Below are 144,179 nucleotides of genomic sequence, written 5' to 3'. Positions count from 1 at the left end.
GAGAGAATTAGCAGGTAGCGTGTTTTGTTAGGTCACAGTTATGTGGATAGGCATTTTTACTGGGAGATGCAGAAGGATAAAGGTCTGATCCCACACAAGAACTGAATCCTTGCATTTGCCTCACTGCCATCTTTGTCAGCCCTGCCCTGAGCCAGGCTGGGATGGGAAGTCCAGACTATCTGAGCCCTAGACATTGATATAAACATAAAACTCACTCTCCTTCATCTTGGTGACTTGTCTGCCTCTCTTCCACTAGGACTTTTCCTCACCTTGGGATGATGAATTCATTAGGTCTTCTTTGAGTGTCAATGACTCAAACTAAACTTACACGAACTCAGTATTAAGGAGGCAAATCACAGGCCTTAGAGCACCAGATGCTCAAATGCCACCAGAGTTTTCCCGTGATCCCTGCCCTTTAACTGGACTCTCTTAGAGAAGCTCAGGCTACAGTCAGTCACATGGTCACCAGCAGCACCCAGGCTTACAATGTCTAGATTTGCTATTGGAAGAAAGTGAGAGCCTCGCTAGTCCCATGAGAGCACCCAGGACAGGGGGAGGGTGACTCATCTGCCTGAAGCCAGGATGCTGGATACAGTGACCTTTAACCCTTTGTACACCATAAGCATCTATAGATGCTTTAAAATCATTTTTTCGTAAGAATTTTCAACTGAAAAGATTCAAGGACACCTGAATTGTGAGTAATATATTTATTTTTATAATATTCATTGCAAATTGATTTTTTAAATTAAATTCAAAATATCGTGGCGCATGGAGATGGTTTCTATTTTGGATGCATGGCAGTTAACTGAGTAAAGGTTCCTTACTACCTCAAGATCTTTGACAGTGTATATTGGAAAGTCAGAGTTCAGAGCAGATCTACTTCTGCTTCTGTGAATGCAAATGAAATCTTCTCCTATAAAAGGAGAACCAGAATGGCAGTCAGGGCAGGGCAAACCCTACCTTTGTCCTACCTGAGAGGCCTCGGTCCAAAACGCCAGCCTGAAAGCCTTTCTTCCGAGGATGTGCTCAGGGCTCCCGTTCCCAACCTGGCACCGACGTAGTTAAAGCTGCACCATTTGCTACGCGAGGCTTCTATTCTGCTGACTTTATTTCAAGCAATCAGAAATACCTAATTTGCATTCACATTCACATCAGTGGCCATATGTTAGCCCTGCTTAAGAGCTATAGGCTTGCATTCATTATGAAAGACTTGGCTCCCCTCCTTATCTTCACACTTGAAAATCACTGAGATACCGTCTCTACAAAGGGTTATATTTAGTGAAGACACATTTCCGGGTGCGTCTGTGTCTCTGCCCATGTCTGTGTGTCTGAAGGGGAGCTGATATTGGCACCTTCCTCCAAAATATCGGGTAACTTTCAAAATCGGAAGAGGAAGAGCCATCTCTTTCTACAGCCATTGCCTACGTAACAGCACTGCCTCCTACCTAAGGCGTCCCTGTCCCTGAAATACCACGCTGCCGTGTGTCGGTGCACATGAGCCCAGATCACACCAGCCCTGAGAAGCAGGCCCCTCCGGGAGCTGCAGTGAGAAACTCAGTTTCTTGAGAAGGAGCCCGGCCAGGGTGCGCTCCTGGAGTCAATCACGTCTCAGTGAGATTCCACCCTCCACTAGGAAGGGCTCGCCTGTGTCTTCGTTTATGTCTCAAAAATTTCTGGAGCCCCGGGTATGTGATTATCAAATGTCAGTTCACAGAAATGTACAACGAAGGGTTTCTGCTATCTAGGAACTTACAGGGAGCACAGACAAGGGGGGGTTCCAACAATCATGGCTTCTGGGAAAATGCTAGGGTCCAGTGTGTGCCAAGTGCTCGGGTAGCATTCGAAGGGGATGCGGGGTTCTGCCTTGGCAGTGGGAGCAGCCGGCAGGATGAGGTGGAAGGGAGGTCGTCACAGAGCCAGACTCGTTTGACCTGGACATTTAGGAGGAAATGCACGACTGGGAACAAAGAAGCAGAGAAAGGACTTGAGGGCAGGCGCCAGAGTACAATGAGTTCAGAGAGCACCTTTGTCCTGCTCCTGAAGCTTCTGATGCCATGAGTGCCCCGCCCTGATTTGTGGCCGAGATAAAAGGTGCAGTGGCCAGGGTGTGTGTGCAACAAACTAGAATAGTTTCTTTGTTCTCTAGAGGAATATACAAGAAACTGGCAAAGTGGTTGCCTAGCACCGAGAGAACCAGGGACTGAGGTCAGAAGTCACGAGAAGTCTATATCCTTTTGACCTGTGTGGATGTTTTTCCTGTTCTGCGTAGGTATTGCTATTTACAGAAGAATAAGAATGCTATTTTGAATTGATGAATTCTAAAGAACATCATATTTCAAAAGATTTGCCATTAGAGAGGCTAATCAGAGAAGCTGTGTTATGACATGACAATGTTAAAAGATGAAGAGAGTGGAGGGAGTCAATAGCACGTGTGTATAGTCACCACTTTCATTACTGGTAGCAACCACTCCCTCCCAACAACTCTGGACTGATGGAGACTCCCCAGAGAGTGGGACGCTTGGCTGCGAAACCCAGGGATGGAGGACGTGGCTCACGGGAGGGCGTGGTGCAGAGCAAGGACAGATGAGAATGGAGAGCAGGCGAGGGGACAGCCGCTTGGTTCCATTGTGACCATGGGAGTCAGCCAATGAAAACCTATTATTTCTTCAAAGTCCTTAAAAATAAAAATTTCTATTCCCTTGTATTTTCTCATCTGGTAACCATACAAGGGCTGGGCAGCTTGTACATTAGGTGGCTTATTATAAGGTTGCTCTTAGGAAGCCAATTCAACCCACAGGCCACTAAGTGATGGCCACAGCTGGTGTGTCTTCTCTATTTTTCCCACTTACAGCCTCTCAAGCGCAGGGCTCCATCAGGGTTTCTGAACTCACCTTGCTGGTCTCCCCCTTCGTGTCCAGTCCTCTCAGCTGTGAGAAGTGCTATTCATCACTCGCACCCTGCTGAAGGGACTGCCTTTCCTGTCCCTGCACTTTGCCTCTGCATGATAACACCCAGCGCAGCCCACTCCAGTGAAGTGAAGAGCAAGAAATGCCACTCCGTTTGCCAGCTATTCTCAGATGCCTGAGAATCCTGGCTTTACCACATACAGTATGACATTGAATAAGTTACTTAGCTTCCCACTACCTCAACTCCCTCATCTGTAAAATGGGAAGAATAGTATTATTGCATAGGGGTGCTGTATGAAGCAAATGAGGCGATGTCTGTAAAGTGCTTGCTGTAGTCTTTGAAGCACCGTGAGCATTAAATAAGTGTTAACTACTAGTAGTTCCCTGCTCAGGGAAAACAGCCTGGGCTGCTATTTGCATTGGGGTGGCCACTAAGATCAAACAAGAGATTAGGCATGGGAGGTGGCCTATACATGGACTTGGCATGAATGCAAAACTGGTGTGGTCTGTTCAAAATGCTGATGGGCATGAATTACATACTCCCTTTTTCAATGTGAACAGAAGAGCAATGGCAGTGGTAGACGGGCATGTTCATGAGACCTCTTACAGGTGAATCAGAGGAGTTAGGAAGCAGAGAGCACAGAGCAGAGCAGATAAGCAGATGTCCAGAAAAAATCGAGAGAGAGAGAGAGAGAGAGAGAGAGAGAGAGAGAGAGAGCGCAATCTTGCAGCCTCTATGGGAGGCAGCCCGGGTTCTTGGCTACTGTCCAGTTCCCAGTTCCAGTCCCCAGGAGTCCTGGCTGTACTTTGGTTTCTGTCCTTTGATTTCAGTAAGTGAGTAAGTGTCCTTTGTGTGACTTTATAATAAATGTCCCCAGTTTGAAGCTGGCTTGAGGGACTCTGTTCTAGTCATCAGAAAAGTTCCAAATACAAATTAGTTGCAGGCTTGTCACACTGCACCTCTAAACTTGTAAAATGTGAATATCTTTAAGAAAAAGGCTAAATCACTTTATTTGCTTGCAAAATGTTTCAGATACATATAAAAATAAGAAATAATTAATGTGCATTTGTGAACCCAATAATTAGTTTTAAGGATTATGAAATTAAATAGTTTTGTCATGTTTGCCTCATAATTTTAAAAGAAATATACCATTAAGTATAGATAAAACCTCTCAATCCTATTCCCCAACCTTCTCAAAAGTAGCCACTATCTTGAATTTGGTACTTACCATTCATGTGTGAGATAGATAGATGTTATATAGATATTAGATATACATTGTAAAAATTTTACAAAATGATATTCTGCAAATTCAATATATTGTTTTTCAAAGTTATCCTTGTAGATGTATAAGACTCAATCTATTGTATGACTAAATCATAATTTGTCTGTCCTTTTGATTAATTAATTGCTAGATTTTTGCACTATAGCCAATGTTTCAATGAATGTCCTTGCATATGTTTTCTCACAGGCATATTGAAACTTCCTCTAAGACAATTGCTTAAGGTAGATATTGAGTCCTTCCATTCATGAACATAGTATACATCTCCATTTCTATTTTTTAAATTTTTCATCTTTCAGAAGTATTTTATTATTTTGGCAAGTATTTTTCACATTGTGACAATACACAGATAGGCTACTGAAAACCATTCAAATCCCTCTCCTTCCTTCATTTCCTGGTTCTTGGAAGATGGAAACCAAAAATACTGAATTACTCAGTTTCCCTTATGTAAGAAAACCAAAGATATAGCTCTGGTCCTTCAGATGAGAAGCCTTTTGGAAGTTTTGAAAACAGGAATGACAGAACTGATTTAGATTCTTAAAGGGTTATTCTGGGTGCTGTGCTGAGAGTAGACTGTAAGTAGGGGACAAGGCATAAAAGAGGGAGGCTATTTCAGAGTCATTAGCAATAATCCAGAGTAGGGCCAATGGTGGCATGGACCAGGGTGATAATAACATAGGTAATGAGAAGTACTCAGTTCTCAATATATCTTGAAGCTAATCATGACAGGATTGGCTTATTGGCTCACTGTGTATGGCTTACTAGGATGGGGGAAACTGTAAGGGAAGCCAATTTGGGGGGAATTCATAAATTCTGTTTTGAACACTGAAAGCTGAGTTTCATACATTCTTCTTTTGATTTATCTACAACCGTTTAAACAATTCTTAGCTCATAGGATGTACAAAAATAGTCAGTGGACTGGATTTGGTGCACAGTCATAATTTTCCAAACCCTGTCCCAAAGGCTGAGATCTTGTCTTTTCAGCTTAGCAAGTCTATTGCCCAGTCTGGTACCTGATATAGTATAGGCTCATTCAACTTTATTTGAATAAATGAATGAAGAGATAAGAGAGAAAGGGCAATAGGAATAAATATGTATGTCTCTTCTCTCCATGTACAAGGTTCGGGGCTCAGGATTTTGAACTTGTGGGGTTATCAGAATATAAAGAGTCTCCACAAGCCAAGAACCAGTATCTTCTAGGATTCTATTCTCAGGGCCAATAAACAGTTCAGAATCAGGTTATCATTCCCAAAGGAGTCAAAACAAGCATGCAATGCCAAGTTGTGGTGCTGGGCTGGATGGAGAAAGAGGGGAGCCCATGGGAGCTGGACAGGAGTGACCTCAATGTGGTCCAATGGAAGATTAAGCCTGGGAGGCTTCCATCAGCAGTTCCTACAGCTTTTACTTCTTTCCTACAACTGCAAGGAATGGTGTCCTGAGTCCTTGGGAGAACACTTGGGAGATGAGACTTAGTTAGATGACAGGGAGAGTCCTTGTAACTCAGGGATAGGTCAGACTAGGGGAAAAAATGTGAGATGCCTGCCATAGTGCCAGACTGGAAGGAGTTTTATGAACCAGGCAGAGGGTGTTAGACATGAAATATGATCAGAGAACTAGAGCCATGAAAAGCATCTCCTTTAATTGGGGTGAAGATTGGATTTAAGAAAGTTTTGTTGCCATGTATAGGATTGGGAAAGACAGAAGTAAAAAATGTTGTTGAGAGTCTCTTTAATAAATTCAGGTGTGATATGATGATAGTTAGTAAGAGAAAGGAGGAAAAAATTATAGTTTTTAGATAAATTTCAAAGGAACAACCATTAAGACTCTATATAGTCTCAATGGGCAGAAAGAAAACAATAAGATACTACATATTGAAAAGAGGAAGGGAAGAAATTGAGACTCAAGTTCAATTTTTGCCAATAGAGTTTGAGATGGTCATGATAAATTCAAATAGCTGTGTCTGTGAGGCTGAAAAAGGTACAGTGGTGTACTGATAAATGTTTAATAATTGGCTTTCAGGAATAAAAGGACTTTGATTTGGTATATTTGCCAATTTCTGTGGTGTAAACACTCCTGGAATGGTTGATTTTAATCTACTAACCTGCTGTCACTGAATGCTGAGTTGGGAAGAGCTGCCAGAGGGGACCAATGGAAGCTGACTCCAGCATGTTGGAGGATGGTAGTGATGGAGACTTGAAAATCAAAGAAAAAATAGAGCCGGGTGAGCCCTTAGAAATCTTGGGCTGAGGTCTTCATTTTATGAAACTGAAACTAGAAATTGGATACAGAGAAAAACTGAAAGTAGTAGAATGGTTTGGAACAAAGTATCCTGGGGTTAGCCTTTATCTACATGAAAAAATACACTCCATTTGAAAATTTTAAAAATTATGACATCTACAGTATGAAAAATATAATTTCCAATGATTATCAGTGGACAGGAAAAGGATAATGCTCATAGGATTGGCTGTTGTTTTCTATTCTAATTTGCCTATTACCTGTTTTACTTAGTTACTAGCACAAACTAGCCAGGTGCTAAGGCTGTATTTGCATGCACATTCAATTTGACTTATCCCTACAATAAATCAAAAGACAGAAATGGGCCTTGTGAGTGTTTACCTGGGCATCCTAAGAGAAGGCTGCAAACCCCCTACTTCTCAGAGCCCATTGAGAGCATTGTAACATCTGGGAGGATGGCAAGAGCTCATCTATTGTCTTTGGGTTGTGGGGGTCATCTTCTTACCTTGTCACCATTGCTCCTAAAACCTTACTGTTAAGGAAATTGTCCTAGGAACAATGTCACATACACACCACTTCACCTGGCATAGCTCTGTCTGCTCAGAGATTAATCTAAGGCCACAATCCACATTTCCCAATTCTTGGCCCAGGCCATCCTCTACTATATATCAAAGTACTTGTGCTAAGCCACCAAACCCTTAGAGACAGAATGCCTCTCATTAGAATCCAGCAGCGTGTCTGGCATATAATGCCATTCAATTAGCATTTGTTTCTGAATAAAGGAATGGATAAACGACACTAGAAACATCTAATCATTCAAAGTGGCATGCTTTTTGCTATAGGAAAAAAAGTTATGATCTATAAGCACCAAATTCAATTTCAGAAAAAAAAGCAAAGTTCTCCCTTCTTCCACAACAATGGAATGTAACCAAAATGTAGGTCAAGGGGCAGAGTGGCTCATCTTTCATGAAGACATTGTTGTTGAATATACTTAAATAGAAGGATGAAGAAGAAAAAGTAAGCCCTTTTCACCAAACCCATCTTAACCTAATTAGCAAGGCAAAAAGAGAGGAACTTTATTTGTGAAGGAGTGCATTTTTTCTTTAATGTGTGCATGGAAACTCTGAAGATGACAGGATGTACAACCTCAGGTCTAGATAAATTCAAGCCAGTACCCAAGATACTTTCTGAGTCTTTCAGGATGCTCATCAGTGATGGAAATGTATCATTTTCACCTAAGGCAATGTCATTGCTCAGGGGAAAGCAAAGCACAAATGTTAGGTCAAGGGAGTTGTATGCATAGGACACCCACAGGCATAAGAGGTTTCTTCAAAGAAAAGTGTAAGAACTATGAGTGAAAGTATGCAAATTGCCTTGAAAATGAGATGAGAAAATCTTTAAGGACTATGGGAAGCCCTTGATAAACCCACAGCTCTAATACCTCATTTATATGCCAATTAATTAATCTATCTAAGGAAGATAGAATCCTTGGATTAAAGACAAAATTGCAGTGACATTTTGACCCTAACTGTAAATAATCAATAAGATGTCTGATGGACCAACATTATGCAGAAAACATTTGACTTCGGATTTAGAGAAAATCTCTTTTATGGAAAAAGGAAAAACATTTCAAGTCAACAGTTGAGGAAAACAAAATACCCAACTCAAAAAGAGACCTTTGATCAATGCCTAGCTTCCTACCAGTAGTAGTCAGCTGGCCATTCACTTGGCCAAATTTGAAAATTGTCTTGTCCTTGAGTCCTGGAGTGGGAGTGGGTACGAACTGTTACCCTTCTATTATATTTCCTTTCCCAAATGGCTGAATCATCACTAAGGTGATGGTAAGAGATTGATGGTGGGGGAGAATGGGGAGGGAAGGGAACAATAGTTATTGGTCTACAATAATGAACTGGCCTAAGGAAGACTTCACAATTCAGTAGCAATATTTACTCAACACTCACAGAATTTATCCGTCAAGTGCCAAACTGCTTTCCCATTGGCTTCTGATGAAGGAGAATCCTGGGGCAGAGTTTGAGTAGAAAACCTGCAGCAATTCATCCACTTCCATTGGTAGGAACCAATGGAAAAAGTAGTCAGAAAATCCAACCCTAGTCCTGACTCTGTCTCTAAGACAGAAGACCCTGGAATACCAGTTCACATCTCTGAGTCTCAGTTCCTTCATGTGTAAAGTGAAGATACTTGAATAGGTTATTCATCATGCTATGTAGGTCACTCCTGCTCTTAAGAAATGTAATTTCAGGCAGTTAAATTATAAATAAAAAGCTAAATAGCAAATTAGAAATTGATAAGTTCCAAAGGGAGGAATCAATAAGTCTGCAAATGTGCAATGGAAGAAAAAATACTTCAGGGAGGAGGTTCAAGTGAAAGCTCATGATCTGAGTGTCATTTAGAATGAGTAGAATTTGAACTTTTCAGGAAAACAGGGAAAGCATATTAGATATCTAGTAAAAGCAAGAGCAATTCCAGAAAAGGGGTTGATTCCTGGGGAAAATAGGGAGGAAAAGAGGGAAAGAGAGTAAAAACGAAGGAGAAAACTAAGACTTATTAATCTCCTTCTGTGTAATAGATTCTATGTTAGAAACTTTATACATGTTAATCACTTAATCCACAGACCATAATAAGTGTCTATTATTTGGCTTGTTTTATACATGAAGAAATTAAGGCTTAGAAAAATAAATAATACGTCTTTAGTCATGTAGCAAGTAAATATGAAAGTAATGATATGAACTTTTGTCTGCAGGTTCAATCCTTCAAGGATGAGCTGGAAGCTGATTGGAGTCCTAAAGAATACCTAGGTGTTCAATGTTGAGACAGGATAGGAATTAGCTGCACAAGTGGTATCTTGATGTTGGTGAGGTACTAATTCAGAGACTGTGAGTTGGGCCTCATTGGAGAAGGGTCGTGTCTGCCTTTCCATGACACCCACTCGTGAGAGCATCAGAAGTCCTCAGTAGGTCCTACAGCACCATAGGCTTGGAAGGTGGGTGGGGGAGAAGGTACCAAAGTGGAAAGAATACACTTCTACACACACACTATGGTTTTTTTTGCATGTCAATGGTACTTGTATTTTTCACCTGACTTCTTCCCAACTACCCTGGGAGACAGTACAAGAAGCTGTTCTAACCCCTTTGATGAAGGTGAGTCCTGTGACTGGCTGGGCCACTGGTATAGTTAGTGACAGAATTGGGCATGCTCAGGTCGCCTGTCTTCTCCCTCCCTTTCTATTCCCTCTGCTAATCCTCTTGCATGCATTTACTCTTTCAAATTTGTACGGTGTTTAGATTAGAAAGCACTTACATGCAGTATCCCACTAACTGCAGTCCTCCCAACAATACATTCCCACTTGGCATATGAGAAAACTGACGTATAGAGAGGATAAACACAGAGCAAGTGATAGATGCTGTAGGAGACGCTATTGGGAGCTATGAAAGAGGCACAGGTGCTTTATTTCCTCAGGGCTGGAAAGGCAGAGGGACATCGACTCTCAGGTAAAGCTAAAACTTTTGGCTGGCAGCTCTCTTCACATATTTGAAGGCTGTTATAGATAAAAGAGGTTAGATTTGCTCACTTTTTCATCTGTATAAAGGGACAACAAGAAACAAAAACAGACTCCTAGATACAGAGTACATTTTGATGGTTCCTGGATGGGAGGACATTGGGGAGAGGGTGGAAAGGTAAAGGGATTAAGAAGTACAAATTGCCAGTTATAAGAACAATAATGGGGATGTAAAGTACTGCACAGGGAATATAGTCAATAATCCTATATAATAAAAGGCTAATATGCGAATTGACTGAACAGTGGAACAACCAGTCGCTATGATATGCACTGACTACCACGGGGCAGATGCCCAACACAGGAGCTGCACACTGGTGGTTAGTGTGTTACCACAGAGGGAGCTCTGCTCAACCAGAAGCTGGGCTCACAGCTGTCGTATATCCCCCGAGGGCTCCCGGACTGTGAGAGGGTGCAGGCCGGGCTGAGGGCCCCCCTCCCCGAGTGCACGAATTTCATGCACTGGGCCTCTAGTATTGTAATAACTATGTATGTTGTCAGATGCTTATACTTATCTGGGTGACCAACTTCATAAGTTATATAAATGTCTAACAACTATATTGTACACTGAAACTAATATAATATTGTCTGTCAACTGTAATTGAAAAATAAGAAAGTTAACTTAATAGAGTGAGACAGATATCAACTCAGTTTAAGAAAGAATTCTTTTCAACGTTTTCTGTTTGTAAAGGATATATATGAAAATTTGGGGAAAAACTCAAAAGCAAAGAAAAATAATAACTATTCATAAATCATATAACCTAAAGGTTATATTAATATTTCAGGATATTTCTTTCCAGCACTTTAATGAGTGTGTATGATTAAATAATTGAGATCATACTGTACATAAAATTTTGCATGTTACTTTTGCAGTCAATATTATATCATCTTACAAGCATTTTTGTTTCCGGCTCATTAAAAGCAATTCATAAACTATGTTCAAATTTTGCACTTATACTTAAAAGAGATGACTCATTCATCTGAAATTCAAATTTTATTGGGTATCTGCACTGTACCTGGCAAACGTACATGGGAGTCACTGAGGGGATAGGATGGGAGGGCAGAGAAAGGAGGACTCTTTATCCCCCACCACTCCACCCCTGCAGGGCCCAGGCCACAGTTCTCAGGCAGAGCTCCTCCCAGGGCTCCAGCTCACTGTGTCTGAATCAGCTCCCTGCTCTGCCCCTTCTGGCCCATGTTGGGTTAAAGCCTCCTGCTCTTGCTAGTCCTGGGTGCCTCCCATCCCTGTGGTTCATGAACGCTGCCCTCACCACTGTAAATGGTCTCCCTTAAGGAATCTTGCTTCAGTTGCCCACTTTGAGCACCCGACTGCTGTCTACTGGCGCACTTATCCACAGTAACTTTGTTCTTCCTCACTTGGATGTTGCCTCCTGAGGGCTGGGATGGTGTCTGATTTGTATACAGCACTGGGCTCTGGTACACACTCTCAGTGTTTGTCGCCTGGCAATTCCTTCATTCACATATATTTATTGAGTCAGTGATTCTCAGAGTGTGATCCCTGGATCTTGGCTAATTCAAGAAGCATCAACTAGGAACCTATTAGAACTACAAATTCTCAGGGCCACACTGGGCCTGTAGAATCAGGGACTGAGGGTGGGCCAGAAATCTTTGTTTTAATAAACGCTCCCAGTCATTCTGATGTCTTCTCAATCAGAGAGCCACTGGGCTACGAGGCGGTGATATAATAGTGAACTAAAATGACAAGGTCCCTAGAGTCATGCTAATTATCACTCTAGCAGGCACATCTACACAGGTGACACAGCTAACTTTACGGACAGCCTCTGAGTACATTCAATCTATTCATACTGTGAAAGGTCGCCCCTCCCCCATCCCCCCACCCCCACCCCCTGTGACTTATAGGCTGAGCTTGTCCTCTGCATGAAATCCCTGGAAACTTCCAATAAGCTCTTTCTGGACCTGACCGGAACATAAACTGAGCTTTGCCAGTTTTAGAGAAGCTTAATTCTCTACCTCAGACGAAATTTAATGCGAGCCAACATGGGAGGCACAGATTTGACAGAAAATGAGGGAAAGTCTGCAGAACTGGTCCACGATCCTGCAGTACTTTCAAATAGCCTATTTTCGCATCATTGATTATGCTCTGTATTTTCCCGGAACTCAACCATTATGCAAATTGGGGGCACATTGTCTTTTGCCTCAAGTGTTGTTCATCATTTCCAAAAGTCATCACACCCATGATATCTGAGTTGCCAACACATCTCTATGTCACATTTGTGGCTGTCACATTCACCGAGACTCCACAAGTAGAGGGAGACTTCTGATTACATTATGTCTTCGGGCACAGTGCATCTCAAATTCAGGAGTCACTGGAGATGATGTTACCAGGCAGATTCTCACTCAGTGAGGCTGGGCTGGGCTTTCCTGACAAGCTGGTGTTGATGCTGCTGGCTCATGGACCACACTTGTGAGGTTCTATGTAATTGGGCCCTACCACTTGCATACTGAAATATATATTAGTTTATTATTAACCCATTTTTCTTTTATATTATAGGTAGACATTATATCAATTAAGTATGTCAGTAACTTTCCTTTTCTATGGATTTTATTTTGTGATAATAAATAGAGAAATGCAAAAATTCAATATAAAACATCTGATGGAGCTGAGAATATTGGCCTAAGCTCTTTTTTAAAAAATATATTTTATTGATTTTTTACAGAGAGGAAGGGAGAGGGATAGAGAGTTAGAAACATCGATGAGAGAGAAACATCGATCAGCTGCCTCCTGCACACCCCACACTGGGGATGTGCCCGCAACCAAGGCACATGCCCTTGACTGGAATCAAACCTGGGACCCCTCAGTCTGCAGGCTGATGTTCTATCCACCGAGCCAAACTGGTCAGGGCTGGTCTGAGCTCTTGAAGGTCATCCCATATGCTCGTCATGTGAGTAATATAGGAAAAAGAGAGGCTAAACCCATCTCTGTATGAAAACTGTCCTGAAAGAAGAAGTCAGGATGGGCATGTCCCAATATTAAACCAAGGAAACTAAAAGAAAGCTTTTCTGGGGATTTGTGGGAAAGAAGCTTCCTCATTGTTATGAGAGTAGATTCAAGAAGCACCCTCTCTCTGCCTCTGGACACTGTGGAGTGAGGACCTGAAGACTGAAACTACAGGATCTACCTCACTGCCAGCGAGAAGACAAGCCAGCATGTGGTGTGGGGATGGGAGCCACTAGAAAAACACAGACAAATGGAGCCACAGCCTCTGGGTTAAGCCAACCCTAGGGCCAACCTACTTTTGATTAAATCATTGGAGGTGAGTTTTCATGTCAAGGGGACATTGAAGTGAGGCATCAATGATATGGAAACCAGGAGAGTTAACTGGCTAGTGATGTGAATTTGGAAGATGGCAACATAAAGAAGGTTTTAAATCCATAGGATAGAATGGTCTCACCTAAGGAGAGAAAATTGCTAGGCAACAGAAAGGTCTCAGAACTCAAACCCAGGGAACCACAAACTTGAGACTCGGATAGAGGAGGCCAGGGAAGTCATGGCCAGCAGTGGGCCAGGAGGACTTGTTGCCACACTAGTATGAGGGCACTTGTCTTGCCAACACAGTGCATTGTTTGGTTTTATTTCCCCCCACTACTGTTTATATCTTCCCTGGACTCAAAACTTGCCAAAACACTCATGCAAATGGGAACTGTTTTCATGTAGAAATTAATTAATATGCATGAAATGGATTATTTTAGTGTTTGAATTGTATCCCCCCCAAAACACATTTTAAAATTCTACAAAGCAGTGTGAATACAAATTCCTATTTCTTTCTCTCGCATGGGGGAAAGTCCCTGTTGAAAAAAAAACACACAAACACATGTAGTACATTTCCAGAATTCAGGAAATGTGTGTGCAGCATGCTTCATCCTTTCTAGTCTGCAAGTAAGAAAAGGTGAGTGGCCAAAATGAGCTGGTGGCCAGAACCCAGAATGGTGTGCCCCAGTGAGCTTCAGGAATCTTCTTTACCTAGTATGCTTTGCTGGGAGCATGGGAAAGTGGGGAGCATGATGGACAGCGAGAGTGAGAGCAGCAATCAGTGATTGCTAGGGAGAGGTGCAAGGCAAAAGTCTTGAGAGATGTTGATTGTGTTTTAATCAATTTTTATGTGGCCTATCTTGAATAGAAATGCCCTGTTTAACATTTGTTGCTATTGAAAATCACCTCCAAAGTAGTCCATCTGTTGCACTGAGACGTGGTGCCCTTCGCTGGGGCTATCAGTCCCTCTTATGCCCTGGCATTTTCTCTGGGAATCCCACTCAGTCCTCCGTGGCAGAACCATAGTGCCCTTTCCCTTTCGATGTGGTGGCTTCCACGCTGCTTCCTTCCCAATTACTCCAAACACAAGCCTTCAATCCTCAACATCCCATCACCCAAAAAGGGATGACTTCATATCATATCCCATTCAACCCAATAGATTTCCAATAGACTGCTGTCTACATGCGTGAACACCAACACACACACACACCCACACACACACACACACACACACACACCATCTCACATTCCCCTTGAACAGTTAACAATTTATTCCAGAAAAAAACTAGTCTTCATATCAGACATTTCATTGGAATAGCTTCCCCTTGACTTTTTGTGTATTTTTTCCAAAGCAGCAATTGCAAACCTGTGGTCCTCTAGCTAAATTTGGTTGGCAGCCATGTTTTATTTGTCCCATAAATTGTGTTTTAAAAATATATATTTTAAAACTTAGGACATTTAAACATAAAAATCGAGGCTGCTCATTTCTCTCACAAACTCCAAAGACCTGGCATACCTGTGCTTCATTCCCATGTGGTGACAATTGGCTACACTACACTGTTCCCTACTGTCTTTATGACCTAAGGTGACATATGCCATTTACCATTACACTTGTACTATTTCTTTTATTTTAGTAGAGAAATATTTATGTGTACCTAGGCCTCTATTAAAAAAATAGTAAACAATGGACCATCTATATTTTTTAAATGACTTGGGCCTTTATCTTTCTGGAAGCGAAAACTATTGCAATGTATATTAAAGCAAATGGAATGTCACTTCACTTGTGTTTTTAATTACTTCAGTGTCCATTTGAATTTGCAACCCCTGTTTATAAGACAGTGACTTTTAGCCCTGTCTCTGATTATTACAAAGGGAGCCATGAAATCCCTTAAAACAAAACATTTCACTAACTGAAATAGTAAATACAGTGTTCAACACATTTTCAAGGAGTGGCTAAAACAAGGTCAGGGAATCATGGAATCAAACAATAATATTCAGGATGATTCCCATTACTAGTAGATCTCAGAACCAAGGCTTTCTGACAACAGGTCACCTCCCATAGTTTCAGAACTGCATACCTGGATTTACTTGTAATCTGAATTCTGAGTATAAGAAACGTGAATCTCCTCATTCTTGTGCAGAAAGGAAATTCTACTACTATAAAATATTCCAATGGAATGAGAATGGGATTCCTTCAAAAACAATAAATCTAAACCTTTACCTGATTTAAAGTGATATTTTCTAAATTGGAAAAATCCCTGACATTAAAAAAAAGAGAGATGGTAAACATATTGGTTTTTAACTTCATTGTAATTCACAGACTCCAGTTTAAAGAGAAAAAATTAAGAAAAGAAAAAATAAGAAGTAATTGCCATGTTTCATTAGGAATTTTAGTAGCAATTCTTCAGTTCAAAACTTATTCATTTGAATTAAGATGATGGGGAAGACATTACTTCTTAATGGCGGAGTGTGACAGTTATCTCTCTGCAAGAGTGATTTCATTCAGGCACATGCTTCCAAGTAAATATTTGTGTGTATATTGCCTTTAGATTGTTCCTTTCCGTCCCCTCAAATCTCTTTTAGGAGAAGGAGGGGTATCAATTATAGGAAAGGATATATTGCAACTTCTTCGTAAATGGAAATGGAAGGAAAGAAAGAAGGAAGGAAACTAAGATTTGAGTTTCCATGAAATGAAAAAAATTCTGTTACATATTCTCATTGAATGAATTTAACTCTGTCAACTCATTAAACAACCATGTGAAGTGAACATTACTCTGTTTTATTTTGTGGTGGTTTTTTTTTTTTTCATATGAAGAAAATCCTTGCCCTTTAACTCAGTTACCATTTAGAAGAGACATGACTTAATTCCAAGGTCATGTGGATTTTGAACTCCCTACATTCCACTTCATAAAAATAAGACATTTAAAGAGGAAATTTTTTAATTGCCTTCTAATACGATGAGAAATAATGACAGGAAGAAATAGAGATGCCGGTTGAGGCACACAGGGAGGAAGAGGCAATGGGCTCCCCTCACCTGGGAGCTGGTTAGAGAAGCAGAGCCTCAGGCCCCGCCCAGAACTACTGAGTGAGAACCTTCAGGTCAGCAAGACCCCAGGTGCTTTGGATGCAAATTAAAGTTTAGAAAGCTCTGTGGTAACAGAAATATGTATTGTGGGCTAGTTATTTAAGGTTAGCTATAAAACTTACATGCATTCACACAATACATTAAGAGGAAGAGATTAACCAAAGAATTTATATGAATATATGCATAACCCATGGACACAGACAATAGTGTGGTGAAGGCCTGGGGCCTGGAGCGGGGCAGGCTAGAAGGGGCCAATGGGGAAACAAAGGGGATGTATGTAATACTTTCAACAATAAAGATTTTTTTTAAAGAAAAAATAATTTAAAATCAAGACAGGAAAAATGAAAATAAGAGGATATTAGGAAAAAGGAAAATAAATAGACATAATTAATTAAATCACAAGGTACTTTCAAGTTAAATTGTTAGCACAAATTTCCATCTAAGTTTCCTAGATGCCAAAGAGAAAAATATATAGTTCATATTGCTCAGGGGGAAGCAACTCTTCTTCATGGGGCTTCATGAGGGGCCCTAAGTGATCTAGTAAACAATATCGTCATGTGATATTTATCTTCTCGGACTGGCTTATTTCGCTTGGCATAATGCTCTCCAGTTCCACCCATGCTGTTGCAAATGGTAAGAATTCCTTCTTTTTTACAGCAGCAAGTACTCCATTGTGTAGATGTTCCATGGTTTTCTAATCCACTCATCTGCTACATGATCTCGCTCATTTGTGGAATATAATGAACAACATAAACTGATGAACAAAAATAAGAACCATCGAACAGATTGTCCAACCTATGAGGGGAGGTGGGGGGGGGGGGGGGGTGAGGGGGTAAGAAATCAACCAAAGGACTTGTATGCATGCGAATGAGCAAAACCAATGGACACAGACAGTAGGGGGGGTGAGGGCATGTGCTGGCGGGTGGGAGTGGCTGGGGAGAGGTCAATGGGGGAGGGGAAGGAGACTCATGTAATACTTTAAACAATAAAGAATTCAAATTTAAAAAATATTTTAAAGAAAACATCTTCAATAAACACCACACTTGAAGTCAAAGACATATTCTGCACAGGTGTCTTAATACCGGCAGGTTACCTAACATCACCAGCTCTAATGTCATCATCTCTAAGGCAGGAATAACACTTTCAATCCTAAAAGATTATATTGAGGGATAATTACAGATAGTATATGATATGTTCCGTTTCCGTGGAGTCAGAGTAAATTTGCACCTTTTTTTTTTTTTTGCTTTAAGAAAAAACAGGGACTCAAAGTTTAATCTCAACTAATCTAAATCACAGCTTTCTAATTTTGAAGAATGAAGCTATGCCTGCATCTACCCTATTAGATATAAAATCTTATTTAACTCTATAATAATTAAAATAATGTTATATTGGTTCAGAGATATGATTAATGGACTACTAGAGTAATCAAAAGCAGATCTATTGGGATATCAATACCTGAAACCAGAGGCAGGGGGGCAGGACAAAGCATAGAGGGAAGATGCTCTGCTCCGTGAGGGACACTGGGCCACGTGGAAATCCTACCTCACACATGATACAAGGATAAATGCTAATTTAACTTAAAAATCAAATGTGGCAATATGTGACGTTAGAAACAAACCAAACTCCCTTTAATAGAAAAATAAATTAATTAAATTATATAACATAAAACACTATATGTATTACATATACATATAAAGACAGAGAAATTAAAACAAATAACCTAGATTTAGTTCTGCATGAAATAGATAACTTAAAACATTGATTTGGGGGTAAGTTGAAGAACCCATAGACTATGATGCCATTTATGTAAATGTTAAACACATCAGTACTTTATCTCATTTATAGACACACAGATGTGTAGGGAATATGTAAAAACATGGGTGATAGGATCATGCCACCTCTAGACAAGTAAAAAGAAGGAAGTAGAGAGTTAGGGGACAATAATGGGATCAAATTAGCCTTTAGCTGTAGGAGTAACTTTTTTTGTTTCTAATCTGAAGTAAATATAACAACCTTGATGTTTATTAAATCTGGACATTAGGGCTATAGAAATTATTTAATATTTTCCCTCTGCCATTCTGTATATTTTAAATGATTCTTAACATTTTTAAGTGCTCTTCTAAAGACCTCAGATTCTTGGGATAAATCCCAAAACTTTGCGGACTTACCTCTTTCCAGAGCAGTTCGATTAAATCACCCCACGGAAGGGAAGCGGGAAGTGGGATGCAGGCTTCTTCCCAGGAGTTCCAGGGGAGAGTTGCCCTGGCTGCAGCCACATGGTGTCCCAGACAGGCCATCAGCCAGTTCAGAGTATAGTTGATGCTTGAACGAAGTGGCTGTTGTGGTGGTCGGGGTGTGGGGGGTGGGGATGAGGGGAGAGGTGGGGGGACGACGACCCTGTTTGGATGAAAATCCAGAAAATCTGGATATAACTTTTGACACTACAGTCGGGCCTTCACATCAGCAATTGCAGATTTGATGAGCCTCTGTTACACAACAGTATTTTCCATTCGCAGTTAGAAATACAAAAATATTCTTTTGGGTCACCCAGTCGGTTGAATCCTCCCATGTGAAACCTTGGCTAGGAAAGGCCAACTATATTTATTGAAAACAACAACAACATGTAAATAGACCTGTGTTGTTAAGGGTCGACTGCAGTTCTCTGCAGAGCCCAAGGTAGCGCCCGTCTGAAACTCAGGCTCTGCTTCCGCCTGGAGGCCACCGTCTGGCTGCAGCCTCTGCCACCCCCATCGCGTGCCACCAGCCTGCAGAGGGCAATGCACTCTGGGAAGAACAGTGCCAGCCCACACAACCCGAGAACATCTCAGCCAGTCCACACACACGTGCGCAGCCTGTCCCCAGCATAGGCCCACGGATGCCCAAGATGTGTCCCGGGAGGAGGGGATGTTCTAGTCTGGCTGCCCATCTCTTTGTCTTAGTGTGGGCCTATCTCTCTGTCCATCCCTTCCCGCACACCCACATGCCTCAAGCACACTGGCTGCCTCTGCTCCGAAGAGTCTCGAGCCCTATCTCAAGGCCTTCTTCCATTTCTTGTCCTGCAAGAGGGGACATCTCCTCCAGGGATGAGAAACCTCAATATTCTACCAAATAAGAAAGGGAACCAAAACCGGTTTGGCTCAGTGGATAGAGCGTCGGCTTGCGGACTGAAGGGTCCCAGGTTCGATTCCGGTCAAGGGCATGTACCTGGGTTGCGGGCACATCCCCAGTGGGAGATGTGCAGGAGGCAGCTGATCGATGTTTCTAACTCTCTATCTCTCTCCCTTCCTCTCTGTAAAAAATCAATAAAATATATTAAAAAAAAAAAAGAAAGGGGTACATTAGCTTAATAATTGTGAAAGCGGTCATTACATATAAAGACAAAACCCTTTTAAAAATAAGAATCCACAGGCCGAAACTAAGATGGCGGCATAGATAAACACCGGGAAATTGTCGCCTCACACAACAATTGAAAAATACGGCGAAGGTCAGAGCAAACATCATCCAGAACAACCAGAAGGCTGGCTGAGTGTAATTTCTACAACTAGAAGAAAAGAAAATCACGCTGAGAGCCGGAGGAGCTGCGGAGGTGAAGTGCAGAGGTACGGCGGCGGCTCGCGCGTGCGGAAAGGGGGTGGCACCTGAGGACGCAGCTGTCTTTTTGAATCACAAGCTCCCGACTGCTCTGAACCCCGGTTCCAGCAAGTCTCTGGGGACCCAGGACTCATATGGGGAGAAGCTGGTCTGTCAGGCGGCAACGGGCGAACTTGAGGGCGGCTTTCCCTCAGAGGTGCTTGCAGCTTTTACCAGGACACTGAGACGCCCGACTCCGGGCGCGGAGAATCACCATAGCTGCTTTCTCCGCCCTTTTGACTCCCTGAGACCCCGCCCCACCCAGGCTGCAGCAGAGGCTTTTGCATGTGAATGTACCTAACTACAGCCCAGCCAGGCAGACCCGGAGCTTCCAAGGGAAGGCCCAGGGCCCCGCAGCGGCTTGCATTGCTTCACAGCTAAGCCTCTTCGTGGCTCCGGCTGTGTGGCCTCAGGCAGGGGCTGAATTAGCACCTCCTTAGATCCAGGAGGCACTGTACCCAGTGGTCAGAGGGGGACCATTCTCCCACTTCAGACACAGCTGCTTCCCACAGCCAATTGGCCTGGAGGTCAATTCCTCCCAGTGATCCTACAACAACCAAGGCACCAAGAGTGCACCAAGAGTGTCCACCCCAGGTAACTGGGGAGGCTGAGCCACTGGGCCCTACAGGACACCTGGCGCGCAGGGCCACTCTATCAACACAGGGAAGCAGCCAAAATGCGGAGACAAAGAAACAGGTCACAATTGGCAGAAACGGAGGAAAGCAAACGACTGGACATAGAGTTCAAGGCCACGTTTATAAGGTTTGTCAAGAATTTTATGGAAACCGCCGATAAATTTAATGAATCCCTCAAGGAGTATAGTGAGACCATGGAGGACATGAAAAAGGACCAACTAGAAATTAAGCATACACTGACTGAAATAAAGAATAATTTACAGAGATCCAACTGCAGACAAGAGGATCCCAAGAATCAAGTCAAAGATTTGAAATACAAAGAAACAAAAAATACCCAACTGAAAAAGAAAAAAGAAAAGAGATTCAAAAAATATGAAGATAGTGTAAGGAACCTCTGGGACAACTTCAAGCGTACCAACATCAGAATTATAGGGGTACCAGAAGGAGAGAGAGGGCAAGATATTGAAAACCTTTTTGAAGAAATAATGACAGAAAACTTCCCCCACCTGGTGAAAGAAATGGACTTACAAGTCCAGGAAGCGCAGAGAACCCCAAACAAAAGGAATCCAAAGAGGACCACACCAAGACACATCATAATTAAAATGCCAAGAGCAAAAGATAAAGAGAGAATCTTAAAAGCAGCAAGAGAAAGACAGCCAGTTACCTACAAGGGAGTACCCATCCAACTGTCAGCTGATTTCTCAACAGAAACCATGCAGGCCAGAAGAGAGTGGCAAGAAATATTCAAAGAGATGAATAGCAAGAACCTGCAACCAAGATTACTTTATCCAGCAAAGCTATCATTCAGAATGGAAGGTCAGATAAAGAGCTTCACGGATAAGAAAAAGCTAAAGGAGTTCATCACCACCAAACCAGCATTATATGAAATGCTGAAAGGTATTCTTTAAGAAGAGGAAGAAGAAAAAGGAACTCTTACCATTTGCCACAGCATGGATGGAACTGGAGAGTGGATAAATACCACACGATCTCACTTATTTGTGGAATATAATGAACAACATAAACTGGTGAACAAGGACTGATCCAGAGACGGAGAGGCTTTGATTGGACTGTTGGGCCTTGGAGGGAAGGTAGGGGAGGGTGGGGGCAAGGGGGAAAGATCAACCAAAGGACTTATATGCAAGCATATAGACCTAACCAATGGACACGGACAATGGGGGGGGGGGTGAGGGGATGAGCCGGGGGGGAGGGGGGTAGAGGGTACACATATGTAATATCTTAATCAATAAAAAATATTTTAAAAAAATAAGAATACACAGAAACAGAAGCAGATCTATAACAGAGTTTGTTTAACCAGCCATAGATGGGCCCCGTGGGCCAGGGGGGTGGCTCAGCCTCTAGTCCCATTCATCTCAGCCTTTTTCACGTGGAAGCCAAAAGCACCTCTGGAATCTTAACTGAAGGCAGCTTTGGACTGGTACACAGATAGCAGATAGCGTTGGGGACACACTCAGGAGGTACCTCCTGGTGGCAGCCAGGTAGAAGGACCTTGGCTTTTCTGGCCGTAGCTCCCTGTCACTCAACACTTGTCCAGGCAGTTCTGCCCTCAGTCTCAGCCCCTGGAGTCACGGAACCTTGTTCCTTCCTGGACCCTGGTGCTGTCCCCAGAGACTGATGCAGCTTTTCAGTGAATTAGAGTTTTCTGCTCAGGGGTGCATTTGTCATTTCTCTCTATTCTATTCCTTTCTTTCCTGCCACCCCCATCATTCCCAAAGCATGTCCCTTGTAGGCTAGTTTTATGATTGTTTTCGCTGCCATGTGACCTGTACAGCACCATGACCTGAGCTTCTAGCTTCAGTCCAGACCTGAGTGTGAACAGAGGACTTCTAATCTCTCCTGTGCCTCAGAATTCGTGATCCCGGCTGAGCCACCAATGAATTCCCTTCTTTCATTTGATGACACTGCTGAGCCACCAATGAATTCCCTTCTTTTACTTGATGACACTGCTGAGCCACCAATGAATTCCCTTCTTTCATTTGATGACACTGCTGAGCCACCAATGAATTCCCTTCTTTTACTTGATGACACTGCTGAGCCACCAATGAAATCCCTTCTTTCATTTTATGACAGCCTCCTCTTCACATTTAATTTGCAAAGAGAGCCAGCCCCAGTTCTGACTTCAGCCCTTTGCCCCCCTCTCAGATGACCTTGGATGGTCTCCCACAGCTAACCTCTGGGGCGCACCATTTCACCAGAATAAGACTGCACACATATACATAGACATGTATGCTTCTTATCAAAGCAATGTTCTTACACACCTTTGCATTGTTGAATATATATCAAGTGCCAAGCACATAAGAGCCTGCACTGCTTGTTAGCTGGCTAAATGTTGGAACTATCAGTATCCATAACATGTATGAATGTCAATAACATGGTTGAATGTTAATGAGTCACATACAAATCTAAGTAGTAATGGGGTTGTTTGTGCTTTGATAGGAAAATATCAGTACGTGTGAGAATATGGCAAATGATCATAATTGCAATGCAATCATTTAACAGCATTTGTACACTAAGTAATGGAAGTGTATTTTAAAATGTATATTAAAATGTAGAAAATAACACTGAACCTAAATTTTACATTAACCACAACCACTTCCAGGTTATATAAGTTGGAAGTCAAAGTAGTTTTTCATAAATTAATTTACCTGGAAGCTATTGTGTTTGTCAGAAGCATTTTTAATTGGTTCCTCCAACCATTTGCAATGCCGTTTTTGACATCAAGCATGGTATTACAATTCAGCTTATGACTTTGGGTATTCGTCTGGCTTTGCAACTTTCTAGCTGTGTGACCTTGGGAAAGTCACTTAACTGTTCTCTACCTCATGTTCTCATCTTGAAAATGGTGAAAACACCCGACCTGCTTCCTAGGGTGTTGTGTGGGCAGTTTGTACAGAGTAAAAGCATTTACAATCATGCTGTCAGAATACTACAACCATTACCACTCCTGAGATTTCCATTTAAAAGGAAGTTGCGAAAACATCTCAATCAATACCCAGCCTCCCCGTGCAGCCCTTGGTAAAGATCAGGAATGAATTCCTTGGGTAAGAGCCGGGAGGAGTCTCTCGGGCCCCAGACAGTGGGCTGGCCTTCAGGGAAGAGCTCCAGCCTCGTGGGGACCTGGCAGGTGGGGTCAGGAAAGGAGGCAGAACTCCCAGAGGAGAAGCAGAGTAAGCATTACCGCATGTGGAAGGCTGCCGCCGGGAAGGGACATAGGGTCATCCCTGACACCGTAGGTACCTCCTCTACAGGTAGCAAGATCAATTTCAAGCCTCACTGGATGGTAGCCCTAACATTTTTCTCTGTTTTCTGCCTTGCCTATGGAGCTAGGCTAAGCTTTGTTCCAGAGAGGAGGTGGAGGGAGGGCAGTTGTAAACAAAAGTCTAAGATGAATAGAACATCATGGTTAAAATCACATACCCTGGTGCTAGATGGGCAGGAGTGTGACTCCAAGCTCTGTCACTTTTTAATGGGTGGCTTTTCAAATTGTTGTTGCCAGGATTAAGTAAGATAATCTGTGGAAAGGCCTTTGGCCTATGGAAGGGATGGTAGCTAGTGGGCTAGCTTTTGTTACTACTATTAGTAAGATAGCCTGATGATGATGGTGATGAGAATGGCAATAAGATGAGATGATGAACATGATGCTGGTAGAGAAGATCCAGGGAAGGGAAACAAAGATGAAACTGTCCCTAGTGATGGTATAAGAGGTAAAAACTGAATCAATTTTTAATTAGGTAGAATGAACCCCCAAAAGAGGCAATTACAATGAAATTTTAATGGCCCCCAGCTAGTTCGTCTTGCACAAGCCATCTCCTCCAGACGTAGGTGTCTCATGTTTCTAAATTGGTTTATGGGGCACATTTCTTTCCACAACCATTTAAAAACCTGTTTAGCCACAACCACAATCGGATAAAAGCCCACATCAGCTTGTGCACTCGGGTAGCAGACGTTAGAATACGGGGAGCAAGGGTTTAGTGCCAGAGCCGGGAGCAGAGAGCTGCATCCCCACCTTCGGCAATGCGCACAGATCTGTGACATTTCACCAAAGCTAAATGTTCCGCCTCTAGAATCTGACTTGTTCGTTACTATTTTTATTGTGTTGCGGCTTTAAAAAAAAATTGCCAATTAACTTAAACTAAACTGTCGCACAATCAGCTTCTATAATTACCAGCAATGGTTTATGATAGGTTCAAGCAAACGGGGCGTTAGATTTTTTTTTTTTTTGCCAGAGTTGTTGTTTCTTTTTGTAGAAACAATTATCATGGCAGTGCTTCCCAGCAAAGGGAAAACATAGCCAGAGGCCATTGCATATATCATGCTCCGTCCAGCAGTTTTAGCGCTGGCTTTTCCTGGGGACTATTCAATGGGAGGAAAAGACAACCAGAGGCTCTGGCTAAAGCTTGGTTTCTCACAAAACAGGCAGCAAGGCCACCAGAAGCTGGACGAAGAGAGCGCTGTCCAGCCCTGGTGCACCCAGCTTCTGACCAAGTACATTCATCCACAGCCTTGGAATCCCTTATCACAACCAAATTCACTGTCTCTCCAACAACAGATGTCATGATGCATAGGACACAAATCTAACCTTAAAATTGTTAACATTATCAATAAATGGCAAAGGCATGTAATGAACAGTTGGTAGCAGGCAAAGGAAGGTCTTTGGGTTTGAACCCCTGTTTCTACCAGCTGAACAACTTACTCTTGCAAAGTCTATTTTCACCAGCAGCAATAGGTAGCATTTAGCCCAGAGAGTTGCTCTGAAGAGTAGATAAGCTATGGGTTCACTCATTCATTCAACAAATATTTTATTGAGCAGTTCCTATGTGTCAGATACTGTCTTTGGTGCTGGAGTTACAATAACAAGCAAAATGGTCCAAGGAACTTGGAGGAAAATTGTCTAGCACCGTGCTCAGCACATAATAAGCACGGGAAGAATGTTAGCTATGATTTTTATGCTCCTGTTACTTTATTGTTATATTAGAGGCCCAGTGCATGAATTCATGCACCTGTGGGGTCGCTCAACCTGGCCTGTGGGATCGGGCCAAAACTGGCTCTCCAACATCCCCCAAGGGGTCCTGGATTGCGAGAGGGTGCAGGCCAGATCGAGGGACCCCACCGGTGCACAATCAGGGCCGGGGAGGGACACGGGAGGTTGGCCAGCAGGGAAGGGACCAAGGGAGGGAGGGCCCCAGGGCATGTCCGGCCTGTCTCGCTCAGTCCCAATCAGCCGGACTCCAGCAGCAAGCTAACCTGCCGATTGGAGCATCTGTCCCCTAGTGGTGAGTGCATGTCATAGTGAGCTGTTGAGTGGCCTTAGCATAACATTAGCATATTATGCTTTGATTGGTTGAATGGACGACCGGATGACTGGACACATAGCACATTAGGCTTTTATTATATAGGACTAGAGGCCTCATGCACGACATTCATACACTGGGGGTGGGGGATCCCTCAGACTGGCCTGTGTCCTCTCACAGTTCGGGACTCCTTGGGGGATGTCTGCCTGATGGCTTAGGCCCGCTCCCCATGGGATATCCCTTCACCTCTAGAGCACAGCTTGAACCTAAATCTTCATTACACTCGGTGATGAGTATCTGGATGTTGTGGTCATGGTCCTTTTTCTGGAGAGGAAAAAAGGGCAGTGGGTAGAAGTGAAGAAAAGAGAAGATTCAGTTAAACGTAAGGAAGAACATGTCAATAATTAAAGTGATTAGACTTTGGTGTGGGCTGCCACAATGGAATGTTCAAGTAGAAGCTGAGAAAACATTGAATTAGAATGTGGCCCAGGGGTTTTAAATATCCATAGGGAACTAGGCTAGAGTTCCCCCTTCCCAAATCTGGCTGATCTTAAAGTGCTTGATGAAAATACAAATTCCTTGAGCTCCCTCCACGGATGTTGGCTTATCTCGGGTATTTAGTATTGTGTTCAGATAGCTGTCTTGAAAATTAGATAGACTAATAATATATTCACTTATTTATCTAACAAATATTTCTTAAGCAGTTACTATGTGCCAGCTGTTGTCTTGGGAACTGGGGAGATAATAGTGGACAAAACAAACAAAATTGTCACTAAAGAAGCCTAGAGGAAAATTGTCTAGCCCAGTGCTCAGCACATAATAAGCATGCTGCACGTGTTAGCTATGATTATTATAATCATATTATTTTATTGTACCAACTCCCGAGTCATTCCTTCTAATGTAGCTTGTCCTTAGAGCAGCTGAACTAAAGGATTAGCTCTGAGCATTTCTTGGCCGGCTGATTATTGAGTCACAGTAGTGTTGATTCATCTGCAGTGCTGAGTTTTAGAAAAACAGAACACAAGGGGAGAAACTGGAACCTTTCTGGAAGTGCCCAGGCTTCTAGGCTGTGAAGTCTTGGAGGGCAGGGTCCATGCTTGTTTCTGCTCTGTCCCCGTGGTCTCTGGGACACCACCTGTACAAAATGGCTTACCAATACGAGTGTATCTAGGGAGTGGATAACTACCTCAGGGCAGTGTGTTCTAACTTGCCTGATTGTAAAGTTCACTTAGAACCACTTCGTAAAACATGGGTTCTCATTGCCCACCCCAGGCTAAGCTGGAATTTCTAGGTGAGAGGTCCTGGGAGTCAATGTGTTGCACAAAGCCATGCTCCCTGGGTGGCTGTGGTGTCAGGAAAGTTAGAGACATGCTGGTGTAGGCTAACCTGCCCTGGCTTAGCTAGACCTAGACGTTCCTGGAATTCAGGCTCCAGGGCCTCTCACATGGGTTGACCATCCAGGACACTGGCCTGGAGACAAATTCCCATACTTGGTTTTCCCTAGTTCGTTTCTGAAACTGCCCGCCCTCCACGTGGAGACCCTGGGTGACAGTGTCTCACGATGGAGTAGGCACTCGAGGTTAATTCGCTTTGCTCTCCTGCCTCCTTCTCCCCTGAGCTAAGCACCTATTTCAGAGGAATTTCCAAAGAGGCCTCCTCAATGCTCATTTTAAGCAGGAGAGAGAAGCTACCAAAAAAAGTACCTTTTTTCTTTCCTTTTTTTTTTTTGCCTGTTGAAATCAAAACCTGCATTTTCTTCTTCTCCCACTGATTAGGAATCTCAGCATTCCACTAAGACAATCTCCAAAAAAGGAAAAGCAAATGAGCAGGGCTGTTGCCGAGGATATGAAATACTTTACAATTAAATAAGGTACAGCCGGGCTTGGGGCTGATCACTGGTGATGGGTAGGTTTCCGCGAGGCTGCAAATGAATTCAGAGCAGGACAGCGTTCCAAATGGCTCCTACAAGCTTTCTCTTTATTATTTTTATTTGGTTATGTGCTGACTCTCATCCAGAATCGCACTTAATGCCCTCGTCTGGAGTTGTTGAAACGGCCCCCCATGGCATAGTGTGACAGTGAAGGGATATTGCCTTTGGAAGCTGCTAATGGCCCATGAAAGGGAAACGGCAGCAAACAGGAAAGCAATGCTCCGAAATAATGTCAGATAAAAATATGCACGTCTTCGCGCTCACGTCCACGTATTGGCGGAGAGGCGTGATCATGGGGAAGGCAAGGATTTCCAAAACAGGCAAAGGTAGAAAGAATGCAGGCCCCCGGGGTTAAAAATAGACCCACATTCACACCTATATTTTTCTACGGTTCATAATTAAAAGGCAGAATTTACACTTGGAAGCCTAATTGAGCTCCAGACTCCAAAGGCAGACGGGAAAGAGCTCTGGAGCTATAATGGTACAAATGGTGGTCAGATGTGGGTAGGTTGTTAATTCATTTATCTAACCAGTCGGCATGGGCGCTTCCTATGTGCCAAGCCATGTGTCAGGAGCTGGGGCTATGGGAGTGAGCAACACAGGTCGCTGCCCAGAAGGAGCCCACTGTTGGCAGGGAAGACACACACAGCACATACCCTACAGTAACAAGCCAGAACGAAACGCTGGAGGCACCCAGGCATGCAGCATTCAGAGAGGAGCTGGCATCGGAGTGTGTACATTGCCAAGAAAAGGTGAAGAGAGGTGTCGGGCAGGAGGAGCAGGGAGTGGGATGCATGTTCCAGGCAGTGGGAAAGTAATATGCAACGACACAGCATCAATAAAGTGTTGATGAATTGGGGGAGCTTTGAGAAGTTCATATGGAGGAAACAAGGGGTTCTCAATGGAAGAAGGCCCAGGTAAGGTTATGGGGATGCGGGGGGCGGGGGGGCGGTGGATAGTTGGGCAGCACGGAGACTCAGAGACCCCTTGTCAGATACCATGCAAGTCTAACTGGCTCTTAGTGATCACTAAACCCCTTACTATGGAGAAGGGCCCCCACATACTAGTACTCTCCTGTGTATTTAGGGAATGTTTGACTCTCAGTGCATTGAGTGAGAGCATGAGAGAAAGCATCTGCTGCCTTTTGGCCTCTTGATCTTGACCTCCATTGTATTTGCCTCCCACCCACACTTCCAAAAGGAAAATAAGAAGTCATTCCATCTGGAAGAAATCTCTTCCTTGAAGAGACTAAGAAGTAATAACTGTCATCATTTGAAACTCAGTCATGTGACAATTTGCTCCATCCATAACGACTGATATAGATTAAGTGCTTAATATGTACCAGCTTCTACTGTGTTTTTTAATGTCTTATTTTAGTAAATCCCATCAGTCACACTAGGAGGTAAGTACCTCTTCCTTCTCATTGTATAGATTAAAGAAACTGAGTCACAGAGAAGTTACAAGCCTAGAATCTCACAGCTAGTCTGTCTGGCCTCTGAGACTCAGACAATGGCCTTCACTTAGCCAGAATAGGGGAGAGGGAAGAATGTCAAGGAAGCATAAAAATACTCTGAGCAGCTGAGATTAGTTCATAGTTATGTTAACTAATAAAATTCATTAATTCAGGTCTTTTCCCTCCTCCCCCCTCTACTCATGCATGATTTATATATGTTGTGTAGTGTAGTTATTTTGGTAAGGGTTACAGTTTGGAACCCTGACCAAACTCAGGCATCAGTTTGAAAATGCCATAGTTTAGTCAACATCAGTGGATAGAGAGCAGGGAGAACTGGGTCTTAGTTCTACTACTAACTGTGTAATTTGGTCAGCCTGATTGCTTGCCTTTCCTTGATGCACTGTTTCATCTTCTCACGGCCTTACCTCTGTACTTGCACAAGGAAAGAGTAATACCTTGCCTCCTTTTTCTACAAGGACACCAGCTCTATTGAACTAAGGCCCAACCTATGACCTCATTTAACCTTAGTTACCTCTGACGACCTCATTTCCAAATATGATCATATTGTGGGTTAGGGCTTCAACATATGATTTTGAAGACAACACAGTTCAGACCATAATACTCAGTTTGGTTATCCTTTGTTGAGAAGTGTGGGAAAAAATAACTGTAACTTTTGACATCAAGTGTTGCCTAGAAAAAATATTGATTTTCCAGTGTAACTATAACTTGGTTGTTTTCATCTTCTCTTCTTCCCTATTCAATGACAATAATAAAAAAATAATAGTAACATTTAGGAGGAAAAAATATTACCTTTAACATTAGACAGCCATGTTGACTGTGTGGTAATTTCCCAACAGAAATTAATTTCAAGCAAGTTTAGATTCTACATTTAAAGGAGGTATAAATAATTCATATTTTCATATCATCAGCACTGTGCATTTCTTACACTGGGGTACCCGTAATTTTTTCAGTGTATCTGTTCTAAATTTTGGTTCCATAGCTCATTATCACATTGTTTGTGCTTCTGTTCCAAGGTGGTAATTTAATAGTCTTCCACAGAATCATGTTCAACTAAAATATATTCAGTGTTACCATTCAGATTTTAATTTAATTGCTCTAGGCTTCATTTTTATGTGCCATAGACGTACTTTATTTGCTCACTGCACTCACACAAATACCAAACCTTCTAAATAAATGAAATCCTTGACAGCTTTGGGTGTGCTTGACTTTCTTCTGTTTCCATGAATCTGACTCATTCAGGCCAACCTCCTAGAACAAACTGAGTCAGCAAAATTTTCTTCCTAGCATCTTCAACATTTTGATTCCACAGTCCCGTTAATGGGTGGCACAGTATAGAAAACTGAGCAGAATTATTTTTTTACCAACTCCTGTTGCTTTTTTGAAAAGCCCATGCAGCCTATTTCTATTTCAGTGCTACATTCAGCCTGGGTCTGCATATTCCGTATTCATAGCATGTATCTAGACTTGCAAGCAAAAACCCAGGGAATTCCGAGCAGTAAATTGTGGAAACTTCAGTGGTTTCTTCACAAACATTTGCAAATTATAGATGGTGTTATTGTCAGGGCCGCGTCTAAAAGTTGCAGGACCATTCTACCTACCATCTCCAACACACTGGAAAGAGGCTGCAACATGTCTCAAGTTATAAAAAGGTCAAAGAGGGCATATAAAAGCGTGAGATGTAAAATTTTAAAGCAAATCTCATCTATTTCACCTCAGAAATGATGAAAATTTTAGTATTAGCCACAGTGAGCTATTTCAAATATTTCTGGCAAAAGTAATACGTTAGTAATTGGGAAAGCAAACCACCCACATACCTGGTGGGTTGGAGACTGGCACAACCACGACACCTACCCAAGGTCTCCAAGAGAACAATGCAAGAGACACCTGCAGGGAAGATCGATTGCTGACCCAGGGCTTCACTCAGTATAGATGGAAAAGCCCTTTTAGATGGGTAAAGATGACTGAGGAAGAGGGAGGTCAGATGTGTGGTAGGACAGTCCTAAAGAAACATCGGAAAGTCAAGGGGGAATGTGATGGTGGCCCCAGGACTTGGAAGCAGGGGGTGCACCTCACCTGTTCACTGAAGGCAGCAAACCCACACGCTGACCTTGACACCACAACCAGCCTCATCATCAATGCAATGATTTCCTTGCAATTGTCTGAGAAAGGATGGGCCGCCCCCCACCATCACCCCATCCATGAATGCCTGGGTCAGGTTGCTCACAGATCCTGGGGAAGTCCTTTGGTTCTTGCGTTTTATTTGAAAGGCTCAAGAGCCCACAATTTATGTGGAAATAAGCACAGACCTTTGAAAATATGGGGGGGGGGAGCTTAAAGCACTATATTAATTCCATTTTCTTAATCCAAAAAGGAAAATGACAGTAATTAGGCTGAGATGTCTGCCAAGTTTCTGCCTGGAGGGACTATTTTGGCCAAGATATAAACCCTCGAGAACAGAGGCTCATAATGGACACATCAAATCACACTTAACTATGGCAGAACAAGTAGCGGCTTTGTAAGGCAATTACTCAATGATCATGCCTTATGTTAGCATTTTAATTAAAATAAAATATACGTCCTCCTTCTTACTGTCTATCACCCTCTTCTCAGATATTACAACCAGCTAAAACATTTAGATTAGCAAAAAAATAAATCTAAAATACAAACGTGGAAATGAAACAAAAACTTTATCATGCCCCCACTCACAAAATATCTCCATCAAGACGGGCCGGGAGACAAAGCACATAGATGAGCTGAGCCTCCAGAAAGACACAGAATTTGGTGTCTCCATGCCTTTGCCTGTCTATTCAGAGTGAACCCCAAATTCACTAGGGATATTTGGAATTTCATTTTTAGGGAAGTTGAGTATAGTTTAATCAATTATAGCTGCAGAGCACTAACTGGAACCTTAATAACTTGAGAGAATGAATTCATCTCCCAATGAACCTAACCTCCTCTTAGGGAAAATTTACACAGAGGGAAAATCAAAATGATTATTAAATGAAATTACTCAATGCAGTCAGAGAGTGCAGCTATAGCACAGATTTTATAGCCCATTCAGTGGAGATTTCCAAGGCAAAGTGGCACCGGGTTTATAGCTCCACGTCCAGCTTAGATGGAAGTTTCTAACAGAAAAGCTTAGCCGGAAAGGCAATCACATCTTGGTTTCTAAGGGTTGATTGACATGTTTGGTGAGCAGGGTGTTATTCAAAATACTTATCATCTAGTCATGAGCATAAATCAACCCAGACAGATGCTGGCCATGACCAACTCCAATGGTCATACTGGAGGATACTGGTTGAACCTCAGCAGCAGTTATCCAGAAGGTAGAATGAGGTTGATGGGAACCTACCCAGGCTTCAGTACATGAAACTTTATGAAATCAAACGAGAGCACGAGCAAAAGGAAGAAAAAAGATGCTTGTGTCTCTCCTCCCAACCTGTTCACTGACCGAAAGACGTGGGGCCTACATCTGTGAAAGGATGAGAGAGCCACTCACCTTCTGTACCTTGTGAAGTCCTCTGGAAGGTGACCGGAGGATGATCCCCTAATCTCTTCCCACATCCATCCAGGGGTTGAAAATACCAGAAATAAATAAGAGAGATAAGAGAGAAAAGGAGCTGAGGGAAGGCTGATTGTGCTACAGTGTATTCTGGGAAATGGTCCTTCAAAGAAAATATTTCAGAGATACAACAAGCAGAAATCTAGGAATAGTGATTTTGAAAAAGAGGAGCAAAGTAGGGGGACTCACACTTACTAATTTCAAAATCTATTATCAAACTCTAGAAATCAAGACAACATGGTAATGGTATAGTAACAGACATCTAGACATATTCTGTAACAGTGGAATAGAAGTGAGAATTCAGAAATGCATCCTCACAGTTATGCTCAATTGATTTTTAACAAAAATCCAAGATAATTCAATGAAAAAAGAGTAGTCTTTTCAACAAATGTTACTGGGACAACTGAATATCCACATGCAAAAAGAATAAATTTGGACCCCGACCTCATACTATACACAAAAATGAACTCAAAATGGACCATAGACTTCAATATTAGAGCTAAAACTCTTAAGAAAGAAACATATAAGTAAATCTTTGTCACAATGGTTTCTTAGTTATACCACCAAATTGTAAGAGACAAAAAAAAGACCAAGTGCACTTTACCAAAATTATAAACATTTGTGCATCAAATGACACCATCAAGAAACTGGAAAAATCCATAAGTAAATAGGATAAAGGAAAATGCTTTCTACACATGGCAAAAGAGTATGAAGGGCAAATAGTTTCCATCACCTGCTCATGGCTGCCGCTTGGCGGTAGCTAAGGGGTAAAGGTGTGGCATCTCAACAGCATCAGCTTCTGAGATTGAGGACCAGTTTCTACCATTAGTGCAGGGCTGAGGAGAGGCCACACCTATTCCATGACTGCCATGAAACAGAGAATAAAACTTGAGTGTTCATGTTCATGTTCATGCTATTGTTTACCATTTTCTGAACGTTCTAACAAATGCAATGCAACACATGCTGGAAAGGAGGGGGGAAATCTTACCAGGATTTCCAAAGATGTTGCTGAGCTGAAGTGGAATGGGGACCATGTAAGTGAAGATCACCATTATGGCAGTTCCTATAGCAGGGGAATGTGGTTAAAAGGACAGCATAAAGGAAGGGGTGCATAGGCCACAGAGCAGCAGGGAGCAGGCCACTGCTAATGAGCAGAGGGAGAGAGCTCACCCTGTCTTTCTCCCTCATCCTGCCTCCACTCGGAATGGAGCACGTCCAACACCAGTCTGTCCCCAAAGTACCTCTATGGGAGGCATGAGGGATATCCAAAAGTAAGGAGGCAATTTATTGTTAAAGGAAGAACAGGGCCAGCAAGGCAGGAGACTTGAATTCCGGCGCTGTCTTTGCTGTGTAGCCTTGAGGGTATCAGTTAACTTTTGTACTCATCCCCTGCTACATAAGGAGTCATTAAAAAAAAAATCTCTAACCTACCAAGCACATCATTCACTGGCAAAAATAAATGCCATTTCTTGTGAACGGAGCCCAGAAATTGTGCATACCAAAGGCTGTCAAGTGATTATTATTATCATAATCACATTATCTTCAAGAAAATAAAAGTCAGTCCTCTTGATCTCTGTTTTTGCTAAATAAAGACTTTTCATATAATCTGTGCTCAAATGTGTTGAGCACTGAGTCATTATCCGAATGGAGCTTTATTTGGCAACTGGTTTAATCAACTGTTTCACAATTTGTCACCCACTTATGCCAGTTGATTTGGTTGTCTGACAATGGGAAACTAGCTTTAAAGAGTGATTATTGTATGAGTGGCATCACCCTTCCGACTCCTAAACTGAATATCATGAATTTGAAAAACAATGCCCAGTGTGCCTATAAATGAACAAATAGATAAACACATAAGTACCCTTAGCTTTCAGGAAGAAAGAAAAAAAATCCATGTCTTTCCCTCATCAACATCTCTCAATTTCCACATCCCCTGGGTACAATATAAAGCATCCAGTACTGCCAGGATGGAGACATTCTTCTCTCGGCCTTTATTCCAGAATCACTATTGCCAGGGGCCTCTCGCTGCCTCTCTGAATCTCCCACATCTCAATACCTGTTTCCTGCCTGTCTTCTCTCCCTCACCCCGGTTCAACTCTCAGGAAGATGGCTTCCAGATCACTAGAAATAATCAGATTTTGTGAATGTGTATTCCCCTGCCCCATACTCATTTCATTACATAATTGCACTATAGATCAGAGACTGAACTGATCCAAAAGCATTGAAACCTCTTGGATTCATTCATTCATTCATGAACGTTCTCATGAATTTTTAGAACATAAGAAAATAAATGAGGTTATGGGCTCAAACTCTATACAGACCAGATTGATTGTGTATTGTTCTCTATTCTACTGTTTCCATTCTGTCTCACAGCCAACAATCACACCTCCACCCTACAGCGAACGCTCTTGTCCAAACCATCTCCTTTGACCACAATACCAGGAGGCAGAATAAGACATCACAAAATTTCCCTCCTCTAGAAAAATAACTCCATACAAACCTTTTTGGCAAGAGCATCTCTTGTATCATTGGAAAAGGCATTCCTTTCTTATAGGAGTGCCCAACGTAAGTGTTGTGTAGGAGTTGTATGTGAAAACACTGAACTGGAGGTCAAGTGTGCCATTTTCTAAAAGCAAACACAGCGCCCTGCACATGGTAACAACTCAAAGGATGGCCACTGAACGCAGAAGACCCGGCCCAAAATCTAGTCCTGAGCTGCGTGACCTCCACAGGTTTCCATTGTTGCGCCCTGACAAAGACTGTGAACCTGAGGTGGTCCCAGGTGTTCAAAGGAAAGTGTTTCTTTATACGTGACAGCCCCTCCCTCCCTTTCTTCTTTCCTCATATTGCCTTCTTTCTCTCATTCTTTATTCATGTGTTATTTTATTAATTTTTAATAAATAAAAAGTCCTAGCTTAGAAATATAACGTGTGCCTAACCTCATTCTGGATTTGAAAACAACAATTCCCAGTGTTCTAAAAACATTGCTTTTGGTTGTTATTCTACATATACACAAAATTTTACCTTTTAAAGCCACGACATTCCTTTAAAGCGAATATCCCAGGAAGGGGACATAATAAAATAATTTTTTTCTGCTTCAGAGCTTAGGGGATCCCTTAACTTTTGATTCCTATAGACCAGGTCCACCACCTTAGAGGGGAAAGGTAAGAGTCTTCTGGCTCACACAACCTTCATGTGAAGAGAAGCGGCTCCACTTAAGCCTGAAACATTCCCAAAGATCGGCGCTGGCATCAAGCATGCAATACCTGCAATGTGTATGTTCATACAGTCACAGGGTACAACCATGTCAGAAATGTTCTCCTAAAATACCTCAGTTTTACAAGACCGTTAGCTACAAAGAACACATCATAGGAAATGAGGTGTCAGTGTTTGATGCTGCCCTATGGAGTGAAACGTTGTAAAACGTAATCCCATGACCCAAATGATTCCAAGTCAACAGTCATTCTACCTGGTGTTCCGAAGCAACCAGACAAGTGGAGGAGCGTATCAGAGTCTGCGAGACACTGGAATTGAGAACAAAGCATATGCAAGCGCTTCTGGTCTGTGTACTGTGGAGGGAAAACAGCTGGCTCTGCAGATTTTGGGTATAAACTGTCAGGGCTGGACGTGGGGAAATGACAAAATGAATCTATTGTGTCCCCTTCCCTGAGCTCCCTTTACGTCTCAGCCCCCAGCCCCATAATATCCTCACTCACGAAGTTCTACTCTCAGCTGTCCAAAGCCCCAAGAATAAAATCCTTTAAGGAACATATCTCAGCTTGTACAATTCTAGGCCTTGCTGCAGGCACATCTCCTTCCTTACTAGACTGGGCTGCTTTGGTTTTCAAAGTGGTTGTACCAGTTGAGAATTCCCCCCAGCAGTGCAGTATGTGAGAGTCACTGTGGTCCCACATCCCTGTCAAGAATTCATATCCTCGGGCTTTTTGCGTTTGGGGCAATCTGACAGGTGTAGGGTGTGAGGTCTTCTTCGCATTTTTTCTTGATTGCTGAACACATTGAGCATCTTTTCATGTGCTTCTTTCCCTTCATTTCTTTACCTATGTTTCTACTTTTTCATTTTCTTCTTATTGATTTGTAAATGCCATATATTCTGGGTGCTAATGCTGTATTTATTGCTTATACAAGTTAGAAATATCTTCTCCAGTCTGAAGGGTATCGTCTCAGTATTTTTTTTTTTTTTTTGCCTTTTGATGAAAAGGAAATTTTAATTTTAATATTAAAATTATATCTCTCTTCCTTTAGGTCTTGTGGTTTTGTTTTTGGGGGGGTGTTTTTTTTTTGTTTTTTTTGAGAACTGATAGATAATTTTTTTTACTATTACTTCATAAAACATGATCACACATTTTGTTTTAAATGTCTAACTTTTGCCCTACCTGGTTTGGCTCAGTGGATAAGAGATTCCACCTGCGTATTGAAGGGTCCCAGGTTCGATTCCGGCCAAGGGCACTTGCCTGGGTTGCGGGCTCGATCCCCAGTGGGGGGGAGTGCAGCAGGCAGCCAATCAATGATTCTCTCTCATCGCTGATGTTTCTATCTCTCTCTCCCTCTCCCTTCCTCTCTGCAATCAATAAAAGTATATTTTTAAAAAATAAATAAATGTCTAACTTTTTGTTTCTTACATTTAATTTTTAAATACATTTTTATGTTTGGCATGAGAAAGGAATCCAATTTTATATTTTACTTTATGGGTAATCATCAGATTCTTCTTCTTAGTAAGAACTGGGCTCAATATTTGTGAATGGCTCATTGAGGAAAAACAGGCTAACTACCCTAATTTGTTATAAACAGCAAGATTGGGAGTGAGAGCCCTCTAAAGATTATTTAAAACTACTCAAGTCTCCTCCTATTGAGCCTTTGTCTGAAATCCTTTTCCTGAGACAGAGGGCTAAGTGGTCATTCTCTGCAACCACTCCCTGAATTTTCCTACATTAGCAATTATTTCTTTTTACTGAGAACATCTATGTCCCCATCTCCTCCCCCTCCTAATAGTGGCACCTTGAGGTTGGGGCAGTGCCTTCTGTTCTTTGCATCCCTGGGGCCTGACATGTAATCGACACTAAACGTTTGGCAGGTGAATGAATTAATGAGAATATCTGAACACACAGAGGGGTGTTGGAAGAGCCTCGGCCAACAGCTCGCTTAATCCCGGGTGGCATCCTGGATAAATACTTTACGCTTCTCATATCTATGTCTAAAAATGGAGGACGAGAAAGATAGTCTAAGCTACGCAATAATTAGTTCTAGGAGTGTCTTGTCCTAGGCTTTTGTGAATTAATTTAGGAAGCAGCACAATGCCCCATTTACTTTCATTTTTCTTTTAAAGAGAGGCAGCGCAACCACATGCATACAAAAGGCTGCATTAGGCTGAACCCAGCGCCAAGTGGTTAAGGAGTTACAGTCCAATCCTGTGCACACAATTCGAATCTTTTCTCATTTGTTTTATCTTGACGATTAGTTATTTCAGACCTCACATTTTTTTTTACCTGCCTCAACACATTTGAACTCTGTAAAATTCTTCTTTGCACATGAATTAGTGTGAAATTTATTACCGTATTCTTTCCACTTATTAAAAGGGATGTACTTTGTGAAAATGACTGCAGCACAGATTTATTATTTACACCCTGAGCCCTAGCCTCCATAACTGCTTAATATGGATAAGGTGTTTGGTTTTCCAATGGAGTCCAGCTGCATCACTGGAATCAAACTTGTAATTGCCTCTTTGGGATTTAAAACCATTAGAGTTGTGCTTTTATGTTCTCTTTTGTTTTGCTTGAATCACTTTTTCAGGTCTATGAAGTACAGCTGGCACAATAAAAGTTTGATCAATGCATAACCAATGCAGTGTATATTTCTTCCAGAAATATAAAACCCAGGTGAAAAATGTTAATCTATGAAAATTATTGTTGTCAGCTACTTATTCTTGGAATTTAAATGGGCTTCAATCTTGAGGTACAGGCTGAGCTTGGATTTCTGTGTTCAAGTTTTCAGACTCTGCCTGTATTGTTTTGCTGTGTACGGTAGGGGCTGCAAATAGTGCATTTCAATTACCAACACAGGAACTTGTGATGGTCTCTATAATACTCTAGGTTTAGACTGGCTAAATAGTGGACACTGATTATGTTAAATAGTCTCTTGATTAGAACATGGAGACAATGAAATGAATTTTTTTTTCATTTTTTTAGAGGGGCATATGTCACAAACATGTCTTTTTAAAATGTAAACATGAATCCCTTCACCTTTTCACTCAGCCATGCTCCTCTGACAGCTGTCAGTTTGCTCTCTGCATCCAAGAATCTCTTTCTATTTTGTTTGAATGGAATAAGCACCAAAAAAAACCCCCAAAATTCATAGACAACAGCATGGTAATCACCAGAGGGAAGGGGATGGGGGAGGTCGAAGAGGGTCAAGGGAGGACAAATGGTGGTGGAAGGAGACTAGATTATGGGTGGTGGACGCACAGTACAATATTCAGATGATGTGCTATAGAATCATACCCCTGAAACCTGTGTAATTTTATTAACCAATGCCACCCCAATAAATTCAATTAGAAGATGTAAACATTATATTTATCAAGAATCATCTTTCAAAGACTTGGCAATTTAAAAACTCAGTACTAGCAATTTTTTTTGGAGACAAAGAGCTGAGAGGGACCAGTTTTACTGGAAAGTAATATAATTTCTAAACGGTGTGATATTCACTGATTTCTGAGTACAACCTTGGTTAGTCATGGGCAGATGTTCACATTAACCCTAAACTTCTTCTTGTCCAGGAAAATTGGCTATATTTTGAAGGAAATACAAATCTGTGTCCATGGCTCCTGCTCCAAGGAAAAAACCTTCTGCACTGACAGGGAAACTACGGCGGTGCTAGCCGTCACTGTGAATCTCTGGGCCTGCCACACCTGTCACCTGGGATCAACCTGGATGGTGGCACAGGTGTGTCTGTCTTGTTTGTCCCGAGTCTTTCCTGCCTGTGCATTTTCTCCCCCGCAGGGTGATGTGTTTACTCTGATCCTTTGTTCCTCCTCTTTATCCCATACCTGATCCATGGGAAGAACTGATGTTAGTCTTTTACTCAATAGTATAAACTAAGATCACTCTTCTATCTCTTCCCTGACTCAGTAAGTCTAGAATCTGTTATTATGGGATGAATTGCTTCATCCCTAGAAAAAATACATTTCACCAGGAGCCCCAGGGAGCAGGGGTGGAGAAACCATCCCAGAGTTTTTACACCTTTAGGTGGCCATGAGGTCTGCCTGGTGGCAGGAGCAGGACTAGGACCAAGAAAGTGAAGCACTTGCCTTGGGTGTAAAATTTAAGGGGACACACTCACACGCACACACACACACACACACACAAACTCAGTAATCAAGCTATTTTAGTGCAGGACTTAAGAAATAAATTTTGGTGTGCTTTTTTTTTTTAATCCCAGATGATGTACCTCTTAAAAGTGAGCCTGAGGTGACCGCCTCCCCTTTGTCCTGACCCTGCTTGGTAGTCCTATTCCAAATATTATTTTAGAAACTTCTCCGCTTAATGCCTCTGGCATCAGGGACCGTCTAAACTAAACTCTCCCATGGATGGGGACATTATCAGCTCATTATATGAACTCTGAGAAAAGTATCTATTACCACAGCATGCCTAGCAAAATTAATGCTCAATAAATATTTTGAAATAGGATTGAATGAATGAATGAATGAATAATTTGGCATTATTAGTGCCCTGATGCAGAGGAGACTGTTGTAATGCTTTCCCTACATGCATGCTTCTTTCAGGCGGGCTGCTGCACCTCTGGGAAGCAACTTAAGTAACAATAAACTTTAATACAAAATCTTCTGCTTAGAGGCACCATAAGTTCACCCTGAAGCTGGTAGCTTAAATACAGTTTAAAAAAGGTCTTCAATTTGTTATATGAAGCAAATATAATAAGTGATTATTTTGAGTAACCATGTTGCTCTTTAACCTTGGGAGGAACTAGGATAATTTTATTTCTTGGAGGGAAAAGGCTCTTCTTTGCTAGCAAGTTAAAGTGTAGACCTACTGAGTTGTATACCTACGGAGTTACGAGAGCATAGCTTCTGGACACCGTGTTCAACCAAAATCAGTTCCAATTCCTACCTGCCTTGAAAAATATATCAGATGGTGTTGGGTTGAATATTAAGGAGGCAAAGTCTGTCTGTGTCCATTGGTTCATCAGTAAGAGCACAGACATTCCTGTGCCTCCACCTTCTGTCCCAGTGCCTTCTCCACTCTGTGCAAAAGTGCATCACCCTCAGCACTTTAAATGCCCCAGCCTCCTGTCTTTCTGGACACTTCCGGGGGGCACTCTGTTCCTTCCAAGGAGGTCCGCTGGAATGGAGCCCCTGCAGTCCTCAACAGCCCCTCCATAGCATACCCTTATGTTGACTGTCCTGGTTCCGGTCAGACTCCCCTGACCCTCACTCCTGCTCGCTATGATCCATACTTCCCAGTGAGCCGCTACCCAAGTCCTGGCATCAGGCTTTGTTCGGAGGAATTCCAACTAAAAGAACTCTGTCTGGCGCACAGTGGGTCCTCACCCATGTAGCACTCTTGACCCTTTCCTCTCCCCATTGTAAAAACAGCCCTCTGAGGTGCAGGGGCCCTAAGCAACCTGCCCAAGACCACAGGGCCCAAAAGGGCAGAGATTTCAAATAGAAGCTTCACTCTGGTGGTTTCCATCTCAATCGCCTTCGGCTCTGTCCTGAGCAAACCAAGGAGGACCCCTAGTGGCTTGAACAGGATGGACATACAGGAGCCGGAGGCAGGGCCTTGAAACAGTCCAACACCATCAGGAAGGAGGCGTGAGGTCCGAGTCTGTACCCTGATTCCTGGGAGAAGTTTGCCCACACAAGTGACAAGCAGGCTTCAAACGAGGCTCCAGCGAGGGTGGTTCCACATGTGGGAGTGGCCTCCGCGGTGCTCTATTTCTTGTAGGGGCAGGTGAGCCTCTACTCCTGGGTTTCCAAGGGAGGTTTCTCTCCAGATCTTCAACCCTCACTGGTCAGGAAAATTCCTAACCTTTCCTGTCTCCACGAATTGCTTTCTTTGTCTATTCCTGAAGCTAAGGAGATCTCTGCTCCCCAGATGGAGCACAAGTGAGGGGTAAGGGACAGCAAATGGGTTCAACACCAAAAAGGGGTCAAGCGGCAGGGCTGTCGCTGAGCATCCTGTGCTGGAGCTCACAGGCTGCGCACAGACACCTCAAGCCTCCTACATGGCAGCAAATTCGAGAAACCGCAGGAGTCCCAACACTGTTCCTTCCAGAAGCCCTTGTAGCCCACAAGCGTTCGTACAGAGCTGTGTGGTGGGCGTCTCTGTCTCTGACATACTCACACCTTTCAGCCCCCCAAAGCCAACCACACTATTCCTAGTGTGTGACCCACATCCTATTTCAACAGGTTCCTGTGTCAGGCGTGCCCACTGGCGAGAGGCCACTGTCTAGTTCTGGGGAGCTTGGGGGTATGGAGTCACTGTTCTGGGCAGACTCCATCAGGAGCTGTGGGAGGTTGCTCCATGGTGAGGAAGTGGGAGGAACAGATGGAGGCGCGGTGGCTGAGCCAAACCCACGAGTAGAGATAATGGGTGCCGGACCAGCCTGGCACGGGTGAGGGAGGAAGGAGGAGGTGGCATTTGGCTTTCCTGGTCTTTTATCCCAGCTGGTGAAGTCCGCTTCTTTACCTGCTCCCTACCCAGGTGCCAGGAGCCCACAGTCCCCCTAAGTGCAGGGTGATCTCCCCAACTCCCCCTCCCTAGGACTGACCACCTGCCTAGAAGCAAGGCTGCTTACAGACAGCTAACTTGGGAAAAGCATAAAACAAAATAAGCTAAGTGCAAAGGGCAGATACGAAACAGATTTTTTTCAGAGCTCCAAATGTGGTAGATAGAATAAGCAGAACAGATTTCATATGGAATACATTGACGAGGAATAAACATAGCTCCCAAAGCTAGCATTTTCAAAGATTTGCTTCTTTGAATGTAAGCAAAAAAGAAAAAAGAAAAAAAAGGAAAAAGAACCACATTCTTATCAAACAATAGGCAGCAAAATCTCTCCCCCCAAATGGCAAAGGCAGATCAAGGCCAGGTATGGGTTACCTGTGTTTGCAAGACCAGCTTCCAAACTCCCATTTCGATTTGCTCAGTGGGGCCCTGGCTTTCTAATCTGTGTTGAAAGCTCAAAGGTTAAAGAGACTTGGCTGAATTTGTCTTAAGATATATCCTTTGTTCTGATTCACTCATTTATTTGAATTTAATATTTTAAAGGACACTTCAAACAGACTTCACAAAGCCCTGTTACCATCAGGTCCATATTTATTATTTAATATTTAACTGAGGAGATTTGTCAAAACCCTTAAGAATTAATGGCTGCAAACTTGTGGGGTTTAAAGGTTTGAGGGGGAAACCATTTGCTAACAACAGGGGTCCACGCATCCCTTGGGCTGGGCCACCACCAAAATGTGAATAAACATTTGTGGGTCTAGTGACATGGTGAGCCTATCTCCCCAGAAAGAGCAGGAAGTGCTATTGTTTTTAAATAAATATTTTAAGGCGCTTACCTTCTGAACTATAAAGCTCAGTGTATACCTTAAGCAGGGAGGCAGAGAGTGAGAGCAAAGCAACTTGAGAGAAATTTGTAAACAAACTGTTATCTGTAAACAGGCATCGGGGCCAGTGCAAGCCCATTGAAATGTACTCTGCCTGAAAGGCCTTGGGACTTGGGGGGAATGTTTTCTGATCGTCAGGATCTGTGGATGGGGTCTTTATTTTTATGATGCCAAATGTCAAGAAGAAAATTCGAAGTCTGAATGTCTGCGTAGAGGAAAATGGGTCACATCAGAGAGATGATGGAGATGGTGGTTACTGAACTGTTCATTCAGACATTTCTGTGTTATACACCGAGAGTGTTGGGTGGAATTTTTCATAGCTTTTATATCCTTGACAGTGGTCCAATAATTTGATTAATTTCCCCAACTGTACAAATTCCCTAAAAATAAAAGAAGGTGAAGATCTATCAGCTATAGGCAAGGAATTCCTTAGAATATATGGCCAACATCATGCTGACCCACTCCAGATTGAATAATGGGATACCAGGGCTGAAATTTCTGTCTGTAAAAGGACGTACTTTCCTACAGAGAATGCAAATCACCAGCAGAACCTCACAAGCACCTCCAGGCTGAAAAGAGTGGGGCCTGGGGTCAAGGGTTGGCCATGGGAACAAACCTCACTTTTATGAATGATTCTGCAAGAGCAGCTATGGGCCACATGCCTCTCTCTTACACTTTGCCGGTTGGAGGGCAAAACTGATAGAGGAGACAGGTAAACTGGTGTGAGCAGAGCAGGAACAACAGGCCAGGTGTGAACGTCACCAGGGTATGAAGTCCTGGGTGCCTAGCCATAGGCAAAAACTAGGAAATCAAGTATTGTAGGCTGGGACCTTATCCTGAGGGTGACTTTCCTCCCCTAGCATGTTGCTAGTCATGCTGTTAGACAACCTTAGAGGAGGAACCAGGGGCCACAGAATAGCGTCATATGATCCCATACAAGCCTTTGCACAACCACTCCCTTAAGCATTAAGCCCATAGGACATTGAGGCCTGAACCTCAAACAATCACAGGAACAAAACCTCATGTGTTGACCACAGAGACAGAGTTTCAGTTAAACTAGAGATAACATTTAGGCCTCAGTTGTGTTTCAGCTCTGTTATGCCCAGAATTCAAGATCCCCAAGAAACCACGCCAGGGAGCCAGTCTGATGCAAAAGCAGAGGGTCTCTTATACGAGCTCGCTTGGTCCCCCCCTTGCCTCCATTACTGGGTGCATGAGAGAGCCCCGAATCCTAAGAGAACAAAGAATTTATAGGGCTTAGGGTCGGGGGTTGGGGCAGGGTGCAGCTAGGGTCTGGTTACACAAAGACAGGGGGGGTGGCCAGCATACTTTTGGCCTTGGGCTAGTTTCCATCGGCCGAGATAAGGGCAGGCTGAGTAACTTATACACCCTGCGGCTTTTTCTTGGAAGAGGGGTTAAGGACACAGCCATCAGTCCTGCTCTATCCTTTCAAGCTCCAGGCCCAGAAAAGCAACAAAGCCAGACAAAGCCACTCCATGGCTAACATGAGGCCCAGATGCAATGACCAGTGAACCCAGCACTGAACAATCGGTAGAGACCATGATCCTGGAAGGATGAATGTTGGCTCCTTTTCCCACCCTTTCTTTCCTCAGACCCATTATCTTTGCCTTCTTTTCCCTAAGTGCCAAGGGCCCTTCTTTTGCCTCTGTAACTTGTTTCCTGAGTTTATGCAGCCCAGCTGGCTCACTTCTTCTACTCCTGTGACTTTCTAAATAAACTTACACCAAAGTGCTTGGCTCAGAATTCTTTCTTAGCCAAACTCCAGAATCGAGGTGTTAACAAAACCAATCTGAAGTAGCTATAAATGACACCAATGCAGACCATGGTGGCCTAGGGCTGTCTCCCAACTCTAATCTAGGTCCTCCAGGCAAGAGTGAGTGACAACAGCATGAAAAGACAAACCCTGCCAGTGAGGTTGGGACTGACAATGGGTGTTATCCTGTTACCTGAGCCACACATGGCCGGCCAGGTACTAAGTGACACAGAGAAGAAAGTCTTGGGTTCCAGAATGCAAAGTGCTTCTGGCTCTATTTCCCACTCTCTCTTCTCAGGCATCTGGAACCTTTCTCTGCCCAAATAAAACCACAGGAAATGTCAGCTGTTTGCATTTCTTTTGTCTGGAACTAAAATACATGTGCACAGCGATCTATAAAATTGCCAACAAAACCATCATAATACTTTAAAGTAAATAAATATTTATCTCTGCTCCTACCCCAAAGGTGAAAATCCACCACACACAGGGAAAGGGGCACCTGAACCAAAAGGAGCATCAGAATCAAATTTCCCAAACAATATAGATTTAGGACAAGAAACTTTTAAAAACTGTCTATTCCAGTTACATATTTAAAATATATGACCATGCACGCTGTTATAAATTCAGCGTGCTTCAGACTTGCATCTCTGCAGAGAGAAAAAATCTGCTTCCAGGAGAGGAGGCTTTCAGATGAAAAACAGAATTTTCTAATGTAAAGGTGCAAGTGCAGTGGGGACTCGCAGAATAGAGAGCACAGAAACCCACCCGGGAACCAGAAGACCAGCTTCAGTGCTTCCCCATGAGCTCTGTGTAAGAGAATAAATATAGAACAAGGGATAAGCAGGAAGATACATGACATGATGATAGATCCACAAGATCCACATGATAATAATAGGAAGAATCGAAGAGAATAGAAAATACAGGAGACATGATTATCTGAGATAGTGATAATAACAGAAAGATTCCTGGGATGAAAAAAAAATTGCTAGACGAGTCTTGATTTCATGGGTCCACTACCTAAGGTAATGAAATGAGGCGTGTGCATGTGCGCACATACACACACACTCACACACATACACGCACTCATACAAATTCTAGTTATGGTTTTCTACTTGAAAGACAAAAAGAATCTCTATATATTCAGGCATGAATAATCTTTTTAAAAACAAAGGTAATTTAGTAAGAAAAATTAGATTAAAACTCAAAGCAAGAAAAACAATTGGAATATGTAAGGAATTTTGCAGAACAACTTAAGGGGAATTAAAGTCAGAAACTAGCTCTCAGGGAAGAAAAAGAACAACTTAAAAAGCAAATCATGCACCATTTATGTTTGAAGAGAAAGATTTTTTTCTGATACATAAGAACTAAAAATGTTTAGCACCCACATACCCTCTCTGAAAAAGTGTCCTCAAAAAGTATTTAAGTTCATTGAAAATGGTATGAAAATAAAGAATTTAAATATATGTAAAATGTTATTTAAAAGAAATGGTAGTGAGCAATAAATGCAGTCAAGTGCAGAGTTAATAGCTAAACAATCTATATATATAAAAGGCTAATATGCAAAGTGTCCCTTCAGGAGTTCAACCAGGAGACCGGGAGTTTGATTGCTTGCTATGACATGCACTGATCACCAGGGGGCAGTGTAGAACATGGAAGGCAACCAGCAGTGGTGGTGGGGCGCTGAAGGAGTGAGGGAAGGAGGAGGCAGGTAGGCCGGGAGGTGGGGAGGGGGGAAGGACTGCACAGTTGTGGTGTGTGGGTGGCCAGGGAAGGAGGAGGTAGGGAGGTGGGGAGGTGGGGTGGCTGGGAACCTGATTGGCCCTGATTGCCGGCCAGGCCTAGGGACTCTACCCATGCACAAATTTCATGCACTAGACCTCTAGTTGCTAATATAATTATAAACAATGCAAATGTCAAACACAATCCTTGAGAGAAGAGACACAAATTGTATTTCAAAAAATGAATCTAGCCCAGCTGGCATGGCTCAGTGGTTGAGCATCGACCTATGAAACAGGAGGTCATGTTTCAATTCCCAGTCAGGGCACATGCCCAGGTTTCGATCCTCAGTGGAAGGTGTGCAGGAGGCAGCCAATCAAAGATTCTCTCTCATCATTGATGTTTCTATATCTCTCTTCTTCTCTTTTCCTCTCTAAAATCAATAAAATATATATTTTTAAAAATGAATCTAAAAACCCAAATTATTTTAAAAATAACTGAGAATAGGACATGGGAAGAGATAGTAAAAGCAGAAATATCTACCCTCATAGGAAAGTAGAGATGGAGAAATTAGCAGAAACTGATTAAATCCTAATGCTGATAAAGATTGATTCAAATATTTTCAACACAAAGATTATGACTATTAGTGAACAATAAGTGTAGAACTCTCAAACCACTAGTAGAAAGAATTGTAAGCAACAAAGATAACAAAGGAAAAGGGAAGATCAAAAATATAAAATAGCCCTAGCTAGTGTGACTCAGTGGATAGAGAATCAGCCCAAGCACTGAAGAGTAACCAGTTCAATTCACAGTCAGTCAAGGGTACAATTTGGGTTGCAGGGTCGATCCCCAGCCCTGGTTGGGAGACAACCAATCAATGTGTCTCTCTCAAATCAATGTCTATCTCTCGTGTTCTTTCTCTCTTTCCCCCCCTCTCTCCTCATTCCCTTCTGCTCTCTCTAAAAGTCAATGGACAAAATATCCTCAGGAGAGGATAACAACAACAATAACAAAAACAAAATAGGCTGACATAAATATAAAAGAGATTGAGTTGAAAACAATTCAAAATGTCCCATAACATAGGACTAGTTGAATAAATGTGGACTCTCCATTCCCACAACTGAGTACTCAGCACCCATAGAAATGATGTGCATTTTTGGGGGGGGAAATGGCACTAGTAAACAACAAACATGTACACGCGCACACACACACACACACACACACACATCCCAAAACAAGTATGGAGAGAGGTTGACTCTACTTTTGTTAAACAGGTACCAAGTGATACTCAAAGTATTTATCAACCTGAATGGCACTGACTCTGACCAATTAGAAGAAGCCTTAAGCAACTGGTCCAGTGAGAGCAACTGTGCAAACCCTAGAAATGTCCGTGATGTATCTGTAGAGAAGTATGAATGAATGTAGGCAGTAACAGCTCTAGATGATGTGGCTATAGATAAAAGTCTGGAAGGGTATAGCCCGAAATGTTTGCAGTAGTCATCTTTAGATTGTAAGATTAAGGGTGATTTTTCTTTTTCCTAAAACATAAATATAAAAATTGCTTTTAAAGGACATGTGTTTTAAATTGTTTTTCCTGAAATGCATTTCTTCTCACATGCAGTGGCACATGTGTTCAGGAGAAGTGCCTACAGTGTGGGTGTACAGAGCACAAAGTTTCTTACAATAAGTCAATCGGTCATTCGGGCCCATAAAACATTCAACCTCAACTCATTACATCATCCTTAACTACAGCTGATTGCCAAGAAATGTGAGACCAAAAACAAAACCCCATAATGTCTTATCTAAAACACTGGTTAGGAAAAATGTGGCTCAAATATGCAATACACATCTAGTATATGGCATAGGTTTCTTAATTTAATTATCAGAAGGAACATGTTTATGTTGTTGTTTTTTACATTTTGCCTTCATGAAGCATTTATTAATAACATTTGTTTTTTCTTTCAGATGGAATTTTGAAGGTTCAGTCCTCCAGATTTTGAGCCATACCCTTTTGTATTCTTAAAACCTGCCTCACTACTCCCTTTTATCAGTCTACTAGAGGCCCAGTGCACAAAATCTGTGCAGGAATAGGGATCCCTAGGCCTGGCCAGTGACCAGGGCCAATCAGGGCCTTCCAGCTGCCGGCCGGGCCTTCCTTTATTCCGTGCCACCCCCTGGTGTCAGCACACATCAGAGCAAACCATCGAACTCCAGAGGGGACACTTTGCATATTAGCCTTTTATACATATAGATGATCTAAGATAGTTGGCGGTCTCAGCCCAGTCTCCCCTTTGGGCCCCATGCGCACAGCCACATGCTCTACAGAATGGAAAGGTAGTCCTCTGCTCCATGCAAACCCACAGCATAACTCACAGGCCTTGCTCAAGGTTGCTCTGAGACCAGCAGTTTGGAGGATTCTGCCAAAGAATTATTTATCATTCAGCACAAGCCACGGTATGTTCAAAAGATGGATATTGTGTTTCATCTTTGAGAAAATAATCTGCAAATTGTGTTCAGGTCACAATAGAAAATAAGAGTATGGCACTGGGGAAGATGGGGGCTGTCCCAACCATGGGCAACACTCTTGGGTCCACCAGTCAATCAACAAGCATTTATTGTGTACATACTATTGGGCAACATTGTTCTTGCTAACAGGTATATAAGAAATAAGAAATACAGGAATTAGTAATTGCCCCTGTGTGTGTGGAGGGGGGAGGTGTGGAGGCAGGAAGACTTTGGGTCAAGAAAGGAAAATTGCTTTTTACCTAATCACTTGTGTACTTTTTGCATTTTGTAGCAGGTACATGCATCCTACATTCCAATTTTTCAAAAAATTCAACGATAAATAATTTTTATAAAGAATAAAAAGTAAAGACTTATAGTCACAGAGAGAGCAGTTGGAGTGGAGGGGCAAAGAGTGGGTGTTGAGCTCCTGACTGCAAAGCCCTGGCTTCCACCGCAGTGCCCTTGATGAACCCATCACTCTTGTTTTCACAATGAAGAAACCAACTCCATGAGGTCCAATGGTTTGCCCGACATTACAAACCAGTCAATGGGTGAGCCAGGGCTTGAATGCAGGTTGTCCAGCTGTAATGAGAGCAGTTTCCTCTTTATTGCTCAAACATCAAACCCCAGATGGAGAAGGCATAATAGAGAGGGAAGAGTATGAGAATTAAAGTAGACATTTCTTGGTGAGAAGAAGGAAATGAAGGGACATTTAACACGTGAGGATCTAAATCTTAAACACCATGGCTCCCTCCTCTCATCTCCTAATCATTGACTATCACATGGCACCTACTCCATAATAAAGGCAAGACTGTATATGAGTAACGGTTACTGTCACCTTAACTAGGCTTAAGGGCCTTAAAGGCTTCAGCCATTCATTCATTCATTCAATCAGTCTTCATTCAGCAAGTATTTATTGAATGTTCCATCCCGGTAAAGATCTGGGAACACAGTGTTAAATCAGACATAGCCTCTTAATCTCAAAGAATTCACAGCCTAAGCCTTGGCTGAGCAGCTCAGTTGGTTAGAACATCGTCCAGATATGGGTTCAATCTCTGGTCAGGGCACATCCAAGGATCAACCAATTAATGCATAAATAAGTGGGACAACTAATTGATGTCTCTGTTGCTCTCTTTCTCCCTCTTTCTAAGACTAATGAACAAATACAATTTAAAAAGAATTCACAGTCTGATTGGAAGAGAACATTTTAGTATGTCACTTATATGTCACTCTCTCCCCCACAGTGGGGACGCTGAAAGCATAGATTGCCAGTAAGATTTCTGAAGTAAATAAATCTGAGTGTGCATCACTCTTATACATTGTGGAAGACAGCTTCCTCTCTTCCGCAGGCCCCACCCCCACGACAGAGTCCTTCATATTATTATTATAAGAGTCCTTATTATTCAAAACCTGAATAAAACTTTTCATTCTAGAGCAGGCAAAGCAAGATGCTAACTTTGCCTTAAAATCGCATCACAACAAAAACCCTGAAAACCCTGGACCCCATGCTCTAGTGTTTCAGCAAAGAGATGCGATTCCCTCTCTCAATGCTCATGCCACTGGTAAGCGTTCCTCCGCAATGTATGTGAACTGCGGAGCTGCATGTCACAGCCCGCAGCACAGCAAACCGGCTTTTTCTGAAGCTCATCATGTGATAATTAAATTGCTAACAGGCACCTTAGTGATGGCATTTGCTGAGGAAGGGAGAGCCCTCTGCGATGGCACCTTTCTGGAGGGGACGCGGGAGCACCGTGATCAAGTTGGGGTGTCGTCTTTGAAAATACATTTTCTTCCATGTGTACATTAAATTTTTATGTGGAGTGAAATGGGACAGGACTTGTTTCCCTTCCACTGCACAATGATTTATTACCCAAAAAAAGACCGCAGAACTAATTAGCAGAGTAATTAATTAATATAAATTTGCATATTTGCATTTGCAATTAGTGCAGCCGACTGATTAGTCTGAAAATGAGAAGTTTGACTCATTAGATGTTAGTGTCTGCTGGACCAGAAAGCGGCTGCCAGATGAGGCGGAAAGGGTGGAATAAGCATGTGTGTTTCTTTTGTTCAAAGAATGGAGAATATGCTCCAATATCTGGGGCCCGACATCAGGGTTCACGATTTAAAAAAAATAATAATAAATTATTCGCTTCCATTTCCGCGACTCAATGTTCCTTGCCCTTTTGCCTACAGCAAGTGATTCCAACCAGCTCCGGAGCCCCTGCCCCCTCAGGCCGGCGCCGCCTACTCCCCAGAGGCAGAGGGGCCGCTGTTATTTGTGGGCCAGCAGAACATCTGTCCCGGCTTGATGTCCCAGGAATTTGACTTCTGCACCCAATTCAGTGGTTCTGTCAAAACAGTTCTCTCGTGCTGATGGGGACCCTCAGGGGACTGCCTGGGTAGACTACCTTCCCTTCGGGGGCTCCCCTGACTGCACCCGCTTTGTTCCTCCAGCTGAGAGCTGGGCTCAAAGCTCTCAGATCTAGTTGACTGCGTGAATCCATTTCTGCAGAACGGCACAGGGCAAACGAGCAGCAAACGCACACACAGGCGCGCAGACGCACAGACGTCAAGTAACACGCCTTGAGCACCCGCAGTAAAAAGGGGGTTTGCCCACTGTCTTCCAGGGAGGTGGGGGAAGCAGGGTGAATGAGAAATAGTGTCTTGAGTTGACCTCACTAAATGTGCTTTCAGGGTGAGGACTCACATGGCTGTGGAAGACAGGCTGACCTGGTGCGAATGCTTTCATAGCAATAAGGGATCCTTTTAGTCTCAAGTCAAACCCAAAAGGGAAGTAAAATTATTTCATTTGTTTTCTTAACAACCTTTGCAAAACCAACATAAATTGTATATGCTTTTCCGGGTATTTGCATAGCTTTTATAGATGCCAAAAGGAATTTTTGAAAAATGTGTATTGGCTCAATCCTATAGATTCTTTGTAGATGAAAATTACCAGTGATGTTTGCTAATTTATGAAATAGCTTTATAAGCCACACAATTAGTTACATAGTGGGCCAACTCCTGTCCTTGGGTACTGGAAGGGCTCTAGAAAGGAAACATTCCTGCATCTTACATCAGAGTTGTACTTTGATTTGTCCCATTCCTTGCTTTTGCATTATATTTTCCAGGTTCAAAAAAAATATCAGATGCTTCCCATCACCACCAAACCTTAAACCAGGGCCACTGCATTGCATATTCCAGGGATAGCAACCCCATAGTGGTCCTACCTGTTCTTCAAACCTCACTCAGACCTCACCTCCCCAACCCTGCCCACAGAGCAAGTCCCTGATTCACTTTTTGTCTTCTGAAGCACCTTGTTCTTGACCCTGACACAGTGCTTGACAGACAGTGCTACAACCATTTCTCTCTCCCCTCACCCCACTTCTTGGACTGACAGCTTTGTCTTACATATGTCTCTTTGTATCCCACAGCCTGGCACGCTACCTGATACCCAGTAGATAATAAACAAATGCTTGTTAAATCACTGCACGGATAAATTTAGGAAGGCATTTATGGTTTGACTACAGGATAAATTCACTTAGAGATTTGCATAAAAGAAAAAAAAAGCAGCTACGAAACATATGCAAGGAAATGGGTAACTCGAAATGCAGTCAAAGACGAGAAAAAAGACCAGTGAGTCAGTACAGTCCCCTGTTAAAGTTTTACTTGGCGTCTGCACTTTGTTCGCTTGGTTTTTCCCTCTCTTGATGCTTTAAGAAGAATCTCTGGCACTTAATTTTTTAGCATTTTACAAAAAGAACACATGCACTTTCTTATTCTTCACACATAGGTTAAAAATAAAACTTCAACAAGTAGCTGGAATATTATTTTTAACCTTAACCTAAAGCTAACATTTAACTAGTAGTTCTGAAAAAATTGGGCCTGATGAGGAAGGTAAAAAACAAGGGTAAAAATGTAGTGGCAAGGCAAAAGGCTTCATGTGCTATTTGAATCCCAATGACAGGAAATAAGTCTGTTTTGATGAGTTACCGAGTACTGTTTTGGTTATTTGTTTGTTTGTTTGTTTTGCTGTCACTTACACAGTCTTTGCTAATAGAGCCCAATCAGGTGTTTCCAGCAGTGTATTCTCCTATCCCCAGGGCTGGCTTCTAGCAAAATGGGGATAATAAGGCTGGCTCTTGATCCAAGAGAAATGGAATTGAATAAAACCCCTGGAACTTCATGTTACTTCATAACCTCTATACAGATGTCACCATGTATCCCAAGAAACACTGGGAGCAAGTTCCAGATCATAAGCTGCTTTTTTTTCCCTACAAATTTTTATGTACAAATACTACACTGGTAGTCACTCTCACTTATTTATTTGTTGATCTGTCTGCTTTAAATTTATTCTCCACTTACCTCCAAGAAGATTTGAGGTAGCAATTGAGTTGAACACTTTTATATCCTTTGCAAAGCAATTCACATCTAAAGAGACGCCTTGTTTCCTAACAGTGCCATAATACATATGATGAAATATATCTTTATATTTGCTTTCTATAAACGGCACAGTTTATTCTCTGGAAATGAATCGCAGATATATTGAGAGGATACCAGCAACGGTAATGGATAGCAATACCTTCTGTCTTTATCACTGGAAGAGAGGGGAAATCAAGCCGTATCTCAGAAAACGTACGGTAAGAATGGCTATAATTGTCCATTCCATATTTGCTGGTGGGGAAAACAAGGAGTGATTTTTATACTAGTCTGAAAACGTAAATTAGGACTTGCTTATCCATTTAGTCATCTCCAAATGAGACGCGAACAATATGGAACTCACGTCCTCTAACAGTCCCAACACGGCTTCTTTCGCTCTAAGACTGTCTTCATGCCGAATCCCCTGTTCATTCAAACAGTGACCGGAAATAAGAGAGGTTTAATGGCTGGGCTGCTTCTTATAGTTAGCAAGTTAAAACCCAAAGGGACACCCAGCTTCCTTAGCAGCAGAAACTTTTGTGTGCCCTGGTAACTTAAGCACTCATTTTTTTTTTTTTTTAAAGAATCATTCCAGATCACTAGTCCATTAGGTGAATTAAACCATTTGGCTATTTTTGTAAAATGCATTGCAGACTTTTAACATTTTTTTTGAAAAGGGAGGCACTTAGGCCTCTGCTGGCCCAGGTCTGCAGCAATTCCCCTCCCCTCTGGGCTGGACTAAATTTATTCCCTGGTCAGGGAATAAATACTCCCTGACCGCGGGATGCTTCTGACCACGGACCTTTAACATTTAAAATCCTATTTTGTGAATTCATCCTCTCCGTTTCTTTCACAAACTATAAGGTTTAATAGCGATTAACAGCACAGCACTTTCAAATTAGCGATAGCCCTGCCAGTTCTAATTGGTATTCTAATTAGCCCAACTGATTCAACTAATTAAGAACATTAAACTTTTTAACAAAGGCTATCATGCTTTGTGTGTTGTAAAATGGAATTTAAGAGGGTGGATGTGGTGGTGGTGGTGGTGGTGGTGGTGTTGGGTGGGGAGGGGAGGGTGAGGGTGAGAACAAGCCTGGATTTCCCTTACAGACCTGGAAGCAGCCAGGAGTTTGGAGAGCAGGGGGAACGTGCTACCGCGTGGTGGGTGAAGGTAAGAGCAGCCTTGACCTTCAAGGGGGGCACAAACAGGTTCCTGTAGAGATGCAGCCCTATGATCCGGGTGCCTGCTGAGACTGCTGGTAAGTGGTATTAAGGACCAGCCACCGCCTAGCTTTATACACAATATGACCTTTGTTACAATGGAGATTGGGGCTTTGCAACCGAATCCCTGCAATTTCAAAGCATGTGTCATTGAAATCTACTTTTAAGACAAGTCTGTGCTCTGGTAAACTCGACAGTGGAGCAAGAGGAGCCGTGCAGGCTGTCCTGGGGGCTGGCGGGTTTACAATGGAAATAAAACACGTGGTGTCAGACTCGACTTCCCTCTTCCTCTCACGCTGCAGACCCAGTCCATCAGTAGATTCCCTGGGTTCTTCCTTCAAAACATTCCAATGCTGGTGACTCCTCTCACTTCCTGCACAGAACCCCTCTTATCCCAGCCTCCATTGCCAACATTTAAGGAGGTGCTGACTCCCAGGATTGTACAATCTGAGAGGCGCCTTCGCTGAGAAATACAGGTGCCTCCCCGACCTCAGGGCCCACCCCCACCATCATCTTTCACCCCCACCTGCAATAGCCTCACGGCTGCCTCAGTTTACCTGTGCTCTCCTTTAAGCCTGCTCTCCATCAGCAGCTCAAAGCCCTCCAGGCCAGGACTGCCCATCACACTGAGACAGTTTGAATCCACACCTGTGCTTGCCAGGCCCTACGCGATCTACAACCAGATCCTTCCTGGTCAGTCCCTGGGATTTTTCTCTTCCTTGGTCCTACCATTCCAGCCACAAAGGCTTCCAGGGGGGAACCAAAGCAGGGGAGGGGGCCACCCCAGGTGCAGGACATAGGAGGTACATTGTCTGCAGATAATTTAAAAACATTTAAAACACTAATATAGTCTGTCTGCTTCTTAAATCACTGTTTACAAGCAATTCCAAGCCATGTGTGTGAAAACACTCCCCTCAGCAAAAAAAAGTAAGTAAAATTAAAAAGAATTTTTTTAAATCTTTAGTTGTTCCGAGTCTGTGCTGTCCAATACAGTAGCTATTGATCACTTAAAATGTGGTGGTAGTAACGAAAATTTTAATGGACTTAAATTTTAAAACTGTTAATGTGATTCAACTACAGGAAAACATTTAGGAATTTTTTTTAAAACAACTTGTGTATGTGAATCTATTCTTCTACCATGAAGTTTATGAAATCTAAATACAAGTCAAGTATTTCTGATGAAAATATAGAGCACAAGTGGTGGTATACTGTAATATAAAATACGCACCAGATTTCAAAATCTTTGTACATAAATAATGTAAAATCCATCAGTAATGAATTTTTATATAAAACTAGAGGCCCGGTGCACCACATTCATGCACTGGGGGAGAGGATGATCCCTCAGCCCGGCCTGTGCCCTCTTGCGGGGAGCGGGCCTAAGCCAGCAGGCAGACATACCCTGAGGTATCCTTAGTGCTGCTGGGGAGATAAGAGGCTCCCGCCACCGCCGATGCACTCACCAGCTGTGAGCCCAGCTTCTGGCTGAGCAGCACTCCCCCTGTGGGAGTGCACTGACCACCAGGGGGCAGCTCCTGCATTGAGCATCTGCCCCCTGATGGTCAGTGCACCTCGTAGCAACCGGTCTTTCCGCTGTTTGATCGATTTGCAAATTAGGGTTTTATTATATAGGATACATGTTAAACTGGTAATATTTTGGTTATATTGGAGGAAGTCAAATATATTACTAAAATTAATTTTACTTGTTTCAGTTTGCCTTTTCTTACTATGGATATCAGAAAAGTTTTAATTACATATGTGGCTCACATTATATTTCTATTGGAAAGTGTGGGTGTATGTTCTAAACCAGGGTATGCAAATTACTGCTTATGGGCAAAATTCAGCCCACCATCTGTCTTTGTACAGGCCAAGAAGCAAGGATAGTTTTTAAAAAAATACCAAAAAAGAAACAATATTGTGTGACATGTGAAAACTGTATGAAATTCAAACTTCAGTGTCCACAAATAAAGCTTTATTAGAACACAGCTAACTCATTTGTTTATATATTTGTCTATGCTGCTTTCAGATTACAATAGCAAAAGAGATCTTACGACCTGCAACACCTTTAAATATTTGCTATGTAGTCTTCTAGAGAAAAAGTTTATCTACCATTTTCAAAAATTGATTGAGTTGCTACTGAGTTTTCATATATGTTTCTAAAGATAAGTAAATTTAAAGAATTAGTTACAGAGTTGGTCCCTGACACACACAGACAGAGCTACAAGTCAGGCACGTGGGTACAAGTTAAAAAGGCACAGGTTTTTTATAGGATTACTAGAGACCCAAAGCCCCAGCCTCTGCCTTTTCCTCGGCTGCCTCTGCCTTGGCCCCTGCCCCCTGCGGCGGCCGGGGTCATCCGGAAGGACATCCTGTCTAATTAGCATATTACGCTTTTATTATTATAGATTGTGACAATTAGATACTGAAAAAAAGCACCCACTAGACTCTAACACTCAGTAAGCACCAAATAAAAGCCTTCCCCGCCCCAAATAAATAGCCCCCTAAAGGGGTTATTGCAGTCCAGAAGAGAAGGCGGACGGGTGTCAGACAGTCTACAATTCCTCCTGGCAGTTGGAGCCGTTTGGGTACCCATCAGGAGGCATCTGGCACAGCATGGGGAAAGGTACCAATGAAGGGGCCTTGAGCCTGACTGGTAGTACCGAGAGGCCACCTCTGCAAAGCCGCCGCCACCACTCATCTCCAGTTCTGACATTTCTGTATGTCATGTTTGTCAGGACGCTTAGTGATAAGTGACAGAAACTCAAACCAGAATTTTTTTAAAAAGTGAATGTATTGTTCCCATAACTAAAAGTCTGGGGTAGGTACTGCTTCCGACATGGCTTGATCCAGGTGCTCAAAATGACATAAGGAACATGCCCCGGGCTATATCTTGCCCGCTCTCCTTCTGTCAGTCAGCATCTCCTCAGCAGTGGCCAAGATGACACCAGCAGCTCCAGGCCAGCACTGGTCCAGCTCAGCACTGGTCCTCTCCTTGGTGGAGAGGAAGTGCCTTTCTCTAGTAACTCATCAAAAGCCTGGGGCTGACTCTCGCTGGGCTCTCATGAGTCCCACGCTGATGCCCAGTAATCACTGCATCCAGGGGAGAGAATATCCTGAGCAGCCAGGGCTGGGCCCTGGATCTAGCCTATCTTGTGGGGGTGGATGTGGACTGAAAGTGGCAGAGGGCTCATCTGCTAAGGAAAAGAAGAGCATTTTTGCCAAAATATGAAGAAATGACTCTTGGCACTCAGAAACAGATGGCCACTACTAGAATGCAAAAATTTAAAACAATATCAACTCTAATCTATAAACTTAAGAACATAACTGAAGCTGTAATTTGTTAAATAAGGACACATCAATGTTAAACAATGCTTTAATACACTTTTTTTTAATATATTTTATTGATTTTTTACAGAGAGGAAGGGAGAGAGATAGAGAGTTAGAAACATCGATGAGAGAGAAACATCGATCAGCTGCCTCCTGCACACCCCCTACTGGGGATGTGCCCGCAACCCAGGTACATGCCCTTGACCGGAATCGAACCTGGGACCTTTCGGTCCGTAGGCCAACGCTCTATCCACTGAGCCAAACCGGTTTCGGCGCTTTAATACACTTTTAAAATCTCAAAATCAGCCTGGCTGACATGGCTCAGTGGTTGAGCGTCGACCTATGAACCAGGAGGTCACAGTTGGATTCCCAGTCAGGGCACTTGCCTGGGTTGCAGGCTTGATCCCCAGAGAGAAACTCCAGGAAGAAAGGAAACCAGTCAATGGTCTGGAAAGTTTGGGACATGCTCCTACCACCATGCCCTGCTCTTGGACACTCATGATGCGCATTAGCATATAGAAGAATCCAGGAGAACATGCCTTACGGGAAATGTCTCTGACCATGCAGCTCTTAAGTGATTCCTGTTAATAGTCTGCAGAGCCTTCTTTTACAAACACTGAATTAGTGGGTGGCATATTAATCAGAAAGCACTTTAGGAGGGAAAAGCAACTCAGGTTCTAAGAATAAAGGAAGCTCACAGAGCTGCCAGGTAAAATACAGGATGCCCAGTTAAATTTGAATTTCAGATAGACAATGAATACTTTTTAGCATAAGTTGTCCCGCATATAAATATGTCTGAAATTCAAATTCCACTGGCCATCCTGCATTTTCATTTGCTAACTCTGGCAATCCTAGTAGTATACCCATTCTGCCATGTCCCCAAACCAGGTGTACTTCAGATGGAGAGTGGGTGGCTTATGAACACTGGAAGTTGGAGGAAGCAGAAGAGGCAGACACCTCCAGAAATTATTCCTAAGATTCTTGTAGGTTAGTGGGTAACTCTCAAAGCACAGTGATTCTCAACCAAGTGGAGGTCTTAAGAATGCTGTTGGCCAGGCCTTATCCTAATGGACAGAGGTAAACTTATTCATTGGGCACACCTTAGATTATATTCTCTTTATGCCAACACAATCATTAAATACATTTTTTATTATTTTTTATGGAGGACAAGGCCTACAAAATCAAAGTGTCTAGAGCTCACTAAAGTTATAATTTCATGCAACCCAGAGCTTCTGAATTAAAGCCACACACCCTCATCTATACAGTTTGCACTTTTCACTTAGCTATGACTAGAATCCCCATAGAAAACAAAAATAATCTCTCCAGTTGAGAACCAAGCACTCAGAGGCCTTAAGAGTTACATTTTAGAATTGTCTGGTCAGTCCATCCTTTCTTATTATGGAAACATAGAGGCCCAGGGCACGAAATTTATGCACAGATAGGGTCCCTAGGCCTGGCCGGTGATAAGGGCCAATCAAGGCCCATTGGGGCCTTCCGGCTGCTGGCCAGGGCCTTCTTTCATTCCATACCACCTCCTGGTGGTCAGCACATGTCATAGCAAGTGATCAAACTCCCAGTCGAACCCCTGAGGGGACACTTTGCATATTAGCCTTTTATATATATCGATTAGAGGCCCGGTGCACAAAAATTTGTGCACTCGGTGGGGAAGGGGGGTTCCTCAGTCCGGCCTATGCCCTCTCACATTCTGGGACCCCTCGGGAGATAACGACCTGCTGGCTTAGGCCTCCTCCCGGGTGGCAGAAGGCAGGCCCAATCCCTAGGTGCAGCCCCTGGTCAGGCTCAGAGCAGGGACAATTGGGGAGTTGGAGTGCCACCCCCTGCCATGCACAGAGCAGGGCGCATCAGGAGGTTGTGATGCATCCCCAGTCATGCTCAGGGTAGGGCCGACTGGGGGGGTTGGGGCACCACCCCCTGTCACACTCAAGGCAGGGTCAATGGGGAGGTTGCGGCACCACCCCCTGTCACGCACAGAGCAGGGTCAATCAGGGGGTTGGGGAGCTCCCCCCTGTCATGCACAGAGCAGGGCCCATCAGGGGGTTGAGGAGCTCCCCCTGTCACTCACAGAGTAGGGTCGATAGGGGAGTTGGGCACCGCCCCCTGTCACACACAGGGCAGGGTGGATCAGGGGGTTGGGGCGCCACACCCTGTCACACTCAGGGCAGGGCTGATGGGGAGGTTATGGCTCTACCCTGTCACACACAAAGCAGGGCCCATGGGGGGGGAGGGGTTGAGGCGCCACCCTCTATCACCCACAGAGCAGGGCCAATCAGGGGGTTGGGGCGCCGCCACTGTCACACTCAGGGCAGGGCCGATGGGGAGGTTATGGCTCTACCCTGTCACACACAAAGCAGGGCCCGTGGGGGGGGGAGGGGTTGAGGCGCCACCCTCTATCACCCACAGAGCAGGGCCAATCAGGGGGTTGGGGCGCCGCCACTGTCACACTCAGGGCAGGGCCAATGGGGAGGTTATGGCTCTACCCTGTCATACACAGAGCAGGGCCTGTGTGTGTGGGGGGGGGGGGAGGGGAGGGTTGGGGCGCCACACCCTATCACACACAGAGCAGGGCCGATCAGGGGGTTGGGGCACAACACCCTGTCACACACAGAGCCGCAGGGCGATCAGGGGGTTGGGGAGCTCCCCCCTGTCACAAACAGAGCAGGGCCGATAGGGAGGTTGTGGCCCCGCCCCCTGTCACACACAGAGCCACAGGGCAATCAGGGGGTTTGGGCGCTTCCCCCTGTCATACTGATCCTGGTGCTGGGAGGCATATTACCCTTTTACTATATAGGATAGAGGCCTGGTGCACGGGTGGGGGCTGGCTGGTTTGCCCTGAAGGGTGTCCTGGATCAGGGTGGAGGTCCCCACTGGGGTGCCTGGCCATCCTGGATGAGGAAAAGATGGCTGTTTGCAGCTGGTCACACACCCTTCAGGGTGGGGGTCCCCACTGGGGTGCCTGGCCATTCTGGGTGAGGGGCTGAGGGCTGTTTTCAGGCTGGTGGGTGACTGAAGCTCCCAACCACTCCTTTTTTTCTGTTTGGTTTTTTTTTATTCTGGGCCAGCTTTAGCTCTGAGGCTTGGCTCCAGCTCTTAGGCCTCGGCTGCTGAAAGCAGGTATCTGGTTTGTTTGGGTTCTATAATCGAAACACTGTTTCAACTCCAGCTCTGAGATCCCGGCTGGCTGAAAGCAGGTTTCTGGGGTTTTGTTTAGCTTCTATATTTGTAACAATGTTTCAAACTGCAAGCTCAGAGGCCAGCAGCAGCAGGCAGGGAACGTTGGAGTCCTCCGTCACTGAAGCAAGCAAGCCTCATGTTCGCTTCCAGCTGCCTGGCTGCTGGCCGCCATCTTGGCTGGCAGTTAATTTGCATATCACCCTGATTAGCCAATGGGAAGGGTAGCGGAGGTACAGCTAATTACCATGTTTCTCTTTTATTAGATAGGATTGTCATTCTTCCAGGTAAGAATGTTAATTTCATTAAAATTTCCAACAGGCTATTGTTGTTACTGTTGTCATCACCAGTAAAAACGTCTAGGGTTACTTCAGACTTAAAAGAGACAAACTTCATCTATGGAGCTTTATGAACTGACACTTACCCCACTATTTTAGGGATGTGACTACAGGAGTCTAGATTCCTCTAAAGACCAGGATCCTTCACAGGCAGCACCATGCTCTATTCCAGTGATGGCGAACCTTTTGAGCTTGGCATGTCAGCATTTTGAAAAACCCTAACTTAACTCTGGTGCTGTGTCACATATAGAAATTTTTTGATATTTGCAACCATAGTAAAACAAAGACTTATATCTTTGATATTTATTTTATATATTTAAATGCCATTTAACAAAGAAAAATCAACCAAAAAAATGAGTTCGCATGTCACCTCTGACACGCATGTCATAGGTCCGCCAACACTTCTCTATTCATTTACCACACTAGACAGTCAACAACTGCAGCTAAGTATCTGCCATCTTTAGGTGTCCCTTCGGATCTTTAATTCCAAGTACAGGCCATATTCACTTATTTCTATTTCATTTTCTCCACTGATTTTTCTCTCAGCCCCTCCCAACATGGGCAGTTAGTAAGAGAGATGCTAATCTGGAGGATTTCTGCTTTGCAGAACAGAGGATTCCTATTAATATCGTGAATTCTCCATTCCTTATCAGTCCACCAAACGTATGTGCTGTCTCCATGGCCAAATACCCAGCAGGGCCAGATGGAGGATGTTCCCTGCCTTTTTTCTTCTTGTTTTTGTTTTGTTTTGTTTTTGTTTTTTTATGTCAACCATCTCCAAAAAGCAACGGCAGTGGAAAAAGGAGAGGTAGTAGAATATAAACTATCGTTGCCTCTAGCAAGCCAAGCCTACATCCTGAGACAAATAGGAAATCCAGCTGGGGAACGCTCAGCCTTTAAATCAAAAGGATGATGGTATATTTCCTCCAGAAAACGACACTGGCCAATAATGGAATCCAAAGCCCCATGCCACAATCTTAGACTGGCTCTTGTACCAATACTGCTGGCCAAATGAACAGCAATCTACTTAGTGAAAAAGTGACTCAAGGTCTTGAAAGAAATAATTAGCACTGGAGCAGCCCTTTTGGATAAAAAGGCAGGAGAGGGAGAGCTGGGTTCCGTTTTCACATGCAGACTGTATGTAACTATGGATCATTATTGTCATTACATAGTTGCTCACTTTCCAAAGGCTTCTGCTGCTTCAGGAACTATAGAATCGCCCATCTAACTCATGGTATGGGGGGCATGAAGCTCTTGGTCATTGACTTACTACCTCATTGCTTAGCCATGATGTTAATGAAGCAAAGATCACAGCTTTGATTGACAGACAGGCCTCATTGCTCTAAGGTGTTTTGCAGCCACATGAGTTATAACTGCAACTGATCAATTGATCGATCCAACTCTACTATGAATATTTATTGAGTCCCTCCTATCCACAAATCAGTGTGCTGTGCGACTTAGGTACTGCAAAACAAAATGAAACAAGCAGAAACACAAGATTGTTTTGGGGTTGTTTTTTTTTTGTTTTGTTTTGTTTATTTTGTCCTCACTATCAAGTTGGGGAGACAGATGCATTCACAAATAGCTATGCTACAAAGCAAATTATGCTCAGCACAATAATAGACACACAAAGTGCAGTGGGAAATCAGAGGAGAAAGATTAATTCCAACCCATGAGGATGTGAATGGATCGCCACAAATTTATCACCACCCCAGGAACAACAACTTCGACATATGTTATAATAACAGTGGGTTAGGATTGCTATTTAAAAACACAAATGAAAAAATATTGTAATTAGATGGGGTTTGCCAGCCAAACAGAGCAAACCAACCAGAAGTATAAACTACAACGAGACAAATAATGATTTGGGCTTTTCCATTTTGCATAGGATTAGTTATCTGCTTATTTTACTGCCACTAAGGGTGAACCATGATTTTTTTAAAATGTGATGTAGGGGTTATAAGATCTAGCTGTGCATGGCAGAACCCAGGACAAGTATGCGAATTCCCTGGGGAGTGAGTGGATCCCACTTCTGTGCATTTGCATGCGTGGCATTAGCCAGGTTAGCCTTTCTATCTATGTTTTCGTCCCCAAAGTCCTCTCACGGGCTGATATCTGCAAGCATGCAAACATTAGGGCTAAACATGCTTTCCGTCTATCTGCTGGGTGTCCAATATATTTATCCCATCAAAGCCACTAAGAGAATCAAAAGTAGGTTTCAGACCAAGAGCAGACTTCAGTGTTTCTCCGGGAAAGAATTGGAGTGAACACAGCGAAGGAGTTCAAGGTCCTGGAAGCTCGGCAGCCCCATTCAACCTTCACTCAGAAGTTATTTGTCCTTAAGATGTTGCCATGTTTCCTGACCCCTAAGGTGCTGGAATTGCAAGCAGAAGCCTACAGTATTTTCAGAATAATTGGTTTCATTGCTATCATAATATGTGTGCTCCATCTATACTTCAAATACTTGGAGGACCAGAGGATGTTGCCATAGACACGAGCCTTTTTTCAAAGAATTGAGAAATTATTTCACATAAATGCCTTTTACTCCATTCTCTCCCACTCTTTTATTTCAGAAGAATCCATCAAATAATAATGCAATGCTTACTAAGCACAAATACCATTCTGGCCATTTGCATTTAACAGCCTATGAGGAAGGAACAGAATTGTCCCCATTTGACAAATGGAAAAACTGAAACATAGTACCTTGCTCAGAGTCAGCCAGCTCGGAGTTGACCTTGCTCAGTGGTAGAACCAGGGGTTCTGGCTCTAGACACCACGCTTTAACCACTGCACTGGTCGGCTGATGTATATAAACCTCATATCGCTGTTGTAAGAGTTATATCACCTGTGCAGAAAAGCTGACACAAGAGAGTGTTCAAAGTTATTAGTCAATATTAATACTGATAAAATATAAGTCAGAGTAAGTTAGCTTTGTGTTTTAAAACTTAAGGTGCAAGTAAAGTACTCTTTAAGTGCAAGCACTCTGATATATGTTCTTTCTCTTTCCAACTCTTCTCTTGGGAGCAGCCAGTGATCTTTGGACATCCCAAATTGACCTAAGCCTTCCAATGACTTCCTTTGCAACTAATTCCAACATTTCACCATGACCTACACAATCTCCTGTGACCTCATCCTTACTCCCACTGTGCTCGGATCCTCCTGGTCTTCCAAGAACATCAGACATTTCCCATGCCCTCTTGTCTCTGCAGCTCATCCTTCGTGTCTCAGCTCAAAGCTGACTCAGAAAGGGCTTCCCAGATGCTTTAATCAAGTAGATCTTCCCATGAGTCTCTGGAGCCACAATATGTAAATTTCACATTTCTGTGTTTACCTGTCTATTGTCTGTTCCTTTCTCTGGATTGTAAACTTCCCCACAGCCCTGACACACTGTTCTATTACTAACCCAGTACCTGGAACAAATGTCTTCTTTCAACAAGTATGTATTTATTGTCTTTCACATGTAAGCACTGGAACTGTGAATTAATACACAGGATAGGTAGGCAATGTGGTGTGTTAGCAAGTGGTAAGTGCTATGGAAAAAAGCAAAACTGGAAGGTGGAGAGGGAGGGAGGGATGGGTACAGGGGTGCAAAATAAATTAGGGTGGTCAAGGGGGACCTCCCTGAGAGGGAACATTTGAGCAGAGACTTGAAGGATGTGAGAATGGGCCCATGGGGATATCCAGGAAGAATATTCCAGGTGGAAGAAAGTGCAAGGATTCTGAGGTAGAAGCATGATTGAGTGTGCAAGGAACATCTGAGGACCAGTGAGGCTGGGCTGAGTGAGAGGGGGGGTAGGGGAGGAGAAGATGAGATCAGAAAGGCCAGAAGAAAACTGTGGGCCTTCGTACGGGCTTGGCTTCGACTCCAAGAGAAAGGGGAAGTCACAGAAGAGTTTTGAGCATAGAGGAGCCCAATCTGATTTATGTTTTAACCAGATGCTCCAACTGTTGAGTTGAAGACTTTGTACAGAGAGTAAGGGGGCAGAGCCACCTAAGCCCGGGGAGAGATTGTGGTGCCTTGGATCAGCATAGGAGTAGTACAATTGCCCGAAAGTGGCTATGAGAGGATTTGCTAACAGTTTGGTTCTAGAGTGTCAGAGAAAAAGGAGAGTCAAAATCTTTGTTGAATGGATAAATAGATGAATAAATGAAAAAAAAAAATGACACAGAGCAAATCCTATTGAACAGCAGGATTGGGATTTAAAGCAAGGGTAGTAAGGCATCAAAATGCTCATAGAGATTCTAAACTTTCTAGAATCTGACAGTCTTTCTTTAGAAAAATGCACCTATGTACCTACATGCCAACTTTGCACATAGTCATAGGGAGCTCCAGAATCTCTTGAAATCCATCGAGGAATCCCCTGTGTTAAGAGTGCCCGTATGTCATCACACAAGCAGTGAACATAAAACTTGATTTCCAAAAATAGAGTTTGCAAAGGACTTTTGTAAAAACATCTCTTGCATAGAGTGCCCGCTTCAAACTTACAAAATGAATTAATGTAACAGGAAAAGGCAAATTGTGCTTCTGTTTTCTATGTTTAAAAATAACCATTAATAAATAAATAAATAAATAAATATAACCATTACATTGTAAACATTTATGCACCCAACATAGGACATCTAAATGTATGAAGCAAATCTTTATGGATATAAAGGGAGAGATCAACAGTCATACAGTAATGGTAGGGGATTTTAACACCCCATTGACATCAATGAATAGACCTTCCAGGCAGAAAATCAACAAGGAAACAGTAGAATTAAATGACACACTAGATCAGATGGATTTAATTGATATCTTTAGAGCATTTCACTCCAAAGCAGCAGCATATACATTCTTTTCAAGTGCATATGGAATATTTTATATGGTAGAGCATATGTTAGGACACAAAACAAGTCTCAATGAATTTAAGAAGATTGGAATCATAGCAAGTATCTTCTCTGGCCATAGTGGTATGAAACTAGAAATCAATCACACACAAAAAATTAAAAACCCACAAAGACATGAAAGCTAAATAACATGTTTCTAAACAATGAATGATGGGTTAACAATGAGATCAGGGAAGGAATCAAAAGATACCTTGAAACAAATAAAAACACAACAACCCTAAATTTATGGGACACAGTGAAAGTAGTTCTAAGAGGGAAATTCATAGTATTGCAGGCGTACCTGAAGCAATAAGAAAAATCTCAAATAAACAATCTAACTTTACACTTAAAAGAACTAGAAAAAAAAAAAGCCCAAAGTGAGTAGAAGAAAGGAAATAAAAGATCAGAGCAGAAATAAATGAAACTGGGTCTAAAAAAAGATCAATTAACCCAAGAGCTGGTTTTGTGAAAAGATAAATAAAATTAACTAACCTTTAACCAAACTCATCAAGAAAAAATGAGATAGAACCTCCCTAAAAAATAAAATCAGAAACAAAAGGGGAGAAGTAACAACTGACATCAAAGAAATACAAAGGATTGTAAGAAAATATTACAAACAACTATATGCCAAGAAATTTGACAATCTGGACAAAAATGGATAAATTCCTAGAAACATACAGTCTTCCAAAACTGAATCAGGAAGAATCAGAAAATCTGAATAGACAGATTGCAATTAATGAAATTGAAGCAGTAATAATAATTAAAAAAACAACTCCCAACAAACAAAAGTCCTCGCTTGGATGGCTTCACAGGTGAATTTTACCAAACATTCAAAGAACTAACATCTATCCTTCTCAAACTATTTCAAAAAAAATCAAGTGGAGGTAAAATTCTCAAGTCCTTTTACAAAGCCATTATCCTAATTCCAAAACCATAAAGACCTACAAAGAAACAAATTACAGGCCAATATCCCTAATGAATATAGATGCTAAAATCCTCAACAAAATATTAGCAAACTGGATCCAGCAATACATTAAAAAGATCATACACCCTGATCAAGAAGGATTTATTCTGAGGATGCAAGGTTGGTACAATATTTGCAAATCAATAAATGTGATGCACTGCATAAACAAAATGAAGGATAACATCACATCATCATACCAATAGATGTAAAAAAAGTATTTGATAAATTCCAGCACTCATTTATGATAAAAACTCTTAGCAAAGTGGGAGAGAGGGAACATACTTTAATATAATAAATGCTATATATGACAAACCCACAGCTAACATCAGACTCAATGACTAAAAACTATAAGCATTTCCCTTAAGATCAGGAACAAGATGTCTACTTTCACCACTCTTATTCAACATAGTACTTGCAGTCCTAGCCACAACAATCAGACAGGAAGAAGAAATAAAAGGCATCCAAATTGGATAGGAAAAAGTAAAACTGGTCATTCTTTGCAGATGACCAGATGACATGGATATTGTATAATGAGAACCTTAAAAATTTCACCAAAAAAAAACTACTAGAACTGATAAACGAATTCAGTAAAGTAGCAGGATACCAAAAAAAATATCCAGAAATCTGTTGCTTTTTATCATTCCTAATAATAAAAGCCTAATGTGTAAATTGTTCTTTTGGGCAGTCGTTAGGCCGGGAGTTCAACCGCTCACTATGATGTGCACTGACCACCAGGGGGCCGCATGGAATATGGCAGGCATTGGTGATGCTCTGCGACCTCTTACTGGCTACCTAGGGGTGGGGGTGATGGGGACAGAGGTGCGGTGAGAATGCAGGGTGTCCGTCGAGCTCGCTCTCACTCCCCCTGCTACCCTCCCCTAGGACGCCAGGGCTCGCATGCCAGGGAAGCCCCGACGCTCAGGTTTTGGGCACCCATGAGGAGCCCACCCCACACCCATGTGGCCCCTTCCGGGTGAGCTGGGCCATAGCCGCCGGGACTACAGGGGCCGGTCAGGCTCCCCATGGGCTCACACAGGAGCTGGTCTGTGAAGCCGGCCAGGAGAGAGCACGCTGCCCACTCAGCTTCCATGCAGTGCTGCTGGGTGGCCCAGAGGCCCATCCTGAGCCCCAGCCCACAGTGTCTGGCCATGCTCACTGCATCTCTATGTGGGACCCAGGTGCTATGACTCAGGTGGAGGGGGACACATGGGGGCCCCAGGGCCCAGGTACCACCCAGGGCCTGGAGGTCAGCTGGGACCTTCCCTTCCACGCCAGATGCTCACACTTCGATCACCAGCCAGGCCTAGGGACAGCACCTGTGCACGAATTTCTTGCACTGGGCCTCTAGTACACCAATAATAAACTATTAGAAAGGGAAACTAAGAAAACAATCCCATTTACAATTGTACTTAAAAATACCTTGAATAAATTTAACCAAGGACATAAAAGATCTGTACTCAGAAAATTATAAGACACTGAAAAAGGAAATTGAAGAAGATACAAAAAAGTGGAAGCATAGACCATGTTTGTGGATAGGAAGAATCAACACAATTAAAATTTCCATACTACTCAAAGCTATCTATAGATTCCATGCAATTCATATCAGATACCAATGGCATATTTCCCAGAACTAGAATAAATATTCCAAAAATTTATATGGAACCATAAAAGACCCCAAATCTTGAGAAAGAAGAACAAAGTGGGAGAAATCATACTACCTGATATCAAACTATACTACCAGGTCATAGTAATCAAAACAGCATGGTACTAGCATAAAAAAAAAACAGACATATAGATCAATGGGACAGAATAGAGAGCCAAGAAATAAACCCATTCCTTTATAGTCAATTAATTTTTGACAAAAAATTCAAGAATATATAATGGGGTAAAGATAATCTTTTAATAAATGATGTTGATGTTATGTGCAAAAAATGAAACTATAACACCTTCTTATACCATATACAAGAATAAGCTCAAAATGGATTAAAGACTAGCATGTTAGACTAGAAACCATAAAAATCTAGAAGAAAACATAGGTAGTAAAAATCTGAGACATTTCTCATAGCAATATTTTTTCTAATGTATCTCCTTGGGCAAGGAAACAAAAGGACAAATAAACAAATGGGACTACATCTAACTAAAAAGGTTTTGCACAGCAAAGAAAACCATCCCAAAATGGAAAAAATAAAAAATAAAACACTGCATGGAAGCATATATTCACCAATGATACATCTGACAAGGGGTTAATATCCAAAATTTACAAAAAACATATACAACTCAACACCAAAGAAAACCCAAACGATCCAATTAAAACATGGGCAGAGGACCTCAATAAACACTTCTCCAAAGAGGACATACAGAAGACCAGTAGACATATGAAAAGATGCTCATTATAAATCATCAGACAGATGCAAATTAAAACCACAAGGAGAGATCTCCTCACACCTGTCTGAATGCTATCATCAATAAATCAACAAACAATAAATGTTGATGAGAAAGTGGCAAAAAGGGGACCCTTGTGCACTGTTGGTTGATGCAGCCCCTGTGGAAAGCAGTATGGAGGTACCTCAAAAAATTAAAAAATGGAACTGCCTCATGACCCTCCAATTCCACTTCTGGGAATATGTCTGAAGAAACCTGAAACATGAATTCAAAGGAATATATGTACCCCTATGTTCATTGTAGCATTATTTACAATAGCCAAGATTTGGAAGCAGCCCAGGTACCATCAGTAGATGAGTGGATAAAAGAGCAGTGGTAAGTTTACATAGTGGAATACTACTTGGCCATACAAAGGAGAAAGTCTTATCTTTTGTGACAGCATGGATGGACCTAGAGAGCATTATGCTAAGAGAAATAAGCCAGTCAGAGAAAGAGATAAGTACCATATGATTTCATGTACATATGGAATCTAATGAACAAAATAAACTAACAAACAAAATAGAAGCAGACTCATAGATACAGAGAGCAGTTGACAGCTGTCAGAGGGCGGAGATTGTGGGGCTGGGTGAAAGGTGAAGGGATTAAGAAAAAACAAACAAACTCATAGACAGAGACAATGGTATGATGATTACCAGAGGGGAAGGGAGTGGGGGGCGTAGAGGAGGATAAAGGGGGGATAAGTGGTGTTGGAAGGAGACTTGACTTGGGGTGGTGAACACACAATGCAATATACAGATGATGTATTATAGAACTGTCCACTTGAAACCTATCTAAGTTTATTAACCAATGTCACCCCAATAAATTCAAAAATGTTTAAACCATTACAATGCATGTGATCCAAATATAACAGTAATTTCTAATTCAATATCATAAAGAGTAGTAATTAGAGACAATAGATAAGTCTTAATATCTGTAAAAGCCTAAAGGAAACTACATTTGTTTACAGGAAGATAACAAAAGTTAATAAAGCACCATTTCTTTTTTATATATATTTTTATTGATTTCAGAGAGGAAGGGAGAGGGAGAGATAGAAACATCAGTGATTAGAGAGAATCATTGATTGGCTGCTTTCTGCATGCCCCCTACTGGGGATCAAGCCCACAACCCGGCATGGGCCCTTGAACACAATTGAACCTGGGACCCTTCAGTCAGCAGGCCAAACTGGCTAGGGTTTAAGCACCATTTCTTTACCACTGGATGGAATTATAGTAAGTCGGTCCAATAACACTGGTTTTCTCAAACTAGTATTAGCTTTAACGGGCCGGTTTAGATGACTATTAAATAACACACTTTAAAATGCATTCAATAAATTCGGTTTGGTGAATAAAATAAAGACTATGCTCCATGAGGCGAAATAATGAAAGGTAGTTCTGGGAAGGGCTGCGGTGCTATTTTGTGTAAAGGCTAAAATAGAAGACGGGATGTTGCAGTGTTTTGTGAACTGTATAAACAACAATATGATTTACTGCAACATAATAGTACAATTCATTCTCATCTTTACCCTGAAGTAAAGGCAGAAAAGCAATCCCAGTGTTGCCCTCAAATTATTTTCAGACTGTCTTCTTAGTCTAAATAATCCTTGTGTGTAAATAGAGGTATGGGTAGATATGCATGTATGCACATACAAAACATTTAGACATCTATGTGAAAATCACAGGCACACCTTCTAAGGTTTCAAGGGGAATAAGGTTGCTCTGTGTTTTGCCTTGTCATCTCAATACCCGTATTCAAATCCCATGGGCTGTTTTCCAACGTGCAAGGCTTGCCACAGACATAAGACTCTTTCAAGCCAATGGAGATGACGGAGTTAAAACTCTGGGGATTAACATGGGGCTGGCACACAGCTTCCTGCTACCCTGAAGCATTTGTCTAGGAGCTTAAAAGGGAGGTGGGCAATCGAAAGTTGTCCAAAATCTATCTCAGGAAGTACCCTACTTCTCAGAGAACACTCTGGACTTGAGGTTTTGCAACCTGATTCTGCCCGGTTCTACATTCTGTTGACTCACTTTCCACCCTCGGAGAGCTAAAAATTATGCCTGTCATGTCTCAAACTGATCTCTTCAATTATGAGGGGACCATAGGAAAGGGAGTCGATAGAATTCCCATTTTCCAAGACACGGGTGCCAGCTGGATGACCTAAAAATAATAGCGTTTTCATCTTCATTTGGACTTTTGGCTGCAGTTGCCTCACAACTGAGTCAAATTATATCCAAGTTCTCAGTGGGTCGGTTTTATAAATGAAATATGAATATTTACCCAGCGAAAGCAAGAGAGGGGCACACGGGCAGACACAGGGCACTTTAAAAAATAATCTACTATAAAATGTCATGGCCCCAGAAGCCAAGATCATATCTGTTAAATTAAGATCCAATTGAGTTATAGATGTAAACTTTGGTGTGCAGTGGCTGCTGTAAATGAGAAAACACAGGAAATGATGATAATGCCCTCCCCATATTCGGAGTATTTGTCTGTATTTCAGAATGTGTCTCTGTTTGGAGCATTGGTGTTAGCATGCGCTCTTAGCAGAGACTAGCACAGCAGTTTGGTGTATGTTATGAATGCATATTAACAGCACAGGCATTTGCATATCTGGAACTATCGTAGAAAATGCATAACAAAATTTCTTTTGAAAGATTATTGTACAAACACACCGAATCCTTGTTAAATCTTGACATAACAACTTTTTGTTTTCCTCCTTTTGGGGGGGGGGGAAACACCTCTAAGATATTCAAACAATAGATTAATGCATAGAAAGCCTCCACACAGAGTCCTTCTGCACGCCCCCCCCCCCCAGCACATCACCACCAGCACCAAAGGATTTTATTTCATGTTCAAAGGCAGAACTAGAACAGCCCCAAATGTTTTCATCAGAAACTGTTTCTCATTTGTCCGCGCATTGCAAAGATCAAATACAAAATCTCTTCTTGCTCTGAGCTGCGTTGGTGATCATTTTCTACTGACATGTCATGTTCTCCATTCCTTGGATTTTGATTGTCTCATTCCTGAGGCCTGTCATACAGCGCGACTGCTGGAGAGTTTGCAAGTTTAGAATGTGGTGCCACATGCAGCATTCATGGTAGGGCTTCTGCTTTGTGGCTCATGACTCTGATACTTATGTTGCTTTGCATTTTAAAAATTAAACCACACGAGAGAACACACAAAATTCTGCCCTTGGTCTTCCTAGAGAAATTCTCCGTGCTGACATTAAAAGTGTGTGCAGCTTGTAAATCAAAAGCTCTATGAAATATACTCAGTGCACCCATTCCCCGTCATGTTCCCTGCAGCAGCACATTTTGAAATGCCTTGGGGATGTCCGATTTTTAAAAACCATGAACGAGGTCAACCTACCTATTTTAAGTTATGGATTTATGGCCTTCCTTTCATTTTCAATTTGCATTTGTCATTAGATCATTGAGGGGATAGAATTATCCTCCTTTACTTAGCACGAGTCTCCTGTTCCTCAACGTCTCCATCTGTTCTCGGACTGTCCGGGCGAAGGCGAGTCACTGCGAGAGGGCCGGAAGTGACTGGGGTATGACAGAAGCAAAACCGAATTTAGTTCCAGGTCCCCGGTGCCCATCTGGAGCCAACGTGCATTAAAGCAGCAGAATTCTAAACCTTTCAAAAACCGGGATTTATAAGGGGAATGTTAACACAGATTCAACAGTTACAACTCTGCCAGGGATTACTTTAATACCAAAAGCATACTGTCTCACTTTGGAGAAAGCTTACTCCGTTGTCAAACAACAAAGGTGCTGTTGGTCTACGTTCAAACTTTTCTTTTTTAAAAGCACCCTTTTCCCTTTACTGACAGGCAATCTGGAAATAAAATGTCCTTTTTGGGTGGGTGGGGTCAACGGGGGATGCGGCAGGGGAAGAAAGGGGAAGAGGGGAAGGTGGAGTTTGCCTCTGGCTTCACAGTTTCTTTTCTTTATAAAGCTTTGTCAGCCCCGCTGAACTGTTCTGCCTGCCCTGCTTTTGTTAAAAAAAAAGAAAAGAAAAGAAAAAAAAAACCAAAGGGAGGGCGGGGGGGACATGGGGAAAAAAAGATAAATAGGAAATAAATCTGGCAGGGAAAAACAACTGGACGCGAATATAAGAATGACAAGCTATTTCAGTAGATGTTGGGCTGGAGGGAGAATAATGTAAGAAGATTTTTAGGAGAAAGGGAAAAATCTGGAAGCTCAAAACAAACAAACAAACAAACAAACAAACAAACAAGAAAGCTAACCTCTGATTAAAATACTCCGCAGAATGCCAGGGAGAGACAGACAAAAACCTAAGGAATGATTTTTATGTTTATGGTGCCTGAAATGAAATGAGAAGGAACAAGCGAGTTCGTGCTGGAAAGAGATAGGGGCCAATAAAGAGTGAAGTTGTGACTTTGGGGAGAGGACACGAGGTAGCTGGAAATTGTTCATGGTGGACTCGGAATTGCCTCTGCATTTGAGACACAGACATAAAGCATCTCTCCGGGAGAAGCTGTCGAAAGGTACCTGCACACATAGAAAGGGGAGCCCCTGGGGGTGCCTCTCACAGACCCCAGATGGAGACACTGTTCTTTTATTCCAAATTCCCGGGAAGCACGGAAGTCTTACATGTTAGTGAGAGAACACACAGACACGTACCGGTAAGTTACACGCCATAAAACAAAACAAGGAAATAAGGGGACCCCCGTTGGTCCCTGTTTGCTTACACAAATCTTAGTTTGGTTATGTATCTCAAGACCATGTTCTGATTTCAGCTCCTTTTCACGGCGCTCCTTCCCTGGGTACCCAGGTGCACAAATGGGAGGGTGATCTTCACAAAACGTCCACAGCAGTGACAAAAGAAACCCCTCGCTCACACAAAAGCCCACCTTGGAAAGGAATGGAATATTAACGACTACCTAACAGTTGCACCGTTGGCAGGGCAAGGCTGAGCACTAGCACAGCTCTTCCTCCAGATTGCCCGTGGAGCCGGAGCAGCCCGAGGAGAAAGGCACCTACTGTCTGGGAAAGGCTCGTGCGGATTTTTCCCCCTATCAGTCTAACCTTCTGTGTTGATGCATGAATGCTGGTACCCACTTACAGGGATGCCAGATGATCAGTGCAGAATGAAGGTCCCAAGAGAGAGGATCACATGGTTCTCTCTGCCCTGTGACGTCACTAGCAGATGGCATGGGTACCAGCTCTGGCAGTTGGCATCAATGTCACTTTTTAGAGATCAATGAGATAGTGCAGATACACACACAGATCTAGAGACTCCAGGCGACGATGCGACACTCAGCCTGAAAAGATTTGGAAGATCCAAAATGAAAACTGATTATTGAATGAAATTAAAACCTAAGGTAATATAAATAAAGATATGCTTCCATTGATGCTGGCTTTGCATGCAAGTATTTAAAGATACAGTGTCACTGTCTTATAGTATTTATATGCTCTTTGCCATTTATAAGTTATCATATTTCATTCTTAGGATGTGATTATCACATACTTTCACTGCTACTATGTAACACTGCAAGTATGTGGACAGGACATTACTAAGAGTTTGTGTGTTGTGTGTGTGTGTGTATTGTTAAATTGAAAAGTGTCTGTTTTATTTAACATGTTTATTTGCTTGTAGTCTTTAGATGAAAATACTTGCTGTTTCACCAAACGAAAGCCAAAATTGCATTTGAAACGAATTATTTTCCCCTTTCATTCAGGATTCTGAACACACGTGCACAATTGCAGTCAGAATCCTTGGACTGCTCCTGTCAGAGATTAGCTAGAGGGAGACTTCCGTGGCTTGCAGAACAAAAACACTACGCGAGTGTTTTGTGTCCAGGATAATTTGAACAGCAGTAAACAGACAATTATGTGTAGAAAAAAATGTAAATGTAAAAGCAGTCTCAACATTTTCTTTGATTTAAAAAGAATGCCAGTGATTTTTATTTGTTTAATTTATTTAAGGAGTTTATTGCAAATTAGCCCAATCCTCCCCACCCCCTTTTTTTGTGAGAAGGCAGGGAAATAGTGCATCTTTCTTTGCTGATCAGAAAGAAATCAGTTTTAAAATGGGCTCTGGTTAATTTTTTCTTAATTTGTATATTGCAACGGCCACTTATCTAAACCCACAGTTATATAACACAGCAAATAAAGTTAAGGCTTTTATTTTTAAAACCCACAAATTCATCAGCAAATGGAAAGATAACACTTTTTATTTTAAAAACTGGTGTCTCCTCTCACTTCCTACTCGGGGGGGATTGGAACTAATGAAATTCTGCATTGCTATGTCATGTTTTGCACTTGCTTAAATTCCACAGTCTTGTTTATGTATTTAAAAAAACAGTAAAAATTCAAAGAGAAATGGAGATGGGGGTGGTATTACTATACATGCCTCATGCTTTATTTTCTTTTGCTAATTTGCCTGTGTAAGTTAATCCTATTGCATGTACTGTTTGTGATAATTATTAGTCTGTCCCAACTAGAAAATTATATTTAATGTAAAAAAAAATTAGTCCCCAAATCACTCTTTTTCACTTTTTTTTTGTATTTTTATGATTAAGTCATTCAATATGTTTAAGTGTAAAAATGCAAACACTTTAAATATTGTGCTGGCATTTTTTCAGGTAATTTAAGATAAGAGAGCCATGCTAACACTCCCGTTTGATGAGTCTGTTATGATGCCAGAACCCCAGATGTGCAGAAAGTTTTCTAGAGAATGCGAGGACCAGAAGCAAATTAAGAAACCGGAAAGCTTTGCCAAACAGATCGTCCTTCGAGGAAAGAGCATCAAAAGAGCCCCCGGAGAAGAGACCGAGAAAGAGGAAGAGGAGGAGGACAGGGAAGAGGAAGATGAAAATGGGTTGCCCAGGAGGAGGGGTCTTAGGAAAAAAAAGACGACCAAGCTGCGCCTGGAGAGGGTCAAGTTCAGGAGACAAGAAGCGAACGCAAGGGAGAGGAACAGGATGCACGGCCTCAACGACGCTCTGGACAATTTGAGAAAAGTGGTCCCCTGTTATTCGAAAACCCAAAAACTGTCCAAAATAGAAACTTTACGGCTGGCCAAAAACTACATCTGGGCACTTTCCGAAATACTAAGAATCGGCAAGAGACCTGATCTGCTCACATTCGTCCAAAACTTGTGCAAAGGTCTCTCCCAGCCAACGACAAACTTGGTGGCAGGCTGCCTGCAGCTCAACGCCCGGAGCTTCCTGATGGGGCAGGGCGGGGAGGCCGCGCATCACACAAGGTCACCCTACTCCACCTTCTACCCTCCCTACCACAGCCCCGAGCTCACCACCCCCCCAGGACATGGGGCTCTGGATAATTCCAAGTCCATGAAACCCTATAATTATTGCAGTGCATACGAATCCTTCTATGAAAGCACTTCCCCTGAGTGTGCCAGCCCTCAGTTCGAAGGTCCCTTAAGTCCTCCCCCAATTAACTATAATGGGATATTTTCCCTGAAGCAAGAAGAAACCTTGGACTATGGCAAAAATTACAATTACGGCATGCATTACTGTGCAGTGCCACCCAGGGGTCCCCTTGGGCAGGGTGCCATGTTCAGGTTGCCCACCGACAGCCACTTCCCTTACGACTTACATCTGCGCAGCCAATCTCTCACCATGCAAGATGAATTAAATGCAGTTTTTCATAATTAATGAGGAAAATGAAAATAAACAGTGGTCATTCACCTCCCCCGTCTAATTAAGACAAAGCAGATGCTTGTGGGCTGAGTAATTGGCACGACTCTATCTAAGGTGTTTACTAGTTCCTGAAGTGTGTTTCAACTATTGTGAAAATTTTCTATGTCATAATAAATCTCTTTTCTTATGAGAGCTTCTTTTCCTTTCCTTTTGTCTGTAAAGCACTGTGATTCTGTTTCTACTGGAAGGATTTTTTTTTCCTTGTTTTCTTTTCTTTTAAATTCACTTAATTTGTTTGAAAAAAGGGTGTCTAAGAATATACTGTTGAATAAAGACATGCACACAGCATAACTCAATGTCTATTTCAGTTGTACAGTAACTATAAAAATGCATGTGATTAAAATAAGATGAATAAAATGATGTGTTTATAATGATTAGGAAATATATATTATGTATCTCTGAAAAATTGGAAATTTAAAATATGGAGAATAACATCCAGCTGACAATGATATTGGAAGGTGCATTTGAGGATGGGCGACAATATGAAAAAGCTATGCAATTTTCTCTTTATTAGGGACAAGTCTAAATGCATTCGATTGGTAACCATTCCTCTTCAGGTGTTTGCAGATGGGACAACATGATATTTGGGTAGGTGCTGTCATAATTTTGGAAAAATTATTTCAATCACAAAGACAACATTTTCAGCACTTGTGTTGTGTTGTTCAGAAATTATCTGTACAGGTTTGTCATCACAATGTATACTTGTGTTTTCCACACCACATTTTTAAAGCAATTAAACATAGATATTTACACTCAGAGAAATCATCTATTAGTGGTGATATTTCTGCATGATGCTCATTATTTCCTGGTACACAGCTGCCTTCTGTCTCCAAAACATCCTCCTTCCTATTCCAGAAATATTTCTGGATTTCAAAACCGTACGAGATAAAACAAATTTCTTAAACAAAATGGCCAAAGCGCTTACAATAATTTTTTTTTAAGTATCTTAAATGAAAGAAGAGGAGCCCATGCACGTTAAACATCCTGGGGAAACAATGATAAATCCTGGTAACCTTCAGCTCCAGCCGAAATTCGGTGGCACGTTTCCAGCAAACACCAGAGTGGATGTTAAAAAGGGAAGGTTGGACTCTGTGCCCTTTAAATAAGTCTGGCCGATTAGAGGCTAAATTCTGTGTGATTTAAAGTTTCTGACAAAAGGCCACCAAAAACCTACTTGAATGGTGCCTGGCGAGCTCCCCCTCTTAAGCAGAACTGCGCCTCTGGCCTCTCCTAGGATCAGAACCAAGGTGGCAGTGCCCTCCCTCCAGAGGCCCCTGGTGTGGGTTTGCCTCCCGGGGCGGAGGGGGCGCAGCTGCCACAGCGGGTCCGGGCAGCTCACCCTCTGAATTGGGTCCAGCGGTGGCGGGAGGGAGCCTGCCCGGACGGGCCTGGGCAGGGGGTCCTGCTCCACAGTCCCGCACCGCTGCCCGCCGTGCGCCCGGGGTCCCGCTTCAGGGAGCACAGGCCGAAGGCGCACCTGGCAGGTGACTTGGGAGGGGAAGGAGGCTGCTGCCCGCCGCCCCTCCCGCCTCCGGGGTCACAGGCTGTACCTGCGCTGCTGGGTCCCGTCTGCAGTGGGCGCCTTGGAGCCTGGGGTCCCAGACAAGGAAGGGGCTGCGCCCTCTGGGAAGCAAGCGAGTCTAGAGACCCCACTCTGAACCGGGGCAGAGCAGACCTCCTGGGGGCCAGGACCGGAGAGGTGGGACCGGGGGTCACCCCTTCTCCCGTCTGCCAAAATGGGGGACGCGGAGGCAGCGGCGGTTTGCACTAAGAGCTGTCCCCGCCCTGCTGCCCTGCTGTTCCCACGGCTGGTGGGATATCTTGAGCCAAGGCTGGGAGGCGCGCGCCCCATTCTGCGGGGGTGAGGGGTCGGCCGCCCAGCAGTTCCCGCATCAGAGCCGGGCCTTGGCTCCAAGGGGCAAAGGCACCAGGCGCCTAAGGCACCAGGCACCGAGCAGCTGCTGGCCTGGCGCAGGACGCAGCGGGTCCTGAAGGCGCCCTGCCCTCGGCGGGTGTGTGAGCGCCTGCCTGCTCAGTCAAATCCCAGGCGGGCAAGGGCAGAGGGGCCGGGAAAGAGGGGGAAGAGTGCCTTCCAGGCATGAGGACAAGTGTGCCCGAGGCAGCGAGCCCTCTGTCCCCTGTCTCCACACTGAGTGACTCTGCGTGGCTTCCTTGCAGATGCGCACAAACCTGCCCTGTCTGGGACTGTGGCCAGGATGGCCGGGCCTCTCTAAGGCCACTCACTGCTCACAGCCTCTGAGCAAAGGACAAGAAAGTAAAGAAGCATCTGCACCCGGGAGAATATGGCTTAAAATAAATTTTAAAAGCAGTTCTGTTTAGTCACTAGCAGAGTAGATTCGGTCTCTCTCCCAGCCCCCACCCCTTGCTGCAAGGTGACCTGGTGCCCCGGACTGAGAACAGCATTGCGCTTGCTCGGTGCTTTTTCGGTCCAGACAGCCTTTGAAATCCACCTAGACTTCCCAGGGTCACAGATCCATGTGGGAACCAGCGATTGCCACAGGAGATCATTCTCCCTGCTCCTTCTGGCAGCGGGAGAGAGCGAGGGAGAGAAGCAGCTGGCTGAACGTCTGGGGAAAAGACAACCGTTCAGATGGAGCGTCTCAGCTCAGAGCTTTGTTCCCAAGGAACTCAAGCAAAAGAGTGGGGTTTCCAGGCACAGACCCTAGAGATTATGAAATGCCTTCCATATTTGGATGCACGAATCCCATGTGTGCTCTCTCCTTCCGCGGCCTGATGGAAGCTGGGATACAAGGCTGTGTGTGGGACTGATCCTTGTGGCCTCACCAGCCTTCAGACCCCACTGGTGACTCCTGGCATGGAATCACCCAGCCTCCACGCTCATTACTCCTGACCCAACATCCTCCTTCCAGCCCACGACCCAATGCCAATGCCAATTTAATCCTCCCGACCTGCTTCCATATGCCCGTCCCTTGGAATAGCACCTTCTGTGGTTCTCCTTTTAATTTCTCCCTCAGCTACATCTTCCCTATCAAAACTACAAACAACTGCTAACATATAATACTCTCGAATTTACATAACATTTCTCACCTAGTCACCCATTTTGCCCCAGGAACGTTATCATGAGGTAATCAACCTATGATCCTTGTTTTACCGGAAACAGATCAGCAAAATCACGTCCCTTGTCCGTGGGCACAGAGCTAACGGCATAGCTGGACAAAGCCAGTCCTCGGGCCTTCCTCCTGCATTGGCTCCCAAGGCCTGATGCATGGGATCTCTAGTCCCCTTTTGCAACCTGATATCCCATTTCATTATATCAGTAGTTTTCACTTACTTTTTTTTTTAAGCATCAGTGCACTTGGTTCAAATAATATGTTAGAAGTTAGTGTACACGTGAAAATGTTACTGCTCCTGGTGAAGATAGGTGGGGAGGATCAGGAGCCAAGATACCCACCCTGCCCAGCTCCTGAGATGTCTCTGATGTTGAGCCCATTTATTTCCTATCTGTCCACCTTTGTGTCTTGCACTGTTCATCAGTTTAAGATATCCGCATTTCTATTCTCCATCTTCTCAAATTCACGTGTTTCAAGGCCACCTCCTACATGAAGCCCCCCGATCCCTCTAGTTTCATGCTGCTCTGAAACCGCAGCCGTGTTGTTTTGATCACATAGTTGTCAACTACATTTTCACTGCCTGATTATTGTGCTGCATTCAAAATCTTGTTTAGGTCATGCATTGCTTATTTCACTTGGGTATATAACTAGACTGTACACTCCATGTGAGCAGGGGCTCTGTATGATGCTCTTTTTGTCTCTATGGTGCATGCACTCATTAAGTCCTTGATTCGTTTATTGCAATTAAGGATACAAGCTCTGGTTGTATTAGAGAATAACCTCAATTCAAAGGCAAAGAGGCATGGACCTTTCACATCCAACAACAACTGACATTGAGCAACCACCGGAAGGTTCGGATTGTCACCTTTAAAGTGAGAATACTATCACATATGTCATAGGTTGTGAAGATAAAACACAATCATTTATGAAAAGTGTTTGGGCCACTTCCTAATCCAAAGTAAGCACATAACTGATGAAATCAGCTATTATTTTTATTATTAATGTGATAGAACCACATTAACCTCTGCTAAATCTGAACAACATGAACAACAATATTTTTCAAAATGCAGGTTAGATCTAGGTAGCATATCTTATATAATAAAAGCCTTATATGCTAAGTGTCCAGTCGTCTGGTCAGCTGTTCAACCAATCAAAGCATAATATGCTAATGATATGCTAAGACCACTCAACCGCTCGCTATGACATGCCCTGACCACCAGGGGGCAAATGCTACAACTGGTAGGTTAGCTTGCTGCTGGGGTCCAGCAGATTGGGACTGAGCGAGATGGGCCGCACATGCTCTGGAGCTCTCCCGTTGTCCCTCCCCGGCTGGCCAAACTCCCGCGTCCCTCCCCACCCCTGATTGTGCACCAGTGGGGTCCCTTAGCCTGACCTGAACCTTCTCGCAATCCAGGACCCCTTGAGGGATGTCGGAGAGCCGGTTTTAGCCCAACAGCAAAACAACCAGTTGCTATGATGTGCACTGATCAACAAGGGGCAGACGCTCATTGCAGGAGCTACCCTCTGGTGATCAGTGCACTCCCACAGGGGGAGCACCACTCAGTCAGAAGCCGGGCTCATGGCTGGTGAGCACAGTGGTGGTGGTGGGACCTCTTCCACCTCCGCAGCAGTTGAACATTCCTCAAGGGCTCCCAGACTGTGAGAGGACGCAGGCCGGGCTGAGTGACCCCCCCTCCGTGCGTGAATTTTGTGCACCGGGCCTCTAGTTGTGATATAAAGTCTGTCTAGTGAACTTAATCAATATATTTTCAATAAAATAAAAAGTAGAGTCCTTCAGGGATGTAAAGTACAGCATAAGGAATATAGTCAATACTATTGCAATAACTATGTATGGTGTCAGGTTGGTACTGCAAATATCAGGGGAATACTTTGTAAAGTATATGATTGTCTAACCACATTGTTGTACACCTAAAACTAATACAAAATAATACTGAATGTAAACTGCAATTTAAAAAATGTAGAGTCCTTCACACATAGTAAAAGTAAGTACTTGTTCATCTGAAACTTTACTTCACATACACACACATGCACACACACACACACAGAGTAAGATACATTTTATAATGTCAAATGTCAAAATAGTTGGAAAGCCACTGATCTGGAAGATAACTGAAACGGAATACATGTCTGAAAATTCCAGAAGAGCCCGGGCTCTTCAAACATCTGCACCCAAGCTTCTGAACTGTGCTACTTATATCTAATGTCTGACCCCATCACACGAAAGGTGAGATTTCACTGCATGCTCACCTGCCCTTTTCCAGGGATGACTTTTACAGGATAGCAACCGTTGCCAAAGTGCCTTATTTCTGTCTTTGAAAAAAGCAGTATTGCAATGAGAACTCTGAGGGGAAGATGGTAAAAACAAAACAAAACCACAACAACAACAAAAAACAGAATCCTCTTAACATTAATAAGGAGAGGAGGAACTCAGTAAGTTCAGAGACCTTGCATGGAGTATAAAGTAAGAACCAAAAAAGAACTCAAAGGACCCATCAGAACTGCCAATATCCAATCAAGTCCTGGATTTGTAGGTCAGGATCCCAAGGTTTGCTGGACATCAGAATCACCCAAGATGGCCTTGGAATACCATTTCTCAGGTTCCACCTCCCCCTCCTCAATCCTTGGCCACTTCATGACCTGGTCCACATACACTCCTGGTACACCAACCCCAGATGTATTTCACATCACTAAACAGTGACCATCATCTTGGGGGTGACAGATAGAGGCTAATGAAAGGAAAGCTGCAATACCCTAAGCCACATCTTACAACCTTTCAGCTCTCAGCAAGACAGTTGGATACAGACAATGGACTCAAGCAAGGAAGAGGAGGAATTCTAGGCTGGCAGTAGTGCTCGTATAAGAAGAAAGAACGTGAAGTCATAAGTCACACGAGTGAAGCAGCACTGGCAGGTAACATCACAGGTGTGCGACCTGCTAGCACACATTGGATGTTCTTCTTTCCCACTTTTGAGGGATGGGTGCTCTTGTCAAAAACAGTTGGCTAAACATGTAGAAGACCCTGGGGTTTGTGCTTGGTGAGTATTGACCCCCAACCATTTTGACATTCTTCCTGGTATAATTTTGAAATATGCCCACTCTCAAATTCCTCTTGCTGAATATTCCATTTCTTCTCAAAATACAGGTGAAGTAAAATTAGTCTTGAAGGACTTTTGTGTGTTTGTGTGTAAGACACAACACGAGGGGACAGGGAGATGGGTTTGGTGTGAGAATCCCATTTCACAGACAAAGATGAAGATTCAGAGCAGTGAAGCCACTTGTCCACACACATTCATTGTCCAAGAGAAGTGAAGGGTGGATCTGGGATTCCAACCAGGTTGACCTGACCAGCAACCTCACAGTTTCCCCACGAGCCTCATTCTCCCCCAGAGAATCACAGTAGCCCTTATTTAATATGACTTCCCCCAGGCAGGTCTCATCTAAGCACTTTGCATGTCCTTTCTCATTTAATCCCCGCCCCAAAACCTTTGGAATACAGACTATTGTCAGCTCCCTCAGGAAACTGAGGCACAAAATCTAGCATAGGGTCACACAGTTGATAAGTAGTGGGATGAAAATTCAGTCTAAGTGGGAGTCTGCCTCTAGAACCCGCACTCTCCACCACCAAACTAAACAGCCGCACTTAAGACAATCAACCATAATTTTCAAAGTTTGGCGCTGACATGAAACTATGATGAGTTTCCATCCAGCAGGGGAGAGAAAATGATCAGTTATATGATAAAGACAAATCACCTGTAAAACAGGGAAAACCTACTTGCAACAGTTCAGCCCCCACCTGGCTGTGCTGGGATGGTGACTGCTACTGGGTAACAGCACCGCCATTGTTCATCAGTGAAGTTATCCAGTTTGAGCAAAATTGGCTTCTCTCAAAAATGTGGTGTTAGGGGAAATAGTAAATGAACTCTTAAGCTTTCAAAATGATAATCTAGCATTACTTAAAAGTCTACAAATTTGTTCCTAAATGTATTTAAATCTTACCAGTGAACATGATGCTTGGTTATTAAAAAGTAATTCTGGCGAAATTAGCTTGCAGCTACAAAATTAATATAATTCATTTATTACTTGCAGCCACAAATCAAGATGCTGTTAACACTGCTACACACAATTTAATAGGCACAGTAGGTTTCCATATGGCTTTAATTTGGGGTTTCTGGTCACTCCATTGAATTATTTACAGAATACACCAGTGTGTCTAGTCAGAAGGTGTTTGACCTAACTGAGGTGTGAAGCATTGGCCTTCAAACTATCGAATTAAAGGTTTGATTGGTTTCTGAATTTTATCATGTTAAACAAATAGATTTTTAAGTCTAAAGTCTTATTATTACACTAGAGGCCCGATGCATGAAATCTGTGGAAGGAGCTCAGCCCTCGTGGCCAGCTTAGTCTGGAAGGTCATCTGGAAGGTCGTCCGGAAGGTTGTCCAGACGGTCATTCCACTGTTCGGCCATCTGGTCTAATTAACATATTACACTTTTATTATTATAGATAGAGGTTTAGGAATGAAGAAAAACCAAAAAGCACCCAATCTCATTTAGATGAAGAAGAAAAATAGAGACACACCCCCCAGCCCTCCCCCGACACACACCTATTTGACTTACATAAGGCTGAGATAAAAGAATAATTCAGAGTTTAAACCCTCTTCTTGGTGATCTTGCCAGAATGATATGTAGTTTGTGTTTTGTAGCTGGATTTCATGCCTCCATGAACATGCCTCTACTCAATGAAGTTCAAGTTCCCTAACGAATGTGTCAGTCAAGATGAGAAATAAACATTATAATTGCACTTTGTGTCTCAAGCCTAAACGAGAACAATGGGGCTAAAGAATAGAGAATATGTCTCTCACTTGTGTTTTCCTTTAGCGTTTAGTTTTCTTGGGAACTTGGGGGGGAAGAAGACAGGAGCTGAGAATACAGAGAGGCAGTAAGCCTTCGCTCTGATTTGGACCAGACAATGATGCCCTCACTAGGAAAGGGAGCACGGCTGGATGAGGAAGCAACCCTGGGGGGCTTCTATTCTCAAACTGGGATCAAGGTGCACATTTCTGTGGAAGTCTTTCCTGTTTTGATCCTAAGCTAGAAAAAGTAATGTAATTAGAAAAGAAAGATTCTATAAAGATTACAGAAGAAAATTAGAAATGCAACATTGATAACTATTAACAACTACTGAAAAAGGAACCAAGCTATAACCCCCCCCCCAATTTGTTGTTGTTAATCCTCACATGAATGTATTTTTCTATTGATTTTTAGGGAGAGTGGAAGAGAGAGGAGGGGAAGACAGAGAGAAAGATTGATGTGAGAGAAACACATCAATTGGTTGCCTCCTGCGTGAGCCCTGACCAGGGCCTGGGCCAGGGAGGAGCCTGCAACCAATGTAGGTGCCCTTGTCCAGAATCAAATCTGGGACCTTTTGGTCCACAGGCCGATGGTCTATTCCAGTGGTGGGCAAACTTTTTGACTCGAGGGCCACAATGGGTTCTTAAACTGGACCGGAGGGCCGGAACAAAAGCATGGATGGAGTGATTGTGTGAACTAATATAAATTCAAAGTAAACATCATTACATAAAAGGGTACGGTCTTTTTTTTTTTTTAGTTTTATTTATTTCAAATGGGTCGGATCCGGCCCGCAGGCCGTAGTTTACCCATGGCTGGCACTGAGCCAAACCGGCTAAGGCTACCCCAAAATTTATTTCACAGCTTGTTATAATAATGATACCTGTGTTATTTTACATGGATCATCACAACAACCCTTCAACATATGGTGGCAAGTAAATGTAATTACGAGGCTCAGATATAGAAAAGCAGAGCAGTTAGGTGACTCGCCCAAACTCCCACTGCTAGCAAGTGCCAGAATTTAAATTAAATTCAAGTCTTTTTTACAAACCAGTCCCATAGTCCTCCCATAGCATTGCTCAGCATATCCTAGGAATGTCTACCTTTACTTGTTTTAACAAAGGAATGGCAAAATCTTGCTTTAAGGATGACACAAGTATGGCTTGTGTATTTCCCAGAAACAGTGTACCATAATATTATTTGTTTTGTGACTTTTAAGGATTGACTATATTTCCTTGAAAGTTCTACTATAAAACCTAAACATGTTAAGAGCTAAACACAAACTGCAAATCTGTCTATCAATCTCAGTATAGACTCCATGCCATGAACAACGGTCTGCCCTGGTAGGAGACCTGAGGAGCCACTGACAGGTTTGGGTGACTGATTGTTAGAGCTGGGAAAAGACACTGGTTATGGAAACCTTAGAATAAAAGAAAATGTGAGAAAGATCACTTGAATCATGGATTACCTTTGTCCTCCCCAATCTGTTCGTGGCTTTCTGGGATATTTACTCCATCTGTCTGCTTATATTGTATTTATTCACTTTATGAGGTTTAAAAATTCTATAGATGTCCATGTAAAGCCATATGCTCTACCAAACTGTAAATCTTGGTCATGTTGTTGACTCACACAGCACTCGGTGTAGCACTCAACACAGTGTTCTGCACACAGCAGGTGCTCCATAAATTTTTGTTTAACAGAATCCATTGATATTGCATCCAGGAAGCACCCTATGTGTTTATCCAGTACTATTCCTGTCCTGGGAGAGGGGAGTGAGTCTAACTTGTGTTTAGCATCCATTGGAAATGCGAATTTCTTGCCTGGTTTCTGAATACCAAGCATCCAGGCCACCATGTGGAATCTGACGTCTGGACAGTGCAAAAAGGCACCCACCACCTGAATAAAGAGACCTGTCTTTGGTGTGTATTATTTTCTCCAGGGGGATTCCCAGGGGAGGAAAAAAAGTAGAATCTCTTTTAATGTCTTTTAATACATTTACAAAAAACAGGCATGGCCCTTTAAGAAACCACTTATGTCCAAAGGTTGGTCAGAGGTCAGGCTCTAAAACTACAAGATTAGTATGTGTGCTAGTGAGTGCACCTTCCTAGTTGCCTGTTAATGGAAGGGAAAACTCAGCTTCAAGGGGCAGAAAGCTAGGCAGGGAGCTAATGAGCTGGAGGGAAATGACTCCCTTCTGATTGGAAAGCGTCATTAGGAGGGAGCCACACTGAGGAGCCTTGGTGGGGCCCGATCTCTCCCTCCCAGCTTCCCTGACAATGTGGGGCAGGGAACCACGTGGACCAGACAGCTGAGCAAATGCCAAGCCCGGGTGCTCTTTTAGCAGAGAGATGGGGCTGTGCTGTTGGGTGTATTAAGTACAGCACTGGATAGCAAATCGGGGGGTTGGGGGAGGGAAGGCCAAACGTGGACGTTCCACATCAGCACGGATTGCTGTCTCGATTGTCCCAAAACCTGGGTGTGCAGATGGACCTCTAGAATTTAAAGCTGTGGGCTCCACCTCCTTCTGTCCAAGCCAGTGTGGGGCTCAGGATCGGGGTTAGATTGAGAGGGGACTAGTGACAGGGACCTGACCATGTTGGAGGGTGAGAAGGTATGTGATTGTTTCCATGATTACATTCTTAATAATGTGCCCTAATTATATCAATAGTTCTTGAAGGGTTGTGTAACACAAATCACAGTGCTTACAAGTTTAAATAGCTGTATAATCAGCACTCGCCATTCTACTTAGTGTTACTGCCCCCTCTCTTCCCAAAGAGAATTGTTATCTTTCGTCCAAGAATTTCCTTTTACTAATATTGCAGATTCTGGCAAGTGACCATAAGCAGATGGAGGGCCTGAGCCCATGAGCCGAAGGTGGCCTGGCTCTGGGAGACCCCCGTGGTTTGCCCCCTTCCTCAGGAGCAGCATTAGGGCCGTGTGTCCAGCAGCCTTCGCCATGGTGACTGCACACCTGCATCCTGAGCAGTGATCTGTGCTTCCATTGCACGGTCCGTCAGCCTGGGTCCTGCTCTCCCGGGCACACTCTCCAGATGCTGGGCCACACTGGCTGTGCCTTCTCTGTCCTTCAGGCTCAGGAAGCTGGGAAATCCCACAGTCCCTTCAACCCTTCTTCCCAGAGGCCAACGATCTTTAGCAGACATGTGTCCTGGTTGACTTTCTCAGCTGACCAAACAGAGCTCCTAAACTCAATGTCCAGATTTGGCTTTTAACATTGTATTTGCTTGTTATAACATTTGACACATTTTTCATTATTCATTTTGATAACACAAGTATCTCACATTCATCGTAGAACATCTAAGTCATAGGTCTAGCTAACAAACTATTAAATAAAATATGTCCTATTCTTCTCCCTAGACAAGTATGCCTGCATAATGAATGGGAAGGCCTAGTTCACACTGAAAATAATCTGACTCCTTGGACCCCAGCAGTGTGGGGAAAGCCAGCTGCCAGGTGCTAGCTCCCCCCTCTTCCTTCCACCCCCTTGACTTCACTTGTCCATCGCTTGAGCCTGAGTAAGCATTATCCAGCAGGCCAGCAGCCCAGGAAGCAGGTTCAAAGCCACTCAGGAAGGGAATTATGGGTCCAAGGCACCTGGAGCTTAGTCCACAGTGTGTGAGACTGAAGGTGGGCATCTTGCCTTGACCCTCTGGCCCTTTGACTTTCTCTCACGTGGCCACGCTTGGGGATACATATAGTTTGGGGACCTGGCTAAGGGAAGCTGACTTGGAGGTACATTAAGTTTGGGATTACTGAACTATATTCATGGGGTTCTCAGTCATTTCATTCATTTCATTGTTGGATCTTTAGGTGCAGGGATAGCTTTCTGGAATAGTCCTACTATGCAATTGTAGTGACTTAACCCTAACCTGAGAAATGAAGCTTGGCACCAGAGGTGGCATTACCATGGAGAGTATCCTACAGTACCTGGCATTGTGCTACTGGGGAGAGTAAGCCAGAGCTAGACACCGGGAAGTCTTTCAATGGTCAGATATGTATAATCGTAAGCAGAAGTTCCAGCCTCATCCAGGTCTGTCCACATGGAAGTTCTCTCCTGTCGGGAATGTACTGGTGAGGCAGCATGGCCAAGTAGAAACACATCCTACATTTCCCTCCTTCTCTGATGTGATGACACAGTTGAGAAAGCTAAAAAGGTACCATGTTTACTGCCATTTATAAAGACATTTCAGGATGTTCAATAAAGCAAGTGTGAAATGACAAAATTTTGATTTGAACCTGTGTGAAGTGTATCTTCTTTGCTAATCATTAAATGCATTTGTAAGTGCACGCGCGCGCGCGCACACATACACACACACACACACACACACACACAATCTGGATAAAAATGATGGACCATTAAAACAAAATGATATTGTGATCAACTATGGTAGAGAAAAGATGGGCTTAGCTCTCTACTCTATTAAAAATTGTATTACCAAATTATTGCTATGTGGAGAGATAAACAACAATTATATAACTAAAAAATATAAGGGGGGAGGTATTTTTAAGTTGCCAACCAATTACTATGAAAATTATGTGTGTGTGTGTGTGTGTGTGTGTGTGTATTCTTAATATTGTAGTATTTTCCAGCTTTTAAAAAATCCGTAATGTGTGGTGATTTCTTTTCTACCTTAAGTAAATATTCATTTGGACCTAATTTTGTATTTTTTTTTTGTTTTGCATTTTATTTGTTAGAGATCTTCTGCCCTACGTCACACTCCCCCACCCCAATCATATAAAGCTCTAAGCTCTACCAACCTACGTGGACCTTTGGGTCCAGGGTTGCAACAGATGCGCAAAGGTGGACCACAAACCTTGCATATGGGATTAAGGCTCAGAAAGTCAGTAACACCCAGAGAGTTTAAAGGGATAGGGAAGGTATTCCTTAAGTCAGATTAGAAGGTATAAACATTGAGTAAAAGCCAATATACTCAGACTAATAGAAGGAAAAAGTCAATATAAACTCAAGTATAAAGATTCAGTAAAAGACAATATAGTCAGACTAATAAGAGGGAACAAATCAGCGTAAACTAAAAAAGTATTTGACTTACTGATTTTTAATAGAAATGTTATTTATTTTCTTTCAAGTCCAAGAATGAGCTGAATACATTCAATAATACAGGGTGAGGGGTTACACAAGCATAGACTTTAGATTCGCCCCACGTGGATGCAGATCCCGGCTCCCTTGCTTATCATCTGGGAGGCGTGGGACAGGCGACTCACTCTCTCTGGCCCGCAGTGTTCTCCCTTGTAAATCCCGCCTACCAGCAGCACCTGCTCCGTAGTGTTGATGTGGGGTTAAGAGAGATAATACATGTAAAATGCTGAAAACAGTGCCTGACCCAGAGTAAGTGCTGAATTCGTGCTTACCTCTAACTTGCTAATCAAATGCCTTCCTTCCAGATCCTGATAAAATTAACTTCCCCCAAGCCAGGATGAATTACTATGAAACCTGAGTCAGATGGTAGCCAGCGAGCTTTGGCTGAACAAATTGTTTCGTCTCGAGCCCAGTCACACTGTGGCAGAGACTCTGGACAGGTCATGCAGGGTTAGGCTGATGGAAGAGTATGGCAGGAAGGAGATTAAATTAGTCAGGAGTGTGCCGGTGATGGAGATCATCCGGAGCCCTCTAGGATTCCTCCGCATTGCCGTGCTGACCGACTTAAGCACAGCATTTGCACCTCTTAAAAAAAGACAAAGAAAAATAAAAAGAAAGCACGGCATTTGCTCTCTTGGTTAGATGTTCGAACTCTACATTTACATTGATTAACTTCCATCCACCTGACAGAATATGGGCAAGAAGGACAGACACAGAACAAGTCCCTCAGTGATCCATTGTCATGGCAATGATGACGGAAATAGATGTGTCATTTGATCCTAACACAGGATTCCAAGTATGCTGACCAGTATTTACAAATGTATATTTTAAGAGTTTTCTGCTCCAACACAATTCAGTTGCAAACTAGCACATCGTAGTAAGAAAATATTAGCATTTTTCCTCTTTATCTTTACAACAGCTTTCTTCAATTGAAAAATTAGCTTGGGGCCTACGATAATGTTTTAGGAAAAGACACGCTAAATGCTGGCATTCAACCAAAGGCTCAGTATTTTTCAGCCATAGGCCCAATGACTGTCTAGAGAACAGTGTGTGATGTTCATTGCACAAAGATTTCTTTAAAAGACTGTTAGCACCAAAAGCTTTTATGGATTTTTTAAAGAATAATTTTCCACTAAAATACAAAAGAAATTAATAAAAGTAATCTGAACCACATTAAAAAATGAAGAGTTAGTTCTTAATGTGCCTCCTAACCCATAAAAAGCTTAGATAAAAAGGAGCGCTTTCCTCAATGTTGAGCTGGGAAATGTGGACTAAATGGGCAGGTCCACTGTTACGTGTCTTAATTGAAGTACCAACCCTCGTAGTTGATGTGAGAATATTATTTCATTAAATGTGTTTGCAGGCCAGGTGACACAGTGTGGACAGGACTACAGCTACATTCTGTTTGAAGTTTCAGGTTACTGTAGTTCTAACCAAGCCAGACACAAGCGCTGTAGAAAAGGCGAGAGGAAGCCTTCGAGTTCAACCTGGCTGCGGTCACATGTTGCCACCACTCTCCCCAAATTCCACTGAAATGGAAGAGATTTAAGAAATTTAGGAAGAGATTTAGGAAATTAAATACACAGGAACCGAAAGCTGGAAAAGATGGCACTAGCAGGTCAGAACAGAGAACTTTTCCCAAATACCTAACAGAAAGAGAGACAATATAACTGAGAAGCCTACAACAACCTCAAATAAAAGAACTTCCTGCTTCCGGCTGAGTTTCCCCATGCAAATCCTCATAATGCCAAACTCAGAAGCAATAGCATAGGAGAAGGAAGACAGAGACCTGACTAGTTCAGGCGGTTCCATAACCTTGTGTTTCGGATTTGGCATTTGGCGATGGGTTAAATACTGGACTACTCCCCGATTCCAGAATTCTGACAAGAAAGACTTAACAATTTGGCTTGGGGTGGTAGTAGCAAGCAGTGTTCTATCAAACTTATGGTCGCTAAGAAACTGGTCTCATCACCAGAAGGAAAAGCCACCTGAACACTCGCAAAGCAAGCCTGTGCTGTCCACAGGTCCTCTTCCTCCCCCAGCCAGCAGGAGCAGGGCCTGCTCATCAGAACATGAATTTATGGGCAGACAGGAAGCCTCATTTGAGCGGAGGAAATAACTGTTGCTAACAACATTGTTCCAATTAGATTCTCATCTATAATATGAACAGACCACAAAGAATCGCCAAACATCCAAGAGAAACTCCAGCATGAAAAAGACATAATACTTAGCAAACAGAAGGACTCTATCCAGAAAACACAAATTTAAAAACACTCAAAACAAAACTTTAAGTACATTATGCTCCAAGAGATGTGGAAAGCTATCCCATTCACAAATGAAAAAGTAGCAAGCTACTGTAAAAAAAATAATAATAATAACAAGCATTGAGAGTTCTTATTGATTAAAGACGGATTGGTAAAAAGAAAAAGAAACCCCTATATGATCTGAAGTGCAAAAGCTACAGCATTGAACATCAAAATGGAACTCTAGAACAATGTGTAGGTGGTGCTGGTCACCTCCTCTTCTATTAGGAAGAAAAATAGCACAGAAGGACATATGCAGGACAGTCATTTCATTTGGTGACATGGCAGTTATGAGCAGCAAGAGTGGTTGGTGGCAAACCCTATAGGCAATGTGGATTAGGGGGCCGCCAGGGAGAAACTAAGGTGGTCCTGGGGCTGGTGAAGAGCCAGTCACTGGGAAATGTGGCAGAAGAGGGAGCAGGTCCAAGGCAGCTGACTGGTTAAGCCTCAGCTGCCTTTATCTCCCTCTCACTCTGGTGAGAGCTAATCCCGGGAGAGCCTACAAATGCAACAGAAAACATCTGGCTGGATATTCTGAGTGTAGGAGCAAGAGCACACTGCTTTCTGGCAGCTGCAGTTCTCTGCAGGTAAGGGCCAAGGACCTAAGGAGGCTGCAGACCCCCAGTGGAAAGAATGTCCCCATCTTGGACTCAGTAACACTGTGGGTAAGAAGCTAACTAGCCCCAGGCAATGGCCTTCAAAGGAATCCCACCGCACAGTATTCCCACGTCCAGGAACAGTCCCCCTACCCAAGCCAGACTTGAAATAAACCTATTTTTGTTAAAGTCTTATCCACGTAGTGTTTCCAGAATGGAAATTTATCCTAGGATGCCTGGTAGAGCTGTGTAAAGTAGAGGTGGTATTTACACCTGTGTCATTGGTGAACACAGCAACAGTGCTGGGCTGGTAAGTGTTTAACAACTGGCTCTGCAGGGGAAAGCCTTGATTGTAGCACTTGCAAATTTTTGTATTGTAAATCATCCCACCGCGGCCCATGTCAAGCTATCAAGGGCTTGTCATTGCATGTGGTGTAGGGAAGAGACGCCCAGCCGGGTACTGCGCAAGTTACTCTCTTGTTGACATTGGGCCTTCCCGCACAGGCCCCAGGACTTGCTATGGTTTTGCTGACCCTCCATGAGCCTTCTGAAAAAATCACAGACACTTTAAAATTACTCCTTTCCCCTTTTTTTGAAGATCAGCCAGGTCCTTGTCAGCATACTTTAAAATGTACTTGCTTAATACCCTTTACCACTGGAATGGAACGCAATCATTTAAGCAGGTATTTAGACGAGAGATGGATGTCTGAGAGAACGATCCATAGAAAACCAAGTCAGAAACCTACTGAAATGATACCAAACAGGAAGGAGAAAAAAATCCCCTTCTGCTCCTAAAAAGCCGGAGACAAATCTGGACTCCATTCCACTCTTTTCCCAGAGCTTGAAAGAAAGTAACTAGTTCATAAATTCCATCCGGAGCTTGGGGATTTTTGATGTAATGAGTTTTACAGTTTCAGAGGAGAATGCTTTGCTAATAATTATGTAACAGTAATTAAATCTGAAAAAGGCTGTACTCTAACTATGTTGATTTATTGCAGCTCCTACAAAGTACTCCTCGAGCGGGCACTGGAGTGTGCACTGCCTCCCTCCCGTTTTCTTTAAATTCTCACAGAGCACTGGGTCACAGATGGTCTGAGCTGCTATATTTTCCCTATTAAATTCCTAATAATCTTTTTCCGAGGCTGAGTCATGGAAGCCTGGGGATTTCTCAGTTTAATTAGAAGGTTTGAGGAGCTAACTCAGTTTGAAATGTGCTCCTAGGAGAGGAGGGTGCAGGTGATCCCGTTCGGAAGAATGACATGTGCCGGGCGCAGCCGCATGTCCACCTTAGACCGCAGCTTGCTTGCTCACCTCCTGTGTTTGAGGTGGACGCTGCCTTGTCTGAATCTGAAGAACAAACTTTGGGAAACAGGGTTCTTCTGGCTGGGGATGTATTTCGGCGTCAGGTTCCCACCCCTGCTTGGCCTATAGAGCAGTGATTCAGGGATGTGAAGTGCTCGTTATTCAAAATGAAGTTTTTAAATCATATCCATGGGAGCCAAAGTCACCAGGGAACCGCTGTGGGAAATATCTGTCCATCTTAATTTGTATAGTCTTCTCCCTTCGGTCCCCTCAGACTTAAATTTTAACTCTGCCGATCTCATATTAAATATAATATTTTGTGTTTAGTTTTACTAGAAAAAAAGAGTATGAACATGTAGATGGACACCCAGGACCAGCTATTTGGAATAACAACTACCTATCATTGATTGAGTCAGCAGGGAGGAGCCGTCAGGAGGAGCCGTACAGCTGAAATCAGGTTATCTTCGGGCGTCTACCAATGAGTGTCATCACCGGTAGAAAGCCTGTTACACAAGACGGTGCGTGTGGCCCCAAGCACAGTTGCCTTGGTATAATAATGTACAAAAGTGAAAATGCTTCGTGTAAGACAGCTGTCCAAGTTTCCTCTGCCCTGGTCACAAGGCCGGTTTCTCTGCTTTTGTGAAATAAGGGGCACCTCTGCATTGCATGTGGCACCATCCAGAGAGGATGTACACTGAACCGCCGCCACCTCGCCATTGCCACACGTGCACATGTCCCCGAGCTGGCGGTGACTGCCTTCTACAAAATTAAAAAGTATAAGCAGAATGAATGCATCTTTGAAAAAGCAGATTTCGTCGATGTAGAATGCTGGCTTTTTAGTTCACTGAGACCACACACATAAAAAAGAGGTTTTTTTTCTTCTTTCATATCAAAATGATGTTCTGTGTTCGGTCTGTATTATTTAATTCTCTGGCTAATTGAGTGATTTCAAGGTTTGGCAAGTATCTGTAGTGATTACTGATCCCCAATGATTGTGCAGCTTCATAGTTTTTACAGCAATGATTAGGGTTTTTTGAGGACAGTCTTTACAGCCATAATTTTCAATGTAAATTGTATTTATATTCTATACCTTTGAAAAACAAAAATCTAAAAATATAAGCATCTAATATATTTGTTGCTGGGATATGTGTCATTTGCCACATGTTATATTCAAAATCAAATTGAAAAGGAGATGATAGTTTCCACACGAAATACTAAATTACACAAGAAGGTTAAAAAAGAGGAAAGACATGGGCAGCTTGAGAAAGCTATACTGGAGAAAAAATTAAGGCATTTTTAATGTGGAAGAATAAATTTTCTCTCAGATGCTTCTGGCCCAGGCGGGCGTTTCTAGAACGTGCTGGCTGCAGCCATATGTTTAGTGATTGCATTCGTGACATGCGCGGACGAGGTGGCTGAGGGCTGCCAGCCCGTGGCTGTGGGGGCAGGTGGGCCTGCCTGATGGCTGTGGATAATCCCGTAGTAATGAGGGAAAGGACACCCAGCGTGGGTGGGAAATTCACCACGGTCCCTTCTGGAGGCAGGACTTAGGAGAGCGAAGCATCTTTTCATACCTCATTCTCAAAAATGGCTGGATCAGGAACTATGAAATGGTCAAAGAAAAGTGTCTGTGAATAGCCCAGCTGGTGTGGCTCAGTGATTGAGCATCAACCTATGAACCAGGAGGTCATGGTTCAATTCCGTGATCAGAGCACATGCCCAGGATTGCAGGCTCCATCCCCACTAGGGGGTTTGCAGGAGGCAGCCAATCAATGATTCTCTCTCATCATTGATGATTCTCTCCCTCTCCCTTCCTCTCTGAAATCAATTAAAAAATATATTTTTAAATGTACGTGACTAGATGGAGCTGGGAAGGCTGGCATGTTGTATATGTCTGTTCAAGTTCTTAGATTCACGACCAAAGCTGTCTCTGACCATGCCAGACCTCATCGAGCGAAGGGAGAACAGTAGCTGAGCGTTTGGACAGGGAAGAGTTCAGGGCATCACACAGGCAACCACGCTCTTGAAGGAGTTAAACAAGGAAATGCTTCCAACTTCTGATTAATGGCAGGGGACGTTTCGAGCCGCTGTGCCTACCTCAGCAGTACACGACTGGTGCGGCGGGGTAATATCTAATAACTAATCTTTGACACAAGAATTAAGCCATTTTGCAAGAAAGCAGATCATTAGAAGCCAAATTGAATTATAACTAATACTATCCCTGTAGAGGATTGTAAATTAATTGGTTTTTAACAATAACATTTCTGTATTTTATTAAAGCAGCGTAAGAATTCAGTGAAGAAACGAATGTAGCAAGTAAACAGGCCAGGTGCTGGGGATGCAAATGAAATAGATGACAGATGGTGAGGAGCACGCTCACTCACTGTGTGTGTATAATGGATCGAGGTAATCAAATTCCTTTGTGAGTTGGCGACTTTCTTTACATCAAGAACTTTAACACGGGCTTGCTTACACATTTCTCTACCCCCTGCTCTCAGCACGCATATGGGCACGCACACACACGCAGACACACACAGACACCCCATCGTTACATACACATACATCCTAATTATAGCCTATGTTACTATCAGAAACATGGGCTATAGCTCTATTTACATAACACCATCCACAAATATCATTCCACCAGATCAACCTGTATACACTAAACAACAGATTTCTCTGATGAGAACACCACACTAAGGAAACAAAGCAACCTGTTTCCATCAGAGAAGTTCCATTCAGTTAGAGAAGTGAAGCTTCGACCAAGATGCTGGGCTCCAATGGGAAAGAATTACTTCCGGCTCATTACGCTGAGTTTTCCAGTAGAGTCTTTACAAAGCGATGAGCATTCTGGTGGGTTTCCTTTTTCCCTTCAAATAATGGTTGAGGGTCTGACCAGTGTGGCGCAGTAGTTGAGTGTTGGCCTATGAACCTGGAAGTCATGGTTTGATTCCCTGCCCAGGTTGTGGGCTCAATCCCCAGTGGGGGGCATGCAGGAGGCAGTCGATCAATGACTCTCTCTTATCGTTGATGTTTCTATTTCTCTCTCCCTCTCCCTTCCTCTCTGAAATAAATACAAATATATTTTTAAAAAATAATGGTGGTAAAGGAGTCTGAACACTCCGAGAAAATGCTGATCCAAGCCAACTACTGGATTTATAGATTATATGTGCACTGATTTGTGTGTCCTTTCTGTTCTGGTACCAAAGAGATCGCTCTCTTTTATTGCACCTTCTGACAGAGTGATAATTGTATTCAGCTAATTCACGAGCACAAATTCACATTCCATGTGGAATACAGAAATCAGTTCCTCTTGGAATCATAATATATACACATACAAGGCACTGAGAATTACCTTGTATATGCTCAAACCCCTATTTCCAGTCTTACGTTGTTATCTTACCTTTATTTTCATCTTTCTAACTATTCACTGGACATTTCCACTTGGATGTGTAGATGTCGCTTGAACATCAGTATGCTCAATATTACATGTTTGTTCGTTTTTTCCAAAACCAGGTTACCAGGGAAGCCTCCTTTCTCTGACCTCCCTTTTACTCAGACTTGAAATTCTGGAGTTTTCCTCAACCCCTCTCTTCTTCATTTTTCTTGTATAGTCAAATACAAAGCCTATTGCTTTTTCTTCTGTAATGTCCCAACATTTATTATTTCCTCCCCTGTTCCATTTCTGGGCTTTAAACTGAGCACTGTGGCTGGACCACTCCATCTACCTGCTGTGTGGTTTCCTCAGAATCTGTCTCTAAACATCTCTACTTGCCCTGGTCCTCTCCCGACTTGTCTCATTCACGTTGCTTTCAGGGCTCTCCCTTTCCTTCCTCATCCAACCCTTTGCTAGCTCTCAAATTTCTCCAGCTGGTGCCCACAGGCTCTCACAGCGCACCATTTGCTCCACCGGGGCCAGCCTCCTGTAGTCTGTGCCGTACCATGTTTGTTGTGGGTCAGTCCCCATGTTACATGCCACCGCCACCACATTCCTTCAACCTCAGGGCCTTTGCAAATGCTGTACCTTTGCCCAGGATGCTCCCAACCTCTCTCCCTCCCCCTAACCGTCTCAAAGCCCATCCCTGCTCCCCTCTCTCTGGAAGATGTCCCTCACTACTCAGTTGGGAGCCTACTCTTGAGTCCTTTATAATTTGCTCTTTTGAATTGTTCTCAGATGGCTTCACAAGTGATAACTATGTCTGCCCAATCAGCCTGGGAGACCTGTGAGATAGAGGATGGCATGTTGCACATGTCTGTACCCATCCTCATTGGCACACACTGCATGGTGCCTGGAAGTCACTGTACCTGCTTTCTTACTGCCCAGCAGGTACCAGGTAAACAGGCCTCCAGCACTCTCCCTCTTCCAGGCACTTTGCCAGTTCAGGTCACTGCCCCTTCTTCCTGTGCCCTTGAGGTTTGATTCTCACAACCATCTTCTCTGACAAGTGCCTGTCCTCTTTCACTGTGCCTCTGATCGGGTGCCTTACCTTAGGTAAGGCCCTTTCTGGCTCACCTTGACCCTGGAACCCACCCCTTTGGAAGGCCCATTCTTTCTCCTTTGAAGAACCTGCTCAGGTAATCTCCCCCTCTGAGTGCTGAGTGACAGCAAGTGCCTAATTCATTTTTATTCACTGATGTGCTGTTTTTGGAGAAAATACATTTCTCTCTCTGCTTTTTAGGCTATGCCTCAAATCTACCAGTCCATTCTAAAGTACACTTGATTTGTCTTGACTTTATTTATATATATGTGCCTACCAGAACACCTCCAAACACCAGCCCTTAAATTAGATTTCAGGATGTTAGAATGACATTTGCATGGCAGGATTCTGGGCTTAAGGCGGTTTGGCCTGGTGGTACTAATCTTGTGTTAACTCATCCTCGGGGAATAGTATGTTTTTGGACTGTTTCTGATTTCCTATTAGATGGCATTAAAGGAAGTATATTATATCCTGAACCTAAAAGGATCAGCTCTTTAATAAACCAAATTGACCTTTCTGCTTTTTCCCCTGAGGGGATCGGGGTCCTTCTCCATGCCTTGAAGCCCCCTCTTCCCTCTGGTAACAAATTGATTTTGTGACTGTTTTGTTGGCTTTTTTACATGACAACCACATATATGTGAAGAGTAATGACCAAAAGTCATACTCCTGGGCAACTGGGTATAGCCAGATGAGACGGTAAATATAATTTGTTAAATTACAGTGGTAGCTCCTGTTCTACTGGGTGTGTGTTCAGCTTCGACATCTTGGCAAAGAGATGATGTCACCAGAATCATGAAGCAAGTGGCAGACCACCTGTTAAGCATCCAGTCACGAGTCAAAACCAAGAGCCCTGAGGTTATAAATCAATGTATAAATGTCCTCCTTCTTAGTCTCAGGACTCCAATTTGCAGTTACATCATTGTCGGCAAAAAATCATTTTTCTACCAAAGCTCTGTGTTAAGAATAAGCAAATATCAGAAAGACTTGATGTGTTAGGACCTACCTGTACTCATTAAATTTATCATGGTACATATTTTTGGAAATGGACAGCTTTGTAACCCACACATGATTCAGACTCTAACAAATTGTTTGGCATGAATGATCTACATAAATATTCTAAATGTAAGATAGATCGGTACCTATCGCTTTTGTGGACTGTGTAAGAGTAACTGGCATATCCTATATAATAAAAGGCTAATATGTAAATAGACCAAACAGTGGAACAACTGGAACAACTGAACAACCAGTTGCTATGACATGTGCTGACCACCAGGGGGCATGTGTGGAACATGGTGGGTGTTGGCCACGGCAGGATGGTGGAGCAGGTGAGCAAGGGCACCAGACCAAGGCAGGGTGCTGGGCACTGTCATTGGGGCGAGCCTCTGGTAGTTACTGAAAATTCTTTGCTCCCACGTGCCGCGGTCCAGCCTGGCATTCGCACCTGCTGCTGGCGCCAGAGCCACTGCTCCCACCCACTACTGGTGCCTGGCAATGGTCCAGATCACTCAGTGCCATCAGCGGGTGGGAGCTGCAGCTGCCATCCCTGATTGCCCCTGAGGGTTTCTCCACCTCCCCCTGCTCCCGAGGGGCAGCAACCACAGTTTGCACCCACTGCTGGCGCTGGCTCCAATCGCCCTGCGCCATCAGCGGGTGCGAGCAGGACCAGCACTGTCAGTGCATGGGAGCAGTGAAGGGGGAGCGGGCTGTCAGCAGAGAAGGGGCTGGGGGCCACGGCAGGTGGGGCTGGCGGGGAGCGCAGAGGATGGACCAAGACCCACTCCTGTGTCTACCACAGCCTCACGGCCCACAGTTCCTTTGAAGGTGCACAAATTCATGCACTGGGCCCCTAGTAGAAAAATAAAGGAATGACTTGATTGTTCTGAACCTAATCGCCTTCCCTGTGACCAGTCCAAACCTAGATCCTGATTTATTGCAACCGTGATGCTCTGTATTAGCACCTTGAGCTCTTGCTGGAAATTAAATTTACTTATATCCCTCAGCTATCTTCCCTCTCTGGCAATTTTGGCTTTGCTTTTGCACAGGAGAAATTCTGCAATGGTGTTCCAAAGCCTCTTCCTCCTAATGCATCTGTAAACAGCTGCAGCTCCCTGTTCAATATTGGCTGCAGCTGCCAGAATGCCCCAGAAGGACAACCGAATGGAGAGAGCTCCCCTTCATTGCCATGCCACCCCGGAATGAATTTATGTTTTGTTTTTAAGTAACATTTTGTAGCATTTGCATTACTGAAACTACCAGGTTCCAGTAAACTATATTCCCAAACCAATGTCCCCCCAAAGACAGGAGACATGAACTTTATCACCAACAACAAATTCAATTTTCACATTACCTACTGACAAAGAAGCATGTGCCAACGGCACTTGCGGATTCCTGAAAAATCCGCCAAACCAGAGGAAACCCACAAATCTTAGGTTTTAATGTCTCAGAATATTGCTTTCTGTTTAACTATTGCCTTTCACCCAGAAGTGAAAACGAATTTTACATATTTGTTTTAATTTCAAAATCGGATAGGGTGACACATAAAGATAATCCCAATTGTAATCCTTGTACATTGCTGGTGGGAATGTGTAATGGTACAGGCACTGTGGAAACAGTTTGGCAGTTCCTCAAAAAGTTAAACATAAAATTAGCATATAACCCATGATTTCTACTTCTAGGTATACATTGTAAACAGGAACTCAAAACAGAAACTTGTGCACCAAGCATGTCAAACTCAAAGGCTAATACAGGCCAAATAAACAAGGTTTAAATTTATGTGGGCCACAAAAAACAAAAGCTTCAATTTTCATAGAAACGTAGGTTTATTTCTATAGATTCACACTGAATACAAAGGGCTGAAATAAATGAGTAATCGTTAACATAAAATAATAGAACATTTTAATAAAAATTAATATTTGTTCTTGAACATTAAACTTACCAGACACTGAATAACTGCACAAATTAACAAGCGTAACACAAATAAACCTATTTTTCTTGTTCTCCAAAAGTGAAATGTTTCCTATTGCCCACACCCAACAAGGCTAATGACGTGTCAATCGGCTGCTAAAATATTCACTGCTAGTATTAGTGGAGAAAAATGGTGCGCCTACGTGTAAGATGCGTAAGGGAAATGAATGCAACACGATTATAGTAATCAGTCATTAGCGAATGTTGTAGTTCGTTATTAATAATTATGTATAACGGGATTTTATAAAAATTAAGTTGCAAAATTTTTATTAAAACATTTCTTACATACCATTACATTGGCTGGGCCACAAAAATATTCGTTGTGGGCCACATGTGGCCTGCGGGCCGTGAGTTTGACATGCTTGTTGTGCACCCTATTCAAAATAGCCAAAAGGTGGAAACAACCAAAATACCTATCAACAGATGAACAAATAAATGCATGTTCACACAATGGAATATTACTCTGCCATAAAAAAACAATGGAATTCTGATCCATGCTACAATGTGGATGAATCTTAAAGAAATTATGCTAAGTAAAATAAACTAGATACCAAAGGATAAATGTCTCATGAGTCCACTTCGATGAGGTATCTAAAATAGGCAAATTCATAGAGACAGAAAGTAGAGCAGAGGTTATTACTAGAGGCTTGAGAAAGGGCGAATGGGAAATTTTTGCTTAACGGGTATAGAGGTTCTGTTTGGGATGATGGAAAGTTCTAGAAATAAATTGGGTGATGGCTACAGTACTCTTTTCCTTTTTCCTGCAATTTCATTCTTTCTCACTGCAAATGGGGATGTTTCATGAAATGGCAGAAATAGTTCCAAGCCAAAAACTTTACAGTATTGTTCTTCTTACACTCAAAGGAACTAACTTATTCCCCTTAGTCCCAGTTAATAAGAAAAATCCTGGGAAAGATGTTGATTGGTCCATCCTGGGTCAGGCGACCAACCCTGGATACCCAGAAGGCACAGGGATGGCCACGGGAGACCTACTCGAGGGGTGGCACCTCCAACATCATCAGCCACACACTGGAACCAATGTAATCCCTGTAATTAGAGTTCCAGAAGGCTGAATTTGAATGAGTAAAATGGAATCAAAGTCAATTTATAAAGCAACTAAAATAATTAAATGCTTAGGAATCTATCTAACCAAAGAAGTGGATGATTTGTCTACTGAAAACTACAAAACATTGCTGAAGGAAATTAAAGAAGACCTAAGTAAGTGAAAAAACATACCATGTTCATGGACATGAAGATTTGACATTGTTAAGAGTTCAATAATACCCAAAGGGTTTATACACAATGATAAAGTATTATAAGCTTTCCCCCTTGAGATCAGAAACAAGGCAAGATGCCAGCTTCCACCAAGCAAACAGAAAATACAGTTGGGATTCTGATTGTGGTTGCATTATATGTCTCTATTCATCTGGGAAAGATCAACATTTGCATTATATTGTTTCCATAACCAAATAGGATGCATGTCCCCCTGCGATGGTATCCCTCAGGGTATATATGTAGCATTCAATTGGTTGACAAATTTTAGAGGCTTTGGGTATCCTCATAGAAAGGAAGTCAGGCAACATCTCTGTACCAATACAAACTCAACCATCCCACCAAAGGGGGCCAAGCCACAGACATTGTATCAGGAGATCTTTAACTTTCTTCATACTTAGCCCTAGGAGTTCCCTTGTGAGCTCTTACACCTACCTATTTTTTCCCATCACTCATACACTAAAGCATCCAAGCATTTGTGGCATCCTGGAATCCAGTCCCAGCCTCTAATATTCTAATGTGCATACTAGTTAGAGGAAATCAAGCACACTTCACCTTTACCACCTGAAGTCTTAGTTACAGAGGAATGTAATGGTGTGAGAGTCAAGGCAACCAAGCTTTCTTAATTGTGGAGATTCTCTAACTCAATTGGCCAGGAAGAAAAGCAATGGAAGAAAGCAGATGTCTGGCAGTTCTAAGCACTCTGCTTTAGGATGCCTCCAAAAATGAATAAGGGAGAGAGCAGAGTTTCCGTTTTCTGCTTCTTTTAACACTTCAGCGCATGTTATTTCTATATTAGACAGCCAAATATTTACTATGATATCCCCAAACTCTATTTCTCCTAGTCCTTCAGAAAAGTTGCATATCACACTGGAGATTCATCTTATACAAGGGTTTGTTTCCAAAACTAGCATTGGAGGGGACATTTGCTTTATAGTCAAAATTATCTTTGAAAAGCCTTTAAAGTGCCCCCAAAGAACAGCATACAGATGTATTATATTACAGTAAGTTCAACACTTTCAGTTTTTCCTCCAGTATTGAAAAAGATTGCTATTTCTTAAGTTGAACACCTAATAAGCCCTTGGCCTATGTTTGGGGGTGCTAGTGTATGAAATATGCATATCACATTTTAAAAGAAGCATTTGCAACATGCAAGTTTAAAATTAATTTGTATATGATAATCAGGCATATGATATGATGCTACAATATATCCCTTTATATAGATTTTTATTAAACATATTCCCAAGTAGTTTATAGTTTCTGCAGTTATTATGAATGAGATCTTATTTTTTTAATTTCAATTTTTTTGCTGGTTATAGTTAGCAAATGGGAAAGCTATTGATTCTGTGTGTGTTTTGTACTCCACCAATTTAATAAATTATTTTTGCTTTATTACTAGGCATGCAAAGAAGCAGAAAAGTGTGGCCAAAAATGAAGAGAAAATAAATAAACTGAAACAGGTTCTAGAATGACCCACATGATGGAATCAGAAAATAACATTAAAATAAATTATTGTAACTATAGTCCATGTGTAGAGGAAAGATTGAACATGTCAACTAGAAACATTCAAGATATAAAGACCACATGGAACTTCTAAAGATGAACATTACAATGTGTAAGATGAAAAATTATTGGATAAAGTTAATAGCCATTTAGATAATGTAGAAGAAAAGATTGGAGAACATGAAGGCATAGCAATAGAAATGACCCAAAATGAAACAGAGAGAAAAAAAGCCTAAAAGAAATAAACAGAAAATCAGTGAGTGTGGAACAACTTCAAACATCCTAGTCTTTGTGCCAATAAAGGGGATAAAATTGAATCATAAAATATCATTAACCAAGGAGGCAGAAAATGTGGAAGTGGAACAAAGAACAGATGAAAGAAATATATTCTATTCTGAGGGCATAATCTGAAATACAAAAGTTAGAAACAAAGATGTTTATCATGTCACTATCTACAATACAAAACAATGGAAACAACCGATCCAATGATAAGGAAATGGTTAGTAGATGACAAGATGGAACACGGCGCAGACATGAAAACCATTGTTTATGAAGAGCTTATAATAACATGAGAAAATGCCAATGCTGTAAAGTAAATTGAATTAAGGCCAAATATAAAATTTTACAGTGAGCATTACCTCAACTATAAACACTGGCAGGGAAAGGGCCAGGAAAAAACTAGATGGCATGACAATGGGAATTTCCCCCCTATTTTTATCTTGTTTTTTTCAATTTTCTATAATAAGCTTATAGTCAGTCCTTTTACTAGTATAATCTGAAAATAAAACAGTAATTAAACACTTAAATTTTGTTAGGTCCTGTTCTAGACCTATTTGTATATTACCTCATGACTTCCCACAACAACCATGTTAAAAAGGAGTATTTCCTTGGGTGTTTTGATAAGGAAATAGAGACTCAGAGAGTATACGTCTTGGTTTGTGCATCAGATAATGTCAGATGGTTGGCAGTTACTGGTGTCTTCTGCAGAGGTTTACTTATTTTACTTGGCTATTAGAAACCAGGTATGTCTGATTGAAAACACCTTGGTATATATTTGCTGCAGAACTAATAAGAACTGGCATGCAATTTTCTGAATTTGTGTACATTTGCCTCTCAATTTAGGGGATAAAAGATATATAAGATTAGCTGTTGTAATTCAATCAAATATTTTTAAAAATCGAATTGCCAGGCATAAGTTGAATGTGTTAAAATAGAAAAACAACACATATTCCTTCTAACATGTACAAAAAGCAAAATGACACCTATAAAAGTTCTTCAACTTCTTATAGGCATGATCTTCTTCAAAAAGGACAACTCTTTAGTGATTAGGACCACAACTCCTTTACCTGGTGGAGTTTAAGACATTTAAGAAGACTTTATTCATAGAACAATCAAAACAAATGTCAACTTGCTATTTGGACAGTCCCTATGCTGGCCTAATAATATACCAAACATTAGCACATTGTCAATGTTTCATACATACTAGCACTTGTGTTTATCAAATACATCTATTGTCAATTGTTTTCCTTAATCACAGAATAATTTGATATTTACACCAACATCATTGAAATTGATGCTAAGAACTTCTACTATTTATAAAGGAAGGGAAGTCTAGTTTTAAAACATCTCAAGTGTCAAACTTGAAAGAATGATCTGTTTTAAGATCAAATACACTAAACGAATCTGCACACTGTTATTTATGGCTGGCAAGCACATGGTATTTCTATCATTTTCCACTTAAATTTCTTAACATGTTGAACCCTCTAGCTAAAGAAGTCTGATGCAAAGAGAAAGCAAAATATTGTGGTTTTGTGTTTGGTTTTTGAATGCTGGTTGCCTGGAGAGCAGACACAATGCTTCCACCACTCTGAAAAAAATCCGGAGCTTCCAAAGACAATTCTCAAAATTAAGGGCAGTGCGCAGCTGAGAATTGTACCTTTGGGCAAAGGGCCAACTCGGGATGCATTTCACTCTGATTTGGAGCTGTGCCAAAGTCCCTCGGTCCCATTTGCTCGGTTTTATAGCTAACAAAAAGGAGATACTGAGTGTGGCTCAGATGGGGCCGTTCAGAAGGCAGAATTTAAGGTCTTGCTAAGATGCACATTAACATGGAGAGGAGCATGTGAGAACAGAATCACTGGGCATTTTCAACAACCAAGCAGAACATGGCAATGGAAGGAATGCTGCCTATTAGTGGAGCATGTCCGCGTCCCTTGGTCCCTTCCTGTCCCAGTGAGCAGGCATTGCAAAAGGAGAAGTGGGAGGGGCTCAGAAACCCACAGACATCAGGACCACACTCCCATCTTAGCACGAAAACCAGGATTTGTTCAAACAGCCTCAGAAGTTGACAAGACCCATTCTAAAATAAATGTACGGTATAACCTCACCCAATTCCCATACTAAAATCATTGTTTATTTCCACCATACGCTTAAATAATAGCTGAAGGTCAACTAATCGGACTCCACAGTTTTCCCCCCAAATAACTTCATTAATACTACAACTATTTTGTAGGCTACTTAAGTTTTCACTATGAACTTAAATTGGGGGCCAAATTTAGCTTCCTGTATTTTTTCAGCTGAAACAGGGCTGGGATTTTATGGGAACGGTACAACTTTTAAAAAAAGAACTGACTGTAGGAAATCCAGACAAACAGAAAACATAAAAATGATTCTGAGTTAGCCACTGTCCATATTTTAGGGTATTAATATCCGCCATCAATCTAGAAGGAGAGAAAGGTGTATTTTTGTGCAAAAGTGGATCATTCGGCTCTGTGATATGTTTTTTTTTTACTTATCTATATATCATGAACAGCCTTCCATAACTATTTTAAGTGTACAGAAAGGGATTCTGAGTGTCCCTTTTTGAATAGACTTTAAATAGAACATGAATAGCACCATTTAGTGGAAGCTGCTTCTTGTTCAAAAGGCTCTAGACATGGTCTGTGATACAAGAAACTTAAATGGCTATTGACCTTGCAAAATGCGGCATGGTTAATAAAAATCTCCGTTTCTGTGACAACCTCCAGACCTGCGTTACACATAAGGAGTGTGGTGTGCCATTTGTCCCCAGTATCCTGAATAGCTCTGAAAACACACAAGGGTTCAACCTGTGTTTGGAAGATCATAGCTAAGAGTTCAGGGCCTTGGTCACAGCATGAGTTCAGCATTTGAAACTTGAGGGCTTCCCATGTGCTGACTGGGTCAGCATGCTTGGGGTATTAACGAAGCCTAAAGAAGATAAGAATCCTGACTTGGAATAAAGTTTTGATACATTTTTATCAGTTTCCTAGAAGAGAGAATCTAGAGAAGTTAAGAGGTGATTGAATAGCAAAGAATTTGCTTTCCTCTTCCTACAATCATAGGAACACACAGTGGACTCTGTCGTTTTTGTCTTCCTGGGATCCTTTCACCTGATTTCTAGTATCAACACCTTGATTTTTCTTTTAAGAACTACCCTTCCCTATTCTTGGTCCATGTGGCTTGAGTGGACACACACACACACACACACACACACACACACACACACTTTGGAAAGGGACAAGTAACTGCAGCCTGGCCAATCACCATATTCCAACTCCATGGTCAGAGTATTTGGTTCAGGGATGTTGCTCTGCAGAACCCAGGGGAGCCCTGTAATCCTGTGCTACTTGGGGGAAAACAGGGCCTCATCTCTGGATTTTTAACCTGGTGCGATGTAAGACTCAGGTCGCTGGGGCCATGAGGTGGGAAGAGCCAGCTAGAGAAGGAAGCCAATGGGGGGAAAGCAGAGCTGAGGACACAGACAGTCCCAGTGACATTGTGTGAGTGCTCTCCACCTGCATCTGATGAAATTTCTTTTCATTCAGTGAGCCAAAAAATTCTCTTGTTTCCTTAAATTACTTTTCCATCAATTTATTTATAGCTCATTCATTCAGAAAATATTTTCTAAGTGCCTAAGTGTTGGCCATACAGCAGGGAACAAAGTCTTGACCTCATAAAAGTGACGCTGGTGAACAGATAGCAAATATGTCACTAAACATTTAACATAGGGCCAAGAATCAAGACCCATAAAGAAAACTCGGGCAGGAGAATGGGGCAGTACGTGCCAGAAAATGCTTTGAAAAGGGGCATTAGGGAAGACCTCTCTGAACAGAGACCTAAATAAATGAGGGGTAAGAACCCCTCCAAGTATTTGGGGAAGATTTTAGGCAGAGAGACAAAAAAATTCACATTAAGAAGGGCAAGAGCTGTGTATATCGAAGAAGGAACAAGGACGCCAATGAAGAGTGGCTTTCACAGGAGTGACAATATTATTTCCAGTGGCTCTCTGACCCACCAGTCATCCAGCCCTCACCAGCAGCAAAAGCAGTTATTGCTATTAAAGACATAGAAAGTATGCAAAGACATGAGCTAACTGAGCCACCCACTGAACACGTAAAACTTCTTTGACTCTAGTGTTCTGCCTAAATCCTGCAAGAAGGGCCCTCATCAGGCTCTGCACATCGGCTGGGGCGTCCTCTGACACCCCTGTTTGATTATTTAACCACCCCCAGTTTCTGCAGTTTGCTTATCTTACTGCTGCCAATTTTACAACAACTCTGATTTCATAGCCAATTTGTTTATTTGTTATTTTGTTTCCTGGCCGTTGTCAGACTTATCTATAAAGTGTAAGAGTGGGTTATGTGTTCAGATGAGGGAAGTTTGGCAGAGTCTTGCTTAGAATTCTTTTTGAGAGAAAACATACATGTGGAGATGAGACACTTGGTAAAAATTAATAACTAGTGATTGGAATGAAGAAGACACAGTCAAGAATATTTTGGCAAGAGGGAAAAAAACACCCCATGTTTTCATATCAACCTCACACCTTTCTCCCTAAAAGGCAAATTATAAAACTTTTACTGTTAACTTTACTGTCCCTGCTGAGTTCCTACAACCGCCAGCAATGCACCATAGAGCACCAGGCCATGTGTGTGGCCATCCTCTCTCAGTTAACAGTGCCACTTATTCCTTGCATTGTAATTAGTAGCCGCATCCTGCTTAGTTGCTTGCGTAAAGTACATTTGTTTGGTTTTGTGAATTGAGCTGAAGTACTCAGAAGAATTGATGAAGCAGATAAAATGGTTTCCTCAAAATGTGGGAATCAGAAATTGAAATCTAATGACACATGTTTCTCTGAGCACCAGAATTTTTATTCTAATTGTCAGATATTGGAGACTCATTCAAAGTCTTAATCTATCAGTGCAGTGTTTTCAAATATAATAGCTTGTTCCTCAGTCAAATAAGTTTGGAAGACATGGAGTAAAAATAAAGCTAAGTGGATTACACTCAGTGTTTAAGGACAGGAAGCTCTCACTCTAAGATCCAGAATAAGACAAGAATGCCTGCTTTTGCCACTGCTGTTCAACATTGTTCTGTAAGTTCTAACCAGAGCTATTAGAAACAAAGGCATCCAAATGGAAAATAAAGAGGTAATGCTACTTCTATCCATAGATTAAAATATCCTGTGTATAGAAAATTATAAAGAATACACACTAAAGATTTAACTACTACAGCTAATCAACAAACTTAGCAGTTTCAGGGTACACGATCAACACACAAAAATCAATTGTGTTTCTATACACAAGCAATGAACAATCCAAAAAATAAATCAGGAAATCAATTTCATTTATAAAGCAACTAAAATAATTAAATGCTTAGGAATTTAACCAAAGAAGTGAACAATTTGTCTACTGAAAACTACAAAACATTGCTGAAGGAAATTAAAAAAGACCTAAGTAAGTGAAAAAACATACCATGTTCATGGACATGAAGACTTGACATTGTTAAGAGTTCAATAATACCCAAAGAGTTTATACACAATGATGAAATATTACAAGCTTTCTCCTTGAGATCAGAAACAAGGCAAGATGCCAGCTACCACCATTGACTTCTGTTCAGTATTGTATGGATGTCCTAGCCAGTATAATGAGGCAAGAAAAAAGGGTTACTGGAAAAGAGTTGGGAAAGGAAAAAATTAAAAATGACATTAAACACAGATAGCATAATTGTGTATATGTAGGAAATTGTGTAAATGTGTAAAGTTCAAAAGAATATGGAGACAAATTATTAGAATAAATAACTGAACTCTTGGCCTTGAAGTTCCTTGAAGAATTTTGGAGTTGAAATACAGTGCATTTTCTCACTATCATCCTCTTTATACAGGTTGCTACAGCACAGAGCATTTGCAAAGTTCTGAATGGAAGAGGTAATTGCTCTGAGTTAATGAGAAGTGAAAGAAATTTACATTTTTTAATTTCAAATGTTATTCATTTCTGTACCCTCTAGGTATCTGTGAAAAATTGATCATAATCACAATTAGAAATAACATTTGACAAATACTTAAAACCAAAGGGATAATATCATTGAACAACAAGTGGCTTCATATTCTATTCTAGAGACTCACTTTAGGCAGATCCAAACCAGATTAAAAGATCCTATGTCTTTTTATTGGCTGCCAAATAGAGTTGACGATCACTCTCAGAGCCAAAAAAAAAAAAAGTCCAACATTTAGTTTCATGCAAGAAACTAAGATTCATGAGGCCAAACTTCCTTACTTTGCAGGATTAATTGCAGTATTTGAAGAAAATACTTCTCTGATAGATAATTTATGAGTCAATGTTCAATGTGAGATTTTTCTGGAACTACAAAAAATTCATGACTTTTTCAACCTAAACTGGTTTTTAAACCGGGGGAGTGGGGATGATTGAAGCTAGGATTATCATCTATTCTTCACTTTTTTAAGTGAAAATGTCTGTTTTGATGTATTCAGCTCAGTAAATCAATACCAACAAAAAAAAAAACATTGCCATGTCCAGAACTACTGTTTCCGTAATAGGGATACAGTAGTTGGAATTTTTGAAATGCACACTGGTTCTCAACTCATGCTTTCTTCTGAAACAGATAGAAAACTCTACCACGTCTGCTATAATCAAGACTCTGTAAAGATTCCTCCACCAAGTTCTTCAGAAACTAATAGACTCCCAAGTCTGTGCTGAGGACCAGGGATGGCAACTCCATGCGACACTGTCATGCCTGCTTTGCTCAGTGGCCCAGAAAGAGTCATCTGTCTGTCAGACCCTTACACTGTCTTTTTTCCCACCCCTATCTCTTGTCCAACTGTCCCTCAAGACCTGGCAAAAGATTTCTCCTTTGTAAAGTTTTTCTTGATTCACCAAGAAATTTTTTTTTTCCTGAGGTTGCTGTACATACCACCATCATAGCAACTTTCTTAATGTATCATGATGGTCTCCCTGGGAAATGAGTAAGTTCACAGAGGCAGGAACCAAGCCCAGGGTTCTGTAAACATTAGGTCCTGACACGTGATAGGTGCTTATTAAATTTTGTTGAATGAGTGAATATGCCCAAATTCTAGATTAAAATCACAAAATGTACCACATTTGGAACACAGAATGAATTCCATACTGAAATAATCAAATTGTGTTTTCTCTCCTGCCTGGGGATGCAAACCAATTTAACATATATGGTAAAACACTTTCTGTTACATAAACCTCACAATAATTACAGGCCATTTGCTCTTCCAGTGGTAGACAGAAGACAAAAAAAGTGTCCATTTCCATCTAGGTTTCCCATGTAGTCAGTAGGATTAAGTGCAAGCAGAAAGCTGACAAGAAAGCTCAGCCCATGCTGGCTTGCTGAAAAGTCAGCCCAACGCTTCCCCAGCGAGAATCTAACAGGGTAGGAGGAAGGTTTCTCCTTCAGCTAATCATCACCACTATTGAGTCGAAGAGAACACAAAAAGCATGGAAAGGGTTCCAGCCCAAGGCTCACCTGCAGGAGAGGTCTGGTGTCTGCCGCAGAAGAAAGGCTGCTCCTGAGGCCTAGTCCCTCGTGGACAGGACCAGGTGGTACCTGGGCTTGCCTCAGCACCTCCAGCCTCGTGCTCATCCCCAGCTGGGGCCTATCATTGGAAAGCTGCAAGCTGATCATAGGAAGATGGCCAGGAGTAACCGAGGCTTTCATCAGTTTCTGGCATCCAGGGTCCGGCAGTGCCTGTCTTCTCTGCCACCTCTCTGCAATCCCCAGGGAAAGGGCTGCTCACAAAAGAGCCAGGTTAAATATCAGAACGGAGGACCCCCCTCTTCCCTTGCTAAGACCACGTTCAAAGGCTCACTCTGCTGCTTCCAGAGAATGCACTGGCGGCCCAGGGACATTTCATTAATCCGTGGGATTACAGATGGAACCCTAGGCTCCATTTTCATTCATATAAAGAATAGACAGCTTAAACTTACCACCTATGTGAGCTTGGAGCAGCATGGGCAATGCCCTATCTGATGAGACATGATCAATGACACGTGATTAATGATGACACATGCTCTGATGGGGACAATGTCAGTGGCAGTTCAATGCAGTTGGTTTCCACTCTTAGTTCCTTCCTTCTCTTGACAACCACTCTAGTACATTTATTATTTAGCCTTTGTATCTACCTTCACGCAAACCTGCCTTTAGAAATGTTGGTCTTTTTCACCTTGTGGGTGATTCTCTCCTCCCTCTATTAGTTCTCATCTGTTTCTGATAGAAAACGAATGGCCTTTCATTTCAGCCTCTTTCGTTGTTTACTTTTCCCACTACTGACATCACCTCAGCCAGCAGCCGGGTAGGCAGAGGGACAGAAGAGGAAACACTGACGTCGACATTTCCCCAGCTTGTCTTTTAGACTCTCCATTTGCTTTCTCTGGAGTAATGACAGTTCTGATGGGGAGTTTTGCTCCTACTGCGCTCTCTTTGGGCCAATTTAAAGGATGTTTAAGAGTGACCTCTGATGGTGGGTGCATTGATTTATTCCTGGTGATTTTAAATAAAGAGGACTGATGCCCACTTGACATGTCATAGAAGACAATGCAGTCTTCTACAGAACTGCCTGCCACCCCTCTGCTCCTTGAGAGCAGGTATCTGTGACTGCTGTGTCCTATGTGTGTCCTAAGTACTGAGAATTGCAGACAGCCTGTGGTACAAATTTTGCTGAGGAATGAATGAATGAATGAATGAATGAGCAAACGAGCTCCACTGGTGCTCCCTGGCCTATATGTGATTCTTTCTCTGGGGTGTTTGCACAAATCCCACAGAAAGCTCTTCTCTGGGAACATCAGTCTCTACCTGACTCAGTTCGCCCCAAGTGGCACCTTTCATCAACCTCCCTAGTACCTACAACTGGTGGGTCCATTTCTGCCAAAGTCTCTTCAGCTGGAAGAAAGCCCTCTTGAGTGGAGTTAATTTTTAAATAACCTGCAGGCCCAGCCCCTGTGATGGAACCCATGTCTGCTCCATGGGACATATGCCCCTCTGTCGCTTTCAAAGCACCCTCCCCCTCTCTGGCTGCTCAGCTGATAGCTCCCACCAGTCTTTAACTTGAATCTGCCAGGCACATCACACCACCAGCTCCCTCCACATACAAGTGCAAGATCTCTGGGCCTTTCTTGGGAGGCATTTATAGAAGGAAATACGCCCTCCTCTCTTGCATGGGGGTATGTGCTGATGGGAATGACACCAAACTATGGCAAGGTCTCCAAAATCCTATCTCCTGGCCTCCCCAGCCTCTACTCTTTAATATATTCAAGGTGCCACTGAAAATGTTCAGACACTGCCCTTTGCAAGTCTTGTACATTTGGGACATACTCATACTGAAAAATTATTTATGCTTATCTGAAATTCAAATATAACTGGGCATGCTCTACTTTATTTGGCAACCTTACATATAGCTGATGTGGTCCTTATGTTGAAATAAGGGTTACTTAACACAAAGAAAAACAATATTGTTCCTCTTTGGCTTTTGGGTTCCAAACAAAGAAAGAGTGATAATATCAAACAAGTCCATCCACAGATCAACATGTTAAACCACATAGCACTCACCACATCTGATTATCTAATTCATGTCATTCTTTGCTGCCCTCTTTCACTTGATAGCCATAGAACCAGACTATTTTATTCATTTTTGTACTTTCTTCTGCCAGGATGGATTCATCAAGATGCAGTTTCTCTAAAGCTCAGACTTTTAGGAGCAGCCATGTTAACACGTTTACATGGTGGAGGTGGGCATTAATGACACCAGGCTGCAGAATCTCACGGGCACATTTTTCTCTTCCTTGGAGAAGTGCTTGCTCAAATACTTGGAGCCGTTTCAAGCCTGTGATCCTTTGAGGAGTGGCCTGGCCTGGCCTGCAGGTGCCCCTTGAAGAACTTTCTGTGCAGAGGTCACTGCCCCTGCAGGGCAAGAAGTGAAACTGTGGCTTCTTAAAGGAATGGAGCAGCTTCAAGTGACACCGGGCCTTTCTCAATGTCTCATTAAAATATCACTGAACACACACAGATAAGAGATCACAGCACCAGTGAAAACTAGAACAATGAGCTGGTTTTCAAATTCGAGGAGAATGTGACTCCAATGCCACTGTGGCCAGACACATCAGACCAGGCCACATGGGGGCACCTTGTGCTCTGCTTCTAAAGGAAACACACCACCTGCTGCCCTGCACTAAGAAGATCCTTTGCTTCTCCTCCATTGTATCTACTTAGTTGAGAAATGCATGAGCTGCACCCACCAGAAAGCGAGCTGGCTGGTCCTGCACTGACTCGTGTTATTTTCTAGGACAGCCAGATGGTAATGTCTCATTTCACTCACCCCCACCTCACCCTGAGCTACATCCAGAGATTCAACTCCTCAGAAACACCTGGGCAAGATGTAGGCTGTGGGCTACCAGCATAGTAGCCTCCACAAATACACCACTAGGTCCTGGGAGAAGATGGAAATAGAAGCAGTAACAACCAGGGCTACCGCTTTCCGTGCAGTCCATCTGTCTCGTGTGCTGGAGAGCCGGCGATGGACGTAGGAGTGGGCCCCATTTCTGTCTGAGGGAGCAGAATGAGATAGGAAATGTGTGAGGCGCTGGGCTCACCCACCTACCTACCATCTGTGACTCCGGGAAAGAGATGCAGCCTCTCCAGAAGTGGTCAGAGGGCAGGGGCTGCCGTCCCTTCCAGTCAGCTTCCTGTGCGGGGATGCGGCAACCTGCAAAGTGGGGGGATTCAGGGAAAGGTGACACCTTCTGGAAGACTCAGGAACCCAAGGAAAAAAGAATGGTGAGTGGTTCGTATTTCAATAGATGTGAGATAAAGTGGAAAAAGAAGGTTTAGCAAGAAAACATACCTATAAGCAATTACCTTAGAAGAGAGGAAGGTTTACTGAAGTAAGAAATGCTGCAAGGAATCAAAGACTTGAAAAAGCAGAATCAAGCTTTTTGAAATCGCAGAATTGACGTTGACAAACTGAATAAGTAATATGGAGGATAAACATGATAATTCATTATAGAGTAAAGTGGAAAAGGACAACAATGGAAATGGAGAGAGAGAGAAATGGTGGATACAGAAATCCAAAGACCTAACTAAAGATCTAAATGATGTTCTACCTGGCAATGTTGGTGAGTCAATTCAACAATGGATGGATCAAAATTCAAGGACTGCTTCTACAGAGAACAACACAGCAAAGGTCACAGGAAGGGCAAGGGTTGAGAGGAGATGCCTGAATTGCCTCACCTGCCAAGAGATTGTCATCCAGAACAGCAAGAATGCCTCCAATTAGAAAGGACAAATGAATAGATGAATGCATGAAAGGATGAAAAAGCAAGAAACAAACTAATAACCAAAAAATAATGAACAATAGTTCTGTAAAACTGAATTCACAGAAAGGGAAGCCCAAATGACTTGATGAAAGAATGAAAAGAAGTTCAAACTCACTGAAAATCACAGAAGTGCAAGTCAGACCAAATCATTACTCTTCACCCATCCGAACAGCAAAAATCGGAAATGTGGATTGTATGTAGGACGTGTTGGTGAGGATGAGGAGAAAGAGTGAGACTGTAGGTGCGTTGCTGGAGTGCAGTCTGGCTGTGAGTGAAACATGTGAACGCCTTGGACTTGTGCATGTCAGAAGAAGCAGCAGGAGGTGGAGGAGGAGAAAGAAGCAGGGAGAGTGTGGAAAAGGAAGGAACAAAGAAATAAGAAAAGTGATCACTGATCTGGGTAAAGAAAGTAAAATAACGCACAGAATTAGAGGAAATAAGCCAAAGCTATTTTTATTATCTTTTGACTTTTGGGTAATTTTCATTTTTAATAATGTATTTTATAATATATATGTATTATGCATGAATATTGTAATGCATTATACATAAATATCAAAAAGAAGTTATTTTTAAGCATCCATAATCCCACCACCCGAGGTTTATAACTACTGCTAACATTTGGTATATTTCTTTTGGAACATTTTCTATGCATAAGCACTTACCCAAATCATTAAATATTCTTCAAAAATAATTTCATCATTTTAAAGATTGCATAATATTACATTAATTGAACATATCATAATAATTTCTGATGTGTCTCCTTTAGAGAAAATGTATGCTATTTCCAAATTTTAAAATTACAATGACATAATTTTTACACGAAATTGTTAGCTTTTCTGATTACTTTTTTACCATGCATTCACAGATGTGGAATGATTGTATTCAAGCATTAAGACTCCTTATTCCAGCCTGGGCAGTGTGGCTCTTTGGTTAAGGGTCATCCAGGCACCAAGAGGTCACCGGTTCAATTCCTGGAAGTGGCCGACATTTCTCTCTCATTGATGTTTCTATTTCTCTCTCTCAAGTCAATAAGAACATATTTTTTTAAAGATCCCTTATTCCATATTACCTTATTGCCTTCAAATTTAATTAAAACAATTCCAAAAGGCAAAACAACATAATGAGAAAGAACGTGGCTAATGAAAATTTCTTTTAAAAAGTGTAAGAACAAAAAATACTAATGGAATGAAAATGACCTAGGCTACATCAAGAGAAAGGTCCGCAGTGATTTCAAATACTTTAAAAAATCAATGTGACTTGGGATCTTTCAGGTAGATGGGGACACCGAGGTTACTTTCATTAACAGGGTTTCTTCTAAGGCTGTATGTGGGGAACTAAAGAGCACATAGAACTGTGCCAACAGCCTTGTGGCCACACTCATAGCCATTGGATGGACTTTTAAGACACAAACCAGGTTGAATCACCTGGTTCCCACCTCCTCTCCATGGCAGGTGAACATCACCTCCCATTCTGATGACCCGCCATCCTGGCCACACAGCTCCACACAGCTGCTCTGATTTTGTGGCTACCTCTCCACCATCAGCTGACTCTCACTCTGTTCTCTAGATTCTTCTCCCTATCTCAAGGTTGATTCCTTATGGATTCCACTCGCCTAATATCTTAGTTGGACTTCTTGAAAGTGACTTGATTGAACCTCCAGCTTCTAACAAGCTTCGAGAGATATTTCAGGTTGCCTGCAAGACTACTGAGCAGCCTCGATGGCTGGTATGACTTGGTTACCAGCTCCAGGCACCTGGCGCGGATACCTGGCTGGCGCAGAGCATGCCGCTACATTCCACCCTGCACCTGTTATAAACGTAAGGAGGAGGTCATGTTCTAGGTGTTCCTTTGGTAGCCTTTTGTCCAGCTCAAAGAAAGAAATACGAAAACAGCTTTTAATGGCTGAAGGAAAGGTAAAATTCAAAAATTAAATTCTTTATAATCAGGAAACTTCATCAGCCTTGGAATGAGACCCTAAAGCAGCGGTTCTCAACCTGTGGGTCGCGACCCCTTTGAGGGTCGAACGACCCATTCACAGGGGTCGCCTAAGACCATCGGAAAACACGTATATAATTACATATTGTTTTTGTGATTAATCACTATGCTTTAATTATGTGCAATTTGTAACAATGAAATTGGGGGTCACCACAACATGAGGAACTGTATTAAAGGGTCGCAGCATTAGGAAGGTTGAGAACCACTGCCCTAAAGGGTATTCTAAAGTCTCCTCCCTACACATTCATGAGATTTACAGAATTCGTGTCCGAAATGATATTATTGAGGCCTAATTAAAAACGTCCAACTGATCTCACATTTCAATCCTTTGGTCAGATAATTACTAATGAAAAGAACACGTATCAATCACTATTTAGAGACATCAAACTCATCTGCCTTTCGCCCATGCACACACACCCTTAACTTCCCCAGTGTCCAGCCCATTTCTTTCCCCCATTGCCAAACAGGCATACAGGTCTGAGGCCGGGTCCACACCAGGAAGAGAGCTGGTCAATGCGATGACCGGGATAGCAGTATAGATGCATTGTAGCAGCGCTGTCACATCCTCATATCCCTCCAGCCCTACCCCTCAGTGAAAATGACATGGCTTTCATCTGCTACACCTGCAACTGTCTGAGGGCTTCCCCTGACTGCTGAGGTCCACTCTGGCCACAGGCTCTGCGGATCAAGCTAACAACCTCTCACACACACACACACACACACACACACACACACACACACCACCACCACCACCACCACCACCACCACCAGTAGAAACATACTTCAACTAATGACATGCTTACCTCCAACTCCTCTTACCCTCAGGTGGCATAGCTCTTTGACAAAGTTTGTCTCTATACCATTTCGCAGTGTTCCCTAGTAGGATCAAGTTCCAGGTACCCACAGTGGCAACTTGCTTGCCTGTCTCATGACTCTACTCTCCTACCCCTGTGTCCAGGGACCACCTCCCAGTAGACTGCTGTCGTGGAATCCCTGACTCAGGGGCCTGCTGTTGGTGAATCCAAACTAACCCTCCATTATTACCTTTGTTCCTTGTACTCTACTCAGCAATAGAGATATTCATTTGTTGTCTTTTGATCATACAGGCAGTTATCTGCATTTGGGTGACCAATCCTGGTCCCATTTACCTAGGACTGAGGGACTTATGACTTTCAATGCTAAAACCAAGAAAATCCTGGGCCAACTGGAATGATATGGTCACCCACCAGCACATTGCCTGCCTGCACTAGTGAACGTACACAGCCATTTTCTTCTTATAGGCAGGCAGCTGGAGGCTGCTCTAAATCAACCACGGATGGAACAGTATCATTAGCATGTGGGTTAATTAACTAGAAAAGAAGTAGAATTCTTCACCCATTGTGCACAATAGGCGTGCTGAGGGAGGCGAATGAAGAGAGTCTGAGTGGACCATACAACTAGTCATCATGGCTGTGAGGTATGGACAACTGGGTACCATTTAACAGTTATTAATATTTCCTAGCTGTGCCTAGCACAAGGATCACACATTTTGCCAGAAGTCCTGCAACACATCATGGGATGTGAAGAAAATTAAGATGTTCGTTAAACCAAGTGTCACCAAGTATAATGTTCAAGACTTCAACACATCAAGTTATGTTAAGGTCTCTTGCAAATTAACCAGCTGATTTTCTTACTAAGTTCTGAAATGGGCTCTCAAGCATATCCTTTCAATGGAAAAATATAAGCACAAACAATGTTTTCATAATACAGCAGGACTCGGTAACCAAGAATATCGGCCCAAATCTGACCATTAGGTTCTACCTGAAATCTCCCTATCTTCCATAAGGATACTTGGGTTGCAATGATGTATGAAAACATTTTGTAAACCATAAAGCATCATGTAAGTTTATTAATCCATAATTCATCCATCACATACCACTGTAACAATTAAAACTATAAAATTTTATATTAGTGTGCTGGAATCATTTTAATTTGGACTGTGAGCAGGGAATTTTTTTTTTATCATTCAGTTCCAGCCTTAGAAGCATAAATGGCACAGATCATGTAATCAACCAATGTTGGCCTCATGAATATATAACCAAATAGATGAATTAGTGCTGGTAAACCCAGATCTGTGCATCAGGACTTAGTACCCTGGTAGGAAGCCTTCCTCCAGTCTAGATTTAAAAGAAAGGACATATTTCATTACAGTTCTTGAGTGATACTACAATCCACTACATTACAAACACCTTAGTCTATTCCTTCTTTCAAAGTCTATGTTAAGTAATTTTCAGAATTTGTGTCTTAGCAAACACTTTTTCTTCCTTCTTGTTTTTTAAAAAAATATTTTTTTATTGATTTCAGAGAGGAAGGGAGAGGGAGAGAGAGATAGAAACATCAATGATGAGAGAGAATCATTGATTGGCTGTCTCCTGCACTTCCCACACTGGGAATGGAGCCCACAACCCACGTATGTGCCCTGACTGGGAACTGAACTATGACCTCCTGGCTCATAAGTCGACATTCAACCACTGAGCCACACTAGCAGGGCTGCTTCCTTCTATTTGGTAATAAAAAATAATGCAATTTTCCATGTTTCCCTTTTTAGCTTTGGTTTTGAGGAAGCCCAGAAATAAATTTGATACATATTTCTATTCAAATCGAACTTCCTTTTTTATTCCTTTGAATCTTTATTTTTAAAAAGTACTTTTCCTTTCAGATATTCCATAAGTTTCTGGAAGACAGACTATAAATATACATATGTTTGGTACCACGAATTTTATCAATGTAAAAGTAGGTGTCTATTTTATCAAGGCATTTCTCTAAACCTGTGATAGTATCATTCTTACTTTACTCTGCAAACTTTTGAAAGTCACCACATGGTGTCTACAGAACCTAATGACTTAACTTCACTTGAAGACTCATGAAAATCAAACTTTCATTTTCAACCGAATGAAAAACAGTCATGTAAACTTGCTTATGCCATGGGAAATTGTTTGGAATATGTTCTTCAGGATACAGACAACATCTTCATTGGGCAGGTCAGAGACCTAGCTTCCTTACTATCTAATGGTTTGAATTGGGTTTACTCTACTGGTTGGGGAGCTGAAGCTCCAAACCCCATGTGGCCAATAAAGCAGCCAGATCTACAGTCTGGCACCCCATGTGTTTGTGACCAGTATTTGGGCCTCATAAATACTAATTTCAATATTGGCAGTAAAGCAAAGTGATTAAAAACATACAGTTTGGTTTGGGAAGCATCCAGACTTGGCCACTTACAAAGTTTCCTTGGACAAGTCACGTAAGTGTTGGTCAGAGGGTAAGCCCTCAGTGAATGGCTATTGTTGACCTTCTTGCAGTGTTTTCTAGGCTAACACATCTAATGTCAGAGATTATTTTCCTCCCAAATAGATTTCTGGTCCCTCTATGTTGGGCTAGGTGTTCCTACCATGTGCTCCCCCTCTCTTTTATACTTCCCACACAAGCTTAGTTGTCTTTGCTTGGCTAATCACCTCTCTCCACTGGAACCTTGGAAAGGCAGGGACTGCATCCATTTCAATCACCATCGTATCCCCACCAGGTGGCTCAATACCTGGCCCATACTAGGTCCCTGATAAATCTGATGAATAAATAAATGAATAGATAAATGGAAGAGTGAATAAAAGGAGGACCTTAGACGTCTGCTGATGTAGTCACTTTATTTTCCCTTAAATGTGATCTATGGAAAAGGAATTACCAGCAAGCTCCTAACCCACGATCATCTCAACTACCCAAGCACACTTGAACTCACTATTAACTGAGTCAGCAAAACTCAAGTGCAAGAAATGGGATCCATTTGAGCCCTGCAATAACCTTGGCCTTTTCCTTAAGTGTTTGCCTCTCCAGAGCAAAGCCCCAAAGAAACCAATCTTGTTCCAGTAAAGATGGGACCAGCTTCTGGTGATTATCACTACACCATCCCCGGGTTGAAATTCTCCTATGTATGTCTTTCCAATAAACCCTTCATAGGTCAGGGAGAAAAGAGTAGAGAGCTGCCCATACTGTTTTCAGAGATGTCCACCCCAGGGACATGCCTGCCAGGTATCATCAATCGGAGCTGGGATACCCAAGGGCTGGCCACTAGTTTGTTGGAACAGGTTTACCTGTCCTGACCTGATCCTTGGGATTCCTCTTCTTACCTAGAGTCCATTGCCACCAACTTGGTCCTGCAGCCAAGTTCTCCAATCTACCTCAATGCTGGTGTGTGCCTCAACTACTGCTGAAGGTCTCACTCGCAAGCACTTCTTAGAGGAGGCCTGACCCACTAGGCAAAGACCCTCACTGGACGTGAGCTCCACTCACAGCCACCAGCCCACTGGAGACCAGATGACCCAAAGGTGTATGTGGTACCAATACATGTCTGCTCAACCCCATCCTGCCCAGCTGCTAGATATTAGAAGAGTGGGAAATTCTAACCCATTGACTAAGATACAATTTTCCAACAGGTTTATAAGGGATGAAACAGAATCAACAAGGTTGGAGGACATTGTTGGGACCTCTTAACTACACCGTTATTCAGACCCAAAACTCCTTTCTATTAACTCCTCCAGGAAGGAGTCACCTCCCTGATCCTCCTGGGTGACTGGCTCTCAGGCTGAACTGACTCTATTCTCTGTGGCCCCTGGATCAATAAGCCTGCTTTATCACACTACACGTATCTTATTTTGCATACTATGCACTTTTAAATTTAACTATAATTTTAATATATTTTCTAACTTGGTATTAAAATTATAAGTGTATGGTCCAGCCGGTGTGGCTCATTGATTGAGTGTCAACGTATGAACCAGGAGATCATAGTTCGATTCCTGGTTGGGGCACAAGCCCAGGTTGTAGGCTCAATCACCAGTTGGGAGCAAGCCAATTATGATTCTCTCTCATTATTGATGTTTCTCTCTTTCCCTCTCCCTTCTTCTCTCTAAAATCAATAAAAATGTATTTTTAAAAAGTATTCATGTATGTGTCTCCCATTAGAGTATGAGCTTAATGAGTTCAGGGACCACACCTGATTCTTCCTTGTCCCTCTACCAACTGGCACAGTGCCTGAGAGACAAGAAACAGGCAATAAATGGGGGTGAACTGTTCTGATTTCTTAGGGAAGAACAAGACTATAATTTTTCAAGACTTACTTCTCATTGTTAAGGCCTAAACTAATGTGTAACAACATCAGAAGTATAGTTTTAGCAAAACAGTCAGAGTGTCTAATTGGTATATTTTCCATTAGGTTCCCATGGCCCCCCTCACCCCCCAAAAAATACCTTAGTAAAATTATTTTGTAATGAAAACTTTTCTATTTCCTTATGTAATGTTACTCTATTGAGGAAGGCACATCAAAAACCCACATCACCTTTGAGAGGATTCCAGCAGATAACCTTTTGCGATTCTAATCCACATCTCTTCCATCTTCAATAAAAAAAAAAAAAAAATGAGGTGAAAAGTTAAAGTAGAATAATATTGCTGTGTACACAGGTTTTTTTTTTCCTTCCGAGTATTTTTCTCCTCAATGTGCGCAATTGGTAATTAAATGTATTTCTGCTGGTCGGTGGCCATATGCCTACAATATGTAAAAATACATTTGCGCTTTTTCCCCCTCCATTCCTTTTGTTCCCAGTGCTGAGCGCTGTCAGTGCGAACCGTCCAGATTCCTGTGTGCTGGTATCCATGGGCTGTGCTTGCCAAGCTGCCAGTCTGGAGCGTCACACCTTACTGCCTTTAAAGATTGCCCTGCAGAGATGGAGGGAAATGGCAATTTTTACATGATGCAGTCTGGCGACCCAGGAGATTTGAAGTCAGAACTGGTGCCAAGATGTACCCAGGAGAGCAAGCAGAGGCAAAATCAGAGAACCTGGGCCAAAAAAAAAAAAAGAAGAAGAAGAAGAAAGAAGAGGCTGGGGGAGGAGGAAACCACAGTCAGCTCTCTCTGGGGGTTCTCTCAAAAGGCCGGATCTTAAGGCCACTGAGTAGGTGATGGCCGAGTTATTAGGAGTCTGTGGGTCCTAGGGAAAGTCAAAGGGAAGAGGTTGGCTTTTTTTGCATGCCCTAAATTGTAGTAGATTGCAGAATGTAAATGAGACAATTATTACACCAACGCTCATCAAGCTGGGCTGGAAAGACTTCAATAGCCTGATGAATATGCATGCAAATTTGTTAATTAAGTTAATTATTCTGCTGAAAATTCATTTGTCTTCCAAGGACATTTTCCCAATGATTTTAACATGCTAGCGCCATTAGTCATGCTCCATGCTATTTAACGTTACTTTTGTCCACTTTCTTTTCCCCCAACCTTTTTTTCTTTTAATATTTTCAAGTTTTAAAAACAGCTCATTGGTTCTTTTAATTGACCCCTGCGACGAGGGAAGGCGCCTGAAGCCAGCTCCATGGGCATCCTCAGAAGCACGTTTCAATTAAATATTTCCTCGATATAGAAAATGTCTGCAAATGTCACATTGGTGGGGAGGAGAAGGGCTCTATCTGGGCTCATTAAAACCAAAATTTGACTCGTTCTCCACAGCGCCTGTATGAGGTATTCTGTCCCTGCTGTGGGCCATTTCCCCAGCCCTCCGCCTCATTGGATGCATGGGTTTACCTGGCTGTGGGAAGTGTGGGGACTCCAGCCTCCCCCGTCCTCCCGCTGCAGGGCAAGCGAGACCCAGAGATCATGTGTGTTCAAACAGGAACCAGTACTGTGATACTTTTCTGTCACCCACGAGGGCCCAAATCTGTTACCATGGCAACAAAGGGGCATAGTGTGCTTAAAATCACATCTAAATGGCAAATTGAGATATTCGAAAAACAGTCATTTAATTTTGTTAGCCAACACTGGCCAAAAAAAATGTAGTATAGTATTCTTTAAAACTGCATGTTATTTTGCTGGCTAAAGCGAGTTTATTTAATTGAGAGCTTCATTGCAGGCCTCAAAATTCAAATCTTTGTGGGTCTGGGTGAGCTTTTTCCACCAGATTATTTTTTTAATATACATTTTTACTGATTTGAGGGAGAGAGGAAGGGAGAAGGAGAGAGTTGCCTTCCATATGTGCCCCAACCTAGGACAGAACCTGAACCCAGATATGTGCCCTGATCGGAATCGAACCGGCAACCTTTAGGTGCCCAGGATGTCACTCAACCAGCTGAGCCACTCCAGCAGGGCCCTCCAGATTCTTGATCTTAAAGCCCATAGACACACATGAAGCACCCCATACAAATCTCCCCGAAATCTGCATACAGTGATTTCAACTCAAAATCTGTACGTGTGTTCTTCTGCATGCAAGTGTTCTTAGTGGGCCAATAAAACAGAATATTTGAAATCAAGATTAGTCCAGAAAATCAGAGGCATCTGGTTGCCTGATACATCGGACAGTCACACTAAAGAAGAAAGCTGAGCCTATGCATGCTCAGGGGACTGGCATCTGCATGCTTAAAGGCCTCTTGTAAGGCCATTTACTTTCTTAAGGAAGAAGGTAAACTCACTCTCCTCACCCCTCAGTCATCCCAACATGGTTTCAGGTTACAACCTGACTTCACAGTTAGGGTTGAGTAGACTTACCTGGAACCAGGCTAATGGGAAGATTTAATTGAGAGAGTTAAAGAAAACTTCATTAGCATGCTATCTCTTTCGAGCCATTCGTATATATTTTTTACAGAATGAATGGCACTGTGTGTCACATAGATCGTAAACCAATTAAAATGATATTTTAAACCCTGTAATTTCTATAATTCCATCTGTTTTAGAAGGTCTAATTAGCGAAGTTACAAAAGCCAAATATATTTGAATATTTTGAAAGTAGGCCAAACAGCAAAAGCTGAAAAGTTCCTGTAAACAGTCAACCACACAACCATGTACATTTCATGAGAAGAGACTTGAGATTAAAATGGCACATGCATTTTTTTCTCAATTTTGCCAACAATAAACTACATCCAAAGAAAATTATGCTCATATATTAGGCTATGTAAATTAATTCAGGGTGGGGTTTTTTTCGGTTTTTTATCAAACTTCCAGAGATTTCTTCTGATGAAAATCCCACACCTGTCATTTAATCTTGATGGGTGAGCCCAAAGGAGCAACAGCGACAGAAAACTAACACTATTGAATATTCTTCCTTAAATATTCTTTCCATAGGCTAACAAGAAAGGGTTATCATTTTGCAAGTAGAAGGAAATTTTTTCAGATCTATTCAAAAAAAATTTTCAACCCACCCGTAGCCTATTTTTAAGAAATAAGACAACAGTCAAGGTGTGTCATCTTGAAAATTTGAACACAAAATCCAAAGCTACAGAGCAAAGAATCCAACCCATCCTCCACTATTAAAGAGCAATATTATTTTGATTTTTTTTTCAATAAAGAGTCAAGCAGAAGCTTTTGCTCTCTTCTTTGGTTTGGATGCTGTGCTGAGCAGCTGTGTGTGATTCTGGGCCTCATATGGCCACAGTCACCAATGATTGACAGAACGATGGTGGCAATGTGACGTATAATATTCTCTCTTATCAAAATGCTTGCTGTACCATGGTTGAGACTCAGTGGGTGTCCAGCTGTCTTTTCTTTCTACTGGATTTTTGACATATAACAAGGTATAATTAATTTTTTTATATATTTGCCTTTTTCATCATCGGAAATTCTGGTGAGTGTAATTTATTACTAATTCTGCTTCTCTTCCATGCTACCTAAACAAGCTATTATTGTTTCCATTTGTATTATGCACTGTCAAGTGGGAAAAAGGCTAATAAAGGAAAAGGAGAATAAAACCTGTCTGTATTAAGTTTATACATCACGCTGGAAAACTAACATTTATTGAGGATCTACTATAGGGCACATTTTTATGTGCATCATGATTTTTAACCCTTGCACCAACTATCCAAAAGTATACATACTTATTCTCATTTGACAAGTGAACAAAGCAAAACCCAAAGAGATTAAGTCCCTTGCTCAAGTAATGAAAAAGAAAGAAATGAAAATTTCCAATAAGCAAGCAGCAGGAGCAAGATTCAGAGCCAGAACACATTATCCAGATTGTGTGTTTTCCCCAAAGCTTTTAAGTATTCTGATGTAGCACTACTACTCTTTAAAAACTCACCTTGGAAAGTCAGCATATACCCAACACTTCATATTTTTATTATATGGCAGCATCTACTTTAATCACCCAATACTACTAGACTTCTCATCTTGATTTCATTTTTGTATTAATTTTTACTCTCTTATGGGTCTCCTATCTTTTGAAAGGATTATCTTTTCTACTTTTAAGTGTTTTGAGTTTTAAAAAAAAAGATGGTGAATTTTCCTAAGAAGGAGGTTAAATAGATTTTGTTGGTAAATAGCTCCGCAGCTGCAGGAGGCACCTGCTACTTTTTGCCTCACTTGCACTGCTCTTCCTGTGAATCTGCACTTCCTCCCCACCTGCCATGGGCCCTTTGTCATCATCACCAGTCTTCTAGAGGCTCCATCTCCCCAACCTGCCCTCTTCAGGGAGTGAGGCTACCCAGAGTCCAGAAGAGGGTCTTTTTCCTAAAATAATGAATAAGAAGGGTCTATGAAGATAGGAGGCCATCTTTGCTGCTGTGATGAGTGAGAACTTTCCTGATAAAAACCAACAGAGTGGGAAGCAGAGGAGAAGAGAGAGTTGATGTCAGCTCAACTTGTCCAGACCTTCCCAGTGACAGGAGTCTCAAAGTTCCTTCTCTCCTAAGCTACTGTGAGTTGGATAATTATCCTAACAAATGCAGGCATCTGCAAGAGCCAAAAAAAAATATTATGCACAGCCCGAGCTGGTTTGGCTCAATGGATAGGGCATCGGCCTACAGACTGAAAGGTCCCAGGTTCAATTCTGGTCAAGGGCACATACCTCGGTTGCAGGGTTCTCCCTGGGGCTCGTGCAGGAGGCAACCAATCAATGTGTTTCTCCCACACTGATATTTCTCTCTGTCTTTCCCTCACTCTTCCACTCTCTCTACAAATCAATGGAAAAATATCCTCAGGTGAGGATTAAATATATATAAAATGCACCAATTTATCTTTCTTAATTCTATAGTGTTTTTATTCAAAATTTCCACTGTCAAAAGTGGGCCAATATCTCAAAAGCTACATATATGCTTATTTCCTCTAGCCCATCTTTAATTATCTGTGGCTTTTTTTAATCATTGACATGCATTTACCAAACATCTCAGTAGTCATGAGGAATCGTCCATCCACCACAGCAAGTTATCTATTTGTAATTATGTACCAGAGTTGAGTTGCTATACAAGAGAAATTGGCCATGAGATTAAACTAAGTCTTTTTACATCCACATCTGTGGGTAACACTTTCAGTGTGATATTTGGCAATGATCATTGTGAAATGCTAGCCAGATCATTCAGATCAAAGAATACACTTAGTGGCCTGAACTGCTTCATTTGCTTGTCTGTCCTAATAAATTTAACATTTTTTGACGTTGTGTTCATGTTTCCAAAGTTCTAAAGCAGATCTAGAACTTCACTGTACCGTTAGGAGTTAATATTTGTCAGAGATATTGGGGCAATATTTTATAATAGAGAATTTTATAATTTATCGTGAGATGAATGAATTAACAAGCAGTAGAAATAGCATGGGGTCTCCAAATTTGGAGTCAAGTTACAAATTGACATGGGTTCCGAACCTGTCTCTGTCTTAATGGCACTGGTATGACCTTGGGCGCATTACTTCAGCTCTTTGTGCCTCAGTTTCCTCATGTCCAAAACTAGGACACTAATCGTTTCTACCTTGCAGAGTTGTTGTGGTTATTAAATGAGTGGATAATTTTAAAGTGTTTGAAACAGTGCCTGGCACATAAGCAGGGCTCAAGAAATGTTCTTATTATTGGGGTTTTTCCTTTAATAATGGGACAGTTTCCTTTAGGGAGGTTCTTCCTACCCCATTAGCAGAATGCACAGCAGGTAGTGTAATCAATGCTAAATTGTGCGAAATTCTGGCTAAAATTCTTCAGATTCCTTAGTAGCTATATTTGTAAGAATCCTCCCCAATAATTGATGCCTATCTAAATCTATTTGTCTGAGTGAAGTCTTTATTGTTCATATGCCTGACACTAGGCATGAAATTTAGGGGAACATAATTCAGCCTTTAACATCTATCTTTGTAGCATGTTTTACCTTAGACATCGTGTTCCAGTTTCAAGGTAACAAGTTTGGACTTGAGGCCAAATGCAAAGGAAAGCCACTAAACGATCTTGGTGGCACTGTAACAAAGTCATAGCTATGCTTCGAAGGATTAATCTAGAAGTCATGTGATGATCAGGTGGAAGAGGGAAGCATTGAGTAGGGGTAGAATGCTGACAACCCAATGCAAGGGAGCAGAGTAGGTTCAGAAAAGACAGATACTGAAGAGGTCAAATCCCTGGGAGCAGGCAGGTGGCTATGCTGGGAGAGAGGGGGAAGAGAACTGAAGAACCGAGAGACAAATGGGAGGTACTGATTTTATGGTCCAGGGGGCTAGGATGATAAGTTACAGAACTAGGAGGAGAGTGGAAAAACGGGTCTGGAAAGCACGATGACCTGGGCAGTTTTGGAGCTACCTAGGACTGACAATTTTAAATGTAGTTGAAAACACAAAACTATAAATTCATAAATTGGGCTATATATAAACATATATGTCACATATGCACAATAATTGTCTGGAAATATAGAATTTATTGGCTTTTGGAAAAGTTAGCTTATATACATTTGAGACACTTAGTCTTAGAAGCAAGGGTGGGAATAGAGATTTTGGATCACCATTGAAGCCAGGAGAGGGGATTGAGTTATCAAGAGAAATCATGCAAAAATGGAAGAGAAGTTTAGGCAAAGGACACAGGGTGCATTCCGGGAACAAGAGTCAAAGGAGAAGTAAGTGGTGATTCTGTGGACAGGCAGGACAGTTCTACTTGTCAGAAATCCTCTGCTCAGCCCCTGTAGTTGTTCCAGGACCTTGGAAAAATCCCCTCCAAGTGTATCCTTTAAGTAATTAAAATTGTCAATGAAAAAGATGAAAGAATTCCCTGCTTTCGATAATACAGTAAATCATTTTTATTTATTCATGTTATCAGAAGGGGATCAAGAATCTCAATTTATTTTTAGCAATACTAACATCTAAATACAAGTATCAAACGTCAAAGAAGTTAGCAACAACTAATTATTGCTCAACTCAAAATTTCCTTTGAGAAAAATAAATGTATTTTTATAACATTTGAAGAAAAAAATAATCAAATACGCCCTTATGGACTATTGGTCTTAGAAGCTACCCTATATAACCTCTTCCTCCAAAAGTACACCAGAATTTAAATCAAAGAATCCAATGGCGGTTGCACTCCTTGCATTGGCTTTTCATATGTTCCTCCATCAATGCTCGGACATTGGAATTAACATCAAAGCTCATAAGCTACTCTCTCTGGTGCATTGCATGCTCTCTTCTCTCTGCCTAAGGCTGCTGCATGGCACTTGCATTTAGATATTCCCAGTTGTAGCCACATGCAACGAGTCCCCAGTGCCCAGCGGATCAGCCATGGGCAGAGGGGCAGAATCTGTCCCATCCTACAAACATTTTCCACAGCTGTGACCCCCCCCCCCCCCAGAAGGCAGTGATCATAGAAAAAATGAGCTGAGAAGAGCTCCCAAAAGAAAGCTTCCTTATTCTCTGTCTTTAATCGTTCTTTTCATTCTCCAAATCCCTGAGCTTGAAAAAGATAATGATAGTTTATAGAAGAGGATTTATGAGCAGTTGTAAGCTTTAAAAGTTACTGAGCCTTCTATGAATTTTGGCTATTGTAGAATACAGGCATTTCTACCTAATATCAATTAGTTTAATATAGACTTGCAAATCCAGGATAGTTAAACTGTATATTTTGAAGATCATAGTGATAACAACTTTTTTACTTATGAATAAAGGTTAGGTTTGAACATGAAAATGGTCTAAGTAAACAACTAAATTAAAGCCTTAGAAACAATCTTTAAAATTCAAAGTTTCCGATGGGCTTATATCTAAATAACCTCAAACAGATGGGTTTCTATCAGACTGAAAGCCTTTCATTCCACAAGCAGCCTCCTTAACATACTTTTTGAATGTTTGTTTATACAGTATCCAGAAATAATTAACTAACCAATAGAATATCAATTTAATAAATTATTCCTATTTGCTATTAATATTTATCAGTATTTGTCCATAACTACTCAATTAGCCTTTTGAATAAACCTTTAAAGACTTTATTTATTTATTTGTATAAGTGTGAATTTATACAAAGCACAGACCACATAGTACAGTTGAAGAAAATTTATCGTTATTTCTCTTTCATAAATAGAAACTCAACAGCTAAGAAAAAGCAGGAGTTTTGTTTATTTGATCAAATCAATCATTGACCTGAGTGTGTCTGTATATCCCCTTTCAAACAAGATTTGAAAGTTACTATTAACAAATAGTATACAATAAGTAAGCTTATTATAGAAATAGAAAATCAGAGCCTTGCTAATAAAACAAAGAAAACTGAAATCTACAGCAAAACAGAAAGCTGGCCATTCTTCCATATTTCAATAAATGTGCACTGATGGGGTTCAGGGCACCATACCCCAAATACAGCTCCTTGGTATGTGAATAGTTTCAGCCAAAGGGGCTTGGGGAGACAGAAGAAGCTGGGAAGTCATCTTGACCCACTCTTCTGTGCCCATCCTCCAAAACAGACCATAAAACCCTGGTGTGGGAGGTTCCTTCCCTATACCTGGAGGAAAAGAACAGTCTTATCCTTAAAGACAAAGGGACACCATCATAACAAGTGACTATGTTCATTTTCCACCAGTTTACTACAATTCCCTCATCATATTAAAAACAGCCTAAGTGCCCATCAGTAGATGAATGGATTAGAAAACTGTGGTACATCTACACGATGGAATACTATGCTGCTGTAAAAAGGAAGGAACTCTTACCATTTGCAATGGCATGGATGGAACTGGAGAGCATTATGCTAAGTGAAATAAGCCAGTCAATGAAGGAAAAACCTATCATATTTCTACGCGACTACCCACTCTTCATCAAACCTACCACAGACATGCTCAGGTCCACCTGTTTCTTTGGGTCTTCATTTCCCTATGATGTTTCCTGTGTCCTGACCTGAAAAACTTATATTTAATACATTTCTGTGCTTTTTCTCCTGTTGACCTGTCTTTGTCAAGTAAATTTTCAGACCCAGCCAGGGATGCTAAGAGGAAAACCTTTTCCTTCCCTACAAAATCATTAAGCCAAAAGAAACAAGCCTCAAAATACATTCAATAGTGTTCAATTACATACAACGCTGACCATCTCAGGGACCCAGCTAAAGAAGTTTACAAGGATTTTCTCTCCACCTCCCTATAAGGCATAATACTGGTGCCCCTAGGGTTTACAGAAGTGTAAATTATTAGATTGAACATCATAATCATCATCATACATTGCCCCTCCAACATTTCTTCCCATATAAAGCCTTCCTAAATGTTTTTTATCAACAAAAAAATCGCCTTGAATCCTAAATGAAATTTGTATGAAACCATACTATCTTTGAACCTGTGTACAGACCATGTAATGTTCCTGATATTAAATTTTCCTTGGAGGAAAAAAAATGGCAACTTTGAACTTGAGGATGTGTCCACAAGCATTGGTGATTCAAAGACAGAGGTGTTTAATTATAGCTGTACAAGAAATTAATCTGCATCTGTTCTACAAAGATTAATTTTAGTCAAATTTTTATCATAAGTGCATTGATGTTGCAAGATTAAATGGTGAAAAGGTTGCTAGAGATGCTATTTGCTTTGGGGGTGGAGGGTGGGAAATTGGGTCAATGGAGCCCATATATTAAAGAATTGTCTGCCGGCTACTGCGTTGGCTGTCACAGTCTGTCTCAATCAAGCATAACTGCAGCTCCCCAGAAAGCTGTTATTGGTCAAAATAAAGATCCACGTTTTATTTAGGTTCAAACAAAGAGCCAGTGTTAATACCAAATGTATTTGATCACTGAGTGTGCGATAGTTAAATATTCAGTTTTACCCTACCAGGGCCTGTTAAAATTAAAAAGTCTTGGGCCCCTTTGAAACACAGATAGGTCTGATTATTCAGCTCAGTTGGAGAACAAAGGTGATGGCGAAGGAATAACTGTTTCTTTGATGATGTCCCATCTCCAAATACAGAAAACAACAAAAACAAACCACCACAAACTGTAAAAACAGTTGAACCTCCTCATAAAAAACATCTGACTTCCATAATCAGTCAACATTTCCTGAAAACATATACGTTTTTCTTTATCATCTATTTAAATGGCTCATCAAAAACACAGCATCGCAATGGACAGATTCCTTGTTAAAGAAAACAATGACTTGGTAGTGTAGATTATTTTAATGGACACATCACTTTAAATAAAGCCATTACATCTGTTTCTCCTTCTAATTACAAATGCAAAAGGAATACAATTCACCAATGCACCATAAAAAAGGAAAACTTAAGTGATTTAAATGCATATGTATGTATGTTCTGTAGCCAATGCAGCATGCAATCTGCTATGTTTTTTACATGTTCTGGGCACAAATCAAATGGAAAACCTGTTCTCTGACGAAATGGGATTTCTTCTCGCTGGATAAGTTTGGTGCTGTAACAAAGCCATGGTTTGCACAAACGGTTTACAGTGTATACTCTACAGGTCTAGCAAGTGATTCTAGCCAAACTCTTTCTGGGGACTGGTATTTTATGATTAAGACAATGTGTTACACCATTCTAATGCAGGTTAAGTATTTTAATATATTAATCTAATGTATAAGAAGGATTTTCACTGATATGTAAGAATTTCTTTCTTTTTTAAAATTTTCAAGATGGTAGAGTTGGTTTCCTCTGAGGCCTCTCTCCTTGGCTTGTAGATGGCCACCTTCTTGCTGCCTCCTCACAGGATTGTTCTGTGTACACACATTCCAGGTGTCTATTCCTCCTCTTATGAGAACACCAATCATGTTGAATTAGGGCCTATCTTAATGGCATCTTCTTAATTTAATCACCCTGTATATACCCTTACACTAATTACAGTTACATTTTGAGGAATTGGGAATTGGAATGGCAACGTATAAAATTTGGGGAACACAGTTCAGAATATAACAGAACATTTTGCTGTGGCTTCTAGAAACCAGATTATGTCTTCAGTTTATTATTGCTCTTAGTTGTGATTACGGAACTCTTAGCTTAGAGGTCAGTTGAAGTTGGATCCCAGAAACAAAGTGATCATTAGTGACTATGTTGTTTGTCTTTTATTTCTTTTTCTGATTCCCTTCCAGAAAAGGGATTCTCAGTCTTTTTGAGGTACCCATGGACGGCTTTGAGAACTGATGAAAGTATTATATCAGTTAACCACCTCAAACTTAATGGTTGAATATAATAACCTTTCCCCCCTCAATACACTGAGTGCTAGCAAGAAGTATTTTCATGTTACCCACTATCCTTGCTCACAGGGGGAACTAAATAGCATTTACTGCTCTCCAATGATTGTTTAAATAATTGGGTGTGGTTCTCATATTAAATAGTAAATTCACATTGGTAAGTGATCATATAATTTTCTTTTCAATAAAAGAGAACTTGTTTCTTGCAAAAAAAATAGTACCATTGGAAGAAAATATTTGAATGGAGTTCTTTTTCTGCATCTCTGTGTGGAGCAGGAAGACAAGAATTCAATTAGGCTGGGGGAGGTAAAATTCCAAACTTAATCAGGACGAAGCAGCATAATCAGTGTCAGGATAATCGAACTGAATTAACAACTTAATCTTAGATGTTAGGAAAATGTTAGCTACTGTATCTGTCCCTCAATCAAGGCTAGATTCACCCAGGTTCTCTGGGGCTAGGAATGTCCTACCATAGGACATCCACCGAGGAAGATGGTCCCAATAATTTGGTGGACGATGTGACCTGTCTGGTAGATATCTGTTAGCATCTTTCTCCAGCCACCCCAACACTTGGACGATGGTCCCATGTACGAAGTGATCTTGGTGGCAGAGAAGGCGATTATGCACAGACACAATGGCGTGGACTTTCCCTCACCAATGCTCAATCACTACCTCCATTGCTCAGTCATCCTGCAGCCAACAGCAACACCATCTCAGAACCTCCACTAGAATATCTTCTAAAGCAACAAAACGAGTAAAGAGTTCACATAAAGTTAAACAGATCCACTTTACAAGAGCATTCTCTCTTCTCAGATTAGGTCCTTCTACTGTTTTGTGTGAAATATTTTTTATTTGATAACATAATGATGGTAGGAAATACTAGGGTTTGTTTCCTTTATTATTTGTTTGTTGCTCAATTTTTATAATTGGCACCAAAAAAATATGACCACATTATGTTGGTTTCTGGAAATGTTATTAATTTGTGAAATCTAAAGGTCTAGATAACACTGGTGTATTGGTTAAGAGCACTGTAGCCCTGGGAATACAAAGTTCCAAGCCCAAATCTACCAGTAACATCTGGAAGAAATTTACTTACTCTTTCTGGACCTCAGTTGCCTCATTGACTTTATAAGGTTTAGGAGCAAATTAAATTGCATATAAATTGCTTTTTTCACCCAGTATCTTACACCTAATAAGAGCTCAATAAACATGTTATTATCAGTTATTTATTGCTATTATTATTACTATTACCACATTGTTTCAAAGCATAACAGAAAAGAAGCTATTGAAACTTCTGCACCACTTTGGGCGGGTATTTCAGAATGTTACATCACCTATTCTTAGCATACAGTGTGATACCGTGGATTCAACACCAATGTAAGAATCAAGCAACTTGGATACACACCTGGCCCTCCCCTAACTCCCCATGAAACTACTGCGTCACGTCTCATCTGCAAAAGGAAGAATGGGGAGAGATGGTGTCTAAAGGTCCTTTAAAGCATTGAGCTTGTTTGGCCATAGGAATCATCTCCCAAATGGTTCTAAACTCTCTGCAATCTCAAGAGAGAATGCTCTTGTAAAGTGGATCTGTTTAACTTTATGCAAACTCTTTACTCGTTTTGTTGCTTTAGAAGATATTCTAGTGGAGGTTCTGAGCTGGTCGTTGCTGAAAAGGGATTGGGAGTGGGATAGCACAACTCAAACATGTTTGCTTTCCAGTCACTTCTTTTTTTGTGGAGGGGAATTCATATAACATGAAATTAGTCATTTTAAAGTGTACAATTCAGTGGCATTTGGTACATTCATAATGCTGTGCAACTACCACCTCTATCTAGTTTCAAAACATTTTCATTGCCCCGAAGAAAACCTCATGCCCATTAAGCAGTCCTCCCCGTTCCCCTTCCTTTCAATCCCTGGTGCCACCAATCTGATATCTGTCTCTATGGATCTGCTGCCTCCTGCATGCCCCCTACTGGGGATTGAGCCTGCAACCCTGGCATATGCCATAACTGGAATCAAACTGTCAACCTTTCCATGTACAAGACGATGCCCAACCAACTAAGCCACACCAGCTAGGGCTCAGTTACCATGTTTTTAAAGTTCATCTGTGTTCGTACCAGTACTTCATTCCTTTTATGGCCGAGTAATAGACCATTATATGTACTAGTGTATATTACAATTTGTTCATCCATTCATCCATTGATGGGCATTTGGGCTGTTATAACCACTTCTTAATCGCTCATTATCATTAATGATTTCCAGTGTAGCTATTTCTTTTTATATTTAATTTGCCTCTCTTATTTCAAAATAAAAGACATCCCAGACCATACAATGCATTGGGTAATGTTAAAGGATCCTTATTCTAACAGGGCTTTGTTTCAAAAGATAATTTTTGGTGCAACAGCATCTTCCATGATCAAATCATCCTCTTTTCTCAGGGAGTGGCCTCATTTAAGATGTGTCCTCTAAAAACAGCCCTGGTGTGCAAGAGGTTATACTGATGTTATAATCTGCAGTGACCAATATATATAAACAAATAAATAAATATGTTCCAGAGAAAGAAAAGGAAAAAAACAGATACGTACTATCATATCAAAAGAGAACGTTGGTCCAGCAAATTAGATGGCAGAAGTGGTCCATCTTCGTGTCACTTGTCCCCTGTCCGGACGGAGCTACCATGAAGGTCTATCTGGGTCTCAAAGGGCTTTCTCTCACCTATTCTGCTGTCCAGTCACTCCATCCTCTCATCACAGACCAATAGCATGAGGACCTTTTCCCTATTTGGATAACCTGCTCCCAGGAAGATTACGAAGAGTCTGCTTCCATAGCATTATTTGGGGCTTGTTGAATTGCTTCTGTGATTTGGAACTAAACTAAATCCATGACCTCTCATGCGGGTTGTCCAAATGTAAGAGTTCACTATCACGTGTTTGGTGGTGCTTCCCACCCCCCACTGAGCTCCTGCTGCTTCACATGATGAAGCCTGTCTCTGAAAATGCCTCCCCCAAAAAGTTGTGTCTACACCCCACTGAGGCAAATGGAGGTCTGGCAATGATCCAGTTCATTTGATCAACATAGCTGGCGGAACCAGATCGTTTAAGCTCCAAATTCCCCCATTAATCAAAATAGTCTGATGACGGATACATCTGCTTTTACTTTGGGTTGTGTGGACACAGTCTAATTGTGCATTTCCTAAAAACAGAACCATATCATCTGTAACGTTCACAGAGCTCTTCCTGCCCACATTTCTCTCCCAGCTCATTTGCTGAACAGATACCTCAGCAATTAAAATTCATAATCAACACATGTTGAGTATTTTTCCTCTTTCCTCTGTTTTTACAATCCTTTACCCTGACTTCTGGGTGGCTTGCCAACTGTTCCACTCTTCCAGAGTAAATACTAGGGGTTGTCTGCTGGGGGGCCACCACTTGGTCTTCTTCGCTGACCCTTTCCTCATGCCTCTGGCCCCGACAGCCACTCCCATCACCTCTGGAGGCAGGTACTGCAGACATACTGAGAGCTCTGACCATACCTCAAAGGCCAGTTGGAGAATAAAGCAGTGAAGTAGTCGGAGAAATAAGGAATAGAGACAACGGAGAGCTTGGTTGAAAGCCAGATATACTGCTGGATTTCCCACCATGATCCCCCTTTTCAGAAGGGCTGTGAGTTCTACACAAGCACACAGGTTTGTGCCCCTGGAATAGAACCAGGCCGAGCCAACCGTGTGTGGAACAAGGAATGGTCTGGTGGGCTGGCAAGCAGCTAACATTGCAGTTAATAGGAGGTAAGAGGGTCCTTACAAAATTTTTGCCTGGGGACACAAAATGGTTACGTTCTGCAAAGGAAAACCAAGCTCCTGAACCTGACTTAGGCTCTTTGGGAGTTAACTACACAGGCCATGCTCAGCATTAGACAGCAGGGCGCATGGGGCTTCTAGAGTAAACCTGAGCCACGGTATCACCATTTTCCTTAACCGGAAATGGACCCCAGAGCCCACTCTTGTTCCAGAGTCCATGCAACCCATCCTTCAACATGCTGGTCGTTTCTTTCCTCCTCATCACTTAGGAAAGCCTTCCCCGGATGAAGGGATAGCTTTCACTTTCCCACAGCAGCCCTGCGACTCCACCTTGGAGATGAAGCCACCACCACCGGCACACGTTGGCTGAGCTGCCAGCTCCTCCCCTTGCCATGAGCAGGAGCCTTGCTCTGGGCCACACGGTAGGGCTCAGAGAAGTTGCTGGTTCTTCAACATTTAAAGCATCAAGGTGCAAAGACTGTTGTTGCATAATCCAATTACAGAACCAGTTTAACCGGCTTTTGCATTTCTCCCAGACGCACCTTCTTCGGGGAACAAAAACGAGGATGCCACCTCACAGTTCCAGAAATCTGTGAAGCCAAGACGGTATTTTTAACGCACCCATTTTAAACACGGGCTGTGCCATCACACTTTCGCTTTTGCTGTTGGTGCAGGTGAGGGGCTGCCTAACAGCTACAGCTGAGCTCTGGATCCGACATGTGTCGCCCAGGGCGGGCCTTGGATTTTTCAAAGGGTAACGTTTTCCCATGTGGAAAAACACCCAATGTTTTCAGTATTCATGGCTCAGTATAGCTCCTTCGTGTGTATTTCATAGACAAAAAAAGAGGCATCTAACAATGGAAATTCTGTCACCTTATCTGTTTTATTCTATCTCCCACCTGGAAAACACACACACACACACACACGAAGTTCACTTTCTTCTTGAATTCCAAACAACTTTTATGATTATAACTAGAATCTTCTTATAGTGCTCAGAAGGACTTTGCATTTTCCCCAAAGCCTAAAGAAAATGAGGTCTGGAATTCTTTCCCCCAGCCAGAACCTGGCCCAGAAGCAGTAGAATTTCCTGAAGTTACCAGACAAACAGGGCACTGTCTCCTGAGCAAGGGGAAGGCCATAGCCATTTCCTGTGGGCCATGTGGACACACACGTGCAACGCCCTTTGTCACGCGGCGGAACAGCTAGGACGGATCAGGGCAGAACATCCTCGAAGCAGGGCCCCCTGTTCAGTTACCTCTGCGGAGGAAGATCAGAAACGTTGGTCTGTATTCAGCCCACAGACCATCCTGCCTGAGGTGGTGGTAAAGGGTTCCAGAGCACACCACTGTGGCCACAACGTTATTCTGAGCAAAGGCATCTGTTCTCCTGACCAGAACTCAATCATCTTGCCCGGCTGGTGTGACTCAGTGGTTGATCGTCGACCTATGAATCAGGAGGTCATGGTTCCATTCCCAGTCAGGGCACATTCCCTGGTTGTGGGCTCGGTCCCTAGTAGGGGATGTGCAGGAGGCAGCCAATCCATGATTCTCTCTCATCATTGATGTTTCTCTCTCTCTCTCTCTCTCTCTCTCTCTCTCTCTCTCTCTCTCTATCTCTCTCTCTCTATCTCTCTCTCTCCTTACTTCTCTCTGAAATTAATAAAAATGTTTTTTTTAAAAAGAACTCAATAGTCCTCAATCCACTCCCCAAAATTTCCTGCAACAAGGGGGAACTGACTCTTACTCCCAGAGATGAGCCATTGTCATAAAACTATCATACCTGCCACATTTTCTCCTAAAGTCCCGTTTATCTTTCCAAAAAGATTTGTTTTCCAGTAAGTGCCCTTCTCCCCACCTCTCCCCCTGTTAAGATGGTGTGGAAGCCCTACATCCCAATTGCTCCCTTGAGCCACTCTTTCTGTGAACTCCCTGAAGTACACTTTAAATGTCTTTTCTCCTGCTAACCTGACGTTTGTCCGTTTCATTTGCAGGTCCACCAATCCTGAACCTGAGAGGGTAGAAGAGAGGTCTTTTCTCCTCTACAGAGTTTCTTCCATTTGCCCACACCCTACCCTCCTCCCTTGGCTCTGCCCTCGGAGATTCACCTGTACAGACCACTCCAGCAGGCTCCCTGTCCTCTGGTTTCCAGTTGGACTCGGCCAATGGGGGGCATCAGAAAGAGCTCAGAGAAAGAGGCAGGTCATGGTATTTGTCCCTCCAGATCCCTCTAGCACTGTGAAGTCATCATGGCCTATGTCCCTCCTGCAAGATATCATTTTCACCCACCAAGCTCCCACACACTGAGGGAAAGGTCGTGCCTGCTATGGGGGAGGGTTTAAAGAAACACAGCCTGCTGTAGATCACTGGTGGTCATACAAAGCAGAGCTGCCTCCTGGTACTCCTTGGTAAGTATCAAACCCGTAAGAGCGGCACACCTGTCACCCAGCCATCTCACTTAATGGAATTTATCCCAAATGGCTAATTAAGGATATGACCAAGGTACTAACTCTTATTGGGCAATTACCTATTGTTCAATCCTCAATCTTCCACATTAGATGACTAAAGATAGTATCTATCCCTTTCACCAAACCACTCTTCCTTATGTTACCAGCTGAGTGAGAAGAGGAGTCATTTTGAATAAGCACACGTATGACAAAAAACATTGCCTTAGTGGCCATATAAAGTTCCAAATTTGTTAATTTTCTGTGCTAGGCCTTTGCTTCCACTGCTCCTTCCCAGGAATAGTTCAACTCTTCACATCATTTTTTTAAATTGAAAAATCTTATCCTATAGAATAAAAGGCTAATATGCAAATCGACCAAACGGAGGAACAACTGGTCACTATGATGCATACTAACCACCAGGGGGCAGATGCTCAACACAGGAGCTGCCCCCTGGTGGTCAATGCGCGCCCACAGGGGGAGCGCTGCTCAGCCAGAAGCCAGGCTCACAGCTGGCGAGCACAGCAGTGGTGTCAGAAGCCTCTCCTGCCTTCACAGCAGCGCTAAGGATGTCCAGGGCTGTGAGATGGCTCCAGGACTGTGAGAGGGTGCAGACTGGTCTGAGGGACCCCCCGAGTGCACAAATTTCGTGCACCGAGTCTCTATAATATATATGAAAAATAATTTAACATGCATTGGACCCATGCTGGGCTCGTCAGAAAAGATTAAGATACAATAACAAAAACCCTCCAAATGTGTGTGGTTATCACCACAAAGCTTTCTCTCTTGTTCACGCTCCCATATCCCACATGGACCAGCAGAGGGGCTGCTTCCTGTCTCCTCACTCAGGGACCCACCCATGATGGGACTTGCTGACTGCCAGGACATGGGAAGGCACCACATGGGTAATTCCGTTCTCCAGCCTGGGAGACACTCATCACTTCCACTCCTGAGTCTTAGACCAGAGCAAGTCACTTGGCCACACATATAACCTTAACCTCAAGGGTGTAGGGAAGTGTGACACTTCCATGTCTGGAGGGAGGAAGACCAGAATGTAAGAGCCTCATCCTCATGCCACCACACGGGCCAGGACCAGGGAGTTTGCCTCTACGGCAGTGATGGCGAACCTATGACACGCGTGTCAGAGGTGACGCACGAACTCATTTTTTTGGTTGATTTTTCTTTGTTAAATGGCATTTAAATATATAAAATAAATATCAAAAATATAAGTCTTTGTTTTACTATGGTTGGAAATATGAAAAAAAAATTCTATATGTGACATGGCACCAGAGTTAAGTTAGGGTTTTTCAAAATGCTGACACACCGAGCTCAAAAGGTTCGCCATCACTGCTCTAAGGTATCAGACTGCATCATTCACTCCTGAAAATTTCTGAGCACACTGGAAGGAAAGAGGAAATGGAATCTGTCCCATTGGCTGATAATTCCTTCCATGGGTAATCATTCTTTATTCGGCATTGTGCTGGGAATTAGGAAAATACAAAGAATTATCATCACAGTGTTTCTGGTGCTAAAATCTCATTAAAGAGGAAATAGTTGGCACAGGAAATTGCACATGAAATGTAGGGCTCGGTACTAAGGCCTGACCACAATGGAAGAGGAGGCTCCTTAACCTGCTCAGGCTTGGATCCCTCAGGTGGCAGTTTCCAATGATACACCATCAAGCGCCAGGGCCAGACATACCGAATCAGCAAATATTCAGAGAGTGAAGACCAGGCACATGGATTTTGATAAAACTCCCCAGATGACTCTGGCTCCACCCCAGGTTAAGAACCCTTGAAAGATGAGAATCTGACAGTCATGCTCTTAAGGGACCAGAGGGTGTTGCAGACACTAAATGGAGGTTTAAAGGAGAAGAGGAGCCTGTCGCAGGAGCCTGTGGTCAGGGAAGTTTTCAAGAGAAAAGAGAGGAAGGTGGGCCCTGGCCTTTGAAGGAAGTGTAGGGTTGGTTACATGGTTATAAGAGGTGAGGCCTGGTCAAGGTTCAAGGTTAGGTGTACATACATATAAATCATGCTTGGAGGGATAAGAAATATCCCAATCATGTGAAAACTTAAGTTGCAATGAGGATTAGGATCTAAGTTTCCTGAAAGTGACTACTTTGTTTAAGCCAATATCCAAGTTGATAGAAAGCCTTCGAATAGGCACCCTTCCTCAGCACTTCAGATGGTGACAGGCAAATGATAAGTGCTTCATTAATATTTGTTGAATTAATTAAATTATTAATTAATCAATTCCAAATTGAGGAACTGAAGATCAAACTTCAAAAGTCTCAGAAGGTAATTAATGACTGTTTATGAATCATTTATGTCCAACTTCTCCTTCGGTTCTACTTCTCCCAGAGAGTGAGACGACAAGAATATGGCTCTTTTGTTCTCTTTAATAATACATACGCTACTCCTAATTCTACAAAGCATT

At 42.4% G+C, this 144,179-nt stretch overlaps 1 protein-coding gene across 1 annotated transcript; it reads left to right on the top strand.

Moving 5' to 3' along the window:
• The first annotated feature begins 75,396 nt into the window (after nt 1-75,396).
• Nucleotides 75,397-78,113, top strand: NEUROD6 (neuronal differentiation 6). Its single transcript, XM_081102417.1, has 2 exons — nt 75,397-75,638; nt 76,902-78,113. The coding sequence occupies exon 2, from the start codon at nt 76,923-76,925 to the stop codon at nt 77,934-77,936; it is 1,014 nt and encodes a 337-aa protein (XP_080958543.1). The 5' UTR covers nt 75,397-75,638; nt 76,902-76,922; the 3' UTR covers nt 77,937-78,113.
• The last annotated feature ends 66,066 nt before the right edge of the window (nt 78,114-144,179 follow it).

The sequence above is a fragment of the Myotis nattereri genome, assembly GCF_964212035.1.
Source record: "Myotis nattereri genome assembly, chromosome: 11".
Taxonomy (NCBI): domain Eukaryota; kingdom Metazoa; phylum Chordata; class Mammalia; order Chiroptera; family Vespertilionidae; genus Myotis; species Myotis nattereri.
The sequence above is the reverse complement of the archived record's forward strand: the minus strand, read 5'-3'. Positions and strand labels throughout refer to the sequence as shown.

Excerpts from the sequence above, each read along its gene's own strand:
- NEUROD6 (XM_081102417.1), top strand. The coding sequence starts at position 76,923 with ATGCTAACACTCCCGTTTGATGAGTCTGTTATGATGCCAGAACCCCAG.